The sequence below is a fragment of the Trachurus trachurus genome (assembly GCF_905171665.1).
Source record: "Trachurus trachurus genome assembly, chromosome: 22".
Lineage (NCBI taxonomy): Eukaryota > Metazoa > Chordata > Actinopteri > Carangiformes > Carangidae > Trachurus > Trachurus trachurus.
In genome coordinates this window covers 28,636,597-28,753,681 of record NC_139907.1, presented here as the reverse complement: position 1 = coordinate 28,753,681, position 117,085 = coordinate 28,636,597, and the positions used below count along the sequence as shown (strand labels likewise).

Sequence of the window (117,085 nt, the reverse complement as noted above, 5' to 3'; positions counted from 1 at the left end):
AGTAATAGATGGATCATAAAATCAATCTGAAAACACACGCTTGGTGCACACAACTTGGACCTGGATAAAAGGTTGTTACAGTAAACAAGGCATGAGGAGATAAGTTTTGTAAAATTTTAAATTGTTCTAATTTTAGTGACATTTAAAAAAAAATGCACACCAAAGTTTCTGATGAGGGTGATTAATTGTGACAGGATCAGTGGCTGGCAGTGTATATTTGATGACTTTCTGTGGACCTGTAAGGAGGATTTCACCTCGATGTAGCAAGTTGTTTGACATCCAGTTTTCAATGTCCATTAAAGGGACAACGAGGAGTTTTGGAAAAGCGAAGTGTTTTCACACTACATTTATGAGCCTCCGCGCACCGTGAAATTCTTTGACCGGCGCAAGACAGACTCATGTTTTCATTCATCAAGAATTAAAGTCAGAGGTTCAAAGACGATCACATACCGTCGTAGTTCCCACCATAAACGGTGATTCGGCGGCGTTATTCTCATGACTCGCCACGAAACCGAAAGTAAAGAAACACTGGTCGGCTCGACCAGTGTTTCCACCACCACTAATAATAACAAAACTAGAAAATTTCCTCTCGGGAAATTTTGAATGGGCCACGGGAGCTACTGCGGGTTGTGCCATCTCTGTCAACATGGGAATCAAACCCACGATCTTAAGGTCAAGACAGAGCTGATCAGACAGACACATGATCATCTTTCTATAAGCACTGATATGGAGGAGCTGTAACCACATTAGGTTAACTGTGTGTGTGTGTGTGTGTGTGTGTGTGTGTGTGTGTGTGTGTGTGTGTGTGTGTGTGTGTGTGTGTGTGTGTGTGTGTGTGTGTGTGTGTGTGTGTGTGTGTGTGTGTGTGTGTCACATGAAGTTACCTGTAGAGTGTGGGAGAGGAGTGCGCGCTTCCGCGCGCATTTGTATGTTACCTGTGTGTTTTGATGTGTGTGTAACTGTAATCACATGAAGCTGGCTCTAGAGTCTGTGTGTGTGTGTGTGTGTGTGTGTGTGTGTGTGTGTGTGTGACTGACTTGACACATAGTTAGTTAGTAGCTGCATCCTGTGTCAGTCTGATTTAGCTGTGTCGGTGTTTATAAACATGTAAACGAGCGCCAGGTGGATTGTTTATGAAGTTAACGAGCTCTGGCCTGAGGATCAAAGAGGTTACCACGGCGATAGGGGCCCCCCCGCAGGCTGAGACAGACAGAAACGTGGAGAAAAAGAGCCATTTTCTGCCTCTGCACCGGTCTCACATTTAGGCTTAGCATGACAAAACGGTAACTCCTATCAGAACAAAACACAGATCAACGTTGCTCTAAGGACTTACTGAAACTTTTGGTACGATTTGGTGTTTCTACAGTAAATATTTTGGCGACGCTGGCAGTTTTAAAACATCAGGCCGTTCTGCTTCTCTCAGAAAATATTTGTATTGGAGTCTATGAGGAGCAGAGACAGACGTGGCCGCACTTAGAGGCTCAGAGTTTAAATTCTGTAAGTCTCTCTGATATTTTGAGCAGATGATGAGTGACAGGACAAGTTTGTCTTACAAATTCTGAAAAAATTATGTGTGTAGAGTGTAAATTGTGGCCGGGCCGAGTTTGGAAAGAGAAAAAATCTGGAGTTTTTCTGGCATCTCTCCCACTCTAACCGATGATGTCACGCACTCTGACACGAACATTCCGTCCAATACACACCCATTATAATCTCATAATTTCTCCAAAAATGATCATGGTCATTGAACAGGGACTGATCAAAAACTATATGACCTATCAAAACGTGGAGTAATACGACAATACACAAGACTTGTGTCTACTGTTTAAAGTTTAAATGGAGTCTCTAGGTGAAAGTATGCCTGAGCAGTAGACTTTTGTTAAACTCCGATGATTGGTCTTTTTCGGTCTTTTTTTTTCGCCCGTCCCATTGACTTACATGCAAAAATTTTGCGCAGTTTTTCGCGACTTACGTCGCGAAAAATTCGTACACTGTTGAGAAAAGTAATAGCACACCGATCCCGATCAGGACGCACGTTTTGATATATAATATGTCCTGCAACTCTTCGAGTTGCAGGACTAGTAGCGAATCGAAAATCGTCCGGAAGATGAAAAATAAAAACTAGAAAAAGCATTTCCAAGAATGGAAATGGTGTGACTGCTGATAGCAACTGAACGCTGTTGCAGAATTAGCAAATAGTGCAGGCAGTGATCACCATACAAATTTTTTACAGAATTGAACCCACAACCTCATGGTCATTAGACTTCCACTCTGCCTCTAGGCCACGGTGCACACACAGTTAACACCAAGAAAGCTTGAGAGTCAAGCTTGAATGACTTAGAATGAAAATTTCTGTGAATTTCAGGCTGAGAGCAGCAGTTTCAACATGAAGCAAGTTATCAGAAGTCAACAGAGGACAACTGGGAAAATAATTCACTATAATTGTTGTTGAGGCAAGATCTGAACCAGCAACCTTCAGGTCTCCAGACCAGCAAGCTAACTACTAGGCTACAGACAGAGACAGTATGTGAGGGGTAAAGAAAACCTTTGATAAGAGGATCACTGGCTTCTGCTTAAAAAAAAAAGTAAGGAATCGTGGCAGAAAAAGTTAAATATTTTAAAAAGTATAAATAGTTAAAAAGAGAAAAGTAATGCCGATAAAGTTCAAAAAAAGCTGCACGTTTTGATATATGAATTGTTGAAATAGCACAACACCTAACACACTAACCATATGGCCACAGAGAACCTGAGTTACAATGAGCTTTATACTATGAGGAATCAAAGACTGTCCAATGACAGCTGAATAATTGGAATCAAAAGTCAAGCAATGATGTGAAATGACCGAGGCAGGAATCGAACCCATGACCATATGATCACTAAACCTTTACTCTGCCACTCGGCTACAGAGAGCACACTGCTTTCAAGACTGTTGTCATTCATTGTAATGTGATGATGTGCTGCAAACTGGTATGAGTAATCAAGGAGATAACAAACACCTTTAACCAATTGAAGGCGGTGGAGGAGAGCAGAATTCAACATAACATAACAAGAGTTCTTCCCATGGATTCGAACCAGTGACCTTGGGGTTGGGAAGCAGCCACCCTACCCCCTACACTACAGTGGAGTTGCAGAGAAGAGAGGTTGAGACTTTGATGAATGTGAGATTTTTCAATGATTCTTAAAATAAAGAGAAATTAGTATAAATTAGCCACACCAAGCAAGAAGAGGACTTTTTTGTGACCTGTGACTATTTTTTGGTGAATTAAAATGAACTAGAAAAAGCATTTCCAAGAATGGAAATGGTGTGACTGCTGACAGCAACTGAACGCTGTTGCAGAATTAGCAAATAGTGCAAGCAGTGATCACCATACAAATGTTTGACCAAGGTCGGAATCGAACCCACAACCTCATGGTCATTAGACTTCCACTCTGCCTCTAGGCCACAGTGCACACACAGTTGCAGAGACTGTTGTCTGTTAATGATCTTCACACTGTCAACATCAAGAAAGCTTGAGAGTCAAGCTTGAATGACTTAGAATGAAAATTTCTGTGAATTTCAGGCTGAGAGCAGCAGTTTCAACATGAAGCAAGTTATCAGAAGTCAACAGAGGACAACTGGGAAAATAATTCACTATAATTGTTGTTGAGGCAAGATTTGAACCAGCAACCTTCAGGTCCCCAGACCAGCAAGCTAACCACTAGGCTACAGACAGAGTTGTGGAGAACTCTCAGCATTGGGCTGAATGAGAGCAGAGATAAATAGTTAAAAAGAGAAAAGTAATGTCGATAAAGTTCAAAAAAAGCTGCACGTTTTGATATATGAATTGTTGAAATAGCACAACACCTAACACACTAACCATATGGCCACAGAGAACCTGAGTTACAATGAGCTTTATACTATGAGGAATCAAAGACTGTCCAATGACAGCTGAATAATTGGAATCAAAAGTCAAGCAATGATGTGAAATGACCGAGGTAGGAATTGAACCCATGACCATATGATCACTAAACCTTTACTCTGCCACTCGGCTACAGAGAGCACACTGCTTTCAAGACTGTTGTCATTCATTGTTATGTGATGATGTGCTGCAAACTGGTATGAGTAATCAAGGAGATAACAAACACCTGTAACCAATTGAAGGCGGGGGAGGAGAGCAGAATTCAACATAACATAACAAGAGTTCTTCCCTTGGATTCGAACCAGTGACCTTAGGGTTGGCAAGCAGCCACCCTAACACCTACACTACAGTGGAGTTGTGAAGAAGAGAGATTGAGACTTTGATGAATGTGAGATTTTTCAATGATGCTTAAAATAAAAAGAAATGAGTATAGATTAGCCACACCAAGTAAGGAGAGGACTTTTTTGTGACCTGTGACTATTTTTTGGTGAATTAAAATGAATTAAAAAGCACTTAACAGCAAGTTACAAAGTTGAGCTCCTTCTCCTGCTGCTGTGAAAAAAATGCATTGAGCTTAATGAGAGCAGAGAGCTCCCTGGCTGCATTTAAAAAATATTTTAAATTATTATCTAAGTCTCTTTGCATTTTTGACCAGAATTTTAGCCAGAAGACAAGTGTGGCTACAAAACTGGAGAAAATAATTTGTCTAGAGTTTAATTTGTGGCCGTGCTGACAGTTTAGCCAGAAAAACTCTAGAATGTTTTTTTGCCTCTATCCACTCTGACACCACTCTGGCTCTGCTCGTTAGACGCAATACACACCCATTATAAAGCTGAAAAAAATCAGAAAAGGTTAAATATTTGAAAAAGTATAAATAGTTAAAAAGAGAAAAGTAATGCCAATAAAGTTCAAAAAAAGCTGCACGTTTTGATATATGAATTGTTGAAATAGCACAAAGTATGAAGGACTAGAAGAAGCCGGTGCATATTCTCATTTGTCCAGGTCATAGTATTTCAAAGGAGGTTAAATCGAAAGCAACTGAACTTAGTTATTTGTCTAGGAAGACGTTTCACCTCTCATCCAAGAGGCTTCATCAGTTCATGTACGCAGCTGACCAGGCTGGGACTGGTCCAACTATCTGGTGTGGAGACTCACTATTTAACCTCTTGTGTGGGCGTTTCACAAGGGTGATGATGTCACTGGTTCCCTTTTGTGCTCCAAGTGCCAACGACAGTAGTTGGAGTGACAGTCGTTGGTGGGAAGTTGGTTTCGACTTCGTTAGTGCCCTATTGTGTTCTAACGACAGTCGTTGGAGTCACTTGCCACTTGTGAACAGTAGTTGTTCTTTGAGGCTAGATTGTTGAGTCTCCTGGGAAGGGATGAAAGGGCAGCATTGTAAATTGGGGATAGGTGGTGTCTCAGACCTCCTCCCCTGTTGAGGGTTGGTTTTTCTACTTTTACAAAAATGGCTTCTTTAACTCCTCTTTCAAACCATCTGTCCTCTCTGTCTAGGATTTGAACATTGCTGTCCTCAAAGGAGTGGGCTTTCTCCTTGAGATGTAAATGAGTATCAGAAAAACTCAGGAGGATCTTTAACAAACACCGTATCCCTGTGTATTTCAAACCCAGCAACACACTCAGACAGAGACTGGTACATCCCAAGGACAAAACACCACACACCCACAAAAGCAATCTGGTGTATGCAGTCCAATGCAACGAGGAATGCAAAGACCTCTACATTGGAGAAACAAAACAACCACTGCATAAACGCATGGCCCAACACAGGAGAGCAAACTCCTCAGGACTGGACTCTGCTGTTCATTTACATCTCAAGGAGAAAGCCCACTCCTTTGAGGACAGCAATGTTCAAATCCTAGACAGAGAGGACAGATGGTTTGAAAGAGGAGTTAAAGAAGCCATTTTTGTAAAAGTAGAAAAACCAACCCTCAACAGGGGAGGAGGTCTGAGACACCACCTATCCCCAATTTACAATGCTGCCCTTTCATCCCTTCCCAGGAGACTCAACAATCTAGCCTCAAAGAACAACTACTGTTCACAAGTGGCAAGTGACTCCAACGACTGTCGTTAGAACACAATAGGGCACTAACGAAGTCGAAACCAACTTCCCACCAACGACTGTCACTCCAACTACTGTCGTTGGCACTTGGAGCACAAAAGGGAACCAGTGACATCATCACCCTTGTGAAACGCCCACACAAGAGGTTAAATAGTGAGTCTCCACACCAGATAGTTGGACCAGTCCCAGCCTGGTCAGCTGCGTACATGAACTGATGAAGCCTCTTGGATGAGAGGTGAAACGTCTTCCTAGACAAATAACTAAGTTCAGTTGCTTTCGATTTAACCTCCTTTGAAAGACTAGAAGAAGACCGTAAAAAGGCGGAAGAAAATGGCCAAACAGAAGAACAATAGTGTGACTGCTTCAGCAGTCACACTAATTAAAAAGCACTTAACAGCAAGTTACAAAGTTGAGCTCCTTCTCCTGCTGATGTGAAAAAAATGCATTGGGCTGAATGAGAGCAGAGAGCTCCCTGGCTGCATTTAAAAAATATTTAAAATTATTATCTAAGTCTCTTTGCATTTTTGACCAGAATTTTAGCCAGAAGACAAGTGTGGCTACAAAACTGGAGAAAATAATTTGTCTAGAGTTTAATTTGTGGCCGTGCTGACAGTTTAGCCAGAAAAACTCTAGAATGTTTTTTTGCCTCTATCCACTCTGACACCACTCTGGCTCTGCTCGTTAGACGCAATACACACCCATTATAAAGCTGAAAAAAATCAGAAAAAGTTAAATATTTTAAAAAGTATAAAGAGTTAAAAAGAGAAAAGTAATGCCAATAAAGTCCAGAAAAAGCTGCACGTTTTGATATATGAATTGTTGAAATAGCACAAAGTATGAAGGACTAGAAGAAGACCGTAAAAAGGCGGAAGAAAATGGCCAAACAGAAGAACAATAGTGTGACTGCTCAGCAGTCACACTAACTAGGAAAAAATCCACACAATAACAGTAGTGCCCGGGCTTCGCCCCTGCAGCTATTTCATAGCTGTTGGGACCAGTGCCCGGTGCGATTGCCCGTGGCCCTAATAACCATAGAGACAAAACAATATATTTATCGAAAATGGAGCCATTAACAAGTGGTAACGTAGATTCATCCACATTAACGTGAGACTTTTTTATAACCAAATAGAAACTTCTCGTTGTCCCTTTAAAACAACTGTGTGGGGGATTCAGCATCCTCAAATCTGTGGGCTGAGAATCATCCACAAATGAAAAGGACATTCCACGTCTGCAGATGACCTCACCAAGGGGGGAGCATGTAGATGGAGAGCAGAACTGGTCCAAGAATTGACCCTTGAGGGACACCATTAGAGGAGAGAGAGATGACCTGAAGTTACCGGCAGAAACACAACCCCCCTGTTTGATAAGGAAGATGAAGACCAGTCCAGCACAGTCTTTAAAGAATGTTGTGGTCACAGGAATGGAGCTCAAGCTGGTGTCAGCATTTATTGAAAGGTTAATGGTGACTTTCAAAGGGCTCCGTCAGTGTTGTGATGTTGGCGAAAACCAGATTCAGAATGTTCAAATGTATTGTTGTCTTCTCTAATGGAGAGAAGCTGCTTTGGGACAATCTTCCCAGGATCTTAGAAATAAAAGGCAGTTTAGAAATTGGGTAGTAATGGTGGAGGATGGTAGAGCCCAGCCCAGGGCTCTGTGGAACTGTTGTAGACTCAGTTTTGAAGTAATCTGGGACAGAAACATGTGACAGAGAGCATTTAAAAATGAAAAAGGAAATGAAAAGGTACACATTCATAATGCTTCATTAAATATTCATAAAAATGAATAAGAATCAGGGATTGTTCTGATTGGCAGGAACAAATTCAGAGAAGAACAGTGCTCTTGCCGGTGTTCTTCCCCATTCTGTTAGATGAAACAATGACTCTTTCAAAGCCTCAAAATGAACATGAAGGCCTGATCTATTCCAGCTATGTTCCACTTTTCTGCATTTCCTCTCACAGAAACGCATTCTATCGTTTAACCAGGCCCACTCTCTAATCTTTGAGTTGGATCTCGTCTTCAGAGGCACTAGAGGTAATGTTGAGGAACACAAAGAGTTAAAACAGCTGATCAAATCACTGATATCTGAGCGATCAGGAAGCACAGTGCCATTAAACAGTGTGCAAACTTTATCTTTATTATTTATTTATCTCTGCTTATAAACATTTTTTTTAAAACACGACTGCACATGCAATGAGGTGCTAACAGCTGGTAGAAACAGTGCAGCCATGATTTAGAGTTTGGCCTGACATGTTCGGTACAAACATGTGGTGACGTTTAAGAATTATTGTTAGAGAGCTCATCAGTGTGAATGTGAAGCCGCCACAAAGGACAGTTTCACACGGTTTAAAAAAGACTGTATACACTTAGGGAACTTGCAGCTTCCTTTTTACATGTAAATGTGTATATACGTAATAGGCCTACTGTATGTGTTAGGTTTCTGAAGAACAAGATGTTTGATGGTGCAGATAATGGGCCTCATTCACGAACCGTTCTTAGGAACAAATTTGTTCTTAAATCCTACTTACGAAGTTTTTACGAAGATTGTGGCATTCATGAATGTTTTCTTATCCAGAATTTGTTCTTAACTAAGAACAAAATCTACGAACAGTCAGGAGTATACTTTTAGGTGCTGAGACTTCTGCAAAAATAACCGATTATAGCGTTTTCTTTTGTTCTGCAGTTGTATGATATTATATGATTTGAATAAGAATTATTTTCTTATCTTTTATGATGTTTTTAATAATCATATATATTAATAATAATAATTGACAAATCATTGCAGTCTCTTAGTCTCTTTTGGGGGGGGGGGGGGGCATACAGCTGCCGATATGATTTTTTTTTCCTAATTGTGGGCTGCAACAGTGCACACTACACACAACTGTTTTTTTTTCATAGGTGAATATGATGATATTTATGATGGCACACGTGAGATGTGGTCTCTCTGATAACAACCCGAAGAGCCGCATCTACTGCTGACGCAACTAAATATAGCCTAAATATAAATATAAAAATATAAACTAAATATAAGCCTTTTGTTTGTTTCTTTGTCTCATTCCTGCCGCAGTAGCGCCACTTCACTACTTAAGTTCTTTTTACGTTTGGAGTCTGGTGCTCCCTCCCAGATTTTCATTTGAGCATTTCAACTTTCCTTCTCACTTCACCTTCTCTGCTCAGTGCCTGTGGGTTCTGTGTGCACACGGCCCTGCAGTCTCATGCCCTTTTACGGGCATTGATGGGGCTGTTACCTATGCTAATCCTATGTTAATTAGACTCACCTGGCACACGCCCTCAATTTACGAGGAGATGGCATAAGAACACAGCTGCGAACAATTCTGAGGCTTACGAACGCGTTGATGAATCTGACGTAGGGTTTTCTTAAGGAACTTCTTAAGAACAACTTAAGAAAGAAACTAAGAAGGTTCTTAAGAAGATATTGGTGAATGAGGCCCATTGTTCTTAGGTTTATGCATCATTTCCTTTGTTTTTTAACTTAATAATTACTATAAATACCTCCTGCAAAGACACACACTCTTTGACATTATCTTTGTCTAGACCTTCTCTCTACAGTCCCTGACAGATCATACAGATCTAATGAAAGTTATTGAAATGTTACTGAAAGCATTTTTAAAAGTGTGTGTTTTATATGAGAGGAAAAAATGCAGACAGATTTTTTGAAACTATTTTGGCTCAAGCAGATGACGTCCTTCACACACTCACCACATAGAACCACAACGTGTTAGAGTCAAGCCAAGCCCAATCAGGACAGTCTGACAGTCATCGTCATAGAAACTGGCCCAGACCAACGTGCTCCACTGTCAATAACGTGTTCAGATGACTCTAGTTGTACCTAATCCTGACCTGTTTCCCTGCAGGCTGGAATCAAATCACACTTGGTCCAAGTGTTCATGGTTAATCCTGACAGTGAAGCTCAGTAGTAAGGCAAGGCAAGGCAAGGCATCTTTATTTATATAGCTCATTTCATACCAAGGCAACTCAATGTGCTTTACATAAAGACAAAACATTTTTTTTTTTAAAGAAAAAAGAGAAGAATAAAACAGAATAAAAACAAACACTAAAAACAGAGTTAAAAGCAAGAGCAAATCAAAGTAAAATAAAATAAAATAGATAAAGTTTAAAGTTATTTAAAAGAGCTCAGCATAAGCACGTGAAAAGAGAAATGTTTTTAACCTGGTTTTAAAAGTGTTTACAGTTGGGGCTGATTTCAGTTCTGCTGGTAGTTTGTTCCAGTTGTGTGCAGCATAACAGCTAAATGCTGCTTCACCATGTCTGGTCTGAACTCTGAGCTCCACTATCTGACCTGAGTCAGTATTAGATCTCAGAGCTCTACTGGGTTTATACTCTACTAACATGTCATTCATGTATTCTGGACCTAAACCATTCAGTGATTTGTAAACCAGTAGCAGAACTTTAAAATCTATTCTGTAGCTGACTGGGAGCCAGTGTAAGGTCTTAAGAACCGGGAAGTAGTTTGCGTCTTTGTCGTACTTTGTGTATTAATTAATGAGATCTGTTCAAAAGCATGGCTCATGGATACTGAAGGCTACGTCCTCAACTTACAAAACTTCCTCTGCTCAACTGACACATTCATACAGTTGTGGGTGTGTTTCCTCTTCTTCTCACCTTTGTAGTGTCCACATTAGAATACGTTGCATTTCAGCGTACTGGGTTTCCTGAAACAACGCCAGGAGGATGTCAACAGTCAAACGTCCTCCTGTGTTACAGAAAGGTTTCTGACGGATCAGATTTCAGATCACTTCGATTATGTAATTTATTGTGTGTGTTTGGTGGGTCGGCTCATGTCACAGTCAGCATCACTATGTTATAGTGAACGCTGAAAATAAAAAAACCTTGATGTAGTGGTATTCTCACCAGGTCCACTGTTATTGTAGCCTACTGTGTTACATCAGTGAGTCTTACAATGAAATGTTAAAGCAGAAGTAAGCGATCCGGTGGTTTTGTCTAACTTCCTGTCAGCAGATGGAGTTAGCAGTCCCCGCCCTCGTCCCTACGTCACCACATTCACGCGCATCCCTTGGCTGCACACACAGAGAGGACCGCCCCTTTATGCCGTTCTCTCTCCTCATTGGATAAAGGTTGTAGGATACAAGGAAAGTTTTCTCCTCAGTTTACAGCAGAGCAGAGTGACTGACAGACCCGTGTTTCAGACCAAACACTCTATAGAAGTGATTGCTGTCGGAAGATACAACTGTTTAAGACTTATATTAACACAAATATTCCGCTTACTTCTGCTTTAAATGAAAGTTACCATGCCTGTTTGTTGTTTAAACCTGTTCTCCATGAGTTGAGGGGGCGACTCAAACAGAACAATAGCTGGATGAAGTTGACACTTTGGAAAACATATTATTCATTTTCACAGTATCTCATGTACAAACACGGGGCAGAATGCAGAGAGTCCAGGCAGGGCTCCTGTTTCCTCTGACATTCTCCTCTCCGGATGTGTGGATTGGTGTGACATCGCTCTCTGCCCTCTTTCATCCTCACTCTATCCCCCCCACCTGCCCAGCTCTTTCCACTGCTTCACATTTGATCCTGATCTGTGTTCATTACGTAAATGTCACCCCCGCTCACGGCTGACAGAGTAGGATGTGCTAATGAAATCTCAGTGAAACACAGACTCCTTGCATAAGCCATGGCTCATCCACACAGAACAGAGCTCTTGTCCCCATGGCAGCAGGCTCCCTATATGACAGTATGTATACCTAAAACATCTGCAAGGTAGTCGTAGACACTGTACAAAACATTCAACATGAATGTTAGCTGGCAGACTGCGTATCAAAATGGGCTTGGGCAATAAAGCACTGAACCCACACTTGCCCCCAGATGTGTGCAGTGGGTGTGTGAATGATTAGCTTTCAATCACTGTAGTAAAGCGCTGTATGAATGTGTGTGTGAAGGGGTGAATGTGACGAGCAGTGTAAAGCGCTTTCAGCGGTCCTGTGAGAGTAGAAAAGCACTATATAAGTGCAAGCCAAGGTCTATTTATCATTGACCAAGTTTTGGTATTTCCAATCAATTAGCATACGTCAACTGCACAGTGAGGTGATCCCTCTGTGAAGAGGTTCAATAGAAAGTTACATTATGACAATCATGAAGGTGGGTTTATTACAGGAGCTTTATAGGAAACCAAGACAGTGCTTTGTTTTAAAGGAAAAAACAGACAACAGGTATGTGTGTGTGTGTGTGTGTGTGTGTGTGTGTGTGTGTGTGTGTGTGTGTGTGTGTGTGTGTGTGTGTGTGTGCGTGCGTGCGTGCGTGCGTGCGTGCGTGCGTGTGTGTGTGGGGGCCTGTTATTCTTTAAACCAGAAGATAAATGGCATGGCTGTCTGTGTTAGGTGAAGGGACATCCCAGACACAGAGTTTGGGTCCTGCAGCTTTCAGCAGCTGCCAAAGATTAGCCAGGATGGATGGATGGATGGATGGATGGATGGATGGATGGATGGATGGATGGATGGATGGATGGATGGATGGATGGATGGATGGATGGAAGTTCTCTTGACTATCAATAATACAGAAGTGCAGCGAGTGGAGTGAATGGACCCCTCCCATCTAAAAAAAGACTGGAGGGCATCAAGTGAAGAACAACCAGTACATACAGCCAAGCTGTCAGGAGCTTCCATTTTAAGATACGTGATATGTTTTAATCAAGAAGCTGTCAAACTGTATTTTATGTATAATTTTTGCTTATTCGATTGAGCACTTTTTAACATGCATTCTGCACTTTGTACTGCTGCTAATCCTTCTACAAGCGCTTTAGTGGTTATTATTTTACCCCTTTAAATGGTCTGGTTTTTATCTTTTTTTTTTACAGTTAAATATCTTTTAATGTTTTGGAGTTAATGTCTTTTTACAGTGTGTGAAGCCCACTGAAGCAAATAATTCCAATTGACATGCTGACATGGCAATAAAGTATTAAATATTGAATCATATTTCTTATGAGTAATTTATCATATCATAAGTGTAAGGGTATGTCTATATACATATATACATAGAAATGTAATTGATATACTTGGTTATTAATCAGGAAGCTATGAATCTAAGGTAGCATTGATTGATTGATGTAATCAGGGAGTGGGAATAAATAAGTTTATACTGCTTCCCACTCCTTGTACACTGGATATGTACACTAACAAAACTGAATCTCAGATGGATGGATGGATGGATGGATGGATGGATGGATGGATGGATGGATGGATGGATGGATGGATGGATGGATGGATGGATGGATGGATGGATGGATGGATGGATGGATGGATGGATGGATGGATGGATGGAGACTTTATTTTACCACAAACCTCTCATCTGTCTTTTACTTGGTAGTTTAACATATTTACAAGGACTTTAACACACTTTGACTTTCAGAAATATCATACAAATGATACAGTAGCTAACAGCAGGGTGAAAAGTCAGAATGTGTATTTTGGGATGTTTTAAGTAATGAGTTCACTTTTACGTGTGAAACCTTGGAGGTTTCAGAAAAGAATATGCAGAAGTTAACACACATTATATAAGTCCATTGTGTCAAGTCTTCAGAGGTGTACGTCTGCTTTGACCTTAAAGCCCTCAGTGTAAGCTAATCTATACATTGTCAAAACCCTATTTCCACTTCAAAGCTAGTATTGTTAATTTTAATATTGTGTTCAGTCATGACTTCCTGAGGCTGACTTCATTTGAGATGATATACATAGAGATCGAGAAACCTGTTGGTCAGACCAAGAATCTCAAGCATCACCTACTGGTCTACCAGTCAGAAAAACACAACCAACTGCAAAATGTAGTTCAGAAACCGACTTCTATTCAACACAATCATGTTTTAGATTAATTTTGCTGCAGTTTAATTTTATATCCTCTTTGAACTATATTTTGAGTTCCGTATCTGCACAGGATGTGGTTGTAACGCAACATCTGAACTTCCCTAAAGCAGCGATGCATGGCATGATGTCTCTATCCACACATCATTATGGAAATTACAATAATTTCACAAAATCTCTGTATGAGTACAGTTGTTGAAGAACAGTGTTGTTGTTCTTGTTGCTGTGCTACGCTTCTGCATCTGCTACCTGGCTGGCTCCCCATGCCATGCTCACCGTCAGCATGTTCCTCTGAAGTCATAACATTGAATTGAATTTCCTTCTCAGATGCAAATACACACAGCTACAACGGAAAATGATGCAACTTCTAAATAAAAAAAAAAAAACAGATGCAGGGTCACTACCTGTCTCTTTCAGCGCAGTCACTAAAGCTCACAGGAGGTTTTGAAACCAGATCTTCCTCTCTCCTCCTCCTCCTCCTCCTCCTCCTCTCTCTCTTGTCTGTGTAACCTTACTTACTATTTACCTGTCGGGGGTCTCTGACTCTGAGGCCCTTCCGTTTTTTCATGTGAATAAATCAGCATTATATCATATTCTTTTTCTATCTGCCTCCGCCATACTGTGAACAGAACATATGAAAACAAATGATGAACAGTTTTCATGATTTTGAAGCATCTCAGCTCACTGGAGTTAATTTTTACAGCTAAATAGTCATTTGTCTGAGCAGTTTGAGGATATGATTTTTAATTTGTTAAATTTTTTTTTTTCCTTATAGGTGTGATATAGTGTCCCTCTCTCTTCCTTCTCTTGTTGACAGAACTCTGTGTGCCCTCTACACTCAATAGCTATATAGTCACTCAGTTAAGTTAATAATCATTTCAGTTGCTTGTCCAAATAACATGCCTCTCTCTTTTCAGAGCTATAGGCTACCTACTGAGGGTCACTTTGAATATACAGTAAGTCTAGTTAATGTTTAAATGATTAACTTGATTTTTTCTCTCTTCTTCCGTGTCTCTTTGAAGTAGAAGACTATAAAAGAAATTGTTAACAGGTTGAAGTTAAAAAAAAAAATGTAAATAAGCAAAGCAGAGGGAAATATTTTGTGTATTTATTCAAGGACAAAACTAATAATTGACTAAGCAACTCGCTCTGTGAGGCTGTAACCAGGCACAGCAAAGCTTCTTATCATTTTACCATGTTTACCAAGACAGATGAGTTGCCAGGGGATTCATCAAAGCCAGCCATAAAGGTTTGTCGATGAGGAAGTGATGCAAGCATCGTGTTGTGACAGTGCAGTCTCACTGATCAGGAACCAACTGACTTGTTAGACTCCACAGAGACGTGCTGAATCACTGACGACAGAGTTCAGTATTCAGGTGGGATGATGACGGTCATGAAAACAGAGTGCATGATGCTGAACTATACTAACAGACTGCATGCAACATGGCTTCAGAATCCTGCTGGGAAAAGAGTGAGACTGAGAGCAGGTGAAGGGGCTGCACGGCTCAGTGATGAAAGCTCTGGAGTGTCCTTTACCTCTCCCTGACCCCCTCCCCCCTCCCGAACCTCTACACACTCTTGTATTTGCTCCCTCACAAGAACTCACTCCACAGCAAATAATCAGAGGAACCTAAACTCTGGTTTCTATTTGATGGATGAGAGGGGTGAAGTGACAGCATAGGAGGAAGGCTTAAAGCAGCCACACTCTGGCGGTCGACTAAAGGAGAACACTTCTCTTGATCACATGAGCACACCAAGCATTATATTAGACGGCCGTGCTAAGGCCTCTTAAGCTTCAACTTGGAGTAGACAGGACATCCACTTTAAAGTAACACAATAGTATGATGGAAGAGAGACAGAGGAAAGGTCCTGATCTAAGTTTACCTTTGGAGGAGATAAGATGAGTGGAACAATTCAGCCTTTGTCAGGTGCAGGATGGTTGCCACAGAGATAAAGAGTGGGCGGGGGGGGGCTTACAGGTGAATTCCAGTCTTTCATGGAGCCCCTGCAGCAGGTGAAGGGGGAGGGGGTCAGATTTAATTCAGTAAATCATCCCACAACCAACTGACTTGGTACTTTTGCTGTATTTTAGTGGGGATACATTTCAGAGACCATGATTTAGAGGTTGAAATAGAAGACTTAGAATTTAGATATACATTTCTGTTGTTTCTAGTCGTTCCTGTTTACCAGCTCAGATTGCCCTGTGCAAGAGCAGAGCTGGATGAGCCTATAGAGACAGAAAATAAAATACACTACACAAACGTTATAGGGATGTTTGGCTTTTGGATCAAATTTCAAAATGCACCCATGCACTATAACCTTTACAGGTGAACCTTCTCTAAACTTTTGAATGCACATCAATGTTTCAGTAGGCCTACTTATTGAACATCATGTTTTCCTGCAGCTTGTGTACCAGGTTTAACCCATTTGCATCAGAAACCCAGTACCTAAAACATTCCTTCATGTTGCAAAGAGACTCCAGCACCATCATGTCACTTAGAATAAGCTTTATTCAACTTATAAAAAAATTTAAGACCTAAAAAAGCAAAATACAAGTCAATTATTTTCAGTATTTGCAGTGCAAAGTCTCCTAAACATTTACAATTACTTTTAAACGTGGACATGAAGCCTGTATCCGTTACAGAGGCTTACTTTCTTTAAGAGCGCACATAGGAGGACCAGAGTCTGTCTGTCTCCGGAGCACCACCAGAGAGCCTTCATCTCCAGGTAATGTGAATTTCCATGTAGGCTGGTCCATCCCCCTCGGGGACACGGTGCGTCCCCGGCTGTCAACAAGTCCCCGAGGTGACAATATATCTTAAAATCCACATGTTTTAACAGGGGGGTGAGAAGGAGGGGGTCTTGAATAACGCTGCGCCGCCGGTCTAGCCCTCATGGTGGTGTCCGGTGTGGAAATCCATCAGTCCGGTCATTGGGACCAGCCGTGCAGAACGAAGAGCCCCAGGCCGAGGGGGAGCAGCAGCGCGACGCCGGCGGTCCTCTCGCAGCCGTTGGGGGTCGTCTTGTTAGTAGTCGTGGACAGCACCGTGGTGGTGTTGGGCGAAGCAGTGCTGTTAGTTTCATCTGCCCGGACCACCTGCAAAATAAGGTCGTTTCAGTTTTACAGGTAGACTAGAGAGAACTTCATGCAGGACAGACGCGACGCGCACACTGGGTCCGCTCACTTTGGAACAGTAGTGCGCAAAGGCCGAGTCACCACTCATCCAACATTGAAAAACGCGCATCATTTCTACAACCAGGCAAAGGAAACGAGTAGGCTATACTAGGCTTTTTTTTTTTTAAACGGTGAAAATCACAACTCAAGAATAGACTTGGCTATTTGAGGATTAAGTGCACCAATCTGGACTAGGCTACTTAAAAAAATAAAAATAAAATAAACCCAAGACATTGTCCTGTAAGACCAGACCGTATGATAAAAACTGACTCCCTACATTTTGATACAGAAAAGCGAAAGGGCTTCATTTTTAAACAGCCAAGTATTTGGTTCAGTTAAAAAAAAAAAAAAAAAAGCAAGTTCTTAATTGGAAATGAAGGACAGCTGTGACAACCTTGTTCGGAAACCAAGGAGAAAAACCCATAGACTGTAAAAGGAAAAACCCCATAAACTAAAGTTAAGCTAGTGCCTTTCAAAGTTCAAGACAATTCAGAATTAACTAACCTGTGATGAGAGATGGACAGTCAGCAGGAAAAGTCCAATGAACACAAGGCACATCTTCTTCATCTTGGCGCTGGGTGAGGAGACGGGCTGAGGAAGGCTGGTGCTGCTGGAGGTCTGCTCAGGTGCTGCAGTTGGAAGAATGTGCGAATGAAGCGGAAGATGCGGCTGCGCTTTTTATACCCCGGTGACATCATCATCCACTCATTACTGAACTAGATTCAGGTGCTGTCGGGAAAAGCCTACTCTGCACATGCTATTGGCCTATTACAACCTACTAATACTCTGATATTCATCGTTGAGCATTGCTTACAAAACGATACACCAGAAAAGTGAAAACTTTTATTTTATTTTATTTTATTTTGTTTTATTTATTTTTTATTTAGCTAAATCAAACACCATAAAAACTTTATTTGGGCAAGGGCCTATCAATGTTTTCATAGCACAAATCATAACTTGATATCTTCTCTTTAACCAGTAGCTATATATAGTGTTTATAGCCTATAATAAAAAAAAAATCCATGAAAAAATCACGTTCTCGTGGTTCTCTTTCCTGTCACTGTTATTGTATCTGTTGGATAAACAGCGTCCTCCAGTGGCCGCTTGCATGACGTACAGTCAAAAATGCGATTACTGTTGAATCCACTCGGCTTCCGTAGTTGTCCGCTCTGATATTTCTTCCGGAAGAAACACGGGCTGAGGCTTCGAGAAGGGCGGAACACCGCGACACAATACTTACATACTGTCACAACAACAATAAATAACAACACTACGTCAACGTTTGTGTGGTTTAACTTGGCTCCTGTGGCCGCTGAGCTGCCTCGCCTCACCTCTCCATGCTACTGTGCCGGGTGTCGGCGGTTAGCCACGCGCTAGCGAGATGGGGACGGAGGTCACACCGGGGAGGGGGCCTCCTCCACCGGGCTGTCCCCTTCAGCTCCAGCCGCTGGCACGGTGCGGGCTCGCCGGGAGAAGGCGGCGCCCAGCCGGCAGAAGCAGCAGCCTCTACTCAGGGACTGTACCGAGACACGGTGCTGCTGCCCCGGACCGACTTCCCCATGAAGCTGACGGGACAGAAGCTGCTGGACCGAGAACTGCAGATACAGCAGGTAACGTCACAGTAGAGCTGTATGACAACCTGCTACAACTGCGTAGTTGTCAGCTTTTGTTATTTTTCTTTTGCCATATCCAAGCTGGACTGGTCTGTGTGTTGCAGGAGAGTGGGTTTGCAGAGTTGTACTCCTGGCAGAGACAGAGGAAAGCCAAGAAGGAGTTCTGTCTTCATGATGGACCCCCCTATGCCAATGGAGACCCTCATGTTGGACACGCGCTTAATAAGGTCTTTCATTCAGTGTCCTTTTGATGTTTAGACTTTCTTCATTACAGGGCTCCAGTCTGCCCCTAAATGTTGGCACCTTGCCCCTAAAATTTGAGACAGTGCAAGTACATTTTTCATCTACTTGCACATGTGCAACCAGTAGGAATTGGCTGTTTGTTTTGTTTTTTTAACACTAGTGAAACATGGAAGTGGCAACTCAAAGAATCTGGAATCTGCCATTACAGGTCATCATGTATGAAAAGAAAGTGTAAATATTTTCTTTGATTTACGTCAATTTACAGTGTGGGCCCCTACATTTTCTGCTTGCGCCCCTAAAATTTTAAGTAAGGGGGCCACTGTGCTCCTTGTAAATGAAGTTAGTCTGGAGCCCTGAGAACTGAGTTATAATCTGGCTGCTGCAGCTGCACCGACAGCTCAAACACTGACAAATGAACCATTCAGTTAATTGTATCTTCTCTCCAGATCCTGAAGGACATCCGCAACCGCTTTGAAATGCTGAGGGGGCGACAGGTGCACTACGTCCCAGGCTGGGACTGCCACGGCCTGCCCATCGAGCTGAAGGCTCTAGGAGAGCTGGGGACCAGCGGCTTGAGTCCGCTACAGATTAGACAGAAAGGTTAGAAAGGACAGAAAGGTTTGATGAACATGAGCACACTTTGATTAGAAACTGCTGCTTTAATGTTGTGCCTCTGTCTCATTCAGCGCGGGAGTTTGCAGAGGGAGCCATCGGACGGCAGAAGGCTGCTTTCCAGCGCTGGGGGGTGATGGCGGACTGGGACCAGTGCTACTACACCTTTGATGGAGCCTACGAGGCTGCTCAACTGAAGGTCTTCCAGGAGATGCACAGCAAGGTGGACGGTCATTTGTTATTCTTGATATATGCCAGTGTTTATGCATAGATTTAAAACGCTTCATATCTTTTAACCTACAGTGTTTATAGAAAGTCATCACACTCTGACAAAATCGTTACCATTTGATACATTAAACCCAATTAATTAAAATGAATTAAATCTGACTTTTTTGAGCTGTATATAACCTTCCTCATCAGAGTGAAAATAACATTTTAAAACATTATGGACAATTGTTAAAATAGAATTAGTGAAATACCTGGTTTGGTTAAGTCATCAGACCCTTAGAATAAACTAAACCTGCTTAGTTACAACCAATCAACCTTTTCATCTAACACCAGGCTGACTGAGCCCACCTGACATCAGGGTTACGTCCTGCTTTTTAAAAGACCTCCAGGATAAAGTCAGGTGAAAGCTACAGAAAGGTTTCCAAGGCGTTAGGTATCCCTGTGAGGACCAGAAGTGGACAGCATGTAGCACCACCAGCACCTGGTCTAGATCAGGATGACTGAACTCCAACAATAAGAAACAAGAAGAATGGGCAAATATTCCCTAATCTAGACGTGCAAAACTATAGAGACATCACCAAAGCAAAGGTGACTCTAATCAGGGGACTGATGACTTTTCTAACTCTGTTAATCTAGTTTTTTAAAATTCATTTTCAGAACTGTCTTTGTCTTTTTTCATTAGTTTGATGTTGTAAGGCTGAATGTGTAAATAAAGCTGGAAAAAAGTTTATTTTTAGTTTTGATTTCAGGCTGGATGACAAATAATCAATCTATTTCAAAAGGGTGTGATGATTTTCTATAGTAGTTGTGTAACATGGAGCTGTCCCTGACTGAGCCGTCTGTCTCAGTGACTATAGTAATAGACACTTTTGGTTTTCATTAGACAGTGTTTTCCCACTGTGTTTTATCTGCAGAGCCTCATCTATCAGGACTACAAGCCGATCTTCTGGTCTCCTTCATCGAGGTACTGTTATTATGCTCATGTTGTTTTGATTTTCCTTTTCTACCTCAACATCTAATAACTTCTTTTGAACCTAAGTCCTGTCCCTGTGTCTCTGTAGAACGGCCCTGGCAGAGGCAGAGTTGGAATACAACCCTGAACACGTGAGCAGAGCCATCTACGCTACGTTTCCCCTGGTCAAGCTGCCAGCAGGGATAGCCTCAGAACAAGGTAACACACAGACACACACATAACAGATAATCCAGAGTGTTTTCATATACGTTTCAGATCTCTTCATGGTGTGTCGGTTGCATGTGTGTCTCAGCAGGTCTGGAAAGTGTCTCTGTGTTGGTGTGGACCACCCAGCCCTGGACCATTCCTGTAAACCAAGCCGTGTGCTACATGCCCAACGCCCAGTGAGTACCTGCAACCAAAAGATTCTGTTTATACACTGGCCATTTCTGGAGACCTCAGACTGATTCTGTGAAGCTCTCATCCTCTACCAATAGAAGCTGCAGTTTGTCAGACAGTGATGTAACTAGTTTTCAAATTTGCATAACCCCACCCCTACCTGGTAGCAGTAGAAGGGGCGGGGCAAGCAGTGGTTCATTTGCATTTAAAGGGACAGACACTGAAAGCAGCCGTTGTGAACAGGGCTGTTTAGAGAGGATGAAAAGAGCTGTGATGTTTGATCCTTGGGGGATTTTGACCAAAGCATGTCACAGACATGTCTTTAAGACACCTGGGAACTATTTTAATTTGTGGAAAAGGGGCATGATGAGAGGATGTTACTTAATAACCTCCTGCCCCTTTAGTAGTTGCTTCCAATTGTTCCCTGTTAAAAGGGTTTTCCATGGAGTTTTTCCTCAGTGGATGTGAGGGTCTAAGGGCAGAGGATGTTGTGATGCCATGTAAAGCCCTTTGAGACAAACTGCTTGTAAAAATGGGCTATACAAATAAAATTGCCTTGCCTTGCCTTACGGTACATTTATAATGAGGATTAACAGGAACTGAGAGACAGTGGAGCGACCTCCCCAGTTGAAGAAATAAAAGCATAACCTTTAATGACAGTGGGATAACAGCGCTGTGCTCTTTGTGCCATGCAGGTACTCAGTGATGAAGAGGGCAGACAACTCTCAGCTGCTCCTGCTGGCCACAGAGCGCTCAGCCAGCATGTCGGCCCTGCTGGCCACAGAGCTGGAGAGTGTCGCCACCTTCACAGGTAACCTTCTCCTGTCCACACACACAGACACACAACACTCTGCAGCTCTCGTCCTGTCACTTACAGACGGTAACAATGCAAACATCGCCCCCCTGTGCTTCTCCTCCCAGGCTCCCAGCTGGAGGGAGGGGTCTGCAAACATCCCACAATTCCTGACAAGGAAGTGCCACTATTGCCGGCCAATCACGTGACCATGGCGAAAGGAACGGGGTTGGTTCACACAGCGCCAGCTCATGGCATGGACGACTACAGCGTGGCTTCACAGTTTAACCTGTCTGTGGTATGTTCTGTCAGTCAGTTGTTGAACACAGACACAGTGCACTCCTCACAGATATTCTTCTTCTTCTTCTTTATTTATTTTAATTTTTTCCTTTATTCATCCAAGTAAAAACTTGTTGAGATTTAAAAACCTCAATACAAGAGAGACCTGGCTAAGAGAGCAGCGCACAAACCACTCTACATAGATTAACACAAACAACATAATAATTACAAATTACATAAGGCAATCTACTTTCTATCCCTGATCTGAAATTGATCTGAATTCCCCCAGGGTAATGAATTCAGTCAGTTTTAAAGGACAATTCTGGGGAAATTCAACTTTGGGCTGTATTTTCCTAACATTTTAGGTCTAAAAGAAGGAATCTGAAGACTTTCAGTTTAATCGCTGCTGTTTTGCGGTAGTTGTGTCTGTCCCCGCATCGCCACGGCAACGATGAGTGGTGCGGATTGAAGTTCTGCTGCTTAGACTGTTTACATCCCTCAAAGCCGCAATGTTTTTCCACAGACAGCGTCAGATGGCGACTCAAACATGCGCCGAGAAGTTTTTTTACTTGAAGCAAGTCAAGAGTTGATATTCCTGTGTTTATGACACAAACGGTAGCTCCGACTGCACCGGAACACACCGAGCACGGCAACTTGGGTTGAATTAGACCTAGTTTTACAAACATGTCGGCTTGCTTGAAGTAAACAAACTTCTTCGGTGCGTGTTTGAGTCGCCATCTGGCGCTGTCTTGCGGCTTTGAGGGATGTAAACAGCCTAAGCAGCAGAACTTCAATCCGCTCCATTCATCGCTGCCGTGGCGATGCGGGGACAGACACAACTACCGCAAAACAGGAGCAATTAAACTGAAAATCTTCAGATTCCTTCTTTTAGACCCAAAATGTTAGGAAAATACACCCCCGAGTTGAATTTGCCCGAAATGGCCCTTAAGTCCTTCTGCGTAACATTCCAGGTTAAGGAGCCAGAAAATGTAAACATATTTTTCCCCAGCTCAGTTCTGATTCTTGAGACCTTTGTCTGTATGATGTTCTGAGAACACAGGCCATAATGGCTGCGGGTCCTGCACATGTATAGGCATAAATATGGGGGAGAAGCCCAAGTATGGATTGGTATATGAAGGTCAGCCAGTGAGAGAACAGATGAAGAGGGGCAGTTTGCAGCAGCATACAAAGAGCAGCGATGAACACCATGATCACATCAAGCGCAAAGCACAATGATGAATTTCTTTAGGGACTGGTGACTGGTCAGGTGCATTCATAAAAGGCAGATCTTCAAAAAAGTCATAGGGATTAATTGTTTCCTGACCTGAAGTGAGATAAAATCTGAAATGATTAGATGGTCTTTAGAAAACAAAATGTCAATGAATTGTTTAATCTATTATGGATTCTTCTGCACTTCAGATAACTTTTTCTAAAACTTGTTTTATATTTTGGCCTCATTATGTTGCTTACATCAACACCTGTATGACCTGGTAAAACAACACAAACAGGCTTTTTACTCTGTGTAACTGTGCTGATGTTTGCTGCTGCCTCAGGAGTGTATAGTGGATGAGGACGGCAAATTCACAGAGGCAGCTGGACCTGCACTACACAACCTGTCTGTGATGAGTGAAGGCACCGACAAAGGTACAACAACACTCTCCCGTAGCTCATACAGATTTATGTCCTCCATATTTTTTCATTTTCCATATTGTGTTTTCCTGCCTGTGTGTGTGTGTGTGTGTGTGGTAGTGATCTCCATGCTGAAGGAGTGTGGAGCTCTGGTGAAAGAGGAGCAGTGTGTCCACAGCTACCCGTATGACTGGAGGACGAAGCAGCCGGTCATCATCAGGCCCAGTAAGCAGTGGTTCATCAACACTGCATCACTCAAAGACAAAGCCAAGGTAAGCTGGACCGCCATCCAACTGGTTTTTACTGAGTTCCTCTTTGCTGTTCCTGCTGCACTGAAAGAAATGCTGTGTCATTTTCAGGTGAGGTGATATGGTTTCTGTTTCCAGGAAGGTTCTTACTTCAAATTTAAACTTTGTTCCATCTGTGTGTGTGTGTGGTTGTCCAGGACGCGCTACAGAAGGTGCGTGTTTTACCAGAGTCGGCGAAGGGCAGCCTGCTGGCCATGCTGGACAGACGGACGTACTGGTGCATCTCCAGACAGAGGAGCTGGGGCGTCCCCATCCCCGTCTTCTACCACAGAGACACAGGAGAGCCTCTCATCAACAAGTGAGTCCTCACTAGGGGTGGGAGAAAAAATCGATTCACATAAATATCGCGATATATTTTTTGACGATTTTTAAATTGATTTTTTTTCTTCCAAAATCTATTAAAATTTTTTTTTTTTTTTTGGAAATGTTTATTTTATTTTATTTTTTATTTTTTAAATATTGTGCAATGTGCATTTGTTCGCCTTTTTTACATACAGAGAGTACAGAGAGTTTTGAAAAGGGTTTCACTTTATAAGTTCACTTTATAATGGAGTATGTTCATTTATAGGCTCCCAGTATTTGTGTGCAGATAAATGTTAAAAATGCAGACTAAAAATCGAGAGAATCGGCAATATCGTAGAATCGCAATTTAAATCGAATCACCATCCAAAAAATCGTAGAAGAATCGAATCAGGAGAAAAGCATATCGTCCCAGCCCTAGTCCACACACAGCGCACATGCAGACAGACAGACAGGCACAAGCACAGTCACAGTCACGCAAATATGATACAACAATATCTCTTGGCTAAAACTGCATGACGTAAAGTTACTTCTAATTCTGAGAAGACTGCATTTGGATTCAATGCCCTTGACGCACAGAACCAGTTCTGTCTCACCTGGTAAAGGTAGAATAGAACGGAAAGGCAGTAAAACTTCCTGCTGTCTGTTCTCTTTGCAGACACACTGTCTCCCACATAGCAACCCTCTTCAAAGAGAAGGGCAGCGACTGTTGGTGGGAGCTCCCCACTGAGACCTTGCTGCCACCAGAGGTCCTCAAGAAGGTCAGTACACATGAAGTTACAGTAACTGGTGGAGGTGTGGCTTTACTGGCTTTGATACTGTATGTTTTTACTATTTGAATGTGGTTTCAGAGGTTTTTCAATTAAAGGGATAGTTCAACATTTTGGCAAAGTCACCTTTTGCCATAATCCCTATAGTTTTAGTAGTAGGTTTGTTACCTTTAATTGTCGGTGCAAGCTGTTTTGAGATCGGCGGGGCAGAGATGTGAGCTCTGCGCAGCGCATGGTATTGCCGCCTTTCCCTCATCTAACTCATCAAATACACAATCCAACAACTCCAAAACGCTCTGGTGGACAAGTTGTGACCTGCACATTCACCAAGCTATGAGATAATAATGGAACGTTACCAGACAGAGTTGTTTTAGTGGTGAATACGTTACTGGAACTACATTGCTGACACAGCTGCTTGGCAGAGTGATTTCAAAAGTGAAAGTAGTTCTGAGTATTTGCTTCATGTGTCGTAATGTTACATAATTATACGTTATTATTTCATAGCGTGGTGAAGTTGTTGGATTGTGTATTTAGTTTGATGAGGGAAACCATATGCCTCTGTAGCGTTAGCCGAGCAGCTCGCGTCTCTGTCCCGCCGATCTTAACAGCTTGCACTGACAATTAAAGGTAATGAACCTACTGCTATGACGAAAGGGATTATGGCAATAGGCGAATTTGCCAAAATGTTGAAATATCCCTTTAAATAAAGACACAATAAGAGAGATGTACAGGTACATGTCAATAAAGTAGAACATGATGGAGTTCATCAGCTGGTTAGAATGTGACATCATTAGGTTACAATAGTGAACTTTTTCACTATTCTCATTTTTGGATTTACTGAGTTTTGGGTTTTCATTACAATCGAAAGAAATAAAGACATGAAATATTTCAGTCTGTATGTAGTGAATCTACAGTATATGATATATGAGTTTCACTATTTGAACTGAACTACTTTGATAAATTGATATTCTAAGTTATTGACATTGCACCTGTATGTTGTAACAAAGACGGTTGAAGCTAACTGTCTGTTTGGGCTCCAGAGCGTTAAAGACTTCAACCCATGTGTGTCTAAGCAGGAGTTAGAGAAAGTATTCATGTCTTTAAATCATCTAGAGTTGACTATTCCAACACTCTGACAGCTACAGGTCATTTAGATGCTGCTGCTCTGGTTCTGATTAACACTGAGAGAGAGTGTGTTTCTTTTCCAGTTTGAATATTTAGCTTCCAGTCAGATCCAGAAGTGAATTCAAAGTTTTATTGGTGATGCACAAGTCACTAAATGACACGCACCCCGAATATAATATATAAATCTAAACCTTGTACTTAAGTTGGATATTACTTGTTTTATACTTCTTGTTTTTATACATTTTTTCTTTTGTGCTTTTTACTTGTATTTTGATACTTCCTTTGTTTCTGTTACATTAACAAGTAAATACATAACTTCATTGTTTGTGTATGATAATGAATAATATATTATTCAGGTGGCCATAAAACTGTACAGTGCTGTCCTGTCGGGGCTGTGTAGCTGCTGTCTGGAGCAGAGAAACATCAAACAGTTACATATTAAAACTATATTATACTATATCTATTATAATGTGTTTTGATTAAGTGTTGTCTATGTTTGACCCTGTCAGAGTAAAGCAGGTCCAGTAACTGACTACATCCGTGGAGAGGACGTACTGGACATCTGGTTTGACAGTGGGACATCGTGGGCTGCTGTTCTAGAAGGTACAGCTCAGATTCCTTCTTCTCCTGCAGATCACACTCACGTTTGTTGTAATTTATTTATTTTTTATTGCAAACTCTGCTGGATCCCACTTATTACTCCTTTTATTTAATGAATAATATGTGACTGGTTAAACTTGTCCACAGCTGCACAGATGTTATAATCAGAAGAATGTAACAGCTTTGTATCAGATTGTGTGTTTGTGTTGTACAGTGTAGTGATGCTGCTCCTGTCTCGACCGGATTTTTCAAAGTGTAGCAGCAGTTAAGTCTCTGCCTCACTTCAATCAGCGCCAGCTCTCTAAATGCCTTTGATGAAGTTTCCATTAATTAGTTTTATTGAACATAAAGCTACTTAAGACAGGCCACACACACACTCCAGCGCTCCAGTTAAGTTGCTTTGCAAAGTGTGTTGTAAGCAAAGTGAAAGCAGAGTCTTGCTGACCACAAACCTGGATTAGTCTGAGCAGAGCAGGACGCTGCCGGTTCCTCCCTCAACTCCAGCACAACGGCCCACAGTCCAGGTGATGAAGGAGTTTTTAGAGTAGATATACACAGATACATTCACTATCACATTCACACACATAGACAATGCAGATTGGAAAGGAGAACATGCTGACTCCACACAGACTGAACCAGGGACTGGACCTAGATACTAGTTGATATGAGGCAGCAGTGTAAACTACAGCAGCACCCTTAACTTATTTTTATTGGTCAATAAACAACCAAACAAGTAAGGATGTTGCAGATACCTTGAGCCATAGGGGAGAGTGGGGCAAGTTGAGCATGGAGGCACGTTGAGCTACCCCATGTTGCCAGGAAACCATAAGAAAAATTGAGCATGTGGTAAAATGGTTCTGCATTTATGTCCAAAAAACGTTTTTCACTGTCAAAAGTTAATTCAGTCAATACGTTTCATGAGAATTGTGTTTGGACCAAAAGAGATAATTATAAATTTGTTTTATACATGAGTTGTGGTATCTATGAGCTACAACATGAGGTAGTAAACCCAGCATGAAAGTGCATCATTTTAGCTGTGAGGACTAATAAAGTCAACATGGTAGCTGTGGAGTAAGTTGAGCCACCTGCACCATACACTTAATGGATGTATTTTGGTTGTATATGTCCTAATTATTAATCATGGTTCTGGATGTGTATGACTGCAGTAAGTCTGTTCCTGAGAAGAGGTGAAGCTGTTTATGGTGAGGCCAGGCTTTACTGTCAGAGAGAAAGATGAGGGAATCTGCCACGTAACTGCAGTTATGTTCACACTCACTGTGTTTGTTTGTAGGGATATATGCAGATATACAGTGGTGGACACCCCATGAATTTGTGAAATATTGCATTAAGAATCGATGTTAGGTCTTCAAGTGCAATTTCTTTTAGTCCAGTCACAGCCAAAATACTAAACAAATCCTAAAAAAGCCATTACAAACTCCAAATTGATTGGTTCCATAAAAATACATACAAAACTTTGAGTATTGGGTCATTTTGGTTCCAGTGATCCACTAATGAAGGTCGTGCTTTTTATTAAAAGACACATTTTTTGTTGTAGTGCTTGGTGTCTATATAAAGCCAGGACATTTAAAAGTTCAGAGACAAAAATGTCTAAAACAAGGAACCTAACGCAGGAAACAGGCCTGAAGATCCAGATTCTCAGCCAGGAAGGGAAGATGCAGTCCTTCACTCAGCAGAAATCCAGACCAACCAACAGCTTGGAAGACAAACCAAGATCTGGGTGTCCAAGGGTTTCTGATCTGCATGTGCAGGGAAAACCGCCCAAATTTTAAGGGTCAGGTGTCCGAAAACTTTTTTCCACCACTGTAATAGTTATCAATTTCTTGATGTAGTGTTCCTGAATATGAAAAGCGTCTCATCTTACCCCTCCCCCCTACTGTTGCTGTTCCTCAGACGGAACAGGATGTTAAAGAAGAGCAGACGTGTGTTGCATTGTCTGTGTCTGGTTGTGTTTCCATTTCCAGAGGAGCTGGAGGAAGACCCTCAGGGGTCTGAGTCACGCCTCAGCTGGCTCCCGGCTCCGCTGCGCAAACCTCTGGTCTCAGGTTAATGGACCATGGACCTCTCTCTCTCTGCCTCTGTTTGTCACTCTCACTTTGCTTGTTCTTCCTCCTTTTGCCTCCAAATGCTGGCGGATATGTTCAAAGTTGTCAGATCCAATCCAAAAGCATTTGGTTTTGTGTTTTAAGGAGTATTTTAAGGAAACCAAACATGTATGTAGGAGATAAGAAAGGAGCTCCTGTCTTGGATACAGCATGACCTCCTCCTGTCCTCCTCTCTGTCCGGTGCATGGATGCAGGTGTAGACTGAGCGTCTGCTTTGGGAGAACACTGGCTGTTTGTTTCTTTTTCCGAGGATGGCTCACAGTCTGTGCTTCTACTTCACTGTTTCTCTGAGAGTAGATTCAGGTTGGAGATGGATGAGGTTGAAAAGTGTTTATGACCCTCTGTTGGCTGTTGAGGCATGTGTATGGAGTCTCACTGAAACACACATGATAAATAATTTCAGTTTCTGAATCTGCACTAACATCGGCTCACACTTCCTGTCTTTTCTGGACACTCAAAAAAGCTAACTGTTTGTTTTACAGTTTCTTTCTCCTGTGCTGTAAATGTAGAACTAATGGATTTTCTTTTTGCCCCTCCTGTCCCTGCCACCTGCCCCACTCCACCACTCTGCCCCTCCCTCAGAGTCAGACTCCAGGGCTGACGTGTATGTGGAGGGAAAGGACCAGATTGGAGGCTGGTTCCAGTCGTCTCTGCTCACCAGTGTAGCTCTCAGGAACAAGGCACCTTACAAGTGAGTGACCTGCCGGTTTACTGTGATGTGCACTGGGACAACGTGGCTGTAAATCGTTATGAATGTGTGCATCAGATACACTGACCCAACAGTAATATTCAAAGACTTTAAACCATGAAGCTATGGAAAATAACTGAAAATACAAATTGAGTTTCAAATCTACGGAAGCGCATTGCATTCACTGGGTAAAAAAAAAATTGGACACCTTATCTCATAATTACGAGATCCTGATCTCGTAATTATGAGATAAAGAAAAAGAAAATGTCTATAAATCCGCTCCTGCTGTCTCAAAATAAACGAATGACTCACGGTAGTACGGGCGGGGTAGCCTATATATTGTTATCGTTCTTGTTTTGTATATTAGGCCACTGTACATTATTAGCCGGCCGGGGACACACCGGCCCATGTTAACTCGTGTTTCTGTGCTTGACTTCCTGCCCGGCTTGACACGATCGCTCACGGAAAATAGACCGGATGAAACGATCGCTGCAGGCCACGAGCCGGTGGTGCGTCTGGCGTGTATGAACGACACAATCGGTTAACATGGGCCGGTGTGTCCCCCGCCGGCTAATAATGTACAGTGACCTAATATACAAAACAAGAACGATAACAATATATAGGCTACCCCGCCCGGGATTCGATCCTCGGTCTCCCGTGTGGATGGTAACTGCTCTAACCACTGTATTACCATAGTAATCATATATTTGTATTGAGACAGCAAGAGCGGATTTATAGACATTTCCTTTTTCTTTATCTCATAATTACGAGATCAGGATCGAGATCAGGATCTCGTAATTACGTGAAAAGATCTTGTAATTACGAGATAAGGTGTCTATTTTTTTTTTTTTATCCAGTGAATGCAATTCGCTTCCGTACAAATCCAATGTCCAAATGTCTTTATTTTCCTGTAACAGGACTGCAGTCCAGAATTAGGACACTGAAGTCAATCAGTTCTATCAGAAGGCTTTGAAGTTTAATCTTTATATTAGGGCCGGGACTTTAACGCATTAATTACGATTAATTAATTACACAAAAATTAACGCGTTAAAAAAAATTAACGCATTTTAATCGCACTTATAAAAAAAATTGAATTTTTTTTTTTTTTTTTTTTTCTCCTCACGTGTGTCTACATGCGGTGCGCCCGCACGCGAGAGAGGCGGCAGTTTGAGAGGCTGACTGGCAGAGATGAGAGCTGGTGAAAATATTTAAAACACCATCTCTGATCTCTGCCTGCACATAGATACACAGACACGGGCGCACGCTAAATGCGCTATATAGCGCTAATTGCTCAGCTGCAGCACTATATCTATGACCTGTCACTGTCACAGGTGCATCTCATCTCATTATGATAGGACTTCACCCTCAGAGCTCTGTCTTCAGACTGTCCTGACCTGTCCCTGAACATCACACAGGGACAACATGGAGCTGCCTGTGTGATTGGTTACTGAGTTTTATTAATGTTTACATCAGGCTGAGTTCAACAAATCAGTTTATGCTACTGTGATTTAAAGGGATAGTTCACCCTAGAATGATATTTCGCTCATTATCTACTCACCCTCATGTTGACTAAGGGCTGGAAGAATTGTCAGAGTCCACCGTCCCTTCTCTGAGTTACAGGGGGTCTCGGTGTAGCAGTGCATTTCAATGCAACGGTTGCAAAGGGACACCAGAGTTCTTCGTAAAAAAACACACACAAAAAAACATCCAAATACCTCCATGATGCTCGTATGTAATGTCCGTCTTGTGCTGAAGCCCCAAATTGCGTAATTGTCCCGAAAAAAATTAAATAAGTCTATATTTTAAGCTTGTTTGTAGCGGAAGCTTCTCGAAGCTCCTCTTCCTGGTCCGTCCAAATCTCGCGTGATTTGCGCCGGCGTCAGTGCGGTTACTGCGAATCACGCGAGATTTGGACGGACCAGGAAGAGGAGCTTCGAGAAGCTTCCGCTACAAACAAGCTTAAAATATAGACTTATTTAATTTTTTTCGGGACAATTACGCAATTTGGGGCTTCAGCACAAGACGGACATTACATACGAGCATCATGGAGGTATTTGGATGTTTTTTTGTGTGTGTTTTTTTACGAAGAACTCTGGTGTCCCTTTGCAACCGTTGCATTGAAATGCACTGCTACGCCAAGACCCCCTGTAACTCAGAGAAGGGACGGTGGACTCTGACAATTCTTCCAGCCCTTAGTCAACATGAGGGTGAGTAGATAATGAGCGAAATATCATTCTAGGGTGAACTATCCCTTTAAGTAGCCTAGTTAAATACTACAGTAATCATCATAGTGTATTGGAAGGAAAGACCATTTAATCTGTATGTATCAAATATCGATTAATAAATTAATCGATAATTTGCATCCCTAGTCTGTTGGTCTTGGTTAAGTACCACCTTGAATGCTTAAGCATTATGTATTCAGTCATTCAATGGTATACTAAAATCTATGTGGAAAAAAAAATGCTTCTCACTGTTCTCAGGTCAAATATTTATATGCGATTCAAATGCGATTAATTGCGATTAATTAATTACAAAGCCTCTAATTAATTTGATTAATTTTTTTAATCGAGTCCCGGCCCTATTTATTATGTACTCTTTCAGATTGTTCACTCAACTTGAACAAAGAGGAAAAATAGGCTTATAAAAAACATCAAATGACCTTTGGAGGACTGAAGCATCTGGTAGATATTACTATACTATAATTAATGTAATGTGGTCAAACCAAGGGGGCAGTTGTCGGTCTGAGAAGTGAAGCTCACTTCCGCATTCAAAAAGCTGCAATCCCCCCGGCTGTCGCTGGGGGCTGGCTCCAGAAGGGAGCAACTCCAATTGAGCCCCATGTTAAAATAGCCGATTTTACAGCTTAAAAAAACATATTTACAGCCTGGTACATTTTATTTTTTTGGTCTCAACCGATAGTTTCTACCCCCGCACACACTCTGAGGGGGGTGAATTTTTTTAAAACTCTGCAGTTTTACTATTATTAGGTTTAAAGTTCTGGCCAATCAGGGCGCAGAACCGTTGAGTGACAGGTCTGGCGACCGCTGTTACGAGGCCAGTGGGCGGGCTCTCGGCCGGCCAACGGCCGCACCGCTCCAAATATGGCAAGTAGAATCCAACATGGCGCGGTTCAAACCCCCGTAGTAGCGGCACAAAACAGACTCCCCCAAACCAATGGGTGACGTCACGGACGCTACGTCCATTCTTTTTACAGTCTATGGGTCAAACCTACTGTTCACACTGTTTTAGCAGATATGTGATATATTTTAACAGTTCATGAATTAAACAAAGACATGAAGATGCTTCTACTTAGATGAAAACCAACAAGACAACAAAGTCAGACAAATATATTGCTTCCTCCCTGATATTAAACTGACATAATGGTTCCCATGGTGACAAACAAACAATACATGCAATGCAAATGTTAATGAAAACATTTGTCATATGTGAAATAATTCAACAAATGTAATGTCTGTAGGTCTCTGGTGGTCCATGGCTTTGCTGTCAGTGAGAAGGGAGAGAAGATGTCCAAGTCTCTGGGCAACGTTGTGGATCCTGACACAGTCATCAATGGAGGAGGGAAGGTGAGAGCACAGAGACAGTGACATGAAATGACATGTTTTAGGCATCTGAGGAAGTCTGTTTTTGTTTTAAAAGGGACATATTATGGAAATATCACTTTTTAACATATATTTAGATGTTTGTCTTGCCTTCCAGCCCCCAAAATCTGAGATTTGACCAAAAACTCCCTAGGTTGAAATCAATGTGGTTTTATGAGTTGTTCCCTCAGTTCTCTTCCAATGATGTAATTAGTTTTTGAATTTGCATAATGGCACAGGTGGGGTGGGGCAAGCAGTGGTTCATTTGCATTTAAAGGGACAGACACTGAAAGCAGCCGTTGTGAACAGGGCTGTTTAGAGAGGATGAAAAGAGCTGTGATGTTTGATCCTTGAGGGATTTAGACCAAAGCATGTCACTGACATGTCTTTAAAGGGATAGTTAAACATCTTGGCAAACTGGCCCATTGCCATAATCCCAATAGTTTTAGGAGTAGGTTCATTACATGTACCACTCTATGAGATAATAACGGAATGTTACGAGACAGAATTGTTTTCGAGGTAAATACTGTACATGCAGAACCATTGATTCACATTCCCGTCGGGGGCAGTTTTTCATCAAGCAGTCTCTGCATTTGCCTTGAAAACAACTCCGTCTCGTAACGTTCTGTTATTATCTCATAGCGTGGTGAATGTGCAGGTCACAACTTGTCCACCGGAGCGTTGTGGAGTTGTTGGATTGTGTATTTGATGAGTTTGATGAGGGAAACCAAGAAATTCCATTAGCCTCCGTAGTGTAGCTCTGAGCAGCTCGCTGCTCTGCCGTTCTAAAAACAGCTTGCACCGACAATTAACCTACTGCTATGACTATAGGGATTATGGCAATGGGCCAATTTGCCAAAATGTTGAAATATCCCTTTAAGACACTTGGGAACTATTTTAATTTGTGGAAAGGGGGCATGATATGTCTACTTTGACTGACTTTTCTTCCCACATCTGTCTTTGTCTTCAGGACACAGGTTCTCCGGCCTACGGGGCAGACGTGCTGCGCTGGTGGGTGGCAGAGTCCAACATCTTCTCTGAGGTGCAGATCGGACCCACTGCGCTCAACTCAGCCAGGGACAGCATCAACAAGGTAGCAGTCAGTCAGGGCTGGAGGTGTGTGGGCTTTCTCTCAGAGTGCTTTGTTTGTCTCTTCACCACCTCTGTCCCTCTGGATTCCTCTCCCAGCTACGGAACACTCTGAAGTTCCTGCTGGGAAACCTGCACGGCTTCGACCCTCTCACTCAGGCCGTGGACTCCAAAGAGATGCACTACATCGACCAGTACATGCTGCACCTGCTCCGTGACTTCAGCATAAAGGTGTGTTGAGCAGACCTGTTCTTCTATTTCCAACCTAAAGGGTCAAACATACATACATTTTATTTCCTCTGTTTTCTTGTGAGAACAAGATATTTTTCCTCAGTTTTCCTGAGATAATGAATGAAACGTGATAGGGCTGAGATTTCCATCACACATGACATGTCATGCTGACTGATGTCTCCTTGAACACCAATGTAGGTAGCGTTAAAGGGATAGTAGCTTTTTTTTTTAAGTGGGGTTGTATGATCTACAAATAGCCCCTAAGTACTTTAATTGCAGTAGAAGACTCTCTGCACTCCTCCCGTTAGCAACGCCAGCCCATAATAGCCCTGCCCAGAGATTTACAACATACATTGTTGTGAACAGACCCAAAGAAACGGCCTATTTTCGCGGCCTAAAAGAGGTTCTACGTGAAAAAAAATGACACAGTTCCATTGTTCGCTATAATATAATTTTTTCCAGCCCTTCAAAGTGCAGGAAAAACACAGTTTTTATTTGGACCTAACCAACTCACGTATCCCTCCGCCCAGGGTTAGCGCCCGCCGATCAGCAGTTGGTTAGGTCCAAATAAAAACTGTGTTTTTCCTGCACTTTGAGGGGCTGGAAAAAATTATATTATAGCGAACAATGGAACTGTGTATTTTTTTTCAGGTAAAACCTCTTTTAGGCCGTTTCTTTGGGTCTGTTCACAACACTGTATGTTGTAAATCTCTGGGCAGGGCTATGGGCTGGCGTTGCTAACGGGAGGAGTGCAGAGAGTCTTCTACTGCAGTATTAAAGTACTTAGGGGCTATTTGTAGATCATACAACCACACTTTAAAAAAAATGCTACTACTACTACTTTAAGCCTAGTTCTCTGTTTGTGTTTTGTGCAAGGAATGAATTAATCGTACATGGCCTGTCACGTTTCTGACCTCACAACAATGGACAGACACACCTGGATTAATCAGTTGGTCCAATCATGTAAAACAGGAAATAAACGAGCTGGCTTATTTCAGGAAGTAGTGGAGCTGTGCATAAAGCCCATTGAAAAAGAAATACTGATAAAAACTATTTTTTAACTAATCATTATTCTATTTTAAATTATGATTAGGCTTAAACAACTGTATTCTATACTTTCACTTTCTTGAATATAAATCGAGTTCAAATAAAATGCAGCATATAAAAATATCTGAGCTGGCGCATCTTGATTGACAGCCGCATTGTGGGGTCCCCAGAAATATATGATGTCAAAATGGAGTCACAGCCAAAAAAGGTTGGGAACCACTGCTTTAGGGCTTCCGTAGTAGAGCTGGTGGCTGAAGTTTACATGTGTATGTGTGTGTGTGTCTTCATTTGCAGGTCACAGACGCCTACAGTGAGTTCGATACCGGCAGGGTGATCCGTGTCCTCCAGGCCTTCATCACCAGAGACCTGTCCAGTTTTTACTTCAGCATCATCAAAGACAGGTGAAGGTTTGTCACACCAGCATCAGAACCACAGCCGTGTTTAAACCCTCCTTTAACCCTCGGCGTCTTTAAACCAGGCTGTACTGTGACCCAGAGGACTCGCTGGGTAGAAGATCCTGTCAGACTGTCTTGGAGGAAGTTCTGGATGGACTGACCAGGTCCATCGCTCCCATCCTGCCACACCTAGCCGAAGAAGTCTATCTACACGCACCAGGACATGACAGTACGTGCCTGTTGCTTTACTTTAAAGGAGACATACTCTGCCCCTTTTCCACAAATTAAAATAGGTCTGTGACATGCTTTGGTCAAAATCCCCCAAGGATCAAACATCACAGCTCTTTTCATCCTCTCAAAGCCCTGTTCAGAACGGCTGCTTTCAGTGTCTGTCCATTTAAATGCAAATGAACCACTGCTTGCCCCGCCCCTTCTACTGCTACCAGGTAGGGGTGGGGTTATGCAAATTTGAAAACTAGTTACATCATTGCTAGACAACCGACAGATCAGGTCGTAAAACCACATGGATTTCAACCTAGAGAGCCTGAGGTTTTTGTCAATTCTCACATTTTGGGGGCCAGAAGGCAAGACAAACACCTAAATATATGTTAAAGAGCCTTAAAAAAGTGATATTTCCATAATATAATAATAGTCAGACCTCTGGTATATAAATGGACATGTGTTCTTTGCACCAACTGTTCATGCAGAGGAGGAGACGTTGTTCAAGAGCGGCTGGATCAAGAGCAGCTCCGTGTGGAGGCGACCGGGGTTGGAGGAGGCGGTGGAGGGAGCGTGCGCCATCAGAGATTCCTTCTTGTCGTCTATTCCAGGGAAAAACGCTGCTCAGTACGACCTCACTGTCGCCATCGAGCCTGGTCTGCTGTTTGAACTCATGGAGGTAAGTTGAAAAAATATAACTCAGAAAAGCGAACGCAATACGCTTCTGTAATGTTTTGTAATACTATTTTATTTATATTTTGTACATTTATATGGTGGAATTGATATTTTTTATTGTGCATATATTTTGTACTCTCACATTCCCCCACTCCAACCAACACAAGCTGATGTTGTGTCTCCCAGTCTCTGCAGGTGGAGCCGTCCTCCACCTCCTCCCAGCTGGCTGAGCTGATGATGTCAGCGCGGGTCACCCTGACCGGCGCGCTGCCCCGGGATCTGCCCTCAGACGCCCTGCTCAACCACGGCACCTTCCTCATCAACCTGGAGGGTGAGGAGCATCCACACTCAGATAGGACTACCACAACACAAACCTTGAGTTTGACTCAGATTTTCTAGCTCAATGAAAGTCACTCCCATTTAACCACAGTGGTTGCCATGGTAACCTTTGCTGGAGGACTAACCAGTCTCAGGAGAATATTTGTTGACATGATACTTATGTCTTTTTACACAAATATGTTTTCTTCACCTAAAACCAGATGTCAACAGATTGGCACATGAACACACACCATGAATTGTGACTAGTTATGAATTCACTGTGCACAATCAGGATTTTTTTCTTTACTTCATCCAAGTTTTATGAACTTTTCCTCTTTGGTTTATCAGCCTGAAAATGCTACACACATTATTCATACACACTGCATGAGTGCAAAACGATCACTATTATCTACTTAAATATATTTGGATATTAACATTTAACCTTTTCCTACTGTAATGACCAAACTCATAGAGGTGGGGGGAAAATTGATACAGTATAGTATCACAATATTTTGCATGGCAATCTGGTATCAATATAAGGACGCCAAGTATCAGACTGAATAGACCAAGAAGTTTACCTTATTAGAAAAAGCAGATGTTAAAGTTTTCATTTGGGGACACCATTTACAGTTGAAAAAGTTAATAAATCGCAACATATTGCAATATTTTTAATATTATATCATGATAATATCGTACTGCAGTAGCCCTGCAATACTGCAGAAGCCCTGCAATACTGCAGGGCTTCTGGTGAGTCCCAGCCCTACAAACTTAAAGGGATAGTTCACCCAAAATTAAAATTTGACTTATTATCTACTCACCCTCATGTGGACTAAGGGCTGGGAGAAGTTTCAGAGTCCTCCGTGGCTTCTCTGAGTTACAGGGGGTCTCGGCGTAGCAGTGCATGTCCATATAACGGTTGCAAATGGATACCAACTGTCTTTGTAACAAAAAGACACACCAAAAAACATCCAAATACCTCCATGCTGCTCGTATGTAATGTCCGTCTTGTATTGAAGCCGCGAAATTGTCCCGGAAAAAATGTAATAAGTCTATATTTCAAGCTTGTTTTGTAGCGGAAGCTCCTCTTCCCGGTTCGTCAAATTTGGATGAACCAGGGTCCGTCCTCTTCCCAGTTCGTCCAAATTTGACGAACCGGGAAGAGGAGCTTCGAGAAGCTTCCACTACAAAACAAGCTTGAAATATAGACTTATTTAATTTTTTTCGGGACAATTTCGCGGCTTCAATACAAGACGGACATTACATACGAGCAGCATGGAGGTATTTGGATGTTTTTTGGTGTGTCTTTTTGTTACAAAGACAGTTGGTATCCATTTGCAACCGTTATATGGACATGCACTGCTACGCCGAGACCCCCTGTAACTCAGAGAAGCCACGGAGGACTCTGAAACTTCTCCCAGCCCTTAGTCCACATGAGGGGGTAGATAATGAGTGAAATTTCAATTTTGGGTGAACTATCCCTTTAAGTATCACAAATTAATCTGTAGTAATGAAGAACTCTTGTTCATGACAACCCAGGTGATGCTGGCAGGGTCATTGGAAAATCATGAGTCATCATCAATGACGTGTGTGTGTGTGTGTGTGTGTGTGTGTGTCCTGGTCAGGTGGTCTTATCCGTGAGGACAGCCCCTATGACATCGCCGTGGTGCCCACCTCGGCCGCCCGCTGCCCCAGGTGCCGGCGCTACACTGCTGAGTCAGCAGACTGCCTGTGCCCGCGCTGCCAGACCATCGTCTCACAGGCCCACTGACGGAGCCCACACGCCGTCACCGTGACAACTAGCAACCAATGCTCTTTTTGTTTCGCTGCGCTCGTTTCACACTGACCTTGAGGAATAGAGACCAGGTTTTACTCTCTCCGTCACCATCAGCTCAGAGATGTTTAACTGACTCCAGATCAGTTCTCCTCATTGTTGATGATGCCAGAGAAGAGACACTAACAGCTTCTTATCCGCCCACAGTCTGTTGAACAGCTTGTCTGTGAACTCTTCAGACCAACATGCCTGAGTCAGCCCGGCTGCAGCATGAATGATCACATGAGCTCTTACCAATGATTCTAATTAAGGAAAGGAGGGATTGTTTACTGTAAATATCATATCCCTGGAGATATCGATTATTGGAGGTGGTTCAGTAGATCTTTTGTTTGTTTTTTTCCGGTGTGTGAATATATAGGAAAACTATTCACTACAATGTGTGTCACTGTGTGACAAAAGTACAGGAGTTGAGAGAGGTGGTGCTGTATAGACAAGTTTTATCTTTGTATGATCAATCCTGTTCCTTGTAAACTTCCCCATGCAGTCCATGCTACAGTATATGGAAGAGCTGTCTCTGAAGCCTAAATGAATAAAGTTTTATCTGGAAGCTGTTCTGAGTGGATGTCAACAGAATGAAACCTCTGCGCTCTTCAGAAACCTCTTTATTCTGTGTTGGATCAGCCCAGTGGGAGAAGCTGGACGTGGGACTACAGAAAAGGAGGTGTACAGGCACAGCTAGTACAGTACTGTCTGCATATATAAATAAAAAATAAAGGTCCATATTTTTCTTTATGATACATCTCTTGACCATGAGCGGGGAGAAAGAGGAGGAAATGTCAAACAGAACTGTGATATGGCACATGGGACACCCACACTGATATCTGACTGAAATCAAACTGAACATGAGGGTTAAGTGACAGAGAAAAGAAGACATGCCCCATTCCTTAACATCTCATATAGTTAGACTCTTAACAACACAAGTAATCAATTCATGTTAAATGCACAATAATGATGGATTTAAAAAAAAGAAAAGAAGCCTAACACACCCACAGTGTGTCAATGCCCTCTACAAGTACAGAGCCAGGATGAATTCCTCGTATTAAAGGGATAGTTCACTCAAAATTGAAATTTCGCTCATTATCTACTCACCCTCATGTGGACTAAGGGCTGGGAGAAGTTTCAGAGTCCTCCGTGGCTTCTCTGAGTTACAGGGGGTCTCGGCGTAGCAGTGCATGTCAATATAACGGTTGGAAATGGATACCAACTGTCTTCGTAACAAAAAGACACACCAAAAAACATCCAAATACCTCCATGCTGCTCGTATGTAATGTCCGTCTTGTATTGAAGCCCCGAAATGCGAAATTGTTCCAAAAAAAATTAAATAAGTCTATTTTTCAAGCTTGTTTTGTAGTGGAAGCTTCTCGAAGCTCCTCTTCCTGGTTCGTCAAATTTGGACGAACTGGGAAGAGGACAGACCCTGGTTCGTCCAAATTTGACGAACCGGGAAGAGGAGCTTCCGCTACAAACAAGCTTGAAATATAGACTTATTTAATTTTTTTCGGAACAATTTCGCATTTCGGGGCTTCAATACAAGACGGACATTACATACGAGCAGCATGGAGGTATTTGGATGTTTTTTGGTGTGTCTTTTTGTTACGAAGACAGTTGGTATCCATTTGCAACCATTATATGGACAAATACTGCTGCGCGGACCCCCCCGTAACTCAGAGAAGCCACGGAGGACTCTGAAACTTCTCCCAGCCCTTAGTCCACATGAGGGTGAGTAGATAATGAGTGAAATTTCAATTTTGGGTGAACTATCCCTTTAACATGAGCTGAGTGACGGAACCTCCATGATGGTGAGGACAGAGTGAGAAGGCTGCTTGATCTTTCTCTTCAGTGACAGTCTCATATTCTGCATGAGCCAGCTTCACCACAGTCCACTCTGCAGTGGTGCCAGGAGGAGGAGGGGGGTGGGTGGTGGTGGTGGTGGTGTCTCCATGTCTTCTGTCCCTCTGGGGCTCAGTCTTCAGTGGTGAGCGCCTCCACGGCCTCCAGCAGGTGCAGGGCCAGGCTGTACTGAGCGTGGTTCTCTGGCAGGATTTCGATGAGACGGCCGACCAGCCGGCTGGTCTGGGACAGAGGGACCAGGGGACAGCGCAGCTCGCTGGGGTCCTGCAGGATGGAACAAACCATCACATTACAGTCATGGTTGTCATCAGTGATGGGAATAACGGCGTTACTGACGGTGCTACTTTTTTCTGTAACCTGTAATCAAAAAAGATACTGTTTCCCCCAATATAACGCCACCACCGTTACTGACTCAAGAAGTCCCGTCACAAAATGATACACTACTTAAAGTGTACATTATATACCGGTAAATGTTTTTTTTCAGTCCATCAAGTAGTCAGAAAAAAGCTGTGTGTCTGGGACTAGCCAACACAGTCTGCCTGTGTGGAGGAATACTGAGTGAGTTGGTTAGTTCCAGATAAACAGGAGGTTAGAGTTATGGTTAGAGGTTAGGGGGGCGAGTCCATATTTGATCATTTTATAAAAAACTGTAGTTTCTTTCCCTGGTAATTAGTTACTTTTATAATGTAGTAATTCAGTTGCCTGCTCAGTTATTTTTTGTGGAAAGTAACTAACTAATTACTTCAAAGTAACGTGTCCAACACTGGTTGTAATTAATATCACCAGGCAGCTTTCAATAAATAATTGCAAAACTTTGAGTTAATAGATATCAATAAATATTTTCATGAAAATTCTTTTTTCCCCACATTTCCATTAATTTCTAACCTGCAGCCTCTTCCTGTCTGTTCAGGCTCCAGTTCAAAGGATTTTTTATTTTATGGCTAATTTAAAGAAAATAGGGAATATCCGCACACTGATTTAAGCTCCCATATTCCCTTTTTTCTTTGCAATTATCCTGACTGTCCGGCACCTGGCCTCAAATAGGCATTGGATGTGCGCACAACCACCCTGCTTTTTCTAATTTAAAGAAAATACCTCAAGGTGATATGGAGACCTGTAGCGCCACATTATGTAATAATAATAAATTTTCACCTCATGATGTAATAACGCCACATTTTGTAATAATTTGGTGCATTATGTAACAAGCTATTACAAAATGCGGCAAAGTATACATATTGCGTTAAAGTATTTTATTACAAAATGTGGGATATTATTATTAAATGCGGCATTATTACGTCATGAGGTGAAAATGTATGATGTAAATGTAACACAGCTTTAGCAGTTTTCATTAATTTGAGGATGTGTGTACCTCAGTGAATACTGTGAAACATGGTTGAAAATAATGGAAAACACTGGGTATGTAGATACATTCAGTTGTGAAAGACCTCTGTCATCCAACACATAATGATTAGGGTGCTGCTGGTGTCTCACCATAGCCTTGAGCCATGTGCAGAGGGTGGGGGGCAGGCGGGCCAGCAGCTCCATGGCAGCCTGAGTCTGACTCTGACTGTGGAGCAGCGAGTAGCTCAGCCTCTGTCCGGTCAGCACCAACAGCTGGGAGCCCAGCACATCCTTATCCTCCACCTCCAGCATCGCCTGCAGGACACACAGAGGAGTCAGAGGAGACTAGTTCTCTGTGGAGCCAGAGCAGACTCAGAGCCAGAGCAGAGTTCTCTGTGGTTAAACACAGTCTTGTAGCAGCATCCCCTCACCTCCTCTGCTCGGGGGTCCAGACCCTGGTTGTAGAGCTCACAGACCAGGTGGCGTCGCAGGATGTCTGGGTTGACCTGCAGCAGGGAGCCCAGCTCCAGACTCAGCGAGGGCCACCAGTCGGCCTTGGGGCCGGTGGAGGGCAGAGGGGGGCCGGCGGAGCTGGACGGATCGTCTATAGCCTGCACCCAGCCAGTCAGCACCCGCAGGAGGAACTGAGACACACGGAGGAAAGTGTCAGTCACAGTCACAGCAGACTAGAGATTTGTCCTCACCCTCTGTGTCTGTGCTCCCCTCTCACCTCTTGTCTCAGAGACACCAGGCCTGGGTCCATGTCTCCACTGGGCATCAGCTGGATGGTCGTCAGGTCACGGAAGAAAGCATTCTTACCCTGGAACAAATATATGTCGGTGCACACGGGAATCAGTGTTTAGTTTTTAAACATGTATTTCCACATGGACCATAGATGAGAATTCTGAGTATTTGTTTAAAGCTTGAATATGGAGAATGAGCAGAATACCACCATCTATTGATCAAGATAGGAATTGCAACAACAGAAAAATAATTCCTGCAGTCAGTTGCCAGACCGTTGCTAAGTACAACACACCGTTGCTAGGGATGCCGCACTGATCAGAGGAGCACAGAGGAGAACTATGCAGGATAATTACCTTATCTTCATTTTTACCTTCATTAAGCAACCTCAGACTAATAGTGATGTTAGATAAATGACTTGTAACAGGGAGAGTGGAGGCTCCTTCCACATCGTGGCTGGAAACCAAACCTGCGATCAGAGCCTCTGACCCGGTGTCACAGCTCTGTCACAAACACGGCCCGAAAACCGTAATCTCTACACACTACACAAATACACACATCGTAACATGTGATAATCCATCGATACACCGATTGAGTATAAAAGGCTTTATTGAAAACAAATGCACACGACTGGGAGGTGGTTTAGCAAAAGAGTGACGGTTACTGGCTGGTACGAGGTAAACAGCAAGTCATTGTCGAGCCTGTCAACATTTCTTAAATTATTTAATTCAGACTAAATATAATTTTTTATGGAAAAGCAATACTCTGTATTCTGCACCCCTCTAAACGCCCCATGGATGTATTATTTTTGAAAAAAATATAGCTTTTAATAAACATTCTCCATATTCAAACTTTAAAGGAGACATATTCTGCCCCTTTTCCACAAATTAAAATAGTTCCCAGGTGTCTTAAAGACATGTATGTGACATTCTTTGGTCAAAATCCCCCAAGGATCAAACATCACAGCTCTTTTCATCCTCTCTAAACAGCTCTGTTCAGAACGGCTGCTTTCACTGTCTGTCCCTTTAAATGCAAATGAACCACTGCTTGTCCCGCCCCTTCTACTGGTACCAGGTAGGGGCGGGGTTATGCAAATTCAAAAACTAATGACATCACTGGAAGACAACTGAGGGATCAGCTCATAACACCACATGGATTTCAACCTTGAGAGCCTCAAAATTACACATCTTTTAGTTAAAGCAGATATCAGCTTCACGGCCGTTTCGGCTAATGCTGCGTTCAAGGCAGGCTTTTGAAACCGTAAGTTACAGCTTCAAGTCACAACTACGACTTGGTAGCGTTCCAGGTAACCCGTAGCTCGTGTTTTTACCATCCTGTTGTCTGTGAAAGTTCCCTATAACGGCCACTCGTAACTTCCGACCCGTGAACTCGTACCAGATCGAACTGGTATGACTTCACAGGAAGGAAAAACACAAAGTACGAGTTTCTTTGAACGCACCATGAGTTAGCAGCCCCCGCCCTTGTCAGGCATCAATTGGTCCTCGTGCTACGTCACCACATTCACGCGCATCCCTTGGCTGCACACACAGCCCTTCATGCCGTTCTCTCTCCTCATTGGATAACACTTGTATCCCACAAGGAAAATTTTCTCCTCGGGTTACAGCAGAGCAGAGTGACGGAGAGACTCGTGTTTAGGCTGAAATACTTCATGTAAGTGATTGCTGACGGAAAATAGGACTATTTAGGACTTATATTAACAAAAACATTCCACTGATATCTGCTTTAATTCTCACATTTTGGGGGCTGGAAGGCAAGACAAACACCTAAATATATGTTATAGAGCCTTCAAAAAGTGATATTTCCATAATACGTCCCCTTTAAACTGGGTGGCAGGCGTGCATTCACAACCAACCAGGGTGCTTCCTTACCTTGCTGTCAAACAGGCTGAGGGGTTTGACCCTCAGGCTGAAGGTCATGGTGGCATGCAGCAGGGAGGCCAGCAGACAGTGGTGCTGGACCAGGGGGTAGTGGACTCCCCTCTGCTCCAGGGCCAGTTCAGCTATGGAGGCGGGGCCCTCTGCTCCGCACCACGCCTCCTCCACAGACAGCTCTGGAGCGGACACCTCCTCCACCGCCGAGTCGGCCTGCAGGAGAGCAGCCAGGGTCACGCCTCTTTTATATTAGGACCCTAACTCTGTGGTTAGTTTGTTGTTCACACAGTGGACATAGCACATGCACAGGTTTTAAGTCCCCTCCAGAAAAAAACTGTTAGCTCCATTCATTAGTTCACAGTCACCTCTGCTGTGGGCGGAAAGTTCACACATCACAACTCATTTACAGCCCAAATGTTCATGAGTGATATGAGAACCTGTAATAACATTCTCAGACACATGTTAATGTCTTTAAACAACTGTCTTCGTAACAAAAAGACACACCAAAAAACATCCAAATACCTCCATGCTGCTCGTATGTAATGTCCGTCTTGTATTGAAGCCCTGAAATGCGAAATTGTCCCGAAAAAAATTAAATAAGTCTATATTTCAAGCTTGTTTGTAGCGGAAGCTTCTCGAAGCTCCTCTTCCCGGTTTGCCAAATTTGACGAACCAGGAAGAGGAGCTTCCGCTACAAACAAGCTTGAAATATAGACTTATTTAATTTTTTTCGGGACAATTTCGCATTTCGGGGCTTCAATACAAGACGGACATTACATATGAGCAGCATGGAGGTATTTGGATGTTTTTTGGTGTGTCTTTTTGTTACAAAGACACTTGGTATCCATTTGCAACCGTTATATGGACATGCACTGCTACGCCGAGACCCCCTGTAACTCAGAGAAGCCACGGAGGACTCTGAAACTTCTCCCAGCCCTTAGTCCACATGAGGGGGAGTAGATAATGAGTGAAATTTCAATTTTGGGTGAACTATCCCTTTAAATGTGTCTGGAGGGGATCTTAAAGTAAGCTCGCTAACTAATGAAATTAAATGCAAAGAGCAGGTGTTGTTTAGTAATGCTAGTGATAGTAGTAATACTAATAAAGTCAACTACAGTATCTGTGATATGTTCATTAGTAGCAGTAGCACTTAAAAAAAAAAAACTGCATCAGTGACAGATGTTAATGATGATGTCATCTTAGGCACCAACCTCAGGCTGCCTGATCAGCCTGATTTATATCTAAATAATCAATTCCACTTATTTCCATTGGTAGTTGATGAGGCTGATGCGTTGATGTGTTCTCAATAAGAAGCCTCAGATCTTATTGTTTCAAAGTTTAAAAGGGAACAAAAGAAACACAAAGCCTGTGTTGGCCACGCTGCACTGACCATCATGCTTTGTGCTGAGCGGCTCATTCTCCATGCTTGTTTTCCCTGCAGTCTTTGTACTTACATAGTAATCTATAAAAGACAAAGGGCACTGATTCTTAACCAACACTCCAGTCACCTCCATGAGGATCTGCAGCAGCTGGATACAGCAGCCCAGGAAACAGGTCATGGCTTTGTCTCCCATCCCGACATCCTGCACACAACACACACATTCTTCATGAACTGGCACACAGCTATCAAACCGTATGGCAACACTTCAGATCTGAAATAATCTAATTGAACAAAGGATATCATATATTGAATCAGGATCATATTTGAAAAAACTGGAACATAGACTCACTCGTCGACATAAGCGATCTTTGGGTGCTTTCCCCACCTGGGAAAACAAGTGTAACCATCATATATTCATTTATATTTATATATATATTGCCTTGTCGGCTCAACAGCAAACCACAGATACATACAGTATATATAAATATTACCTGAATATGCATGACTCACCTTCTCCATGAGGTAAGCTGCTGCTGAGAAACGTTTGACTATGAACGTACTCCACATCATTGTAGAAATACCTGTGAAAAAGACTCTATGAGTGCAATGACAAACTCAAACTCCAATCACAGTGTATGTAGTGTATGATTTCTAATTCACAAAGTGAGTATATAAACATGAGATGTTGTAATATAGATCTTTTACTCTGAGGTCAAATCCCAGCTGCAAATTTGAGCATAACTGGAGAAAATCACATCAATTCCTTCAGTTACTAGATAAAAAAACATCATATTAGGAATTTATTTTATTCAAACATGTAAAAAAAAAAAAACACAGCCACTGACCGAGCTGGATGTGTGGACTAGAGACCTGTTTCAAATGCTCCACAGCACAGCCCAGGCATCGGCCCTCCTAGGAAGAGGAGAGTCCATGTTTAACAAATGAGGTGTTATTCCAGACATGTAGGAAAACTATGGGCTATATCTGTCATATACTAAATCTTCATTCACATCTTAGCGCATATACTGTACAGTAATTGTGTGTGTGTACCTCTGGGTCTTTGTTCCACTGCACTACATATTCCCAGCAGCAGTGGGCGAACAGCAGGTCAGGTGAGAGGGAGTGTGGGAAGCGCTGACACACTGCCACCAACAGCTCTGTAGAGACAGACCAGACTTCAGTGGAGAAACAGGTTCCATGTAGCATGTGCTGTTCAGTTATTACATTGCTTATATAAGCCTGTATTCATTTACAAAGGTTATTTGATCACATTTATAACTGTGTAACAAGCTGTGTCTCAGCTGTCAGAGCTCCACCCTCACCTGCTGTCCTGTCTGTGTCCTCGTGGTTCTGCTCCTTCTCGTCACTTCCTCCGTCTCCTATCTTCTGCTCTAGTTTGTCCTCTGCGTCTTTGTCTGCTCTCTTTTGGAGAATTTCCTTTAATCGCTCAGGAGCCAAGTTGTGCCTGAACACCCACTTGGAGACGCTGTCAGCAATTCCACCTTTACAGAGGATTAAAAAAATACAAGAGAATGTGATGAAAGGGTTTTTCATTTACCACAAAACTGATTTTAGGGCCACTGTGAAAAAAAGAGTTGTGACTTTTTTCTCAGAATTCTGAGTTTTAAGTCAGAATTCTTAGAAAAAAAGTCAGAAATAACTTTTTTTTCCACAGTGGCCCTAATACTCTTCTGTACATAATGGAGAGTAGTTCCAATAAACAGACAGAGAAAGCAAATAACCATGTCAGACATGATGAAGCCCTGTGATTGGCTGCCTACCTGTGCCCCCTTCCAGCAGAGTTTTGATGGAGCAGTGTGCTGCAGGACCCCCCGATGCCCCCGCAGCAGGAGGCACCAGCAGCAGAGTCTGCAGCACCAGCACATCCTCCAGCTGGTGAACACACACCACCCACTGCTCCAGCTCCAGGGACACCGCCTCCCACTCCGACTGCAACTGTCACACACACACAAACACACATGACACACACCAAGTCAGTGAGTGAGGTTTACCTGGTTGAAACTAGGGGTGGGAGAAAAAATCGATTCACATAAATATCGCGATATCTTTTTCGACGATTTTTAAATCGATTTTGTTTTTCAAAAATCGATTTTATTTTATTTTATTTTTATTTATTTCTAAATATTGTGCAATGTGCATTTGTTAGCCTTTTTACATACAGAGAGTACAGGTTTTGAAAAGGGTTTAAGTTCACTTTATAATGGAGTATGTTAATTTATAGGCTCCTACAGTATTTGTGTGCAGATAAATGTAAAAAATACAGACTAAAAATCGGCAATATCGTAGAATCGCAATTTAAATCGCATCGCCATCCAAAAAATCGTAGAAGAATCGAATCGGGAGAAAAGCATATCGTCCCCGCCCTAGTTGAAACATAGAGTTGTCATGGTGAATGCTACCAAAGAGTTAGATGTGTCTACCTTGCTGTCAGCCTGGCTGGTGATGCTGGCCTTGGCGGCGCGGTGAGCAACGAAGGCGGCCAGCAGAGCACCGGCTGCGTTGTGGGACTGGATACATGTGGTGCGGACCTGTTGCCACCAGGGGGAGACAGACTGGGTGTCCCACGACTCCTCAACTGCACCTGAGGGGGGAGACGGACATGGTGACGTCACTCTCATCATTCCTCCTTGACCATATTTGGTGGAAATGAACTGTTTGTAACTGATGTGTCCTCCAGCAGAGAGAAGAGGAACACAGACCTTTCATGTTGCTGAGGGCGATGAGCAGTGAGTGTAGGTTTCTAACTGTCTCCTCTGTCTTCTGCAGGACCTCCTTCTCCCTTTGCAGCCACACACTCAACAGCAAGGCCTGACCGACAGACAGACAGACAGACAGACAGACAGACAGACAGACAGACAGACAGACAGACAGACACCAAGTGGAAACATGAAAGATCAGAAAAACACAGGGTAACTTCATCCATTTTTTTTAAAGTGGTCCTGTCTCATAAATATGTTCTGGATTGCAGCTGCTCTCATCAATCAATCAGACTTTATATATTGAGCATTTTTCATACAATTGAAATGTAGCACAAAGTGCTTTACACCATAAACACAGACAAAACAAAGCAAAAGGAAAACCCAAATTCACCAACTACACACACACACACACACACACACACAGCTTGAAAGAAGGCAACTGAAGCGCTATATTACTCAACAATTTGCCGTGCGGAAACACCAGAGACTGGATAAAACCAAATAAATAAAAGGAACTAAAAGTTAGCACAAGTGCAAGGACATGATAAAAATAACTAAAATTATACAATAAATAGGCTAAGACTAAAAAAACAAAAAAGTAAATGATAAAAATCGATAAATAAAAGGATAGGAAAAATTGTAAAATAGTAAAAGTAAAATCTAATCAAAAGCCAGGCTAAAAAGATAACACCTCCAGCTATGGACAATATGTCCATCGTGTCACACAGGACTTTCATAACCAACACTGCAGATTATTTGTCCACTCTAATTTCCAACCATTAACCTTGCTCACACTGGCTAAATGGGAGGAATGAAAAGAGCAGGCCAATGTCCCAACCCAGAGAGAGAGGGAGGTGGGGACAGCTGAAGATAAAAGAGACACACTTGACTGGGTGGAGGGAAACAGGAGCACAGAGTGGTGGATAATCAGTGGACTGGTTTACCAAACTGACTAAAAGCTGGGGCTGAATGTTTCTTTAAAATGTATTTGATTTTAACTAATTGGTTTTAGTTTATGTACTGATCATCTTATTGGAAAGGGGGGATTTGCAGATTTGGTTTTCTTTATATTCTGTTGGAGATTCTTACATCTGGTGCCTGACTCTAATTTGACTCGGACCAGTCCCAGCCTGGTCAGATGCTACATGAACTGATGAAGCCTCTTGGATGAGAGGTGAAACGTCTTCCTAGACAAATAACTAAGTCCAGTTGCTTTCGATTTAACCTCCTTTGAAATACTATGACCTGGACAAAGGAGAATATGCACCGGCCAATTTGACTGATTATTTCATAAACCTGAACCTAACAGTCTTTCTACCTCTACAGGTAAACCCATTTCCTGTATCTTACCAGTAGCTGCTGTGGACTGATGCCAGCCTGCTGGAGTGTGTCACACACTTTATGGATTGGACTTTTTCCACACAGACAACCCCAGAACAGAAAGTTCCCTGCAAAGAAGAAGTGACTAATAAACAGGTGTTCTTCTCTCATCTCAATAAGGATTGTAGAAGGTACATAACAGAGTGCTTTGGAAAAATAACACCATAAAGTGGATTAGTAAGTAGTCGATATTACACAAAAATGACTAAGGTTGATTAAAAGTGTGGCTCCACTTCCTTGCTCTGAATCAGCAGTTTCAGAAATCCTCAGTCTGTCCAACAATCAGGCCACAGGACAAATCAGTGAGACTTTATGCTTATAATGATTATAAAGTGTTTGAATAAGCAGGTGTTCAGGTGTTTGTCATAAAGAGCTCAATGATGGGGATATTCATCTGTCAGGGGAAGTGGGTAAAAGTGACCAATGTTACCGTACCCAGCTGGTTCCACTCGGTTTCTGCCCCTCGGATCACCTTCAGTTCCCCGTCCTCAGTGCTCTCCATCTGGGAGAGAAAGGCTTGGGGAGGCAGGGGTGTGTCAGGTGAGTCCTGGGCAAAAGAAACGCTCGGTCTGGAGGTGAGCTGGGCGTAGCGCTGCAAGGTGGGGCCAACGCGGGACAATTCCTCCTTCAAGCCTTCCAGGGAGTCCTGATGATAGGGGAGACAGTAGACTGAGAGGAGTCCTACATGTGCTCATCATAGAATTAGAAGGGATTAATGTGGTTTACAGTGACACATTAGAACAACACTGATCTAATTTGTGTGTGTTTGTGTGTGTGTGTGTGTGCTCACATTGTCAGAGCCAGCCTCTACGTCTGCAGCCGAGTGCAGCTGCTGGACGTCAGTGTAGAGCTGCAGCAGTTTGAGCTGTGAGGAGCAGAGCTGCAGTAAAGCTGGATCCACCTCCTCTGGGTCTGAGATGCAGAAACAAAGCAGCATAAATAAACAGAGAGAAGCTGCTGTAATATAATACCATACCAGCAAATATAAAGCTGAATCCAGCGCTCGTAGATAACAGACATGATTTTATCGCTCATCTCAGATTTCACGTATTTTCACACAAATCATGATGAAATATGAGTAAAAGCACAAAGAACGGGATAGAGTTGGGTGAAATTGAGACATCCTGATACGCTCCGGAAGGTGGTGGAAAGTCACCATATGTATGAAATACAATTAGCAGCACAAGATACATTAACTCTAATGGCTGAAACATCCATTAATGCAATTAGCAAGATACACAAGCAGAATTAAATGGTTGAAGAAAATAAGACCACAGTAAGGTTAACACTAACAGTTGAGTCTTTAGGGTAAGAAACCTTCAGATATTCAAAAAATAAAAATCTCCACACACACCACATACAAAGCAACAACTCTCTCCAAAACCACGGAATGTTTTAGATGCACCTATCATCAGCTTAAGCAAGGATAGTTCAACATTTTGGCAAATTGGCCTATTGTCATAATCCCTATAGTTTTAGCAGTAGGTTCATTACCTTCAATTGTCAGTGCAAGCTGTTTTTAGATTGGCGGGGCAGGGACGTAAGCTGCACGGTATTTCCACGTTTCCCTCATCAAAGTAAATAATAATAATAAAACTTTATTTCTATAGCACCTTTCAAAACCAAGGTTACAAGGTGCTTCACAAAAATATCATTGAGAAAATAAAGCAATTAAAAAATGAAGAAAACATCATACAGAAAACAGTGAACAAGCACAGGATAAAATAATGGAAATAGATAAGACTAAGAAGAATAGACTAAGACTAAGAATAAGATAACAATAGATAAGAATAGAAACAAAGATCAAAATATGTAAAAAAAAAAAAAAAAAAAAAAAAAAAAAAACAATCAACAACTCCAAAACACTCTGGAAGACAAGTTGTGACTTGCACATTCACCACACTATGAAATAATCATGTATAATTATGTAACATTATGACACATGAAGAAAATACTCAGAACTACTCAGTCCGACCACCAGCCGTGTCTGGAATGTTGTTCCAGCTACACATTTCCTCAAAAACAACTTCCATTATTATCTCATAGTATGGTGAATGTGCAGGTCACAACTTGTCTTCCAGAGTGTTTTGGAGTTGTTGATTGTGTATTTGATGAGGGAAAGGCAAAAATACAGCACACCATGCAGAGTTTGCGTCTCTGCCCCGCCTATCTAAAAACAGCTTGCACCGACAATTAAAGGGATTATGGGGATTATGTAAACAGAAGATGTTGAAATATCACTTTAAGCTTCATATAATTTGACAAACAATTTGTTAAAGTTTAGTTTAATATGTTTTTCCTTAACAGCAGTAAATTGATACATACCCTGTTGCTTCAGAGCGTTGTGTAGTGTGTATGTGATGTTAGTCAGACAAGAGACAGGAGCGTTCTTATTGGACAGCAGAGACTCCAGAGCCTGAAGGGAAACGGAGAACTGCTGTTAGAATCTGGTCTGAACAGCGGTGTGTGAGGGCCTTTGTTCTGATCTGTAGTCATACCTGCTTCTTGATGGCAGGGTGTTTAATGTCCAGCAGCACACTTTTGGCTTCGCTCTCCAAAACATCTAGAAAGAGAAAGGAGAGTCAACACACACACACACACACAGAGGAAGAACGTTGAGGCTGTGTGTCTCCAGTCGGCTGTCTGCACTGTGCCTTACCAGGCTCCACCTCTCTGCTCTTCAGTATGGTAGTCAGTCTCTTCAACAGGTGCATGTCTTTGGCTCGCTCACTCTTCTTGTCACTGAAATGGACAGGGCACAGAAAGATGAGGTTTGGATGGGATGTTGGCCGAACTTGATAAAAAAAAAAAAAGATGTCTTTAAAGGGAAAATTCCAGCCAGTTTTGACCCCTACAACATTTTCCTGATGGTCATCCAGTGTTGGGGGGAGCAAAAAACACGACACCATGGCTAGACGGCGCTAGGGATAGCGACAACGCAAACAAACACTCAAAAAACAATCAAATATCTATGGTACATGACTGGAATCCTTATGACACACCACTGAACTCATACACTGTACGGTTATACTGAGTATAAACAGTATAAACTTTGTGTTTTTGCACGTCTCACCTCAGATAGCCGAACTCTGAAACATCCTGGAAAAAAATGAATATCCGATCACAGAGCGCCTGCTCTCCCCGCCACAGAAACAAACACTTTTTCCTTCTTGTGATGATTCCTTTACTAAAATAAACGGTGGAGCAGTGCTGTGGTCATGTCCAAAATATCTCAGACCGTTTATTTTAGTAAAGAAATCATCACAACAAGGAAAAAGTGTTTGTTTCTGTGGCCGGGAGAGCAGGCGCTCTGTGATGGGATAGTAATGTCTTTCCAGGACGTTTCAGAGTTCGGCTGTCTGACTCTGAGGTGAGTGATTACGCAAAAACACAAAGTTTATACTGTTTATACTGTACACTATATGAGTTCAGTGGTGTCTCTAAGGATTCCAGTCATGTACCAGAGATATTTGATTGTTTTCTGAGTGTTTGTTGTGGTTGAAAGAATTGCCCCCATACTTTAGCGTTGTAGCTCCGTCTAGCCATGGTGTAACTCCGGTTTGCCTGCATCAATTTTAGTGGTGTTTTTTGCTCCCCCCAACACTGGGTGACCATCAGGACAACGATTTAGGGGTCAAAAATGGCCGGAATTCTTCTTTAACAACTTACAGCAGCAGCCTACAGTTTGTGCTAAATATACCCAGCTGGGCATGTTGAAGACTTTTAAAGTTGTGGTTGAAAACCTTGTCTGTGAAATAAAATAACAACTGTCCAGTTGCTATGAATCCCTTTCCTGAAAACCAAACCAAGACGGTACCTTAACAATCTATTAACAAATCTATCTCTGGTATGAGAAAGTATAATGCCCAACCTCACACCTGCAAGCAATCCTTTCAGGTGAATGTGAATGTGTGTGTCCCTGTGTGTGTGCACCAACCTGAGGGCCAGGTGAAAGGGGATGTTGACTGTCCTCAGTGCTCCTGTGATAGGATCCAGCAGACACACCTGCTGTGTGTGGAGCTGCCAGCCCTGACTGGTCACACTGTTCACCCCCATCAGACGGTAGCCAGCATACAGCAACCTGGAGGAGCACACATGCACATACATTATAAACATGGTATTATATCAGGGTTTTCCTTGCCTTTCTTAGGCAAAGACTGCCACGGTTCAAGCGCGTGTTCATGCATGGGGGGGCCGTTCAGATGTAGGGTCTTTTGTGCGCACAGACCCATTATTTTCAATGCAGACATGCGTCATGTGCGCTCACAACCCACTCTAAAGTCCTGCTTCTCCCACCAGTGTTGTATCCATAGAATCACTGTATATAAAGGTTTTCTCAACCAAAGGTAGAAAGTTTGCACAGAACATATTGGACATAGTTTTGGTGATAAAAACGTCAAAGTAGTGCAAGTGATTGGAGCTAAAGAGACAGAGAGCCGTTGGCAAAAGCTTCTGATAGTTTAGTTTGTAGCCAGAGTGTGTACTGAACCGTTCCAAGGTGTTGAAAGTTACGGGTAGAGAGCCAGCTGGATTTGAAATGTACAAAAGCAAATTGTCTGCATACAGTGACACTTCATGTGTTGCCCATGTGTTAAGGCCTTCTATTGCGATAGTTAACTTTATTGACTCAGTGTCCTATTTGGTGCTCAGTCTGTCAACTGTTTCTAAACCCACAGTTTATACAGCACCAGAACTGAAGCTGGTAGTTCTTCAGATCGGCTCAGACTATATATACATACGTATATATATATATATATACATACACTGTATATATATATATCTGTTTTGACTTGACCGACGGTAACATAAAGAATGCTACTTTGCCTTTGTTAATCAACAGCCATGCAAATTGAGTGTTATTTTGATTGATTGAGAAACACCTTTTTAATTTTTTAATCACTGGTTTTGTTTGTTGTTTTAATCCGAATATATGTCTTCCATGGTGATGTAGTATGTGTTTCCTTGAACACAGACAGGAATATGAGGGCCCGAGCACAAAAAACTGCTGTGTTTTTATCATTCAAATGTGAACAACATATTTGAGGGTCTTAAAATATAAGATAAGATAAGAATTACTTTATTAATGCCGTCGTAATGTTCCATAATTATACGTTTGTCATGCGTAACAAGTGTGCAGGTCACAACTTGTCTACCAGAGTGCTTTGGAGTTGTTGGATTGTGTATTTGATGAGTTTGACGGGGGAAACGTGGAAATACCATCAGCCTCTGTAGCGTTAGCAGAGCAGCTTCTATCTCTGCCCCGCCGATCAAAAAACAGCTTGCACCGACAGTCAAAGGTAACAAACCTACTGCTATATAGGGATTATGGCAACGGGCCAATTTGTCAAAAATGTTGAAATACCCCTTTAACTGAGGAGGTCTCCAAAATCACTGAGGCTGTATATGTGTACATTGTAAATTTGTGATGCTTCTGATGTGAAGAAGTGGATTTCATCCGTGCATACCTGCAGTGTTTGCCCACAGTGAAAGCTCCGACCCGAGGCCCCTGCTGCATCCCCCACACCTCCAGGATTCCCCTGCGAGGCGCGTAGATGACCAGAAACAGAGCATGTCGTCTGGGGAGGGAAGCAGAGGGGGAGAACTCCCGATCACCTCGCTCCTCTGGAACTTGCAGCCAACCCAGCTGAGCGTCCCGGTAACCTGCAAGTAAGTTACATTTATGAGTAGTTGTCTCGATTTTTTATAGAACCTCTTTCTTTCCCTCTCCGCTCCCCTCACCTTTCCACATGCGGATGGCAATGCCCCTGGCCAGGTCCAACAATGTCACTCGACCAAAGTCGTCCGTCACCCCAGCCAGCGTGTTGCACGGGGACAGACAGATGGACTCACCGTGGCGACGAGAGTCTGGGAGCCCAAATCTGGAAGATAGAGCCGGTCAGGTGTAAGAGAGAGGACAGGGGAAGGACGTCCTCAGGCTTCACAGTTCCAGGATCATGACACCATGATAGGTACCTGATTCCTAAGGGCGTCGCAGCCTCCACCTTAGGCTTCTGTTTCTGAGCAGCCTCCTCCTCGTTCTTGTTCTTGTTCCACCCGAGCCACCCACTGAGAGGACGACAGGGGATGAACGGACAATGAATAAGATGATGAGTTCAAATGAGAAGACAGAGTTAAAGGAGGCTGGAGGATATAAAAAGTGATAGATGTGGTGGGTAAGAGGATAAACTACAAGGAGAATGAAAGCAGATAACCTCCCTGTATGGATTAAGCTGGCACTGAGAACGGGACAAGCTGTAATTCAGGTTATTGATTAGACCGCTTTGTGCTGTTACAGCAGCAGCAGACTGAACAATGCAGCATTCATCCCCCAAGTGTGTGTGTGTCTGGCAGGAATTAGGCACTACACTTGCAAACACACACACACTGGACATTTGTCTTTGAACACAAGGATTGTTCTTTCACTTTCTCTTGTTTCAGTGACTATTACAGTGTTATTGGGCTTAATGGTTTCAAGGCTTCGTTTTAGAAATGCGTTATTCTTTACTATACACACACACTTATTCCTCTTCATTTGTATTTTGTATCTTACATTTATCTGTTCTTTCATCTAGTATTGTTATATGTTCCAAGAAAACAAAAAGGGCACTATGACATAACTGCACGTATGTCTGTATGGATGTACATTGCGCACGTAGATATGTATGCTGTAAATATGTAACTGTAACAACGTGCTCTGATAAAAACATTTGACAGCGCACACACACACACACACACACATATACATACCTGGCAGCGCTGAAGAGGGCTGAGGTGAGTTTACTCGCCACAGCCAGAGCCACGTGGGAGAGAAGAGGCTGAGAGCTTCCCTACAACAAACAGACCAGACATGTTTATTCAGAGTCTCACATGCTCCACTACTTCAACACACACACACACACACACACACACACACACACACACACACACACACACACACACACACACACACACTTAGATTCTATCTTGTATGGACACTGCAAAAACTCAAAATTTTACCAAGAATATTTGTCTTATTTCTAGTCAAAATGTAATTTCAAGTCAAAACAAATCTAATTATCCTCAAAATAAGACTCATCACATTAAAAAGTAGCTTGGTTTTAGACACTTTTTACTTCTTTCAAGCATATTTTCACTAGTGGAGCAAGTTTTTCTTTCTTATTACAAGCACAAAAAAACTTGCTTTCACTGGCAGATCTTTCTACTCATTTCAATTGAAAATCAGTTTGAAACAAGTGAAAATGATCTAAAAACAAGTTCATTTTTAGGTGACGAGTCTTATTTTAAGTGGAAAGAGATTAGTTTTGACAAGAAATAAGACAAATATTCTTGGAGAGATTTTGAGTTTTTGCAGTGTAATGTAATGTGAATGTCAGTGTGGCACATACACACCTCCACAGCATAGTAAAAGCCTGTGTAAGGCCCTCCTCCCACAGTGACGTACTGGCTCATGGCGGGGGGGCTGCCCTTGACCGACGCGTTGAACCCCCCCAGGATGGATGCGTTCTTCATCTGGTCGAACACACACAGCGTCATAATGCCTAACAGAGGAGGAGCAGACAGACAGACAGAGACAAGGTTATGCAGAGATGTGGGGAGAGCAAATGACTACATCCACCCAACAATTCAGTATTTTGCTGTGAAAGTTAATGATTCATTCAAATTCAAGAAACACTGCACCTTAGTGTGAATGGAAAGCAGAATAAGTCATGACCACCAGTCAGTCCATCTTACCTACACTACTGTGATCCACAATGGTGTCCATGTCCTGCAAACCCCACTTCTTATAGGCCAGGGGAGGCGGCTGGATCACATCGCTGCCTGCTGCTGCAGCTACACAAACAGGCATGATGTCAGATCAACAACTTCATAAATAGAGAGAGCAAACATATTGTTACACAACGGCTTTTATCTAGAGGCCATGGTTTGCATTGAAGGGACAGTTTGGGTTATTTGATGTGGGTTTGTGCGAGGATGTCATATAGTGCAGTGGACTGAAATGAGTGATCTGCCAGTTAGGTGAGAAGGAAGTTTGCTGCTGTGCACGGGAACACCAGAGGAAAAGATGTGACAATTTCAAAAACACCCACTGAAAGAGCCTGATATCCATAACATTGCTGTGTTATCTTCCTCTGGTTATGATTTTTAGTTTCTCGTTTATCAATTTAATGACTATAGTGTCTTGGTATTTCTATTTATTGTTCATAGTATTTTTATTCGACTCTATTTATCGAGGTGCTGCTGAGATGTGAGGATTGTTGCCAAGCCTAATTTTGTTAAACAGGAATATGCAATAATGATAAAGTCTCTCTCTCTTTTGTCCTGTGAAAACAGCAGCTTTTACATTTTTCTGCTGAACTACTGTATTCCTACATAAGCACACCAACAGAGCACCCTGTGTGTCACCACAGCTGCAGATCAGCTGAGTGAACCAGAAGGAGCTGAACACAACTTTGTTCAGACAGAAGGATAAATCACTGGGCTTCCATTTAAATGGATGTTGTATTATGTTGAGCATCTTTGTCTCTACATGTGTTGTTTTCTCCGGTGGCCTGAGCACAGCAGCATCCATACTGGTCCTCCCCCGACAGAGCATTGATACAGATACATGTATACTGCAGTAACACACTGACTCTGCGTGAGCCGACTACCTCACACAAGACAATCACTTTAAACTCGGCTCATCGATTGCTCTGTGCATTAAAGGGATAGTTCACCCAAAATTGAAATTTCACTCATTATCTACCCACCCTCATGTGGACTAAGGGCTGGGAGAAGTTTCAGAGTCCTCCGTGGCTTCTCTGAGTTACAGGGGGTCTCGGCGTAGCAGTGCATGTCCATATAACGGTTGCAAATGGATACCAACTGTCTTCGTAACAAAAAGACACACCAAAAAACATCCAAATACCTCCATGCTGCTCGTATGTAATGTCTGTCTTGAAAGCAAGCTTGAAATATAGACTTATTTTTCGGGGCTTCAATACAAGACGGACATTACATACGAGCAGCATGGAGGTATTTGCATGTTTTTTGGTGTGTCTTTTTGTTACGAAGACAGTTGGTTTCCATTTGCAACCGTTATATGGACATGAACTGCTACGCCGAGACCCCCTGTCACTCAGAAAAGCCACGGAGGACTCTGAAACTTCTCCCAGCCCTTAGTAATAATAATGATAATGAGTGAAATTTCAATTTTGGGTGAACTATCCCTTAAACTGTAACAAAGCAGCCACAAAGCATTCTATAAGTATGGTCGGCGCACACACACCTAGTCCCACTAGAGGCTCAAAGAAACCCTGCTGAGGATGGGCTACTAGTCCTCTAGAGGCTGCATGAGGTAGACCTGAGCGTGTGTGAGTGATGTAGCAGTGCAGGTCTCCTCAGTACCTGTGTGCCTTGTGGCAACCACTATCCACCCAGCCAGCAGTGAGAGAAAGTTTCTGTTAACACACTGCATCATTATTGGAACATTTACAACTACGTCACTGCAACTGTCATCCCACAGCAAACACAAGCATGACTCCACCCACAAGCACACACACAGACACACACACACAGTACCTCGTGCCACCTGGTTCCTGCAGGCACGCAGAGACTGAAAGAGGCTGAAGCCGTCAATGGTGACCAGAGCAGCAGGGTAGAGGATGCTCAACTCCTCATGCTGTGGAGGGACAAAATAGATTTTTAGTCTATTTTGATCTCATTTGCAAGTACTTGTAATATCAAAGTCCAAGTTGTGTATTTAATGTAAATACTCTGTGTGATTTCTTCTGAAATGCATATTTTTTATGTTTTCTACCTGTATGCTTTAAGCTGCTGTTTCATGGAAATCTCCGCCCATTGACAGATTAATAAAATCTTATCTTATATTATCTTAAACTCCTGTTATCACCATGACACAGGAAGGCCGTGCTTATCCATTTTAAAGCATCTACAAAGAACTTTCATTTTGTGTGGATTATAGCGACCCCTGTGGAAAAAAGCGGTAGTGTTTTGCTTGTTTTGCTTTGCTATTTGTGCAATTGCTTTTATAGGTGAGGTTTAAATATTAGCCCGTAATGGATTTCTACCTCACCCGCACATGTATTTTTTTCAATTTAATTGTTTGCTTTTATTGTTGCTTTTATAATCGTGCAAATAAACATAAACATAAACATATACATAAACATAGTCTGTTAGTAAACCCGGAACTCCGTTAGCGTTTTTATCACTTCCGGTTCTCTTGTCTAAAAGTCAATACATTTTTTGAATAAGATTTTGGTAGAATACCTGAAATTAGGTCTGTGGTTAACAAGTTTCAGGTTTTGTTTTATGTCGTAGAACAAGCTTTTACGTGTCTTACAAAAGGCGGTTGCTAACAAGTTGCTCAATACGACTACAAGCCCTGTCTGGGACATTAAACGTCATCACCCCAAACAGGCCAGAGTGTACTTATGGAGGTTATTTATGGCTCTTAAACAAAACAGTCCCATTTCTCCATTAGACAATGTTTTTAAAATGAAGTGACCCTGCATGATTTGTTTAGACTTTTTCAGATTTCTATTGTATCCTTGCACACTTTTTATTGCAAGTTCCTCTGTCTTCTATTTTATTATTGTATCTGTCATATTTATCGTTTCTGACTGTGATCATTTGCTATTACCTTCCATTAGGACCTAATGTATCCAGTCACGGCAGTCTAATATTTATTGTATATTCATTGTTCTTTACCTTTGTACTACATTGATGCTGTTTCTATTGTTTATATGTTGATATTGAATATTTGAATTCCCCCACATCCAGACGTGTGGGAAAGTGATTGGTTTGTGTCACACAGCCACTCCTATTTAAGATGGCTTCCTGTGGTGGCGCAAACATTTGCTTGAGAAAGGTCTAGTACCGAAACGTTGCATAATAAAATTCTGCAAGTTGGCTTAGTGTGCGGGAACTCTTCTTTTTCTAATTTGGACTTCATTGTCGCCCTCCGACGCACCTGCCTGAGAAGTGGATGTGCGAAGATTTTTGCTTTTTCTAAAATGAAGTGGCTGAAATCAGTGGAAAGCTTAGTGGTGGTGATGTCAGTCATGTGACCGTGTAGTAGAGCCTAATGTTAGCTTTTTACTTCTGGCCATCGCATTAAGCTTCATATATGGTAGAAAAGGTGTTCACATGGAAACAAAACTAGTAAGTATTAGGGCTGAGAAAAATAAAAGAGTATAGAAAAAACAGGCTTCTAAAACCTTTCTTAAAAAATGAGATATAGACTAAAGTAAACTGCTGCATTTTAACATTTATCTGCACACAAATACTGTAGGAGCCTATACATTAACATACTCCATTATAAAGTGAACTTAAACCCTTTTCAAAACCTGGACTCTCTGTATGTAAAAAAGGCCAACAAATGCACATTGCACAATATATAAAAAATTAAATTAAATTAAAATTTTTAATAATTGATTTAAAAATCGTATTTTTTTTATGTGAATGGATTTTTTCTCCCACCCCTAGTAAGTATTAAATTAAATATTGTGTTAGCCACAGAGCTGAATTCCTGACATCATCCAAAATGCAATGCAAAAATCCCATTCACTTTCTTTTCCTGGAACCAGCACGGTGCAACATTTCTGGGTTTTGACGTGAGCCCTGGCACATCATAAGCGTCTTTACGCATATTGTTGTAAAGACGCTTATCTGGCTCTCGCATACTGTCTCCAGTCTAAGTGCCCTAAATGGTTTTGTCCAGTGGAGCGACCCGACCACTGCCTCCCGAAGGTAAAGAGTTACACTATCAAGAAATAGCTTATCCTCCCACTGATGGCCTCATTTGCTGTTGTAGGTCAAACGAGAGACTTTTGCATATCCACTTAAAAGTTCTTTGTAGTTGCTTTAACTGTCTGCTAGCATGCAGCTTCATTTACTGGACAACTGAGAACTCATCCAACTGCACCCAAGACAGAAAGTAAAACTGTTGCTTTAAATATGCGTTGTGTCTTGTGTGTACATCACCTGCTCTGTTACTCCAGGATGGCGAGGGATCTCATACGTGCGACACTTGAGTCTCAGCACGGGGTCTTCATGTAGCAGCTGGGCCAGGAGCAGGACGCCGTTCTGATGAGACACAAGCAGTTTCCCATTGATACTTCTTCAGTTCTTACTATTTAAAGACTGAGCTGAGCAGCTTCCTGGTTCCGTCTAACTGCTGACTGAATGATCTGAATGAGACACTTGTTCCACAGGCTACAGGCTGATGAGGTACTGTACCTCTGTGTAGAAGCGGACATGGCCGGAGGTGAAACCCACTACGACGCAGGTCCAGTCAGGCCGCCCCGTGGAGCTCCTGGAAACACACAGGTAAAACACATCAGACCACATGCTTGCATACATTTTTTGTGAACAACTTTTTTATTGCTTTTAAAGGGAAACAAGTAGGTCCGATAGAGGTAAAAGGTACATTGCAAAATAGTAAAAAGTAAAAAAGATAAATAAAAGAATAAAAGAAAAAGGAAAACAGGAAAACCAGGAAAAAATGAAAAATAAAAAATAAAAAATAAATAAAATAAAAAGGGGACCAGGCAGCGACACCCCCACCCCCCCAACTTGGATCTCTATAAAACTCTTACAGGGCATGAGAGACCATGTTTTAACAACAAATGCAAATAAAAATAGTTTTTACAACAATTCCTGGATCTTACATGCATGCATACATAAAAACATTCAGCACCACTCCACCCACAAACAGTAGGTGTTTCTTACCTCTTTTGACTTGCCAGGGGAATACAAACAGAGCTGCTCACACACTCTCTGGAGGGAGAAAACAGACAGTGTGAGTGCTGTGTGACGGAGCTCACTGTCAAACAACTATCCACCTTTGGTTTCTACTTTCATCCTAAACTTCCTGTTCTCTCCTATCTCTAATATTCTTTCCATGTTGTCTTCCCATGCAGAGTCATTTACCTAAAGGTATAGAGTTCACACCTACTCATATCAACTGAATCTTATTCTCACCCCTCTTCAGTACTGAGGGTTCCAGTCCAAGACACAGCCAGAGTCATCTCCTCTCTGCCGCTGTCATCTGTACGCCACTTAGCTGTAAAGATCAATATGCAGTTACAGCAATATTTGACTCCACCGTGTAGGCTACTGTGTGTGTGTGTGTGTGTGTGTGTGTGTGTGTGTGTGTGTGTGTGTGTGTGTGTGTGTGTGTGTGTGTGTGTGTGTGTGTGTGTGTGTGTGTGTGTGTGTGTTTGAATATCTGACCTGAAAGAAAGACTGCTTTGTGTTCACGGGCCACCACTAGCAGATCCGAGCAGGGAGACAGGGCCACAACACAGTCCTGCAGCCACGGTCCAGGCTGTCCCACCGTGTCTTCCTCCACCTGCAGAGCAGAGAGGAAGTGTCTTTCCTTCAAATCTGGAAACAATGTTAGAAATAACTCCTGTACAAAACCGTAATAATAATGAAACACTTTTGTTAGCGACTATTGTTGGGGTGAATGAGGCTATGACTACACAGAATGAAAGAGAGGGAAGAACACAGACCGTTGTGGCAGAAGGGGCTTCCTCCTCCTTGTTGTCAGGACTATCCCATGCTGACTCCCAGTCAGATGTTTCCCAAGACAGCTGATTATCTGATGAGGGGAAAAGTCCTATTAAAGCTAGGTTTAAAGCTGGGTTTAGTTTGTGAAGTCACACTGACAGTGGAAGTGCAGAGGTTTGGTTTTCCTGTGTCTCCATCTGGAGAATCCCACCACCACATGCATCAATAATTGGGAAAAGTCCAGGTTAAATATGGATTTTAATAAGACTATGGACTTGCACTTCTGATACTAACTCTAACAGGTAGGAAAATATAAGTGCTAAAACCAGCTGCAAAAACAGAGGAGAGCAAGTCATTACAACAAAACAAAAGGGGCAAGAGGGGAAACACTGAGGGCTGTGCTACAGGGAGATAACCTAAACATATCCAAGTGTGGGTGGAAGACAGAGTGACAGAGCAAGAAGCAAAATCCAGGACAAAATCCTGTTGCCATGGACATTTAGAAAGCATTAACCACAATGCCTCAGTGTAGTGTGTGTGTGTGTGCGGGGGCAATGACACTGTGATAAAAGACTGACATGATGACAGTATTATATGGTGTGTAGCGTAGGTGCAGCAGGTTCAAGTGTCCTTCCTCTGTGTGTGTGTGTGTGTGTGTGTGTGTGTGTGTGTGTGTGTGTGTGTGTGTGTGTGTGTGTGTGTGTGTGTGTGTGTGTGTGTGTGTGTGTGTTCTCCTTAGCTGAGCATCCTGTAGTGATGTGTTCAGGGACTGGTTCAGACGTCTTATGTGGGATGACTCATAGCATAAAGGGCAGGCTGATTACTTCCCTCACCCTGTCTGTGCCTTGCTGCTGTTGCAGAGCACAGCTGAAGCTCCATCATATCATACGGTTATAGCCTACTAGATGTGTTTTAGCTGTATCACACACACACACACACACACACACACACACACACACACACACACACACACTTCACATACGAGTGGATATACGTTGTAGAACACTTAAAGAATAATTGCTATTAATTTAATGGATGATTAATTTATTATAACCTGTTATTAGCCAACTCTGCTTGGTTTCCGAAGACACGACCCCCCAACTCTCCCTCCAGCTCTAGCTACTGCACCATCAGCACCCTAACAATAATACTATAGCAATATGCATGTTACTTAGGTGAGTTAGCAATTGCTTTGTTCAAATAAGTGCTAAGGCTAAGTGGCTCCAGAGGTAACCAGCCGAACTGCTGTGACTGTAGCCTACAGTGTAATTAACAGTTAGAAAGAAGACTAACGTTACAGCATTATTCTGGTATACATTAGTCTTGTTCATGGAGCCTTGGTACCTGTTTGGTCCTTCTCCTCCGCCGGTTCTGCTCCCCGGTTGTGGAACAGGTAGTCCCGGACCGTCCTGAGCTCCTGGAGCCGACAGAACTCCAACAGGCTGCAGGACATCTTCTCTCTGCCGTCCTGGTCCTGTCAGCAGCCGAGCGGACTGGGAATCAGCCAGTTAGCCTGCTGGCTAACACTACAGTTGTTGTGGAACAACAGCGCAGCTAAGATGTTGGGAGTGTGTTTTCAAGTCCTGTTATCGCGTTAACTTGGTGACAGCCTGTTCAAAAGTACGGTATCACTGACTGCTCTCAAACTGTTCTCTACACGAACAGAAGCATACGTCTGCTACTTTAGTTTTCCCCAATATTTGCAGCTCTCGCCCTGGGTCTAATCTGCTGATGACACATCGTTAGCATAATAACACACAGCTGCTTCCGGGTTAAAGTTGAGTGGGGAATTTCAAAATAAAAGACATGTTTGTGTTGTCGGTTGCCTCAGCGAAAAGCTGCCCACCTGCAGATGGTTTAGGATTGCATAAAATAAATTGTTAAAATATATTAAATATATATACCATACAGAATAATTTTAATAAATAAATTTCAAACATGAAACCCTTATATTTTCATAGAGGTTATGTTTAGGTTTTTTTTTTTTTTTTTTTTTTTACTTTTTCCCTATGTGTCTATTGGGTTCTTAAAAAATAAAATAAAAAACAGACATATTAAAACCAATGACCAAAGTCTTCTCTTTTGGCACTGGCCTGGTGTATGTCTGTGATCAACTGATCACCTTTCCACTGTGCACACAGTGTTAATTCAGCAGAGGGTGGTAGAGGAACATTTTCTAGATGAACGTTAGGCTGTGTGGATGTTATTCTTCTAGTTCACACTCTCTCACACATTTTTACTGAACTCGTACCACAACATTATATTTGTTTGTGCAGTTTTTTTGAGGAACACAGAAAGTGTCAAGTCAAACTACAACAACAACCAGATAAGTTGTATGAATACAACTTGTTACGTTAGGATTGTTTTTTTGTTTTTTGTTTTTTGTTTTTAGCCTAAATGTTTTTCTATAAGGCAAATAAGCATGAGCACAAATATGACAATGTAGGTTGCTGGGGGTTTTTTGTGTGTGTTTTTTTAACATCTGATTTCATGTGAACACATTATCTAGGCCAGCACTTCTCTCACATGTGAACTCATAAAGAGGGTTACATAATAATTCTACATATTTTCCTCTCCTGGAAGTTCAACAGTTCACTGAAAACTAGGTTGTGCTGTTTGCCGTGACGTTTGAACCTAGTTACTTTATTTTAGTTACTTTACTTTTTATTTTAGTCTCCTGCCTTTGCATTTTGAGTTTGTTTTCTTGAGATTAATGTTGATCTGTGATATTGATACTATGACATTACAGTTGGGTCCAAAGGTCTAAGACCAGTTTCCCATTCAAGTGATTGGATGGATGCCTCCAGGATAATGTTGGTGCTGGGATGTGTGGCCACTTATCTACATCAACATCAAAATATATGTCTTTTATATGAAACCAAAGCTCTATCACCAGAATGTTTCTTGGAAAATTTTCCTTAAAACACCATGATGCTCCTGACAAGTAATAAATAAAAACTTAAGTATAAATGTTCCCATGGCCAAAATAAAGGTTCTCTCTATTTTTGTGACACTTTGACTCTCTTGACCCTGTATGGGTGGAGTCTTGTGAGGTCAAAGGTCAGGGTTACTACTTTCTTTCCTCTGTGAACAAACTCGACCAGCTGTTAGCTGCATTGTTCAACAGGGCTCAGTGTCTTTCTTTCCCATCCCTTCCTACATGCTCTTTAAAAAGCAATGGGCATTTTGCCAGTGTACTTCCTGCGCCTTTACTAACAATCCCACCTCGCTCTAACATCCAAAACACACACACACAGACTAACCCTTACAGTACAGTGCGTGCACACACAGATACACAAATACAAATTCATCTTTAGGGGTTGCCCAAAAGTTTCCGGCCCGGAAGACCAGACACAGAAACTCAGGAAACAATTGGGTGTCAGAGAGGTCCTTGGGCCCGTCTCAGTCACATTTCCCCATCCTGGACCATTGCTTATTGAGCTGTTGTTGCATCGGCCACAGAAACAACTCTCCATCTGGTTCCTCCTCTTCCTTTGTTGACAAGGAAGTGAGCTGGCATCATTCTGTCCCAGGATAGAAGTGTTGTTGATTCACAAAGGGAGATGTTAGTGATTTATTCATATGCACCAAGTGTTAGTCACTGTTTTAAGACCTTGGGCACGTTGAGGATTGTTTTGTGCTGCAGGTTTTTATACAAAGATGTTTCTCTTGATAGTCGTTCCTAAAAACAATTGAGTGATGTTCAGCACCATACGATATCACTGGGAATTATACGGTAGAATATGTTTAAGAGAATTTAGGAAGGTTCAGCATTTTACACTTTTCCTGTGTTTGTGGTTTAAAGAACCCAAAACCACCTCAGTGTAGTTTTACAGTTCCTCTCTGGAGTAGAAACAATAGGTGGGGGAGCCAGTCAGAGGAAGGAGGCTCTGAGAGTGTTGACTGCTTTGTTGTGACATCACAAAGTTACAGACATCCTGATGGCTCATCTTACTGTAAGCAGGGGGCAGTGTGCATTTCTCTGTGGAGTGAGGCTTTTATAATTTCACAGTATCAATATAGAATATAGATCTAATCTATAATCAAACAAAAAGTATTAGGCCTTTATAATATTCTTTATTTGCATTCAAGATGCAATGAATATGAGGGTGATTCTTCCTGTATCTTCTGAGTTTAAGTGTATTTCCTGTTTGAACACTGGCCCGCTGTAATCTTTTCACAAGTACACTCTATGTCTGGGAAACACAAACTTTGAAGGGAGTAGTGCAGTGTGAAAGAGGGAGGCCAGCATTCTGCTTGCTCTCAGGACGTCTTGTATAATCTGACTCCCCAGATGAAAAGTGCTGAGACACACGCCCACACAAGACTGTAAAGGCTGCAGGTCACTGAGAGGGCAATATCAGGTTAGACTTCTGTAAGGTGAAGACTAGATGCTCAAGTGTGAGAAAGTATGTTTATAGACAAAAAAGAGCAAAGATGTTAAAGACTGGTCTTACTTTAAATGGCAAGATAGAGCTCATGATGGATTGTGGCGTTATTATACATTCTGAGGGTTCTTTTTAAATCTGCCTTTTATGTGGAGGTGAAATAAATGGCCTCTGCATTTTACCTTACTAATTTATTCTAAAATGCTTAGTTATCTGTGGCTACTGCTGTTAACTGAATACCATCCGACTCAAGATCTGACATTACCTGTAATGTTGTGATTCTTTAAAAGTGAAAAGCATGAAGATCACAGAATTTGGAATTAGTTTTTATTTATTTTCATCTTTTGCAATGAGCATAATGTGAATTTTTGAACTCCTATCTGGATAAAGTTATATAAAGTTTAATAAATAGCTTTAAAACAGAGCAAAGGTCAAATGGTTTTATGACAAATGACAATCTGTTCTCTGAACTCTGCAGAGTTGGTGTCTGTGTGTTCAATAACTAGATGTAAACAGTTAATGTCCCTGTCTGGTGCGACTCTAAAGTTTGCAGCATTTACTGTGGTTTTGGTGCGAGTCGTCTGATCCTATCAGTAGGGTATATGTCAACAAACTGAGAGAGGGCATGTTATCTCAGTAGGGCAAACATCTCCTGATCTCCTACCCTCATCGAATCTTGCTCTTAAAATCTCCCGACTACATAAAATTGTCACAGCTGAGGACGTGAGACTCTCTGATCCCTATTCTACCTGCGGTTTTCAACAAAATGAGTGTGAGGGCATTCAGAGCCATGCAACAATATATATACTGTGGCTCCCTCTGAGCTGACCAGCAGCCAACGACGGCTCTGAATCACGTCTTTGATGCTCATCACAGAGGGAGACCAGTCAGAGACCAAATGCCAATTTCACTGTCCTGAGACATCTATCAAATTGCAATTATTTTGATGATAACAGAGACATTCATATAGCAATTTGTCTTTGATGATGATGAGACTTACAGGACGAGCATGATATGAACTGTTCCTTACAGCTGACACTTTATGATCGCTCCAAAGTTCACAGTGCAATTAAGTTGTAATGTGATTTTTTTTATTTGACCATATTATTTCAGACACATTTTATGGTTAATTAAAACTTGCAAAGGAATGTCACGTATTCAAATTCAATTCTTGGTGTAAGTAAAGCTAAAATCCAAAAAGGGGAAAGAATATTTTACCAACTCAGATTTTAAAATCTGTTGACATAATTTAAAGGTCGTGAAAACCTATTTTCTTGATTAGATTCTTATTATGACTTATGGACTTCTACAAGAGTACAAAGTAATCTGTGATCTGACTTCAAATGGTCTTGATTAGTTTAACTGAAAGATTTCTGTGTCTGTGTTTTTGTCTGTGCTCTCTCCACTGGTTTGAAGAGGATATTGTGTATTCAATCAGAGTTTAACATTGTTTCAATCAGAATCTAATAACAGTTGATGGGTAGTTTGCTTCTGTTTATAGTCTCTTATAATAAAGTCTAAGCCAACCGCTCTACTTTTATTTAAAATAACATCAGCACGTGTTTGTTGTTGGTGTTGTTGTGGATTAGACATTTTATAAAGAAGGCTTTATCTGAAACATCAAACCCAGGTTCATAAGCTATAAATGAACATCAGAGCTCATTCAGTCACGGTTCTTTTGTGCGCTTGTAGTCCACTGACTTCATACCCAATTCTATTTCACCACAGTCTCTATTAGCCAATCACGCTTTAAAACGTGCTCTCCTCCCTTCTGCAGCCAGCTGTCATTTCACTCCATCCCATACACCTCCTCCAGTCTTTAAACCCAGCACCAGGCTCAGTCCACATCCAGACCGCCAGCATTCTCCTCAGCAGAGTCCAGTATCTTCTTATACTTTTCACAGCCTTGCATCCATTTCAAATAAAATGCCATGACCACAGGGTCTGATGGGATCATCCCTCCCCAGGTCCTATGTTCCCCACTTTGTATGGGACCGGGGAACATAGGACCCTTTTTCTAAGTAAGGGTCCTATGTTCCCCGCTTTTCCCCAAAAGGGTCCTATGTTCCCCTCTGTGTATGTGACTGGGGAACATAGAACCCTTCTTTAGAAAAAGGGTTCTATGTTCCCCGCTTTTCCCCCAAAGGACCTGGGGAACATGCAATTTTTGTAGGCATACCTGGAAGTGGAGTTGTGACTTTGCAGATTTTTGCCTATTTTTGAGTGAGAAGTTGAGTTGTGACTTTGAGTGAGAGGTGTAATCCTATTGGTTGGGCTTAGGCAATGAAGAAGGAGTTGGTTAAGTTTAGTAAAAAGACCAGGTAGAGGCTAGACAGGCCAGATAGACAGAGTCCAGATAAGTAGAGAGAGTCCATCGACCAGCAACAGCGGGGAACATAGGACCTTTTTTGGGAAAAGCGGGGAACATAGGACCTGGGGAACATAGGTACGCTCCCGGTCTGATCACCACATCTCACATTTTTTCACTCTTGTTTTGCACATGACAATGCAAGTTTACTGGGAATTATGTTTCTCCTGATTAAAATGCAGTTTAACTGGATTTTCCACTTTGATTGTTCATTTTAGGGAGTGCTGTAGCAGTTTAGAGACTAAGATGCCAACCATGAAACATACTGTCCTTTAAAAAAAAAAAAGGGTAGAATGAAACAACAGTGGCTGCAGCATCAATAGTAGACACAATCTCTCCATCTTCACCATGAGGATCTTGGTGGAGTTGTGTTGTATCTACTCCCACAGTAACAGGAGACAGTCTGGCTTCCACCAGACTCAGCAGATTTTCTGTCTCCAGCTTGGTTCAGTAACAAGCATCAGTAAAGGCGTCAGCGTTAGCTAAACATTAATAGGGGCAAAGTTCTATGATGCCACCCAACCCAGTCACACACGGATGCTGATTTCTATGTAAAATGTTTCCACAGCAGATTCTTCAGCTGTGAATCACACACAATCAGAGTGAGGAGCAATAACGCCATATATGTATTACAGTGTTGCCCTTTCCCTCCCATTAATGAATATAAAATCTTCATATTGGCAGGTCTCTGTCTGTGGTGGATTCGCTAACAACAACTGACTGTTGTGCACATGCTAATCTCACGCCTTTTTTTGTCAGATCAGGAAATGTCAACAGCCGTTGGCTCGACGCTTCCTAAATATTCATCCACATTCCAGTCAACTGACAATCTTGCATAATCGGCCCCGTGAAATTTCAAGCTCAGATAATGTGCAGGAATTCACTCCGTTCATGTACAGAACATTTGTCATGTTTCTGCATCCAGTGTTGCCATTATGGCTCCGTTTGCATTTCAGCTTTCTGCTCCTTCTGCAGCGCGGGGCACTCGTCCCGACAGCATGACCTTGAAGTGTGTGTGAATTACAAGCAATGCCAGGTGTCACTATGATAACAAGTTAATACGCCATGCAAATTTTGCACATGAACTTGTTGACATTGAACGAAGGTTAAAGTTTATCCACAAGAAAACAGCAGCTGTTTTTATTATGGTGCTGCTGCAATCTCACTTACATTTTCAATTTAGATTTAGTTACGCTGTTCTAAAATACAGCCAATAAAAGAAGAGTTTGGCTGTGAACCAAGGGTAGAACACTAGTCAACTGTTAGTAAAAATAAAAACATGTAATTTGTGCATTGTCTTTTGTCCAGGTACATAATCAGTCTGGTATGTGGACATGCCCAAAAGACAAAACTGCTGCATGACATTCAAGAGAACTGTTCTAAAATGTATATGTAATATAAAAAGTTTTTTCAGCTGTCACTCAAGCACCTCCATAAAATTGTTGAACTAAAAAAAAAAAGGTTGACATTCCCAATCCTACGTTTCCAGGCCGAAAGCTGTTAGAGATATAATGATCACACAGTTAGGTTTTATTAAATGTTTATTTTACATGAAATTTACACTTCTGTTTAGAATTTATATACAAACACAAATAATTTAATGTTAAAAAAAACAGACAACTGCACAACTATACTGGAGTTTTTACACAGTGGAGCAACAACAACAACAAAAAGAAACACAAAAAGAAACACAAAGACAGGACAATAGGTTAAACCTAAGACAGGACAATAGGTTAAACCAGCCTAATGTGTTCTTGGTTAATGATCTAGAGACATGCTTGAAATTCAGTCCTGACAAGTACCATGGCTGCATAACAATGCTGCACTGAGACGCTCCAGGAAAACCAGTGAAAAGTGAGAGAAAGAGGAAGAGAAGACACAAAAAGTGACGGCCCTGATGGGAAATACAGGAGGGTAAACACCCAGTGCGTAAGAGGACACCTTTCAGTCGCTGCAAAGTACATTCAATAGATGTCACATTGTACTGCAGGGGATTTAAGACAGTTTCGCCTGACAGCAGTGAGGCACCAAGGCAGAGTTAGGATGGTCAGGCATTGGAGTATATTTAGAGTCTACAGTATTCTCTAACTGAATCTGGCATGAATGACTGGTTTGAAATTTTAAGTATCCCTGTGTGACACTGCGTCGCTGCCATTTTACCATTCAAAATAACACTGGTGAACGTTTTAGTGAGCGAGTTAAAATGTGCAAAAAGGACAGCGAGTTAGCAGGATAGCCGAGGGTTCTTACAGAGGACTGAAAAGCAATGGACTTACACTGATATTTTTAGACAAATTTTGGTCTCAAAAGTCCAGCTGTATTCACATGAAACAAAAAAGAAAAAGAAAAAAATACTGTACAATAACCGAGAGCACCAATACTGCTGACTTTGTCTCATGGCCAGAACACACGTCAAGAGAGCATTGATCCGTTACAGGTTAACCTTGGCTGCCTGTCATACTGCGGCACTTCAGTCATTCATGCCAGTGCGAGCCCCTCTAAGGCAAACACAAGTAGCAAGGCCGTGTCCTGAGTGGAGCTGTGTTTGTGGCTACTGCTAGGCCCTCAGCCAACATTTACATGGCAAATACAATGAAATGAAAGGGTGCTAAAGAAACAGACAGAGCACCGCCGCTGTCAAGAGTTTCAGGCCCATTATGCACTGCCATGGTAGAGGGCTCTGAAGCCACACATTTGACATTTGTCATGCTGTCATCAGCAAAAAAACAACTGCACAAGTATGCGTTGGCAAAACCAGTTTGAGTGCATCTGCTGTGTCACAGTGGCACAAATCACTGGCAAAGGGAGTCACACAAAAAAATATAACTGGATATTTTGCTTCTCAGTTGTTAAAATTGTAGATTTTTCTCTCGTTTGGTTTCAGGATTCATGTGGTCGATGACCTTGTTACGTAGTCACAACTCTGTGGCATGTAGCCACAATAAACAGCAATCTCAGACACAAGTTTATCAAGGACTTCACAAAATAAAGAAATGAAATATCAAAGAAAAAAAAAAACTTGGCCCATAACCCTTCTTTCACAACATTTTTCTTCAAGGACAAACACTTGGCTCAGATTTAGAAGACAATCTGCAATGGAGTGGACTTTGAACTGTCCTCATTTGGTAGAATTGTGCAATGAGAAGACATATAAACCCAAGTAGTTTTTCTTTTCCTTTATAAAAAGCTACAATGTCCTTCATTAATAAATACTATTAAAACACCAATATGGTGAATATGCATAGAGGAAACTATGGGGGAATCAAATACATTTCCATGCAACCATGGAAAATTGTTCTTAGATTGGACAATACAATAGTTTCTCAAACTGCGTAGAAGACGAGCAGATGTTCGACACTCCTGGGGTTACATGCCGGGCTCTGGGCTCCGTGTTCATTAGGATGCTGGACAGCGTTCAAGAGTTCACAGGAAGCTCAACTTTGAAATTAGTCAACGTGTTTTTAAAAAAAATAGAAAACGTCTATTTTTTTTTTTGTTCTTGGCTTTGCAGTCTCATGATCAGGCAAAAGTGCAGTGGGACATCTGATATCCTCCTCACATCAGAATACAAATACTTCAATGCCAACCAGGTCAACGACAGGAAGACCAGGAAGACGTACTGACACACCGGTTTAACACCGGAGCGTCTCAAGACTCTGTGTTCTCTTCCTTTGCGTATTCCTCTACGAGTTTCTCATACGAGTGGCTGTGTTCTGAACCGTCACTCGTGAACACAGAGCCTTCAGATTCAGAGTTCTGCTCCTCTTTGGAATTCGTTTCAATGTTTTCATCGCATGTGGTTATAGATAGTTTTGCTTTAGAATCGTCATCGTCGCCGTCTTCGTCGTCGTCGTCCTCCTCCTCCAAGTTATTGCTGAGAAAGTTTTCCTCATCGATAAAGGTAATGTTTGCGTTCTGGAAGGTTAAGTGGTGGTAGTCTTTAGAGTCCCATGTCCTTCGACCGCCTGACCCACAGTCTCCCGCTCCCCGGCTCTCCAGGTCCACGTCCTTGTCCAGCTGGTTCTCATACATCTGGTCCTGGTCCAGGTCTAGGTCACCCTCTACGTGATCATCCGTTAGCAGCAAACCGTTATCCGACCCCAGGAGGTAGTTCTTGGACTTTGAGAAGGCCACGGTGACGCGGTCGCTGAAACTGTAGCGTCTCTTCTGGCGCGGCGAGCGGTCCAGACTGAGGATGGTGTTGAACATGGGGGCGTCGTTGCAGCTCTTGGAGCGATTGATGTCTTTCGTCTTATTGGCGTTGCCGCCCGTACTGCCGGCGGTCCGCTCGGCTTTTTTGGTCCCGATCTGCTTTATCAGGTCGTTGTATCCCTCCTGCTTCTTGGACAGGAAGCTGAAGATGTTGACGTCGTTGGGAGACGGCGACAGACGGAGCGAGGCCTTGTGAGACTCTTTGTAGTGCCGGAGCTCGTCCAGAGATAACTTGCGCAGCTTGCGGCGCTTCTTCAAGGCCTTGTGAGCCTCGATCACCATCCGCACCTTCCAGTTGAAGAACAGAGACAGCCAGGCCAGGCCCAGATAGATCCACACCTCCACAAAGTAGCGGTACAGAGTCGGGTATTCCGTGTTTGGGTCCACACCTGCAGGGGCAAAGCTTCCATGTGAATTACATTCCAAAACAAAGTCATTTAAATGTGATATTTTCAAGGCGATCAAAAGCCCACTCATCTTCTCCAGCATTTTCTCACAACATTTTGGCAAATTGGCCCATTGCCATAATCCCTGTAGTTTTAGGAGTAGGTCTTAATAGTCGGTGCAAGCTATTTTTAGAATGGCGGAGCAGAGTCGCAAGCTGGTCAGAGATTTCTTGGTTTAGCTCATCAAACTTATCAAATACACAATCCAACAACTCCAAAACGCTCTGGTGGACAAGTTGTGACCTGCACATTCACCACGCTATGAGATAATAACAGAATGTTACCAGACGGAGTTGTTTTAGAGGGAAATTCATGCAAAACCACTGATGCGCGTTCCCGTCAGGAGCATTTTTTTGGCAAGCAGTCTCTGTATTTACCTCGAAAACAACTCTGTCTCGTAGCGTTCCATGATTATCTCATATCGTGGTGAATGTGCAGGTCACAACTTGTCCACCAGAGCGTTTTGGAGTTGTTGGATTGTGTATTTGATGAGTTTGATGAGGGAAACCAAGAAATCCCATGAGCCTCCGTATGGTAGCTCTGAGCAGCACACGGCTCTGCTCCGCCGTTCTAAAAGTAGCTTGCACCGACAATTAAAGGTAACAAACCTACTGCTATGACTATAGGGATTATGGCAATGGGTCAATTTGCCAAAAATGTTGAACTATCCCTTTAATAAATAAAGCATTTATCCTCTGCTTACCTGCCACCAGGTCCCCGAAGCCAATGGTGGTCAAGGTGACAAATGAGAAGTACAAGCCCTCTACGTATGACCAGCCCTCCTGGGACATGAAGACAAAAGGAGGGAGGACTAAATGGACCAGGACACCCCAGAGGAGAAAGATAGCCGTGCATGTAAACTGAGCCTTTCTCTGCAAAAGAGAGAAGAAAGTCTAAGTTAGACATTTTTAAAGCGATACAAATGTTTAGTCAAAAATAGGCCCATAACAGCTTACCAGTGTAAAGCCCTTCTTGGTGAGGTACTGGCCCAGGTGCTTGGCTCTGCCACCAAAGAACTTGCCCAGCTCACTGATCCAGGTGAGACACAGAGGCACACCAAACAGCCCATAGAAGATGCAAAACACACGGCCTGCTGATGTTTTGGGGGCAATGTTCCCATATCCTTTAAAAAAAAATAGGTTTAAGTTGTCAGGAATATCTCTGTGTGGTGCTGTCAACTGATATACAGACTAGTAAACCTAGCCAACATTTGATCGTAACAGAGTTTGTCACAACGACAGTGAGACAGTGTTAAGTTGCCTGATAGCACCGTCACGTTGCTAAATCTCATTTTGTCTTTAACGTTTTAGGAAAAAAGTTTGACGAAAACAACTGGAAAAAAAAACAAAAACCAAACAAACTTCTTTTCCAAACAGAGCTCAAAAAGCACTTACCGATAGTGGTGATAACTGTTGCTGCAAAGATAACGGCATTTGGCCAGTTCCAGTTGTTGAAGGTCTTGCTGCCGGTTATGGTGACCCCCTGGCCCGCAGCATCGGACACCACCTGAGGAGGAGACAAGAAAAACAACACAACTCAGACAAAGGTGGAAATGCATTCAGGAGAAGTTCATTTAAAAAGCAAAATAACAACTTGTGACTTTTATCAATAAGGCAGTTATAAAGGTTAGACAAGTTACAATCTGCCTATGTTAAATGAAGACAGGAAGTATGTTGTATGCAAGCTCCATTTCTTCCACCACATCCTTCCTGAGATACGTTGATGGTATCTGGAGGAGCACTGATGAGCTGAAACGACACTCCGGCACCCTAGGGGGTCGCCTTTAACCCGGGGGCTTAGTAGTTCCAAGCACTGCTTACTTTGGTAAGGAAACAGGAAGGCAAGCGCTGCATCTCTAAACAGCCATTTCATAATCACTTGATATGTAGATTAAGACGCAGCAGGTGATCATTCAGTGGCTGCTCTGATGTTTGTTTTGCCTTTTCCCCAACATCCCCAGTTGCACTGACAAACAACAACCTAGAGTGAGGGGGTCATGTGGGGCTCTACACTGCAAAAACTCAAAATCTTTACAAGAATATTTGTCTTATTTCTTGTCAAAACGTCTCAATTTTAGTCAAAACTAATCTATTTCCACTTAAAATAAGACTCATCACCTAAAAATGAACTTGTTTTTAGATAATTTTCACTTGTTTCAAACACATTTTTGAAACAAGTAGCTGTAATAAGAAAGAAAAACTTGCTCCACTGTCAGATTTTTCTACTTATTTAAAGCGGAAAATTTGCTTGAAAAAAGTTAAAGTAAAAAGTGTCTAAAAACAAGCTACGTTTCAAATGTGATGAGTCTTATTTTAAGTAGAATTAGATTTATTTTGACTAGAAATGACATTTTGACTAGAAATAATATAAATATTCTCAGTAAGATTTTGAGTTTTTGCAGTGTACCGCTGACCCCCTTCAGTATGACATGCGTCAGCTCACTCTTTCTAGGAGGTTTCACTGCTGAAACCCCCCCCCCAAAAAAAGGGAGACAGAAAACCATTCCCATCCAAATGTGTGCCGGAACAGCCGCAGCAGAAACCGGACCGCTCCTCATGGGTATTCGCAAACAGTCGGCCATGTGTATTGGGACAATGCTCCCCCCCCCTCCCCACCCCACCAGAACCACCACACACCCACACACACGCACACACTTAAGGTCCTCATTGTCCGAGTGTGCTCGCAGGAGGGGAAATGTGCATGGGTTGGAAAAACTCACATAAGCCCTAAAGTCCTGGAAGATGCCTGGTTCTTTAATAATAACAGGTCTGTGACAGCTCTGCAGTGTAATTACGGGCACATGGGGTGGGGGGGGGGGGTCGGGGGGTGTTCCTTTGTCTGTTCAAACACTAAATTCTAATTCATTCTAAAGCCCAGCGGAAGAGCCTTCCGTTGGGCTTTAGAATGACAGTTGCGTCAACCGAGTTTGTTCTCAAACCATGACTAGAAATTAAAGAGGAAAAACTTCAGCGGAGCTTACGCACTTCTGCCAACCCCCCCTCAACCAACCAACCCCCCCTGACAGTTTCGCAGCATCTGTAATGACTGCGTGCGTTTATGGGGTAAACTTGTTATTGGCTGCGCTCGGGATAAAATCTTGTTTGGCTTAAACTGATTACAGGATGGTTTGATACCCAGCTACTGCGTTATCCCCTCGCTGACCTGAGTCAATGAACCAATTGACACCACGGTGATACAGATAAACAGTCGACATGCAATGCAATGTGAAGACACTTCTGTGTTAAAAAAGTACATTTAAGGTCTTTTTTTCCCCCAGTGAGAGCGGAAACACAGATGCACCACAGCAGACTGCATCACAGCAAATATAAGAGAACACACGTTCACCTTTCACACCAAGAATGCATACGTGTGGTTAAGTGTTATAACATTTACAATAACAATACCACAGCTGCACCAGTTGTATGAAATGAAACCACATATTAAAAAAAAAAAAAAAAAAAAACTAATAGCAAAGAGCATAGAGCACCCTGCAAAATCTTTGTTTAGGCCATTGTGCAATAAGCAACAGTATGGCTATAATTAGAAGGGACATGTTATTGTTGAGGGAAATGTGTATTTTTCTGTGCATGTGGGGGTAGAAGGTTATGGCTTCATTGGGGAATGTACAATAAGTGGGCGTAGGCCACGGTGCCATACAGTATATAAGACTATGGCTTTTCAAGGTATATGAAGAGGTTGTTGATGCTGTAACACCTGGGTTCTCTTCTCTCTCTGGGATCAGACTCAATCATACAATTGAGCCAAAATGTAAAACACTAAGTATGTCGCAAGCCGGCGGCTAGTATTGACATTTATTGAACAGACTAAAACTGACATTGTTTTAAAGGGGAACTACGTAAGTCTGGTCGTTTTTCCGTTGTTTGGTAATCCTCCTCCTAGCCATGTGCATTTGTTTACAATGAAGCCAGCGAGAAATCAATCAATAGAGCGGTACATAACGTTTTACATCATATACAATGTTACAATGTGTGTAGTCTTATCTGTCATCAACAAGAGATTACGGGTTACGGGGCGCGTTACGTTTGTGTGTCGGTGCCGCAGAGACGAGAGCTGGGACACCGGGTCGGAGGCTCTAGGTTGGTTTTCAGCCAAGAGACGCTAGGCGATTTAACCATCACAATTACACTGACACTGTTTAATTAAGGTAAAAATGTAGCATAGTTGAGCTAAAAATCCTGCATGGTTCCTCTTCAATCAGATGTCTGAATTTAAACAGGCAGCATATTGTAAAAGTTCTAAATAAAATAAAATAGAATTAAATGAGGATATTATGAATAAAAAATAAAAATAACATTGTTTTTCATTAATGGTGACTTCAAGCAAAATGAGAATAGATCAGATATGAACAAACTGGTGAAAACTGTATTGTGATTTCAGAAAAGCGTGTAAAACAGACAACAGAAGGAAACACATAGACTTAGCCTAGTCTTTTTCTCCCATGTCATTTTGTCCATACCGGATAGGAGCTTGGCGCTTGTCAGTCTATTGCTTGGTCATAACCGTACGGTAGCTGTTGCAGTGTATTGTGGGATTTGTTCATGGGCCACATAAAATCTTATCGCAGGCTGGATCTGGTCCCCGGGGCCCTGAGTTTGACGTGTGTTTTAAGACAAGGAGACAACAAAGGCTAACCCCCTCCCTCCACCACCCCTCCCTCACAGGTGACGGTGTTTGACGTGCATTTGAAAAAGTGACAGTGTTATCATGTCTGCGGTGTGTGTGTGCGTGTGCGTTCAGCCATGCACCTTCCTCCTGCCTAATGAGGGTGCTCTGCACATGTTCAGCCTGTCTGCCAGATAAAAAGTGCTGAAGTCTGAGACATGCAAACTGCTGATTCACAGGAATACAATCAGAGCAGAGTGCAGGCTAAATCATGGGGGTGCGGGGAGTCACAGAGCCCAAGGATGACCTTTAAAACTCAGGATAAAGACTGATATGTTTTCATGTTAGTACAAATATTTAAATATCCTGCATTGCTAACAGTCAAATTGTTTTGGCGTTTGCCTCCCAGGAAGGCGTGGTGGTAACCAAACCAACCGGACAAAACATGGCTTCCATGGACCGGCTGAACAGGCCCGGCAACACACAAGGTCTTTCATTATTCGAGGGTCAATGACTGGTCAACTAATGGTCACTTCAGGGCACAGATGACCCTGTGAACAAGGCAAAAAGCCCCAGCACTGGGGAGGGAGGAGAGATTATGTTAGGGCAGTGTGTCAGGGTGAGCCTCAAGCAGGAGGAAGTTGGAACTGTGGCTTCTTCAGACCTCTGGTCAAACCACAGCTGCCAACATGGTGGACCTCTGCTGACATTTCATTAAACATGTTCTGGATCAAATAAAGTGTCTAGTGTTCTTGATCAAGATAAGAGGGGCAATTAGCCTCCAACACAGCACTGGAAAAACCAACATGACCTTAAGAAAATGCACCACGCTCTTGGTTTTTATGTTATTGTCCAGGTTAGTCATGGAAAAGATCAAATAGAAAATGGAAACTAAACCAAACTGTAATCTTATTAAATACATTTTACAGTAATATTTGACAATGTACTGAATAAAATAAAACACACAAAAACAAGATCTAGCCTTAGCCTAGCTCATTAATGGTGAACCTCATGTTGACACGACCTCAGTATTGAAGAGGTAGAACAGCAATGGCAGCAAGAAATCCTCTCTCTGATCAATTCAACAGTGGAAGCTGCTCCTGTTGAATATATTACACTTATTTGTATCAAACACAATAATACATCTGAAAATGTCACTTTACAGTCTGGAGGCTGCGCTGCAGTGGATATGTTTTCATGACTGTTAAAATAGTCCTCAGAGTTGTTCATAAAATGATCTTGTAAAAAACGCCTGCTGACATTTCAGATTCCTACATCCTAAAAAAAAACGGGAATACCATTCACCCAACACAAATTATGGAGTTGACTACAAATGACAAGCGTGTCCACAAACACGGAATTTGATAATTTGCAGTAAACAGAAGATGACACTGCAGAGACACAACAACAAGGTGGGAATAGAAAAACTTTTCGAACATTCTCTGAATTAGACGATTACAGCAATAACAATTTGCCAACTGAATACACACATTTAGGATTCGTTAAAACAAATCAGCAGATCCACGGTGATTGTACAAAGTGTGTGCCACTGATAAACACCATGAAATAACACACGCGGGAGTAAAACTATTGCCAAACTGCAGGCTTAGCAGGTCACCACCGCCACACTCCAATATCCACTGAACAGTAACACGCACAATGACAAACGGAGTGTTATCAGGGCAGCTGGTGATCCAGCACACGCTCCAGCTCCGAGGTAGTTTTCCACTTGCAGAGTGGGAGCAGCAGCTGCGTGTGGGCAGGATTGACTGAGACGCAAACAATGAAATCACTCAAAGCTCGTCCATGTCATTATTTATTGATTTCTGATACGGAGCCTGATGACTTGCAAACACAGCGCCTCTGGAAAAAAACAATGCTGAGATTTGAGCGGGTGCACCAGTCAAAGATCCAACACAGTGAGCGCCGGGGAAAAGAACTTTTCCAAGAGATGGGGAAAAAAACTGGAAAGGTTGCGACTTATTCCAAAGCTGCAGCCTGTTCTGGTATTTGGTAAAGACAGAAGAGGCCGAGCTGTAGTCCCTAGACAGCAAAACAATGTTATCTTACATCTGCTCAGCTAAGCTTATTATACCATTAGCTGATTTTATTGTTTACAACATGAAATATCACATATGCCATTTTCCCTCTTTTTTTTTTTTTTTTTGTGGAGCTGATTAACATTTAATCCAACTCAACTTGTCTGGACAGGATCTGATGGACTTGATTGATTACCTGAACAGTGCAGAGTGCTGGCTGTTGAGATGCAGACGTTCTCACACTGTGCTGACATTGTATAGTCATAAGGGCCTGCAGTAAAGTCAAATTAAGTAAACAAGGGCAATAAAGACTGAGCCGTTTTGCCAGTTAACTCCTTAAACCTAAACGTATGACATTAAATTTGACTGCTACCTTCAATTACTTCATTTTACCCCAACACATTGCAAAACGAGAAGAAAGACTCGACTATGCCGGAGCGTTAGCCCCCGCCACACAATCGTAGACACATGACAAAGTTAACTACCCCCAAACACAGTGTACTTCTTCATTCGGTTGTGCTTTCATCCCAACCAGAGGCCGTGTTTCACTTTTGAGCATGTGACAGCAGTGGGTTGATGAGCATTCGCAAACTTCTCATTTGGCCATACAAACGTGATCTTGAGTCATGTGTTTTTGTAGCCATGCAAGAGAAATGATATAAACTGAGAAGCCACAACACAACAAGTGCAAAGAAAACTTGCACTCTGGGAAACGTTGAGGTGTGTGTGTCACTGGTTTCTCTGTGACTGTTTCACCCCAGGACTCAGGACTCTTTCCTCAGCACAAAACTAGGGCACGTGGCTGCTGTTGTGCTGCCTGCAGAGAATTTGACCTGAATATGTACCCTAAGTGTAGGGTGTGTAGAACCTACGCCTTCTGCACGTCCAAAAACATTACATCAACTGTGTTGAAGTCAGGTGCTCACTTTCAGTGTAAGTGTTAAATCACTTTTGCTTCACACACTAATGCGGTCTTGACTTGCACAGCACTGTGGTTAACTCAGTGTTTTCCAACCTTGGGGTCGCCTGAAATGTCTAGTAATTGATTAAAAAACAAATACTGATAAAAGATATTTTTCAAACTAATTATTATTCTTTTTAAAGGGACAACGAGGAGTTTCTCCATCGGCAGAATGAAAAATTCCACGACAATAAAAAAGTCTCATATTAATGTGGATGAATCTACGTTACCACTTGTTAATGGGCCCATTTTTGATAAATATATCGTTTTGTCTCTATCGTTATTTTGTTATTATTAGTGGTGGTGGAAATGCTGGGCGAGCTGACCAGCGTTTCTTTACTTTCGGTTTCGTGGCGAGTCATGAGAATAACGCCGCCGAATCTCCGTTTATGGTGGGAACTACGACGGTATGTGATCGTCTTTGAACCTCTGACTTTAATTCTTGATGAATGAAAACATGAGTCTGTCTTGCGCCGGTCAAAGAATTTCACGGTGCGGAGGCTCATAAATGTAGTGTGGAAACACTTCGCTTTTCCAAAACTCCTCATTGTCCCTTTAAAATTATGATTAAAAACACCAAACACAATCTTAAACAACTGTAGTCTATACTTTCACTTTCTCAAATATAAATTGAGTTCAAATAAAATGCAGCATAAAAGAATATCTGAGCTGGTGCCTCTTGATTGAGAAATGTGTGATGTCAAAAACGGGGTCACGGGCCAAAAAAGGGTTGGGAACCACAGTGTTAACTGCTCTCACAATGTTTTGTCTTTGTTGAAGAGGTGTTGATTCAGTTGTATGATCCTTTAGAAAGTGGAATATCAACAGGTGTTCCTATTATTTTGTCCACCCCAGTCAAACTAATGACAAGAGGTGATATAACAGACACACTGCAGCCTACAAAATTATCATACAGCTAAATAAACACCCCACCCCCAAAACCCCTTACCCATGCACCCTCGCCTCCTCTTGCAAGTTTTATAACTGCTTTTATAACCAGCTCTCAAGAGCCAACATTGATGGGCCATAAAGTCCAATCTATAAACTATGACCACTTCAAGGAACCTATAGTTAATAGTAAACTCCTTGTTAATAAAAACAGAGGAGACTAACTTTTATTAGAGTGTTGCCTTCTCTCATATATATTTTAATTGTTAACCAGCCGAGCATAGTTTCCACAGTGGAAACCTAATAGAAGCTCTGCTCCCGACACAAATGAGGCTGATAAAGGCACCTCCAGGGCGATATACTGTGTGTTTCTCTGTTTTAATGTACTGACTCCAAAGCCACTGCAGCAGGTGTCTTGGCAAACATACAGAGAGAGAGAAAAATACTGGTGGATGTGGAATGAAGCGTGACTGGGGGTTTGGGTTAAGAAGCCCAACATGATTTAATATCACACACAGTCTACCTCTGGTGGTTTTAAGTGGTCGGACACAGAGGAGCAGGACTCGTACAGTTTCACTTCCAGTGGCTTCTCAGGTTTCAAACTAAATCCAAAGCCTTTCAGCTGTTGTTCCAAAATCTCCCAACCATATTATTCCTGAAGCCATTGCAGGGATTTGGCCGTTAGAGAGGTGCCATTAAGTGGGGGAGGTTCAGGGGCATATCCCTTTCAGTCTTCTCAACACAAAAAGAATAAGCAGAGGGGAAGCAAAAAAAAAAAGGGGGGGGGGGAAGGGAGCGAAGTAAATCTCCCCAATACTGATGAGGGCCCAAAAAGGGGAACAGGTTGAGACGTGTTTCTGGGAAACATTAGCAAGTGCGAAAAGAAACACGATGACCAACCACGAACAATTTCTATAATACCTGATGTGTCTTGTCTGTACAGGAATTCACTGTCAAGTCATACACATTCAACTTATAATCACATCTTCATGTCACTCTCAGAAGAAGGAGGGGGGGAAAGTGAAAGCCTACACACTTGTGGAAACCACCTGTGTTGACTTACTGTGTTCATCCAGTGCTCTCAGTTACAGCACAGGGGTCAATGGCACCGGCTTTACTACTAGTTAAAGAATTGCAATTTTGACAAGAAGAAGCCGGCAATAGAACACCGTGTACTGCAGAGAGGAGGTACTGCTATCAGTATCACTGCCCCCAGACAGATTACTGCCTGGTTCTGCAAGACCAAACTAAATCATCTGGGTAATAAAATAATTATCCCCCCATTAACCATGGATACAAGAACCCCACCAAAAGATAACAGCTGATAACATCTATGACAAGTCACATGAGGGGGAAACTGCAAAAACTTCCCAACAGTAGGAACATTTAATGTCAATTCATGATGTTTGATGCCAAAAGAAAACAAAAATCAACTTGAAGCCTTCAGACAGAGGTGAGGGTGTTTGAACCATGAGCTGACAACTTGTCGTTTCACCCCGGAGGTTTGTTGGTGTTTTGGAGACAGCGGACGCACCAGCTGAGGCTCATTAAGCCCTCATGTGTCACCCTTTTCAAGTTAGAGAGGAGCAGCACAGAATTACACACCAGAACCAAGTGATTCACTGTGAAACCATCTCCGTGTGGACTGCTGCACACAACGTGCTTCTCCACATTCAGAAAGGAAAAGTGTCAAAAAATGTAAGAAGGGGGTCCATACCTCTAATATTCTGTCCAAATCATCTTGCGTCAGACACGGATAGTCCTCAAGTATTTTATCCTTCTGGGCTTTATACTTCTTTGCAGCAAGCTTCCAATTGGGCTCCTCCAGAACTTGAAAAATTGCTGCCCCAATGGACAGGTAGAAAATAATGGCAGAAGTCAACAAGGGGCCTTTATCTACCATACTTATGTGCAGGGAATCAACTTGGAGAGCGCGGGACAAGGGGGGGAGAATGAGAGAAGGAGGGGGTGAGGAAACAACAGGCGAAGTTATGCGGGACTCATTCTCAGCAGCAGGTCTGTAGGCTTTAACAAAACGTTGCTTCTTGTTGCTCCGCGGGAGAGAGGAGAGGAACGGTCTGCTGCTGCTGCTGCTGCTGCTTCTGCTGCCGCTGCTGCGTCTGCTGCCGGCATTGGTCTCCAGACATAACAGCGCCAAAAGTAAAGTTACAAAGCGGTGCTGAGCGCGCGTGCCGTGCTACCGCAGCCCTAGTAGACTATCTATCTCCACGTGCACACACACACACGGCCGGGGTAATAGTGAGTGGTGAAGTAGTGAAGAGTGGAGCAGGGGAGTGGAGACGAGCAGCGAAGATCCGCCCAGAAAAGAAAAAAAACAGCGAGGAGGGGCCCACCTCTTCAGTTTGACCGGTTTCTCATCTGTGCAGGTGAACAGCTGCCAACACACACACACACACACACACACACACACACACACACACACACACACACACACACACACACACACACACACACACACACACACACACTGAACTGAACTGTGTATCCACAAACTTTACACCAGGGGTGTCAAACTCAAAGTTCAGGGGCCACAAACAGAGCAATGTGAAGTGGGCCGGACCAGTAAAATAATAGCATGATAACCTAGGAATAAAAAAGAACTTTGAATTTCTCAGTCTGTTTTAGTATGTGAAGATGTTTACAGTTATGAGCTATGCTTTATAAAACATATTATAAACAACCTAAAATTTCTTGATATAAAATATGTACAATTTCAACAATATTATACCTCTTCTGTCTTCTATGTGTTTTTCACGCTTGGTAAATTCATCCTGAGGGCCGAATTGGACCCTCTGCCGTGCCGGTTTTGGCTCGCGGGCTGTATGTTTGACACCCCTGCTTTATTTTGATGTATGTTTGTTAATTTAGTAAATGTGTAGCCCACCACAAATTTGATATAATTCTCAACTGATGCAATGTTCACGTTCAGTAATTTGCTACAAATAAAACGACTTAAAATACCTTGTTATGGCTATACATGTAGGGTTTTTATACTTGAGCCTGTTACTTCACTGTTGAGATTTTTTTATGTTCCTCTCCTGTGACTGCACATTTAGATAAGTCATGTATTATTCTAATTCTGCAAAGCCAATCATTGTAACTTCAGTGGCTGATTTATTCAGAACCGATATCAGGTTTTTGTGGAACTCTATTGATTATTCAATTGAGTTCCAAACTCAACACTGCAGCCTGATTTACTTTCTTGATGTCGTTAAAGGGATAGTTTAACATTTTGATAAATGTTCCTATTCCCATCGTCCCTATAGTCATAGGAGTAGGTTCATTACCTTTAATCATCAGTGCATGATGTTTTTGAGATCCACGGGGCAGAGACACAAGCTGCTCAGCGAACACAATGGAGGTGAATGGTACCGGTCCCTTGTTCCTAATCAAATACACAATCCACCTACCCAACAACATCTATTGCACGTCTGTCCGTCCTGGGTGAGGGATCCCTCCTCTGTTGCTCACCCTGAGGTTTCTCAGATTTTTCCCTGTTAAAAGGGTTTTCTATGGAGTTTTTCCTCAGTGGATGTGAGGGTCTAAGGACAGAGGATGTTGTTACAATGCCATGTAAAGCCCTTTGAGACAAACTGTTTGTAAAAAATGGGCTATACAAATAAAATTGCCTTGCCTTGCCATATAGTGATTATGACAACAGGCAAATTTGCCAAAATGTTGAACTATCCCTTTAATTGCAACATGGAAGATGGGCAAACACTGGAGATCATGTGTGTCCGCTCCTTCATTTGAATCAATCTGCAAGACAAAACATGATGAGACTGTGCACACTCATTATATAATTATATAACCACCACCACAGTGAAAAGTTTGTCGCACTGTAACACTGCAGCTTTCACCTCATCCATGAACCTGTTTGACATGTCAAGAACCAGGTGTGGCCTAAAGATCTCTCCAGGGTGTTTGGAAAGATAGGGCTCATCAATATGCAGCACTCATGCAAATGAAGGCGCAGAGCTGAGGGACGGATATCACTTTGTGGAAGGACACCACATGTGTCAACGTCCACACACCAACTGCTCAAACGTTTGCTCAAAGTGATGTGAACTGTTTTCTTTGTTGTGGGGAGCAAAGTTCAAACAAAGGAACAAATATATTGATTATTGTCTAAGTAGAGTCACAGATCCTCAGACTGAGATAGCACGGTCCATCAGGATTGCTGCCAATCAAACTGCAGAGTTAGACACTGCTGCTAATCTGCATCGGTTTGCAATAAAAGGTGAGAGGAGAGGAAAAATACTGTTTACATTTCCGATATCAATGCTCTGCGGTCTGACAGTGTACATGTGTGGCTATCTGAGAATTCCTGGCATGCAGGGTAATTAAATACTGCATCACGAGCCCTAGGCCAATGTTTCTCAGTGTGAGCGATATGCATGTGCATGCACACACATATTCTGTTTAAAACCCAGGCAGGGTGTTTTGAAACATTTACACTCCCACATATTTCTGCTGTGCTTTGCCTCCCTCGCTAAGAAAATGAATTGAATGTACTTGGTTGCATCAGGAATTGTGGACATAATGGTGCCTCTTCCTTCACATTAAACGGCACAAAAGCCGAGGTCATGTTCCTGACTTTCCTAGTGATTACCGACAGCGACGACTCATCCACTTCTGTGTAAGCTGTTTGTGAACAAGTATCAACCTGCTGAAGGAACAAACCAGTGGAGTAAAAAGATGTAAAAGCATCACAAAGACAGAGTAGCTCACTTTTTATTGGATGTCTCCAAAAAAAACATCATCCTTTTGTCAAAGAACACCATTGAAGTGCATTTTTTTTGGGAGCCTGGGGTAGCCTCTTCTAACGTCAGCACAGTTGAACTAATTATACACAAGATTTTCCTCCATTGAAATATTTACATTAGGCTTAAAACAGTCGCTCTATGTGTTCATGACAAGATCCTCCTTGTGCTGGCTCTCCTGACTGTTCTGGCAGCCCCTGCGGATCTCACTCAGCATAGATCAATGACTTCATAGTGTGGCTCCTCACAAAGACTTGGATGGAAGATGGACATTCACATTCTTTCTGTTTCGCTGATTTTTTTTTTTTTGCCTTAAACTTCTATAAAGTTTGTGTCAGGCATGGCCAAGAGACTGGATTGAACAAGAGAGATACATGAATGCACACATCTGAACTTTAAAGGTCCCATAACATGTCTGTGAAACACCCCAACGTTTTATTTGAAGTGTTGATTAAGTCTTACGTCTCTCTTGGCTCTATAACAACAGGTTGGTGAGTGAATCAGAGGAGAAGCTCTGATCATTACTTCTGACTGGCTGACTGTTTTGTGGTCGATCAAAAAAAAATATTGAAGATTTCAGGAAAAGATCCAGAGTAACCAAATCCTGAAGGCTTGTGCAGGTATGGTGGCTCAGGGCAAGACTGTGAGCAGTGACTGCTTTTTGTGACATCACAATGTTACAGAAAGACAATGCTGTCCAGAGTTCAAATATTTTAAATATATATTAAATAATATTTTAACTTTTGCCTCAACCGAACGTGACGTATGAGTACGACGAGTATGTTGACGTTGCCATAGCAACATGGTGACACGTCAGTGGTGGACAGTAACAGAGTAAATTTACTTGAGTAGGCTACCGTACTTAAAGGGATAGTTCACCCTAGAATGATATTTCGCTCATTATCTACTCACCCTCATGTTGACTAAGGGCTGGAAGAATTGTCAGAGTCCACCGTCCCTTCTCTGAGTTACAGGGGGTCTTGGCGTAGCAGTGCATTTCAATGCAACGGTTGCAAAGGGACACCAGAGCTCTTCGTAAAAAAACACACACAAAAAAACATCCAAATACCTCCATGATGCTCGTATGTAATGTCCGTCTTGTGCTGAAGCCCCAAATTGCGTAATTGTCCCGAAAAAAATTAAATAAGTCTATATTTTAAGCTTGTTTGTAGCGGAAGCTTCTCGAAGCTCCTCTTCCTGGTCCGTCCAAATCTCGCGTGATTTGCGCCGGCGTCAGTGCGGTTACTGCGAATCACGCGAGATTTGGATGGACCAGGAAGAGGAGCTTCGAGAAGCTTCCGCTACAAACAAGCTTAAAGGGATAGTTCAACATTTTTGAAAATTGGCCCATCGCCATGATCCCCCTAGTAATAGCAGTAGGTTTGTTACCTTTAATTGTTGGTCCAAGCTGCTTTTAGATCGGGGGAGAAGAATACCGAGCGGCGCAGCTACACTACGGAGGCTAATGGAATTTCTTGGTTTTGCTCATCAAACTCAGCAAATACACAACCAAAAAACTCAAAAACGCTGTGGTGGACAAGTTGTGACCTGCACATTTACCACGCTATGAGATAATAGCGGAAAGTTAAGAGAAGTGAAGCAAATACTCGGAACTACTTTCTTCAGTGAACCACTGGTCGGAGGGACACAGTGTGCGCACCTCAGCCAGTGCCGTAGTATACGGACGTATCTGCAGTAAACAGGCGCTTTTGAAATCACTCCGCCGAGCAGCCGTCTAGAGTGTAAAGTCCGACTTTGCCTCTAAAACAACTCCATCTCACAACTTTCCGCTATTATCTCATAGCGTGGTAAATGTGCAGGTCACAACTTGTCCACCACAGCGTTTTTGAGTTTTTTGGTTGTGTATTTGCTGAGTTTGATGAGCAAAACCAAGAAATTCCATTAGCCTCCGTAGTGTAGCTGCGCCGCTCGGTATTCTTCTCCCCCGATCTAAAAGCAGCTTGGACCAACAATTAAAGGTAACGAACCTACTGCTATTACTAGGGGGATCATGGCGATGGGCCAATTTTCAAAAATGTTGAACTATCCCTTTAAAATATAGACTTATTTAATTTTTTTCGGGACAATTACGCAATTTGGGGCTTCAGCACAAGACGGACATTACATACGAGCATCATGGAGGTATTTGGATGTTTTTTTGTGTGTGTTTTTTTACGAAGAGCTCTGGTGTCCCTTTGCAACCGTTGCATTGAAATGCACTGCTATGCCGAGACCCCCTGTAACTCAGAGAAGGGACGGTGGACTCTGACAATTCTTCCAGCCCTTGGTCAACATGAGGGTGAGTAGATAATGAGCGAAATATCATTCTAGGGTGAACTATCCCTTTAAGTACATATCCAGAGGATTTGTACTTTACTCGAGTATTAGATTTTCTTGGTACTTATTACTCTTACTTGAATACATTTCCAAGACAGATATTTTTACTTAGGATACCGCCAAAGTAGCCACGCTCTCGACTGTTGACTGTTTGTCAACTCAAAACTATACCGCGACAATGGCTGCATCCAGAGAAGAAAGAAAAGAATCGGCTGAGTCTCAGTCTGAATCTGATGATGATCCGGAGGAACTTTCAGAAAATCCTTGGCCTCATCTGAGTTAATTCTCAGAAACTAGAGTTAAAAGCTCCTTAAATTCATTTAGAAAAAATTATAGTAATTCATTGATGTGAAAAATAAGAAATTTAAAGTAAATTTAAAAGCATGTACTTTTGGATACTTAAGTACCTTTAAAAGCAAGTAGTTTTTTACTCTTACTCGAGTAAATTTTGACCAGTAGTATTTGTACTCTTACTCAAGTACTGGGGTGGAGTACTCTGTCTTGTGCCGTGCCGTCGGACCGTTTGTTTGTTTTTACCGTTTACCGTCTGCCGGACTCCATGTGAACGCAGCACAATATAGAACCTAGAGCTGCTTTATAATCAAAACATATATGGACATTTACCTTGCACTATATGGAACCTTTAAAGGCATAGGTGGATTTTTTGTCAGCCTCACTCTTTTCTGCTGAGCAGCTCACTAAGCCTCTGTCTCCAGCTCCATATTTACAGCATCAATCTCACTGTGGGCAAGAAGGCAAATAAGAGTTGTTGTTTTTTCCTAGATGACCAACTATTCCTTATAAATTTTAACAAAATGACAGACTTTTTCAGCACCAATATGCATTTTTTTTTTACCCTTGCCAGATGAACAAAGTCTCCAGAGTAATGGAAAAGCACACACTTTTTAAATCAGCTGAGTCAGCTGTGTGCTGGTCTCGGGAGCTGGCAGGCCGGCCTGCTGGTATGTTTGTGGTAGGGACAGAGATCAGAGATGGACAGTGAGACAGCTCGATATTTGAATGTCCCGACATACATAAGTTCTTATGCAACACTCGTTCCTTCTTTGTTGTATCAACACCCAATGGAGAACTTGACCTTCATAGCATCAGTGTTGGATGAAGTCACAACAGGAAATCACTGGAAATAGTAACAGTAACAATAATAATAATAAAAGAAAAGTTCCATTCAGTGACTTTGGTTTCATTTAGAATTCCTGGTTTCATAAACAGTTTATTGCACATAACTTCTTTATGGATTGGAATGTTACAATTTCTGTAGTTAGTGCAGTTTTATTTAGTTAAAACCAACGTCTGGTCTAAATTTTATGTCAGTATGTGCAATGGAAACATGCTAAATTAAAAAATGCTGGTATGTTCAACACTTAGTCATACTTTCACATATTGCAATAAAAGTGAAGAGAAAGAGCAGCCCAGTGTTTTCACATTGTTATTCTGTTTCCATGAATCCAAAAAGACAGTTTTTTTTTAAGATGCTGTCCCAGTGGTCCCTTGAGCAGCGACTGTACTGTCTAAGGCCAAATAACAGCAACATGTTCAAATAGACTATACACAGAGCCAGTGAAGCCATCATGGTGGTCTGATGACAGGCCCTCAGGGATGCAGAGGGACTTCCGCAGTTTCAGACTGGCCAGATAAGACAACTGGAGTCACATCAGATAACACACTGTTCTCTATGGCGGCATTAACACATGTATCAATCGGTGACATGAAGTCTCAAATGGGGACAGAGGTTTGGTTTTTTAGGAGATCTTGGAAAACCCAGAGTTTCTGTTGTTCTGACCTTACAATTGTTGCTTTCACTGTACACAACCTTTGTGTAATCTATCAGAGCCTCAAGATCTGTCTCAAGTGGAGATTGTAACATCCCTCAGCGTCGCTCTGCTTTTTCTTTTAAAGCCGTCAAATCTCCCAACCAATCTGAAACTTTGTACAGACTTGAATGTTTTTTCCTGCAGGACTCAGTCCTGTCAGCATTCATCTTAAACCTAAATTATTTTTAACTTTGTCAAAGTATGAAGTATTTTAATAACTGTATGTTCCTATTTCCTTCTGTTATGAAATATGTTTTGCACCTGAATGTTTGTGACGTGTGAGTGGGTGTATTGTTTTGTTACGTAAGTTGACAATTTATTATCTTTTCATTGTTCTTACTCACCTGCCCAGAGACTACGGATGGAAAGCAGCTAGTAAGCTAAATCATTTTGAGACTAATGTTATTTTGTACATTGTCCCTGATACAGATAAACTTATTAAACTAAACTAATACTTCTGTCAACCATTACCCGTGGTTCACACAACCATGTTTTGAGGCAGTTTTGTAAATGTCATACATCTTCCCTTTAGCAGGAAGTGTGACTCCTTCATTTTAATTGGAACTGTATCATATTTCTCAGTTATCACTCACTCAACAGTCTGTTTTAGTATTATAGCGCTGATACACTGTTGCTGTATAAATGTAGGCTGTAAAACCTGCTTTGGGTGGACAGTTAAAAGAAAGCATGTGTAAAGCCTTTATTAATATCTTGAGTTATAACCCTAACCCTAACTGAGTATGTCTAAGGTAGAACATTCACATCGTAGGTTGGAAATAAGTCTTCCACCCCTCGGCTGCTGACATCAACACTAGCTACACTAATTGGGGTCTGGAGCTACGGAACCTGATGTGTAGTTTATGACAAGATTGGGGTTGTGGTCTGGCACTACTTTGACTAATACAACTTAAACACTTCACAAGAAACATCTGCTGTAGTGAAAGCTCAACAGCTGACCTTACTGTCGATAGCAGCACGGTTCTATAACCCCATCAGCAGTACGACTATAAATGATTAATGCTGTAGTAAACTGGAATAACAAGAAGCCTCTGATTTTAATGATAGTACACAGAGATTAAATAGGCGTTGATTTTCCTGCCAGTCACTGAGACGTCAGAGTGTTTATAAGCCGTAGTAATTCACTGTAAGTTATACACTATTCTATCTCTTTCTAAAGGGTTATTTTTAGCACTTTTAAATTGTCCAGTGATTTGACCGTGTGGGACGACTGCAGAACTGCTTCCTAGTCCCATTGTTTTATGTTTGCGCTGTTTTTCTGAGTCTCTCTGGGGGAAGGAAACCTGCACAATCAGCCAACTAACGTGCTTCTGGTCGGTGTGTGTTTCTTTGAATCTCCGTGTGTTCCCAAACACTACAAATGAGGAGAGACTCAGGTTGATAATGTAGCAAGTGCTTCAAGTGGTTTGTGTATTTGTCAGCGAAACATTCTTCAAAAACGACGGTTTTCAGCTTGTTGTATCTAGTATATCAAGGATATTTTATTTTAAAGTCACGTACTACTCCTTTGTGCTCATTTATTCAGACGTATTGAAGCCTTCAGGAGGTCAAAAGTACACAGCAGATGTCCTGAGGGGAAGGTGCTGCACTGATTCTGCTGTTGCTGTTGTGTTTTTCTTAGTTATTACTCTGTAGGGGATAAAACAACTGAACCTGTTAGGTCAACGTGCACATCCTGATTCCTGGAAGAGATCCCACACTTAATGAGGAGGCGTCTTTGTGCTGTGTAACAAATAAGCTCGAGACAGACCCTGATGTGTTGTTTTTTTTTAACACGACATTCTTCTGGCGTTTTCACAAACACGCCAACGAGATCAAACTGGTCAAATGTGAGACAGTTTCTGTCTTTGTACAACTGGCACCATGACATTTGTAAGACAATGAGACCAATTCATTCTAAGTGAGGAATGCAGAAGTGCAGCTCATTTTATATAAGATGAGGCAGTGCTTTATCTTTCATTAGACAATCAGCATCAAAGTACTGGGTGTTGTGACGGGAGGCTCCAGGCCTATAGACATTTATGATCTCCCAGTCTCCGAAAGCAAATAGATGTTTAGGAGATCTTAAAGGAACACTCCAGCGATTTTACACATGGAAATCCATTTAATTGTTAAAGGGGGGGCGGACTAATGAATAATGTCTTTTATGGTTGTGAGGGAGGTTCTGTCCTTATTGATGCTCTCACTTATCTCAGTTTTGGCTCATTGACTAAATCTTTCATGGAGAGACTGCGTTACAAACCGGGAGTGTTTTACCAACAGTATGGTTTCATCATTCCATATTTTTTAATCTATCTCTTGCAAGTTCCCAAACTTTGTATAATTGAAGTTTTTAATCAACACAGACCCCTTGAAACAGAAGAAATTAGTAGGTATTTGACTAACAAATGAAGAAATAAAGACAGTTTCATTTCACTTGATTGAGACTGGTTTCCTGTTTGTCCGGTCTTGTCCTCCTCTGCTTTCCCTCCTGTGATTACCTCTGTGTCTCACCTGTATTGATTACCCCAGTGTTTTCCCATTGCCCTTTGTTGCTTCGTCTGTGTTCATCCCTGAAGTTTGTGCTCAGTGTTTCTGAATTCCCTCTCAGTTATGCATGTTCTTTTTTTTCCGTGAGTCAAATCAATAGTTGTTGTTTCACCATACTGGTTTCATTAGTTCAACCTGAATGAATTTTTGAGTGAACAGGAATTTCTCCCTCTGTGTAGCAATTAAGATCAGACACATGAAACATCTTTGTGATTTTATTAATTAATCACATTTGAACAACAAATACAAACCTTTGAGCTCACACAGTCTGAGTCTAGTGACACTGATGAAATCCCAGACACAAGTCTACAACAGAGGTCTTCAACAGGGGGTCTGTGACCCCTACGGGGTCCGTGGAGGTACTGCAGTGGGGTCGTGAAATTTTTGGTTGATTAGACAATTTTAAACATTTTTATTTATTTATTTATTTATTTGAACGGGACAGTGCACATTAATGGACATGAGAACATGTAAATATGCCAGATTATATGGGCAGGATGCTAGTTTCCGTCCGTAGTCCCAATAACATAAAAACGATACACACTACTGTTATGAGTCAAGTCTGGTGGGGATGTACGGTAGACATACACGTGAGAAGGGGGCGTGGTGTTGGGGGATTCTCTAAATTGGTGGCAGCTGCTCCCGAGGAGGAAGTCGGGATTTTGGGCCGGAAGGAGGAAGAAGGCGGAGGCCCACGAGGAAGACGCCACAGGGAAGAGGTGACTCAACGACACAGAGAAGACTGAAGCAACATCCACCACACCACGCAGGGACTGGTAGGTTTATGTTAGGTGCTGGGCTAACCTTTGGGAGGGGGTTTTGCTTATAGAGCCGAGGCGAGCCTAGCATCGTAACAATTACACATAATAAAAAAGTAAACAAGGGGCAGTGTTTAGCTCTGTTGGTAGAGCACCTGCCCCATGTGTTGAGGCTATAGTCCTCGCTGCAGGTGGCCCCGGTTCGAATCCCGCACCGAGCGGTCCTATCCTGCATGTCATTCCCCCTCTCTCTGCCTCCCATTTCCTGTCTCTCTCTGAACTATCCTGTCAATTAAAGGCAAAAAAGCCCCTAAAAATATATATATATATATAAAAAAAAGAGTAAACAACACAAAAGGCAACAATAACAATGAAAAACAGTTGAGGGACACATTCAGTCCACGGGTAGGGGGACCATACGAGTTTCGTTTTGGGAAGTAAAGTGTAAAGTACAAGTGCTGGGTTAAAGTGACGAGTGCTCAAGTGCAGAAGTACTTAGGTGCCAAATTGTATTGCACGATGCCCTAAATGAAAATGTATCTAAAGTGCCAGATAGTATTGCACAAGGCCCTAAAGTGCACATCAGTTTAAAGTGACAGGTTGTAATACATGATGTCCCAGAACACCCAGTTACACATGCAGAAGTGTGTAAATATTGCTCAAGATGTCATACATAAATGTATATGTAAGTACTACTGAAACCAAAATAGCATATACACGGAAATATTGTGTGCAATTAAAGCAGAAGTGAGTGATCCGGTCGTTTTCGCTAATGCTGCGTTCCAGGCAGGCTTTTGAAATCGTAAATTACAGCTTCAAGTCACAACTTACGACTTTGTAGCGTTCCAGGCAACCCACTCGTGTTTTTCCGACCTGTTTTACCGGTGAAAGTCACTATAACGGCCACTCGTAACTTCCGACCGGTGAACTCGTACCAGATCGAACTGGTACCACTTCACGGTCGGAAAAATACGAGTTTCCTTGAACGCACCATAACAGTCCTCGTCGCTACGTCACCACATTCACGGCGTTCCTTGGCTGCACACACAGCCCTGCATGCCGTTCTCTCTCCTCATTGGATAAAAACTGTAGGATACGATAAATGTTTTCTCTTCGGCTCAGAGCAGAGCAGAGTGACTGAGAGACCCGTGTTTCAGTCCAAACACTCTATGTAAGTGATTGCTGTCGGAAGATATAACTATTTAAGACTTATATTAACACAAATATATCACTCACTTCTGCTTTAACTGAAAATAAAAACTCAGATGGTGCCCCAGCAGTTATTTTGTATTACTATTATTACTGGTTTGCTTTCTGTTGATTTTTAAAATAAAAACGTCCATTTCGTATGCATGATTATAATGCAGTTGACAGACATTGATGATATTGGCACTGGTATGAGTAGTGGGACGGCCCCTTACACCCTGTACCTGTACATGTTTAATATGAACCTGTGAATTATTGTACGTTTAGTCCCAGTTTAATATAAAACACAATTATAGTAGGGGGGTCCCTGCTCCTTCTCTCCGGTCTACGAGACCAGAATCTTGACCAAGTTGTCAATCAGCTAATAATGTGTTTCTGATGTTGGATACACATTGGTCTCAATAGCTTGGAGTTTGGTTCATGCTAGTTTGACAGCTGTGGTGATCATTTGTTGAAGAGTCCCACCACCCAAGTTGACTAGATTGGATAGTGATGTTATTTCCTTGTGCTCTGCAGTTCCAAGTTTATTTGTTTTTTATCAAATTAAAAGCACTATACAGACGTGACATTTCATTATCGGGGGCCTTTAACTTTATAACAGAGGCATGAGACTCCTGGGCATGGGCCCACAAGAAACACACTGACATTAACAACCTCTGACAGCAACTAGTTTTCTATCAATTTGTGTTAATGGATTAAATACATAGTCATCAACTGAGCGCCTTAGCTGTCTCCCTTACAAATGTCAAGGAAGAGGTCCATCCAAGATTGTTGTGAAGTGTGTCGTGTGAACGCTACTGTGGCCGTGGTCAGCTGAAGGACAAATGTTGTGATTATATAACAGAATACTAAAGGTCAGTGTACGGAAGCTTCAACAACACAGTAAGATGGAAAAATCTTGTCATTTTACGAAATGCACTCTGTGGGAAAAACTGGGTAAAGATAAGGTGCTGCGCTTTCCACACATCTACACTACAAAAACTCAAAATCTTACCAAGAATATTTGTCTTATTTCTAGTCAAAACAAATCTCATTCTACTTAGAATAAGACTCATCACATTAAAAAGTGGCTTGTTTTTAGACACTTTTTACTTCTTTAAAGCATATTTTCACTTGAAATAAGTAGAATAATCTGACAGTGGATCAAGTTTTTCTTTCTTATTACAAGCAGAAAAAACTTGCTTTCACTGGCAGATTTTTCTACTTATTTCAAGTGAAAATTTGTTTGAAACAAATGAAAATGTTCTAAAAACAAGTGGAAAGATTTTGAGTTTTTGCAGTGTACTGTATATCGACACATTTCAGTTTCTGTAATTAGCACAAGTGACAAGTCTCATCAAGTTGGAAACAGTTTATAAACTGGGTTAATGTATTCAGTGCTTGGAGTTTTAAACATTCCTCCCCAAAGGGGCTGGATGGGGAAGCTTGAACCATGCAGGCAGAAGCTGCTGAGTAAACGCCACAGGTTGTTTATGTTGCTGCTCTCCTCTCATGCAGGGGCTTGTCCGAGCTGCACAGACGGTATAAGCCGGAGAGGAAATGCTGTGGAATGAGCAAGGGCATGCCATTGGTCTGCTGGTACAGTCTCTGAGTTCATGGTATATCAGTGACTTTACCAGATCAAATGTTCCCGAAACAAAGATTAGTGTTTCACAGCGAGCGGGAGGCACCGAGCTGGTAGAATCAAAACACACTTTGTGTCATATCAGAGTTCAGAGTTTACCTCCATTATCTCAGAGCTTTATCACTGTGTTCCACGTGTATCATTTAATGGCAAGATTATGTCACTAATTACTGTGAAATAAACATAATGTTGCCAGCCAAACTTTTGTTAAATTTTAACTCAAATTGATCTTAATTGAAAGATTCAATACTCCTCTTTAGAGCCAGTGAAACGCTTGACCTCTGTGAAACGCTCATGAGCGCTCATTGTGTGATGTTAAAAATACATTTCCCATGCATTAACAACTGCTTTTCATAGGTCGGACACAAAGCTTTCATTCAACGGCGCACATCAACGTAAGTTATAAACACAAGCAGGCATTTTATTACAAACCCATCAAGAGTCACAAGTTTACAAGCCTGAGAACAGTGACTGTAATTCAGTATGGAGACGTCTTTTCAAATCTTTGCCCTTTACTCTCTAATAGGCATGAACATGTGAGTCCACAGCCTGAGGAACCTGGGTGATCTCATGGGCTGGAAATAGAAACGCCACTTTTCAGGAACTCTGTAGAACCTTTCGCTTTGCGTGCGTCTTTTAACACGGTTCTGGTTCGGTTTAGGGTTTGATAGAGTTTGGTGACGCATGAAAAAGCCAAAACTTATCAGTGATAATATGCAAAATATGTTATCACACAAGGAAACATACGGTATTATGATGTTGCGTCACACAGGTCATCTTGTTTTGATGGGCAGATTGGCCTCGATCAGCAATGTTGTTATGTGAGAACATCATATAATTAAAGGAAGCAAGTTTGGTTGGAGTGAGAGTGAACAATGGTCGGTAGTTTGAGTGTTTGCTAATGTTACAGTAATGATATTGTAACTGATCAGGGCACAGAAACACTGAGTCCTCTGTATACTATTAGCAGCGCTCCGGTTGACTCAGTTGCTTTAGCATTTACTAGCAGGCCCCATAAAACAGTTTGCAAGTGTTATAACAATAAAACCCTCACTAATAAAAAACGCTTTTACTCAATTATATGGCTTTTTGATTGTTTCTTGTAATCAGGGTGGGGATGGGAGCTGGCTTCTCTTTTTTCCGCTTACGAGTCTGTTTGACACTTACGCAAAGATTTGTCAGCCCATGTGAAGTGACTTTATGGTGCAGGAGCCTGCGACATGTGTTCTGCAGTCACTGCAGTTTTAGCTTTGTCTCCGTTTGCACGTAGACTTAATGAGCAAAAGATTAACATCTTTACAGAAGAGGTTGCCCTCTTAAGATTTTAATACTTGTAGCTTCTGAGGATTTTTTCAGAATAATAAACTACAGAGACTCTCAGTCAAAACTATAACAAAAGATAACGTTGTTGCATTTAGCTTTAAAGGAGACATATTCTGCCCCCAAATTAAAATAGTTCCCAGGTGTCTTAAAGACATGTCTGTGACATTCTTTGGTCAAAATCCCCCAAGGATCAAACATCACAGCTCTTTTCATCCTCTCTAAACAGCCCTGTTCAGAACGGCTGCTTTCAGTGTCTGTCCCTTTAAATGCAAATGAACCACTGTTTGCCCCGCCCCTTCTACTGGTACCAGGTAGTGGTGAGATTATGCAAATTCAGAAGCTAGTTACATCACTGGAGGACAATTAAAGGAACGGCTCATAAAACCACATGGATTTCAAACTAGAGAGCCTGAAAATTACAGATTTTTTTGTAAATTCTCACATTTTGGGGGCCGTAAAGCAAGACAAACACCCAAATATATGTTAAAAACCCTTCAAAAAGTAGGTCAGTAAAAGTATTTCCATAATATGTCCCCTTTAATTGATTTGGATTCCTTCAGGGTGAGTCATTCAGGAGTTTTCCACTGGCTGCTAAAGGTGTCATCCTCTCCTAATCAAAAGGGCTAGGACATTGAAAATAAATTGCTTCTATTGTTTCTTTGAGACCACACAAACATGGGAGAGGTTTTTAGATTTTTGGCAGCGTCATCCCCTTATCCTTAACCCTGCATTCTTCTCTGATTTAGATCTAGACTAAAATCCTTCCACTGGTAAAACCATAACACAGACATGTGCATATGGGATATAACGTTTGTGGTAAGTTACGGTAATGCAATGACATACTATATATGGTTACCATATTACATTATTAGAATCACACATTTGTCTTAGCATGAGAACTGCTGGAAACACTGGATAATGTATTCAGCTGGAGAAAATCTATAGCCCAGGTCTGGTGGTTTGTAATGTGGAAAAGTTTCATATTATATAGGAAACGGAGTCTGAGGTCAACGAGAAATATGTCAGAATACCTCAGCTGAGAAGAATACACCCACTTACTGTATGTGCAGTCAGGATTTGTGATTCATAACAGTTCAGTGAAGTACATTTAACATAGAGCCTGGGCGGCACGGTGGTGCAGTGGTTAGGACCATCGCCTCACAGGAAGAGGGTTCTGGGTTTGAACCCGTGGGCCGGCTGGAGCCCTTCTGTGTGGAGTTTGCATGTTGTCCCCGTGCATGTGTGGGTTCTCTCCTCCAGGTTAGGTAATGATTGTCTGTCTGTATTGTTAGCCCTCTGTTAGCGCTGTGATTGACTGGTGACCCGTCTCTCAGTCAGCTGATAGGCTCCCGCTCCCTGCGACCCTACTGAAGATAAGTGCTACAGAAGATGAATGAATGAATGAATGAATGAATGAATGAATATTAGAACTTGTCCACCCAAAGTCACTCACTACAACAGAAAACTAGCATTAACTCTTTGAATCTGTGCATTTGTGAGACAGTTAAAACAAATGCTGCAGAAACCTTGTGTACCTTATGTCTAATTGCGGTCATACCACAGATTGCTCTTGACACTATCACTTTGCCGTAATCTATTGTGCACTCCACGGTGAGTCAAACACAGACATGCAAACATGCTCATAGGTTCACATGGAGAAAAACAAACCCAGATAGAGGCACTGAGCACACAGAGGCAGACAAAAGTCATTGTGGTGTGTGCAAGTGACATTGAAACTTTGTAGCTGTCTCTGTTATCAGGGGGTGTGTAAACAGACCACTGTTTCAGCTCAATTAACCAAGAAAAATGCTCAAACTTATTGTTGTTGCCCAACAGGTCAGGTCAAGGTCAACTTTTATGTTCTGTAATCTTCAAATTATGGTCTCCAGTACAAGATCAAAGCATGTCACTGTCAAATGTTAAAGAGCATGGATGGCTACATAATGCTGATGAGTAACAACTGATTAGAGTGACGATCTGCTCTGGAGATGCAAATGTTGTGAAAAGTAAACATTGCCTGTCATTCCTGTCAATTCATTGACAAATACTGACAAGAAATTCTGTTTCTGACGTCTCTGGTCCTCAGGAGAATGTCTTAATGATCCCTTGCTCGTCATAGCACCACGAACAGATAAAAAAAATTCAATTTACAGAGTAAACAGCAACAATTGAAGATTATTTTCATTAGAGATGAATCTGCATGAACATTATCTGAATGGGCTTTTTGGAGGGCAGAACGGTGGTGCAGTGATGAGTGCTATCACCTCACAGCGAAAGGGTTCAGTGTGGGTTCTCTCCATGTGCTGCAGGTTCTTCCCACAGTCCAGACATGAGCACGTTAGGTGTAAGATTGTGCCTCCCAGTATGTGATAGTGACCTGTTCACCATGTGACTGTATTTTGGTCCTATACAGTGGCATGCAGAAGTCTGGGCTCCCCTAGCTGCTCCCAGTGGCTCTGTTGATGTTTCTGTGCATGCCCGAGATTTCCTGCGAGATGTTCATTCGTCGTTGTGAACCATTGGATGTATGCAGAGCATGGATGTATTATGATCATGGATCTATTATAATACATCCATGATTATGATGCAGAGCTGGATGTATGATGTAAACACGGAAGATCTTCCAGCAAGTCTCTCAACATCAACAGAGCCACTGGGAGCTACTGCTACAACAAGGCTAAAAACAGAGATCACATTCATTTTTTCCAACAACTTTTCCATGTGGTGGCTTCAAGACACTTGGGTCAGTACAGATGAGCAGTATGGAGGTATCTGGATGTTTCATAGTGTGTGTTTTGGACCATTCAAAAGTGAACGCTATCAGCTGCCATTATATGGAAACCTGTTGCCAGCCGGACCCCCACTGGAACTCCTAAAGAGTTTTGATAACTCTGAAAGTTCTCCAAACCCTTCTTTGGCATGACGGTGAGTAGAAAATTGGTGAAGTATCCCTTTAATGTGAATAGCTCAGCAAGTGGAAGATGAAATGATCTTCAAAAGGCGTAAAGTTACAGATGACACATTCCCTTTACATTTTAAACAATATAATTTTTATTTTCATCTTTTACATTTTCAAACTGACAGAAAAGGAAAAGGGCCTCAGCAAAGGTTTGACCACCCTGCATAGTTAGTAGCTAGTAGCCCCCCCTTTGGAAACTATCACAGGTGTAAATAGTAAAGTTATCTGAGAGCTCAAGTCTCCTGGGTTTCTCATTCTTTTGCAGGCTGCTGCTTTGTTTCCCTTTTTCACTCTGAAACTGTAAAAAGAAATAAAAACACTAATATTGCTAAAAAACTGCAGAAGAGTGTTTCATATTTAACTGTATGCCTTTTGGAGATCAGATTAACAGCAATCTTGACCAAACTTTTGCATGCCACTGTATTTACATTCTCATTACAGGTATGATGCAGACTTTCTGCTGGGAGGAGACAGGTACACACTGCTGGCTCTGACCTCATCATGTGTACATATACACATGTTTTGGCACGAGTGGGACGTTAATGAGTACTTAGGGGGTTTGAACTGTTGCAGTGTTTTGGGCTGGTCACCAAGGCCTGGGATCATGGTCTGTCTGCTCTGCTGTTATTAGTCAGTCAGTCAGTCAGTCAGCCGGAGTGCGGCCTTGCCACTCGCTGCTCTGTGTTTGTTCGCTGGGTGATTGGTCTCTTCGCTGCTGACAAACATCCTGTTCTTGTGTTGATGGCACATTTTGCATAAATCCCTGTGTAGGATTAGTGACGTCAGGTTGAAGACAAAAACACATGAGTGCAGGGGTGGTGATGCTCACATGTCAGCGCCCCCCACCCTCCCCTCTGGACAAACACGTGCAGGTAAGACACACATCCAGCTTTTCAGTGACTCAGCACACAGCCCCATGTGTTTGTCCAGTGTTTAGTCTGCTGTCTTACACCCGCAAAACACTCATTTAAAGGGATAGTTCACCCAAAATTCAAATTTCACTCATTATCTACTAACCCTCATGTCGACTAAGAGCTGTGAGAATTTTCAGAGTCCTCTGTTCCTTCTCTGAGTTACGGGGGGGGGGGGGGGGGGGGGGGGGGGGGGTCCGCGCAGCAGTATTTGTCCATATAATGGTTGTGAATGGATACCAACTTTCTTCGTCCAAAAAAACACACCAAAAAACATCCAAATACCTCCATACTGCTGGTCTGTAATGTCCCTCTTGTATTGAAGCCCCGACATGAGAAAAAAAATTAAATAAGTCTATATTTTAAGCTTGTTTGTAGCCCAGTGTCTCGGTTCACTGCTCTTCCTATGTCGGAACAATTTCTCATGTCGGGGCTTCAATACAAGAGGGACATTACAGACGAGCAGTATGGAGGTATTTGGATGTTTTTTGGTGTCTTTTTGGATGAAGAAAGTTGGTATCCATTGACAACCATTATATGGACAAATACTGCTGCACGGACCCCCCCGTAACTCAGAGAAGGAACGGAGGACTCTGAAAATTCTCACAGCTCTTAGTCGACATGAGGGTGAGTAGATAATGAGTGAAATTTGAATTTTGGGTGAACTATCCCTTTAAGTGTGGACTTGTTTCACAGCAGCATGAGAGCTGAGGTGAAAACTGTGTGAAAGAAATATCAGATTTCAGAGTAAATGTCCTGCTCGTCTGTTTTGCCATCAGCTCACCTGCCCCCATCTGCCTGTATCTTTGTGTTCCAGTTTGTGCTCACTGTTATCAGCTCAACACACACACCTATCGGTCTATACTGTAACTGCTGCGACGGTGGGAAGAGCAGCTGATGCATCGCAAGGAAAAGGTAAACAAGGCGGTCGGTCAATCACTGAGTTTGAGGACGGCACACAAACACAGAGGTTAAGTTGTGGTGTTGTGTCACAGATGGGAGGCTGGGGAGGGTTAACTCCCAGCGTTGCCTGTATCCCAGACAGGCAGAGTGGGTGAGGAGGAGACAGTAATGCACACAGGACTTGAGAGGCAGGATGTGCATGTTGTCCTCCCATTGGCTCAGAATGTGGAGTACAGGTCCAATGAGTGGGATGGAAAGGGACACGCATAAGGCAAACATATCAGTTGACTAATACTAGAGCCAAATGTGAAAGACAAGAAAGGATGGAAAGAGAGCAAATATAAGCAGAGTGAAGGACGTCACCTCATTTATTGCATATATTTTTTATAGCTGTCAAGAATGTGATTATTGATTATTATAATTTTTTTTGTCCTTGGACATCACTTTAATAACTACCTCAGTAACATTCCTGTGAGCTGGCGGCAGCTGTGGCTGGAGGTATTATAACTTCAGGTTGCCCATCCAATCCTTCCTTCCTTCTGTCTTTCCGTTTCATACTCGTGAAAATAATATCTCAACAACAGGAGAGGAAATTCCTTCAGTTCTGCTCAGACTTCCACTTGGACCCGGGGCCGAGGGTGGATGGATTAGAAGTCACCGTGACATAATTAAACACATTTCTGGCCCCATAATTCAAGGCAGACAACATCATAACTCTAAATATGACATGCAACTTTAGACTTATCACCGACGTATCAGTCCTCTACAGCAGCAATAAATGAAATTGCAGTCTCAGTTTATCTTTATCTTCCAGTTATCGCAATCCAGTATTTTCTCTTTTACCACAATGATCAGGCGTTCTGCTGGTCAATGATTGATGACCACAGAAATGAAACTGTTGTGATGAAACTGACCGCAAGTAACCACGGCGCTATGAGAATTGTGTCACTCCTATCTCTGCTGCTCCCTCTTGACCTCTGACACAGCAGGTCAGATACCGATGAAATTCAAATATGACCTTAATAAGGTTTTATTGATTGACTCTGGATGTGCACTGATTCCTTAAAGGAGCTATTTGTGAGTTATCAGCTAACATTAGCATAAGCAGCCGTTTACACACCAATCTAGAAGAAACATGTTCAACAATATTCAATGTCCTGCTTCATTGTTTTACACACAACATAAGTGTGAACCTTTGTTTCTCTCATATTAAGTTCTTCTGAGGTTAGCATGCTAACCAGCTAGCCGTGGCCTGTTTCAGCCCGTCTTTCCACTTCCTCACTCATGGCCTCCACCTGTCCTGAACCCCTGGCAATGATCACCACAGCTATACCCTCTTTTATAATCAGTGATGGGAAGAAATGCCTTCTAAAAATGTCAGTCAGTCAAAATCAGTGTTACTAACGGCGCTACTTTTTTCAGTAACCAGTAGGCTAATCAAGAGTTACTGTTTTCCCGTTATAACGCTGTTACTGTTACTGACAATAAAATGCGCTGTTACTTGACTCAAGAAGTCCTGTCACAAAATAATACACTTGTTAAAAAAGTGTAGCATGTTCACTTTTTTTTTAGTCCATCAACTAGTCAAAAAAAAGCCATTTATCTGGAACTAACTAACTCGCAGAGCCTGCCTGTGTGGAGGAATACTGAGTGAGTTGGGTAGTTCCAGATAAACATGATGTTGGAGTTATGGTTAGGGGGTCAGGGGGGAGACTCCAAGTAATTTGACATACTTGAGCTTTTTTTTTTTTTTTTTTTAAGTAACGCAATAGTTACTTTTCCTGTTAATTAATTACTTAAATAATGTAGTAATTCAGTAACTAACTCTGTCACTTTTTGGAGAAAGTAACTAAGTAAATACTATAACAAAATACTAAAGTAACGTGCCCAACACTGTTTATAATAAAGACAAAGATGGCTGAAGCTGTTACAAGTGACAATCACCAGCACCCGAATACTCACAAATCCCCAATTAACCACTGGTAAAGCACCAGAGCAACTGTAGCCTACAGTAGGTTTCAGTTTAAAAATCTACATTGTAGCTGTTGTACAAAGAATGAATATCTAAACAGCAGAGCAGTTTCAGCCTGGAAAAGATCGGAACATTAGCTGCAAACAGATGTTTTAGTATCAGGAAGCATACAGATTGAATGTTAATCCATTGTGGTTTTAGTGTATAACAACATGGGGCCTTCATGTCACCACTGGGGATTATGAGCCCTCATTTGCATGGAAGGCAACTGAGGTGATGTATGAGCGAAGAGACAGGCTTAAATCACTAACACTGAAGCATACAGTATAATATTTACCTACCATTAAACTCTCCATCTTCTGCGATTTATGTACAAAGCTTTAAACGTCGCACATGTTTGCTGTTCAAACAAAGAAGTTGTGCTGAATGTCTGACTGCAGAAAGTGTGTTCTCCTGTCTCTGTTCTGTCCTGTGGCCTGTGTTGTTTGAAAACACCACATAAGGCCAGACAGAGCAGTAAATGGGACGCATAATGAAAACTAATGCACTTCATGTGACCTGACTGCTGCTCCTGTGTGCGCAGATGAAACAGAGATGGATCTTTGTGTATGTGTGGTATAGAGACTTGTGTTGTTTCATGTGCCTGTTGAACACATGTTTGTCATGTAAGCAATTAGACATTTGGCTGAGGCTCAGTTTCTAAAACCTGACCATGAGTTTTGTGCAGGCTTTGGTGACTGTGTACGTGTGTGTGTGTGCGTGCGTGTGTGTGTGTGTGTGTGTGTGTGTGTGTGTGTGTGTGTGTGTGTGTGTGTGTGTGTGTGTGCGTGTGTGTGTGTATTAGCACAATTAGCACATGAAAGACGTGATTACCGAATTATGTCAGATAGAGACACACCTACATAGTTGACATAGATTTTACAGACTGTGTAACCTGTGGTTTGTTATGCAAGCTGCACAGACACCATATACTGGAAACTGATATTTTGCAATTGTTCAGCATTTTAGCAGTTACTCATATTGAGGTTTAATATTTTTTATGTGCACTTTCATTGCTTCTGTTCTCATAAATTTAGAGAAGAAGCCTAAGCAGCTAGCACTGAGGCCAGAGGGTGTAGCATTTAATAAAAGATTTGACCCTTTGCACCATGACAGAGAAAACAATTTTTCAATCCAAAACTAATTGATCAGATTAATCAATAAAAAGGACAGACACATACTCCATTTATTAGATATATGGCACATAATGGTAAACCAAGCGGATGGTATTTGAAAGGTGCTCCGTCTGTGTGCTGATTAATGTGTGAGCAAATATTAGCAACCATTAATCAAACCAGGAGGAAATGAAGCTGAAGCTGAAGGACTGACTCAAAATAAATACAGTACCCAGAAAATAACAAAGTGGCTCATTGATGTGCTTTAAAGGGATAGTTCACCCAAAATTCAAATTTCACTCATTATCTACTCACCCTCATGTCGACTAAGAGCTGTGAGAATTTTCAGAGTCCTCCGTTCCTTCTCTGAGTTACGGGGGGGTCCGCGCAGCAGTATTTGTCCATATAATGGTTGTCAATGGATACCAACTTTCTTCGTCCAAAAAGACACACCAAAAAACATCCAAATACCTCCATACTGCTCGTCTGTAATGTCCCTCTGGTATTGAAGCCCCGACATGAGAAATTGTTCCGAAAAAAAATTAAATAAGTTTATATTTTAAGCTTGTTTGTAGCGGAAGCTCCCAGTGTCTCGGTTCACTGCTCTTCCCGACATGAGAAATTGTTCCGCCGGTCAGTGCAAATCACGTGAGATTTGCACTGACCGGCGGAACAATTCCTCATGTCAGGGCTTCAATACAAGAGGGACATTACAGACGAGCACTATGGAGGTATTTGGATGTTTTCTGGTGTGTCTTTTTGGACAAAGAAAGTTGGTATCCATTGACAACCATTATATGGACAAATACTGCTGCACGGACCCCCCCGTAACTCAGAGAAGGCACGGAGGACTCTGAAAATTCTCACAGCTCTTAGTCGACATGAGGGTGAGTAGATAATGAGTGAAATTTGAATTTTGGGTGAACTATCCCTTTAAGAATCAGTAGAATTCATTCACTGTTAGTTGTTATGTGAACCTTTCATGTTTTTGACCATAATAAGGAAATGGCGGTCCGCGTGGTGAGCAGCAGGAAGACACTGTGATGGTTGTGAGGTTATGAAAGTGTCAGGGTTTCTACTGAGTGGAACTGAATCTAAAGTGGCTGCGTTTCCACTCATGAGCTGCTAACTGTTTCACTGTTACTCATCCTTACACTGCACACTCAGAGTGTCGCACTATTGCATCATCCCAACTGAGCCTATCAGTGAGGGAGTGTGAACATGTCACAGAAGATCTGGCTCTTGTTTTCCCGTGGCAGCGTGTTTATCTAACAACACTCAAGTTTGATTTGAGCTATGTCTGTGCTGGAGCTTTGAATGAATGAATGAATGAATGAATGAATGAATGAATGAATGTATTTTTATTTTCAAACATGTATAAAAAAAAAATATGTAACTATTTGTACATACAAAATAAAGAAAAAAATAATAAAATAAAATAAAAAATAAAAATAGAGCCAAGACATAACAAAACACAGCATATTGTTTGAAAAAGGAGTAGGAAGAAGTAAAAAACCTTTTAATTTCCCACCCCTTTTTAACTATTCTTCAGTTTGTAACTACTACATAATACATAATACCTATATAAATATATACCATATAATAATTATCTCAATCCTAAATAATATAATACACCTATATAAATATATACCCTAAATACACATCATAAATATCTGTATAAATATATAATTCAAAATATAAAAATATACTACATACATATCCTTATAAATATAAATATATATATAAATATATATAAACTATCCCCAAAATTAAATATATACCCTATACTAAGTTAGTTACAATATAACGATCAACACTATTCTATTTATTGATTTATCCCTCTTCATCCTCCGTTAACACACTTCCTCTTCCCTATACTTGTTTAGAAAAAAATTCTTATACCTTTTTTTAAACAGATTTATATTTGCGCTTTGTTTTATTTCTGTCTCCAGACTGTTCCACAAAGTCCCCACACAGCTCGATACGCACATGCTTTTCATATTTGTCCGAACCCTTGGTTTTTTTTTACGTTTAGGTCTCCCCAATTATGTTCCATGTGGAAATCAAACATTGATAGGTCATGATGAGAGACACGTAATCTCTCATCAGTGGTAGGTTTCAGTTTGGGGGTCTCCTGCTGTTGTGGATGGATGGTGTGCAGGCTGCAGACAGGATCCAGTGAGGCTCTCCACCTCTCACACATACTGAGTCCTCATTGAACCGTGGCCAAACAGGCATGTGGCATTTTGTAGTACAACGGTCACACTCCTGTCACTCTCACTCCATTTCCCCTTCATTCTTCCTCATTATCTATTAAGAAAAAAAAAATACTGCATTGCTTCGCTGTCTGGAATTTTGCACTTCCCCTCAGATACCCCTCTAATTCTTTTCACTGGCTTCATCTCTCTCGTCTTGCTATCCATCCCTCCAGCACTTTCTCATTTTCCACTCTTTTTTCCCGCTGTCTGCTGTCTGTCTTTATCATTCACTCCTCCTCAGCGTTGCCTGACTTCCTCTGTGATTTATGATCCTCCATAGATGTTTGTACCTTCGACTGCCCCTCCACCATGTGTCGTGCTACTCTAGTGTGAGCCTCAGTCAAAAGAAGCAGACAGTTGAAACAAACACATAAAAAATGATCGCTGTGCACATATATAATAATGTTATAAAGATATCAAAGTGACATTCCTTTATTGCAGAAGGTTTTGTAGACTTAAGTCGTTTGCAATGAGGATGTGATCAACATTAGTTTCTGTGATTTCAACACGGTACTGTTTACAGTGTGGTTGCTGCTCAGCCTTTGGTTTATTCTCACCAGTGTCGGTATAAAAGCTCCACCTAGTGGCTGTACGACTAACAGCAGCACTGATATGCAACACTTATATTAAAATCTCTTAAGTAGGTATAGGCCATCAAGTAATAAAATAAAAACAAGACAAATTAACAACATTTATACAGTAGGTGTTGTAACTATTTAACATTTGTTATATAAATTAAAGCAAACAGGTAAACATTACATAGGTAATTTAATGATATGAATCCTTCTGGTTCTCTGCAGTGAAATGTTTCCAAATTCATTTGGATATTACTTGTAGCTTATTAATTATTGTTATTAATATTCATTATGTTATGTTATTAAGTAAACCCACATTACAGTCACTATCACATCAATTACCTTACAAAGATGTTAAAACGTTTCTGAATGCAAACTCAAAACAAGTCATAGAATTTCAAAACATTTATACCTTCCTACTAGAATGTGTTATTGATATTATGCAAGAACAAATTAATTAATCCACATGTATATTTAATTGACATTTCATTTAATTTCAACCTAAATTGCTAAATGAGTTGGTTTCTGGTCAGCAGGGGGACTGACCACTGACCCACAGACAGATCTGATGGGGGAAAAGCAGGTGACGCCTGTGTGTCCTTCCTCAGATTAATCACAAACAGGTGCTTTAAACCAGACAAAAACATTTTGGCATATTCACCCATTGCCATAATCCCTATAGTTTTAGCAGTAGGTTCATTACCTTTAATTGTCGGTGCAAGCTGTTTTTATATCGGTGGTGGAAAGAGGCGAGGCGCACGGTATTTCCACGTTTCCCTCATCAAACTAAATACACAATCTAACAACTCCAAAACGCTCTGGTGGACAAGTTGTGACCTGCACATTCACCACACTATGAGATAATAACACAACGTTACCAGACAGAGTTGTTTTCGAGGGAAATGCCTGACCGAAACTACATTCCAGACACGGCTGCTGGGCGGAGTGATTTCAAGAGCAAGTAGCTCTGAGTATTTGCTTCATGTGTCGTAATGTTACATAATACGTTACTATTTCATAGTGTGGTGAATGTGCAGGTCACAACTTGTCCACCAGAGTGAGCTGGAGTTGTTGGATTGTGTATTTCTTGAGTTTGATGAGGGAAACGTGGAACTCGCGTCTCTGCCCCGCTGATCAAAAAAAAGCTTGCACTGACGATTAAAGGTAATGAACTTACTGCTAAGACTATAGGGACTATAGGGATTTTATCATGTACTGTACTGGGTGTATGTTGTGTTTTTATGTCAGTGTGTGAAGCCCACTGAAACAAATTCCAATCAACAATGTTGTTGACATGGCAATAAAGTATTGAAACTTTAAAGCAGAAGTAAGCGATATTTTTGTGTTAATATAAGTCTTAAATAGTTATATCTTCCGACAGCAATCACTTACATAGAGTGTTTGGTCTGAAACACGGGTCTGTCAGTCACTCTGCTCTGCTCTGAGCCGAGGAGAAAACTTTCCTTGTATCTTACAAGCTTTATCCAATGAGGAGAGAGAACGGCATGGAGGGCTGTGTGTGCAGCCAAGGGATGCGCGTGAATGTGGTGACGTAGGAACGAGGACCAATAGATCCATGACGAGGGCGGGGACTGCTAACTCCATCGGCTGACAAGAAGTTAGCCAAAACGACCGGATCGCTTACTTCTGCTTTAACAAGAGACAAAAAGTGCTGACAGACTTTACAGTGATTGGATGTTGTGAGCTGTCAATCAAACAAACCTGACTCAACAAAAATGAGTCAATATTTTAACTGCACTTAAGGAGAGTGGGATCAAAACTGACCGACCATAGCAGATACATATTCAATCATCACATACACTACTGTCTTACACACATCCACACACACACACACACACACACACCCTGCCATGGCTTAGCATATTCTGTGTTGTGACAGTTTCCCCGGTCCCAGTGCACAGACAGCTCAACTCACTGAGATCTTCATCTTATCTTTGTGATTACTGACTGATGGGAGGGTTCTTCATCTCATCCACCTCCGCCATCTGTGTGTCAGGGTTGTCGGTCTTGTCGTTAGCAGGCTCCTCTTCTGGCTTTTGTCCGCTCCACCACGCTTTGAAGTAGCCGTTGAGGCGCTCCAGGATGTCGATGCAGTGGTTTACCAGCAGGGCCAGCCAAGCCAGGCCGAAGAAGATCCACGAGGCCATGAGGACGCTGTACCAGTCCGGGTACGTTTTTTCTGGATTACTGTCTGTAAAAGAAAGAATCATTTAATGGGATAGTTCACCCAGAATTCAAATTTCCTCCGTTCCTTCTCTGAGTTACGGGGGGGGGGGGGTCCGCGCAGGAGTATTTGTCCATATAATGGTTGTCAATGGATACCAACTTTCTTTGTCCAAAAAGACACCAAAAAACATCCAAATACCTCCATACTGCTCGTCTGTAATGTCCCTCTTGTATTGAAGCCCCGACATGAGAAATTGTTCCGAAAAAAAATTAAATAAGTCTATATTTTAAGCTTGTTTGTAGCGGAAGCTCCTATTGTCTCGGTTCACTGCTCTTCCTGTGTCAGTGCAAATCTCACGTGATTTGCACTGACCGGCGGAACAATTTCTCATGTCGTAACCCCCCCCGTAACTCAGAGAAGGGACGGAGGACTCTAAAAATTCTCACAGCTCTTAGTCGACATGAGGGGTGAGTAGATAATGAGTGAAATTTGAATTTTGGGTGAACTATCACTTTAATGCAATGCAGTGCATTCAAAATGCAGAGAAGAAGGTGCATGCAACAAAAAGCCGTTCCTTCTGCTGTGCTGTACCTGCCACAAAATCTCCAAAGCCAATGGTACTGAGGGTGATGAAGCAGTAGTAGATGGCCTGGGAGTAGGTCCAGCCCTCATGTTGTTGGAACACCACCATGGGCACGACGAAGAAGAGGACCGCTCCAGACAGGTAGGACACCAGGTGGACAAAAAAGCGGGTACACTTCTTGAGCGGATGCAGAAGAGAGTCAGAGTTAGTCAAAGCTGCAGAGATGCTGAACGCGTTTCGACATTAGAGCAGATGATGCAACACCTCCTCACCCTTCGGCCAGTCTTCCCCTCCAGGAAGTCAGAGATGTTCCTCTCTATTACCAGCATGTACTTGCCCACCCTGTTGAGCACCACCATGTTGAGCGGGATCCCAAACACGGCGAAGAACACGCAGAAGATCTGTCCAGCTGTGGTGCTGGGACTGATGTTCCCATAACCTGCAAGACTGTAAACTGTTAGTGTCTCAAAAACACATCTAATGAGTTCATATTATTCTGTGAAGATACAACACCTACTGGATTAAATTACATTATTATTTTATTTTATTTTATGCCTTTCTTCATTAAGATGAGTGGAGAGATGTAAGGACACAAACTCTGTTGCTGCTGCTGTTCATAGTTCATTAATGCATCTTGAACCGTGAGCCAGAGGGACACTGCTTAAACTGATCTATTTCCCTGGACATTGATTAATCTCTTTGGATGATACCAGCTGTTATTGAGGGAAACTGGTCTAGATTCAGTTCTTTCAAGGCAAAATTAAACATATTTTGTTTCCCATATTAAAGCAGAAGTAAGCGATCCAGTGGTTGTGGCTAACTTCCTGTCAGCCGATGGAGTTAGCAGCCCCCGTCCTCGTCCCTACGTCACCACATTCACGCTCATCCCTTGGCTGCACACACAGAGAGGACCGCCCCTTTATGCCGTTCTCTCTCCTCATTGGATAAAGGTTGTAGGATAAAAGGAAAGTTTTCTCCTCGGCTTACAGCAGAGCAGAGTGACTGACAGACCCGTGTTTCAGACCAAACACTCTATAGAAGTGATTGCTGTCGGAAGATATAACTATTTAAGACTTATATTAACACAAACATTCCGCTTACTTCTGCTTTTAAGTGTCCCAAAGTGTGTAAAGGTTGATTTCCATAAGGTTATGTAATAAAAAGCAGCTCTAGGTTCTATATTAATACTGTGAAAGTATCAAAGCCTCAGTCCACAGAGAAATGCACACAGCCTGGATTCAGAAACTGAGCCTTAAAACCAGCCGTCAGGACTTCTTGTCACTTTGTGATGATCATCACACTCAGCCACACCCTCAAGGGAATATAAGGTATGTAAAATGTAAGCTTTGAAATATCTGTTTATGTCTAACCTATAGTTGTCACCACTGTAGCAGCAAACACAGCGGAGCTGGTGAATTTCCAGAAGCCGTCTGTGGTGTAGTTTCCTTTCAAACTGAGACCGGCCTTTGATGCTCCGTTAATGACCTGAAAAACAAATGATGAATTAAAAACAGGGCCAGACTAGTGCTCAAACTACAAGAACCTCAAGTTAAACAACATCATCTGCCACGGACCTGGGTCAGACTTACAGTTATGTAACTTCTGTAAATACCGATCCTCAGGAGAGCTGGAGACCTTCAGGTCAATACATAACAGCTGTCAGCATGACATACAGTAGAGAAACAGCTTCTCAGCTCTGTGTCAGCCAGTCACATCGCCAGTGTGGGAAATTCCACCTTAGATACGTAACAACCTGAAATCTAAAGCCTCGGTACAGTATCTACGTGTCTTAATTTATCAGTTAGGATGTAACACCTTCAAATCCAACACAGGTGTATTCAAAGTTGTCTTATATGAACTGAATTTAGATTTCAGACCACATTCATGTGCAGTGAGCATCATTACACTTTTACCACAAAGAAAAAAGAAGACTACACAACTCTAAAGTCAGGGAAGTGCACAGGCAAAGTAGAGGATTCATGCTTGAGGCAGGTGAATTTGCATAGAGGAATAAGATGTCCCTCTGCCACACTGACACCAGCCAAGATTTCAAGTGACCACATTGAATTCAACACACTGTACACCTCCACAGTGTCAACGCTGGGTAATAGGGTAATAATAATAGGTAATAGTGGCTTTTAGCAACTGTCACTGTGAAGGCTCCTCTGGTATTTGCATGTAAAAACCACAAAATAAGGATGACATAACTCTCCAGTATCAGTGTTTGTGTTTTGCCGTGCCTCACCTCAGCCACCGCCTCCAGCCCCTCTTGGTTCAGACAGGTGTATTTCATGAACAGCTTCTTTTTATTATCCAGTAAAAGCCCGATGTCCTTTGTTCCAAGGCCTCCTTCCAGCTTCCAGAAGACGACCCCGCCGATCATCACGTAGGTCAGGTAAACCACCCCCAGCATGAGGATGGAGGGCACCCGGGCCAAGTTCAGCACTTCCTTTATCCCCATCCTCGGCTCCGATTGTAGAATGTTGAATCCCGGACAAGCTCAGAGTCTCAATGTCTGCAGCCGACACCAGCGAGGAGTGAGCCGTCTTTCCTTGCTCTGCAGGCAAATGAAACTCCACCTGTGCTACTGTTTGAATCACTCCTGTGGCCTTTCATGCAAATCTGGTGGAAGAAAATCAGAAGAGGGAGAGCCACCAGCTAAAGTTGGGCTCTAGGTGAACACTGTGGGAAAACACAGCCTCTCTGCTCCACAAAACAAAACAAAGAGCTTTGACTTTACAGAGAAGGTTTTTGTCCATATTTTAGGGAACATACTAGAAGAGGCAGAGAGGCAGAGAGGCAGAGAGCAGCCTCCTGAACTCCAGCTGCTTGCCTGGGATCAGTCCTGTGAGCTCTCAGCTCACCTCACACCATCATCTTGATTAATGAGTTTGTTTAAGTGTTCCATTCACTGAAGTCTGCCACGATTACACACACACAAACACACAGATGTGGATTCACATTAACACATATGTAATACATAAACTTATGTGCGAATACATGTCATGTGTGCAGGGCCGTTGCTAGGAATTCTGGGCCCGCTGGAAGAATACTAAAGTGGGCCTCTGCCCCCTGACTTTTCCACTTTTTTTCTTTAACTACGTACATATTATCATTTTTTATTTAGCATACTTTGTTTTGATGCTAAGCATTACTATGAGTATTAGTCAGGGTCTTATGCAGTATAATTCAGTCATACAAAGATTAGACTACTGTTCTTTTTTTTTGGGGGGGGGGCTACTGGTCGCTGGGCCCCTAGAATTATCATCACCTTTCTCCCCTATACAACGGCTCTGCATGAGTGAACCCTCTACAAATGCAATTGGATAATATTGAATCTAAACAGAAAGAAAAGATGATAAAA

The 117,085-nt window shown here is 42.1% G+C and overlaps 4 protein-coding genes across 8 annotated transcripts; 1 reads left to right on the top strand and 3 right to left on the bottom strand.

Annotated features, from left to right (window-relative positions):
* The first annotated feature begins 18,180 nt into the window (after window positions 1-18,180).
* iars2 (isoleucyl-tRNA synthetase 2, mitochondrial) lies at window positions 18,181-40,218 on the top strand. 4 transcript variants are annotated; one of them, XM_083998676.1, is made up of 24 exons: window positions 18,181-18,608; window positions 18,716-18,838; window positions 19,301-19,454; window positions 19,541-19,689; window positions 20,609-20,658; window positions 20,756-20,865; window positions 20,963-21,050; window positions 21,741-21,856; window positions 21,967-22,136; window positions 23,671-23,761; window positions 23,867-24,018; window positions 24,192-24,352; window positions 25,013-25,115; window positions 26,759-26,852; window positions 28,832-28,912; window positions 29,555-29,663; window positions 33,139-33,244; window positions 34,230-34,352; window positions 34,448-34,579; window positions 35,921-36,027; window positions 36,105-36,250; window positions 36,729-36,919; window positions 37,102-37,246; window positions 38,856-40,218. In XM_083998676.1, the coding sequence occupies exons 1-24, from the start codon at window positions 18,336-18,338 to the stop codon at window positions 38,999-39,001; spliced, it is 3,120 nt and encodes a 1,039-aa protein (XP_083854802.1). In that variant the 5' UTR covers window positions 18,181-18,335; the 3' UTR covers window positions 39,002-40,218. The 4 variants fall into 4 exon arrangements, with proteins under 4 accessions (XP_083854802.1, XP_083854801.1, XP_083854803.1 ...); XM_083998675.1 differs by having other exon boundaries at window positions 20,960-21,050; XM_083998677.1 differs by lacking the exon at window positions 28,832-28,912 and having other exon boundaries at window positions 20,960-21,050.
* Window positions 40,219-40,728: 510 nt separating this feature from the next.
* rab3gap2 (RAB3 GTPase activating protein subunit 2 (non-catalytic)) lies at window positions 40,729-65,632 on the bottom strand. 2 transcript variants are annotated; one of them, XM_083998895.1, is made up of 35 exons: window positions 65,227-65,632; window positions 63,885-63,973; window positions 63,604-63,721; window positions 63,352-63,433; window positions 63,100-63,147; window positions 62,608-62,683; window positions 62,353-62,454; window positions 59,929-60,028; window positions 58,102-58,200; window positions 57,760-57,908; window positions 57,118-57,197; window positions 56,344-56,436; window positions 56,110-56,249; window positions 55,836-56,031; window positions 54,308-54,451; window positions 53,030-53,112; window positions 52,869-52,933; window positions 52,696-52,786; window positions 51,161-51,282; window positions 50,806-51,016; window positions 50,341-50,438; window positions 48,991-49,099; window positions 48,712-48,872; window positions 48,052-48,226; window positions 47,593-47,772; window positions 47,321-47,427; window positions 47,116-47,182; window positions 46,781-46,851; window positions 46,620-46,655; window positions 46,344-46,472; window positions 44,887-45,102; window positions 42,987-43,076; window positions 42,688-42,900; window positions 42,407-42,571; window positions 40,729-41,179 (listed from the first exon to the last, which is right to left on the bottom strand). In XM_083998895.1, exons 1-35 carry the CDS (start codon window positions 65,333-65,335, stop codon window positions 41,027-41,029), a joined length of 4,167 nt encoding a protein of 1,388 aa, XP_083855021.1. In that variant the 5' UTR covers window positions 65,336-65,632; the 3' UTR covers window positions 40,729-41,026. The 2 variants fall into 2 exon arrangements, with proteins under 2 accessions (XP_083855021.1, XP_083855022.1); XM_083998896.1 differs by having other exon boundaries at window positions 40,730-41,179; window positions 46,398-46,472.
* A 6,544-nt stretch (window positions 65,633-72,176) lies between these two features.
* Window positions 72,177-86,062, bottom strand: LOC311005768 (potassium channel subfamily K member 5-like). Its single transcript, XM_083998325.1, has 5 exons — window positions 85,525-86,062; window positions 76,691-76,802; window positions 76,253-76,419; window positions 76,000-76,168; window positions 72,177-75,239 (listed from the first exon to the last, which is right to left on the bottom strand). Exons 1-5 carry the CDS (start codon window positions 85,708-85,710, stop codon window positions 74,287-74,289), a joined length of 1,587 nt encoding a protein of 528 aa, XP_083854451.1. The 5' UTR covers window positions 85,711-86,062; the 3' UTR covers window positions 72,177-74,286.
* Window positions 86,063-112,911: 26,849 nt separating this feature from the next.
* On the bottom strand, window positions 112,912-116,182 carry LOC311005284 (potassium channel subfamily K member 17-like; the record flags this gene model as incomplete). The annotated part of the gene is made up of 5 exons (XM_083997642.1): window positions 112,912-113,162; window positions 113,730-113,898; window positions 113,994-114,160; window positions 115,092-115,206; window positions 115,967-116,182. 5 exons carry the CDS (start codon window positions 116,180-116,182, stop codon window positions 112,912-112,914), a joined length of 918 nt encoding a protein of 305 aa, XP_083853768.1.
* Window positions 116,183-117,085: the final 903 nt, after the last annotated feature.

Coding starts and splice junctions, on each gene's coding strand:
- iars2 (XM_083998675.1), top strand. CDS start 18,336: ATGCTACTGTGCCGGGTGTCGGCGGTTAGCCACGCGCTAGCGAGATGG. Junction 24,353..25,012: donor GGAGAGCCTCTCATCAACAA/GTGAGTCCTCAC, acceptor TTCTCTTTGCAG/ACACACTGTCTCCCACATAG. Junction 36,251..36,728: donor ACACGCACCAGGACATGACA/GTACGTGCCTGT, acceptor CTGTTCATGCAG/AGGAGGAGACGTTGTTCAAG.
- rab3gap2 (XM_083998895.1), bottom strand. CDS start 65,335: ATGTCCTGCAGCCTGTTGGAGTTCTGTCGGCTCCAGGAGCTCAGGACG. Junction 63,148..63,351: donor ACCCTCAGTACTGAAGAGGG/GTGAGAATAAGA, acceptor TTCTCCCTCCAG/AGAGTGTGTGAGCAGCTCTG. Junction 43,077..44,886: donor TCAGCCTGTTTGACAGCAAG/GTAAGGAAGCAC, acceptor TATTTGTTCCAG/GGTAAGAATGCTTTCTTCCG.
- LOC311005768 (XM_083998325.1), bottom strand. CDS start 85,710: ATGGTAGATAAAGGCCCCTTGTTGACTTCTGCCATTATTTTCTACCTG. Junction 76,169..76,252: donor CCAAGAAGGGCTTTACACTG/GTAAGCTGTTAT, acceptor TCTCTTTTGCAG/AGAAAGGCTCAGTTTACATG. Junction 75,240..75,999: donor CTTCGGGGACCTGGTGGCAG/GTAAGCAGAGGA, acceptor TTGCCCCTGCAG/GTGTGGACCCAAACACGGAA.